The following is a 122,458-nucleotide window of genomic DNA, read 5'->3' as shown; positions in this document are numbered from 1 at the left end:
GATTTACCTGTGATTTCAGTCTTGTACAGATTACATTTAGATTTGTCATTTAGCGGACACTCTTATCCAGAGCGACTTGCAGCAGTGAGTCCATATCTTATCGTACTTAGCCACTCCTCATTAAAAGGCACATGACAGCCCACTTGAAGTTTGCCAAAAGGCACCTAAAGGACTCTCAGACCATGGTTAACAAGATTCTCTGGTGTGATGAAACCAAGATTGAAACCTTGAATACCAAGCGTCACGTCTGGAAGAAACCTGGCACCATCCCTACAGTGAAACATGGTGGTGGCAGAAACATGCTGTGGGAATTTTTTCAGCGGATAGGACTGGGAGACTAGTCAGGATCGAGGGAAAGCGTAGCAAAGTACAGAGAGATCCTTGATGAAAACCTGCTTAGGACTGAGGCAAAGGTTCACCTTCCAAGAAAACGACCCTAAGCACACAGCCAAGACAACGCAGGAGTGGCTTAGGGACAAGTCTCTGAATGTCCTTGAGTGGCCCGGACTTGAACCAGATCGAACATCTCGGGAGAGACCTGAAAATAGCTGTCCATCCAACCTGACAAAGGTTGGTCCTGGATGGGAGACCAGATGCTGCTGGAAGTGGTGTTGGAGGGCCAGTAGGAGGCACTCTTTCCTCTGGTCTAAAAAAAATATCCCAATGCCCCAGGGCAGTGATTGGGGACACTGCCCTGTGTAGGGTGCCGTCTTTCGGATGGGACGTTAAACGGGTGTCCTGACTCTCTGAGGTCATTAAAGATCCCATGGCACTTATCGTAAGAGTAGGGGTGTTAACCCCGGTGTCCTGGCTAGATTCCCAATCTGGCCCTCAAACCATCATGGTCACCTAATAATCCCCAGTTTACAATTGGCTCATTCATCTCCCTCCTCTCCCCTGTAACTATTCCCCAGGTCGTTGCTGCAAATGAGAACGTGTTCTCAGTCAACTTACCTGGTAAAATAACGGTAAAATAAATAAATAAAAAGCTTGAGAGGATCTGCAGAGAAGAAAGGGAGAAATTCTCCAAATACAGGTGTGCCAAGCTTGTAGCGTCATACCCAAGAAGACTGGAGGCTGTAATCACTGCCAAAGGTGCTTCAACAAAGTACTGTGAAAAGGGTCTGAATACTTATGTAAATATAATTGATTTTAGAATAAGGCTGTAACGTAACAAAATGTGGAGAAAGTCAAGGGGTCTGAATACTTTCCGAATGCACTGTATGTAACAGAGGCCATCAAAATAACTGTAGGGTGGTTTAATTATAGGACACATAGTGGGCTGTATTTTCATGAAATTATTTTCCCACAAGGCCTTTCTCATCGTGTGTCATGGTCTGGTGCAAGTTGAGTAACAAAAGCTGTTATTTCCTCTCATTCTCTCTCTCTTGGCAGGACTACCCTCTCTTGTTCTCTGAGTATACTTAGGCAGGGCCTACTTTGCTGCCAACCAATGTTATTGGTTACAAGGCAAACAGGGGTGTTGCTAGGTAACTGTGGGTTGAGGGGGATGTTGCATAAACAGTATAAACATTGTATCCACATGAGTTGCATGCCCATGTGACACACAAAGGGGTTTTTAGAATGGGGACTTCTCTCTGTATAATTTCATAACATCCTTTCTACTCACTTTGTGCTATGTGCATTTTACAGAATACTGTAATGCTGTATAGTGTACTGTGTTAAATGAGACAACAAAACTACAGTAATTGACATATTCTCAATTTCAGTGAGACAACACTAGATACATTCCCACTTCCCAGGGTGCAAAACTGGTTAAAAATACATAATTTCTACCAGTTTTGCAATTGAAACAAAATATTTTCAACCAGTTTTCCTCAATGGGTTGGAAGTCATTGATCATTGGTTTGAGAGTCTATATGTAAACACATTTTCGTGAAGAAAAAAAATCTGAGAATTTCGATTTCAACTATTTAGATACAATTTCCATTTTGGATAGTTCAATAAAACTAACTTATGTAGTTCCATTTACAATGCCTGTCTCAAAGTACAGTACTAATCAAAAGTTTAGACATCCCTACTCATTCAAGGGTTTTTCTTTATTTTTTATTATTTTATACATTGTAGAATAATAGTGAAGACAATACAACTATGAAATAACACATATGGAATCATATAGTAACCAAAAAAGTGTTAAACAAATCTAAATATATTTTATATTTGAGAGTCTTCAAAGTAGCCACCCTTCGCCTTGATGACATCTTCACACTCTTGGCATTTTCTCAACCAGCGTCACGAGATAGTCACCTGGAATGCATTTTAATTAACAAGGTGTGCCTTGTCAAAAGTACATTTGTGGAATTTCTTCCCTTAATGCATTTGAGCCAAGCAGTCGTGTTGTGACAAGGTAGGGGTGGCATATAGAAGACCAAGTCCATATTATGGCAAGAACAGCTCAAATAAGCAAAGAGAAATGACAGTCCATCATTACTTTAAGACATGAAGGTCAGTCAGTACAGATCATTTCAAGGACTTTGAAAGTTTCTTCAAGTGCAGTCGTAAAAACCATCAAGCGCTATGATGAAACTGGCTCTCATGAGGACCGCCACAGGAAAGGAAGACCCAGAGTTACCTCTGCTGCGGAGCTTATCGTTCATTAGAGTTACCAGCCTCAGAAATTGCAGCCCAAATAAATGCTTCACAGAGTTCAAGTAACCAACACATTTCAACATCAACTATTCAGAGAAGGCCTTGTGAATCAGGCCTTCATGGTCGAATTGCTGCAAAGAAACCACTACTAAAGGACACCAATAAGAAGAAGGGACTTGCTTGGGCCAAGAAACACGAGCAATGGACATTAGACCGGTGGAAATCTGTCCTTTGGTCTGCTGAGTCCAAATTTGAGATTTTTGGTTCCAACCGCTGTGTCTTTGTGAGACGCACAGTAGATGAACGGATTATCTCCGCATGTGTAGTTCCCACCGTGAAGCATGGAGGAGGAGGTGTGGGGGTGCTTTGCTGGTGACACTCTGTTATTTATTTAGAATTCAAAGCACACTTAACCAGCATGGCTACCACAGCATTCTGCAGTGATAGGCTATCCCATCTGGTTTGCGCTTAGTGGGACTATAATGTTTTTCAACAGGACAATGACCCAACACACCTCCAGGCTGTGTAAGGGCTATTTGACCAAGAAGGAGAGTGACCTGGCCTCCACAATCACCCGACCTCAACCCAATGGAGATGATTTGGGATGAGTTGGACCGCAGAGTGAAGGAAAAGTAGCCAACAAGTGCTCAACATATGTGGAAATTGTTAGAAAAACGTTCCAGGCGAAGCTGGTTGAGAGAATGCCAAGAGTGTGCAAAGCTGTCAAGGCAAAGGGTGGCTGCTTGGAAGAATTTTAAATATACAATATATTTGTTTAACACTTTTGGGTTACTACATTATTCCATGTGTTATTTCATAGTTTTGATGTCTTCGCTATTATTTTATAATGTAGAAAATAGACAAATAAAGATAAACCCTGGAATGAGCAGGTGTTTCCAAACTTTTGACTGGTACTGTATGTCTAATTGATTAAAAATAAGTACAAGGTTTGGCACTGACCAAAGTTCTTGTCTTCTGTATTCTGGAATAATGGTGATCAGGCCACAGTTCCATATTTGACCACTAGATGTCAGGAGAGTATGGCAATCCTACTGTTAAACTCTGAGCTATATGGAAGAAAACTAATTTAAAAAAGGGAGGGACTACAAGAATGAGTGCAACGAGAAACTCGTTTTCATATTCCATTGCAGAAGGATTTGCTGAGATGTGCCTTAATAAATATAACCCAGGTCATTTGTTACTGTCAACCCTCACATACACAAACAACCACATAACACTGCTGCTTACATTAACCTCTACTGTGTGCTCTTCCTTTTGTATTTTCTGTCCTTTAAAGACAACAGTGTTTAGATTGAGAGAAGGTGTTGGGGGGGGGGGGGGGGGGGGGCAGTAGAGGGAAAGAAAGGCAGAGAGGAGTTCCACAGGGGAGGTCAGTCAAGTCAAATTAAAAATCGAATTGTATTTGTCACGTGGTCCAAACACAACAGGTGTACCACTTTACAGTGAAATGCTTACTTACGATCCCTTTCCCAACAGTGCAGAGCTAAAAATAGAAAATAGTAACACAATAAACAATCATGAGGCTATATACAAAGACTTGGTACTGGTACTCTAAGGCCAAGGGGATATTCAGTGGTCATTTTTTGGTTGACATTTTTATTTAACCTTTATTTAGGCAAGTCAGTTAAGAACAAATTCTTATTTACAATGACGGCCTAGGAACAGTGGGTTAACTGCCTTGTTCAGGGGCAGAACGACAGATTTTTACCTTGTCAGCTCAGGGATTCGATCCACCAACCTTTCGGTTACTGGCCCAACGCTCTAACCAACGAATTCCAAGGAGGAATATGTACAATGGATACACGTACAGACAAATGCAGAAATCCAAGAAAGTACACATAATGCATCCTTGAATAAACCACTGACCATGCACACGCACACATCCATGCACACAAACACATTTATGCACACACGCACACACATGATGACCACCAAGACTGCATTGGTTGCAATAATGGTAGAGATGGGCCTGACGCTCAGATGTTCACAATTATGTTCAGTCAGGCGTCTGTCTGACTCATATGCTCATGGTCATGTCAGTGAGTCACAATTCCAACCTCAGAAATGTGGAATTAAATCGCTGTGGAGGAAGAGTGGACCCACTCACTACCATAACACTCCCAGGTTTATCCAGTGAGTCAGGAGGAACTCCGTTTGCAGAACATAACTGGAACTAGTACACACACACACACACACACACACACACACACACACACACACACACACACACACACACACACACACACACACACACACACACACACACACACACACACACACACACACACACACACACACATTCAGCTTCCTCACTGAGTCACACACACGAGGGATTTGAAGGAGAACCAGCCCCACACAGTAATCTAGATGCATATTTTTAGGAATAAAAGCATGCAGGGAGTTATGGGAGTGGTACATTAAGCATGAACTTCACTGTCTTTCTCTGTCTCCAATTCAAGCGTTACATTAAAAGAGCCAAGCCTGACAAATTACTCTGACTCAAAACAATAAACTGTTGGAATCTTTCAACCGTGTGCGGGTCAGCAGTCAGCGTTTCTATTATTCCTCTTACAAGCTTTAGAAAACCATCACAAGATGAAGTTGATTATCATTTCTCAAAGCAACAAAGAAAGAGCACGGGACAGAGACTCTGCCTAGGCCTGTTCTGTATGTGTGTGTGTGTGTGTGTGTGTGTGTGTGTGTGTGTGTGTGTGTGTGTGTGTGTGTGTGTGTGTGTGTGTGTGTGTGTGTGTGTGTGTGTGTGTGTGTGTGTGTGTGTGTGTGTGTGTGTGTGTGTGTGTGTGTGTGTGTGTGTGTGATGTAATGACATATACAGTATTTTAGTGCAAGTAAAACCAGATATTAATGTGAAGAAGAGCTACAAAACAGAAATGATATAAGATGTGTTGGTGATTAAAAGTGTTTTCTTCTCAGTAAATACAGTAGTATTATGGTACAGTAACTCAATTACATTATTTATACATATTGTAAACGATTTATCCTCCAGTGAATACAGCCCATGCATCCCAGTTGAAAGATGTTTGGTCAAGTTGTGAAGCAATTCCTATAAATGCATCTAAGAGTCTAACTGGTGACTGAAGTTAATTGTGACCAAGGAAACCGCAGGCTTTTGGGACATGTTGTAATTATATAAATGATATTGCATGATTCACTCAGACAAGCAGGGCTGTGAAGCTACGTTCATTTCCCTCTGTTAAACACATATCCAGCCATAGGCTTGCGTCCCAAACGGCACCCTATTCCCTTTATAGTGCTTTTGACCAGGGCCCATCAAAAGTACTGCACTATGTAGGGAATAGGGTGCCGTTTGGGATGCAATCCTGTAGCGACATTTGATTCTAGATCTGCTGTCTTACCACACTTAAATAAGTTTAATGTGTTCTCATATAGTCAAATTTGCAATGGGCTACTTTTACTGTTCGAATGGAACTCATATTATACTGTATCTACAGTATGACTGTGCTTATCCATAAGTACAATGTAGTGCAAGTCTGTAGGACACTACGCTGTATGCGAACTTTAAACCACCAGTGCACAGTATCAATAACGTGTTGTCAATAACGCAGTCTCAACAAGACATACTAGCTGGCAGACTCCATGTTAGCGTCACCCATTTGCATTACGAACAAGTTACAAAAGTAGGCCTGTTTGGCAGACAATAATACATCATGGGCTTTAATACTTCGCAATCCAAATCATTCTTAAGCAAATCCCCTCTTTGGTCAACCTACAATACAACTAAATGCTGCTGGTCATAAGCTCAAGGTAAACTTGATGTAAATGCATTGTTTTACCTATATTGTAAGATGGGCAGTGAATTGTTCTAATTGTATTGCATCTAAAGTCTTGGGAATGAATGGTTGGATATAATGCAAGGATTTAGACCATGCCGGGTGCACCAAGCTAAACATCCACTACTATGCAATGTGGTGTAAATATTGAGACAATTAACACTATCAGGTAACATGATAAATGAATGATAAATGAATGATAAATGAACGAAGAGAAAAGTAATAGTTCATGTCCCAGAGAAAGAGAGAGGGGGAAGAGAATTTAAGGGCCGTGATAAAGGGTGTGGGGGTGTGGTTATGTATAAAACACATCCCTCTCTCCATCAGTCTCTCACTATCTCACTCTCTCTCACTTTCTACTTTCCTCTCTCACTCTTCCCACATCTCGGTGAGTAGAAAATGTCATCTTGGTTTTCTTAACTGGGCTGTCTGGTGTTTAAACTTCACTGCCACCGCAGAGTTTTTACATGTGTTTTGGTTCTCCTTTTCTCATTCCCTTTTCCTTACTCTCCCTTCTTTCATTCATTCTCTGTCTCATCTGGCTAACGTTACCTTGGCTCTACCCTTTCCTCCCTCAGCCACACCCTAAATAGCAGGGGCACACACACACACAACATTAAAGAAGTGACTCTCTTGGGGTTAACACACCGCTTATGGAAAAGGAGTAATCCACAGATGGGATTTGCCCAGACCTTAAACTGTTTCCTCATCAGGAGCCATGTGAATTACCAGGAGAGCAGGATCGTTGCCATAACAGCGCCTGTGTTTTTCACCATGGAACCTGTGGTAGAGACCATGGTTGCCTCCCAACTGGCACCCTATTCCCCATATAGTACACTACTTTGTTTTGACCAGGGCTATGTAGGAGATATAGTTCTACCATGGGCTCTGTGGAAACCAGGGTTTATTTTTTATCCCTCTTCACAAAAACACAAGAGATAAAAGCTATGATGAAAAAGCTACAGTATGATGCAAAACAAAAACCATACGCTGTCAGTGAATTCATTGAAATGGTTTAATGCCCCACAAATGTCCAGAAACGTAACTTATTTAGTGCTTCTAACATGTTGTGTGTCCCTCTGTTTCCCCTTTAACTATAGTCACCATGTCTGGGATCCAGCAGGCCATGTCTCTCCTCATCGCCTCCTTCCACAAGTACTCTGGGAAGGAGGGGGACAAGCTGACCCTCAGCAAGGTTGAGCTGAAAGAGCTGCTCCAGGCTGAACTAGGGGAGATGCTGGGGGTGAGTGAGACTGAGCAAGTCCTAATGATCTGGGATCAGATTTCTTGTTGCACTACAGCAGGAGTGTCAAGCTGAATTCCTGGAGGGCCGTCCCACTGGGCACAGACGTCGGTTTAGTTTTGATTTACATTTGGTTGAGTTGTGAAATCAACAAAAAATATTACCATGTCATTGGATTTAAGGTTAAAAGTTGGGTGAAAAAAATATTAAATTCCCTTATATTGATTAGATTTTTTTAATCCAATCAGTTTCCCAAGTTGATCCAACATCATCACATTTCATTTGGGGGTTGAAATGACGTGGAAACAACGTTGATTCAACCAGTTTTTGCCGAGTGGGGTGTGTCTGCTGATTTGTGTTATTTCCTTTCAATTTGTGTCCAATGAAGACCTAGACAACTAGGTGAGGGCCCTCAAGCAATTGAGTTTGACACCCCTGCACTAGATACTACACTGTTGCTATATCTAGTGTTGTTGGTTAGGGTAAGTAAGCATTTCACTGTAAGGTCTACACCTGTTGTATTCGGCGCATGTGACTAATACCATTTGATTTGATTTGATTTGATGCTGGATCAGTTCTCTCTCTTCAGAGATCCATTGGGCTGGGCAGAGGATAGGAAAGCTGGAAAGATGGGGTCCATTTTGGAATACAGCTCAAATGAACAATGCTTGCAAACTCCAGCAATGGCATCCCAAAATATTGAAACGCAAAGATTTATCTCACCATTGGCCAGAAATACAGCAATGTGTCGCCATGATCAAAATAAACGGACAGATAAACCAAGACACTTTGCTGTGTTTAAGCTCCCCCTTCTTTCTTCTGCATTCTCTCTGTTTGCAGAAAGCCAGTGACAAGACAGCAGTGGACAGAATCTTCAAGGACCTGGACTCTAACAAAGACAACACTGTTGACTTCAAGGAGTATGTCACCCTCGTGTCCTGCCTCACAGTGATGTGCAATGACTTCTTCGTAAAGAAGTAGAGCACTTTCGCCACCTGGCGGCCGTCGTGCAAAACTGCAGGAGGAGACTTCCATTTTCTCTCCACTAAACAGAGATTTCACGGGGGAGGGAGATACACTTGGAGGACAATGACATGCAAACACAGTGAAGCAGTGTAGAGTAGTAATATTACAGTAATAGGTAATAGTCAGGTTGAATCTGTGAATGTGTCCTTGTAATGCAAATCCATTGATCAACAAATTAGATCAATAAACAATTTAGATGAGTATGTTCAGCCTGCCCTGGTCTGGTGTCATTTTTGTGTGCCTCTGTCACTTCTTCATATCATACGTTTCTTACTGAGGTTTTGTTTAAAGTTGTGATTATAATTCCTCATGAACTCATTAGATATTAGATCATTGATTTAATGAATTGTTCCTTCAACCAAAAGTTGAGCAATTATGTCTGGATTATTTTCCAGAAGGAACTTCAGTTGTGGCAAGTCAGATTAGATAAAGATGTATGCAATCAGTGGCCAGTTTATTAGGTACATCCATCTAGTACCGTGTCGGACTCCCCTTTGCCTGCAGAACAGCCTGAATTCTTTGGAGCATGAATTCTACAAGGTGTGTTGTTCAAACGTTGCTTAATTTGTATCAAGGGACCTAACATCTGCCAGGAAAACATTCCCCACACCATTGCACCACCGCCACCAGCCTGTACCGTTGACACCAGGCAGGATGGGGCCGTGGACTCATGCTGCTTACGTTACTCCTGACTCTGCCATCAGCATGACTTGATTTATTAGGATCCCTATTAGCCGACGCCAATGGTGACAGCTAGTCCTACTGAGGTCTGATACATAACGAAAAACACATTACAGACAAAAAAAGATTTTCCAATTTATATACATTTAAAAACATGAACATGTACTGTGTGTGCATCTATCAGTTACACATACATATGTCAGTACAGACACACAACAAGTAGGTCACATGGGGGAGGCGCGTTGAGCCGTGAGGTGTTGCTTTATTTGTTTATTGAAACCAGGTTTGCTGTTCACTTGCGCTATATAAGACGAAAGGGTGTTCCATGCACTCCTTCATGGCTCTGTATAATACTGTACATTTCCTTGAATTTGTTCTGGACATGGGGACTGTGAAAAGACCCCTGGTGGCATGTCTGGTGGGGTGAGTGTGTATGTCAGTGCTGTTTATACATTGGCTCGGTCTAAGCCTGAATGCTGATTGGTTAAAACCACATTCCAGCCGGTGTCTATTCCACCGGCTAAATCTCTGACGTTAAAATGCCTATTTACTCTGTTCCATCTGACTGCGCAATCCACTGTCTCATCAGCCCAGACAGGCAATTTACACGCTTGATCTACACTAGAAAAAGCATCTAGACATTATCTCACATTTCTTTTAGACTAACATTTAGTTTTCAACAGCGGCGAAACCTTGCTGTCTGTCTCTTCGACATTTGAAACATTGTTTCAATATTCCACTTCGAACCTCCAGCTGTCCCATAGTAATGAACGTGCCGAGAGTCGGGACGAGACAGGCAGGCAGCGTTTCTCAGCCAGTCGAAATCATGAATCATGTCATGACTGTCCTGTGAGGATCCAAATAGGTTAGATCAGCTTGACAATGGATAACTTCAACCAGACCCTCTGTCACCCACAGAGTGGGGGGGGGGGGGGGGGGGCTGGTTGGGGGTTGACAGCTCACACCCTGCTCTATCTCCCTCTCCAAATTCACACAGCAATGTGCCTGTTCCACAGACGTTTTCCCGACAAAACTGTAACATGTTCTAAAGTACTGGAACATTATTTCTAACGTAGGAAACTTTTTCACACTATGTGCAGGACAACAATCCTTTCCCCATGAGTAGGGCAGACCTATCACATATCTCAGCTGAAACGACAGAACATGAGACTGAAGTTAAAGAGAGTAATTCCTCGGCTTCCAAGGGCAAAGACGGAGTGAATGAAACATTGGAGTTGGTACCTGGTGAGCCAGAGTCTACAACAGTGACCTCTCATTCAAAGAAAAGGAAGAAGAATAAGAGGGAAAATGATAAAACTCTGAGGTTAATAAGGGGACCCCGAATGTGGTGAAACTCTCTGGGGAATACAAAAGAAGGCAGCCAAACATCAACGCTGGCCTTCATTCAAACAATCCGGAATCAATTTACACCCAAGCGGCCCAGGGTACCAAGCTCCTCATCAGAGTCTGGAGTTAGGTCACCTGCTGATATGGAGGATGTAATTCTGGGAAAAGTGGAGAAAAGTCCCCCTACTTAGCCATCCAGACCAAAATCATTGATGAAGGATTGAAATAATCTATATCTGAGTAATCTAAAGGATCTGGTTCACAGAAGGATATGCTGTGTATGTGAGCATAACTTCTGTCGCTAACATGGCTTTGCAAGAGAATGAGCAATCTGCTGATAATGTCATTTGAATGGCAACTCTTGATACGTGTCCCAAACAAAACAAAACAAAAAATGCTCTGGGATACTCGTTCCAAGCCTAGAGGAATATTGGGAGGTCATCTGCATATTCGTAGCATTATTCTAAGAGTGAACAGGTAGAACATTTATTGAATGACTCCAATCTAGATTTTTTTCTTTCTCTGAGTCATGGCTGAAGAAATCTTCTCCTATCTCTGCCTTTAATGTCCCTGGATATTCCAATCATATCATATGGAAACATGCCAATGACCTTGAATGTATGGGGCTGAATGTATTCCTCTCCCCTCATATGTCTCTCACTATTATTGGATTATATCGACCACCAACATCTGATATCGTGTTTTATGACCATGTAAATGCCATGCTTAAATAATGTGATCATAAGAAAGAGATCATCTTCAGGGGCGATTTCAATATAAACTGGGAAAACAAAACTTGCAGTAAAAAACTCAATGAGATCACAGATTATTTCAACCTGACTCAAATAATACAAGGTCCAACCAGGGTAACACAGTCATCCCAGACTCAAATTGATCTGGTCTTTACTAACAGACCTGATCGAATAACTAAGTTCAGTAACTCACTAACTGGCATGTCTGACCACAATGTTACATTGGTGGTTAGAAAGCTCACTAAAAAGAGATGTAAGAACCATATAAATTTGCAACAGAATGATAAAAAAGTTCAATAAAAGTGAGCAGAGTAACTACGATGCAAGTCAAGTTGACTGGTCTGATCTATTACGCAATGAAGACCCAGAGTCTGGATACACAACATTTCTGTCAGCTATTGACAAACTGGACACCTCTTTTACTAGGAAATTTCAACGTAAACCAAGACGGAAAACTTCTCTGCCATGGCTCAACGAGGACCTCTGGAGGCAGATGAGAGAACGGGATCTTTCCTTGAAAAAAGCACTGAAGTCTGGTAAGAATGATGACAGACGTGTATTTACAGCACTGAGAAATGAGGTGGTTAGGAATAAAAAAGCAAAAGCAGAAGCAGAGTTCTTTCTTAGAGTGATCAATGAAGCGAAAGGAAATGGCAAAGTAATTTGGGAAAATCTCAACAAACTAACAGGGAGAGGAGCTGAAAAGGACAAAAAACATCCTGAATTAAAAGTTAATGGAATTCTAATTCAAGTCTCCGATTTCAAATCCACCACCTTTAACCATTTTTTTGTTGACTCTGTCAGGGAACTGGCTAAAAGATTTTCATCCAAGACCACAGTTCTCACTCCCATATACAGTTGAAGTCGGAAGTTTGCATACACTTAGGTTGAAGTCATTAAAACTCGTTTTTCAACCACTCCACAAATTTCTTGTTAACAAACTATAGTTTTGGCAATTCGGTTAGGACATCTACTTTGTGCATGACACAAGTAATTTTTCCAACAATTGTTCACAGACAGATTATTTCACTTATAATTCACTGTATCACAATTCCAGTGGGTCATGGCATGACATCATTTTCTGGAATTTTCCAAGCTGTTTAAAGGCACAGTCAACTTAGTGTATGTAAGCTGTTTAAAGGCACAGTCAACTTAGTGTATGAAGCTTCTGATAGGCTAATTGACATCATTTGAGTCAATTGGAGGTGTACCTGTGGATGTATTTCAAGGCCTACCTTCAAACTCAGCGCCTCTTTGCTTGACATCATGGGAAAATCAAAAGAAATCAGCCAAGACCTCAGAAATAAAATTGTGGACCTCCACAAGTCTAGTTCATCCTTGGGAGCAATTTCCAAACGCCTAAAGCTACCACGTTCATCTGTACAAACAATAGTTTGCAAGTATAAACACCATGGGACCACGCAGCCATCATACCACTCATACCGCTAGAGATGAACGTACTTTGGTGCGGAAAGTGCAAATCAATCCCAGAACAACAGCAAAGGACCTTGTGAAGATGCTGGAGGAAACAGGTACAAAAGTATCTATATCCACAGTAAAACGAGTCCTGTATCGACATAACCTGAAAGGCCGCTCAGCAAGGAAGAATCCTCTGCTCTAAAACCGCCATAAAAAAGACAGACTATGGTTTGCAACTGCACATGGTGACAAAGGTCATACTTTTTGGAGAAATATCCTCTGGTCTGATGAAACAAAAATAAAACTGTTCGGCCATAATGACCATTGATATGTTTGGAGGAAAAAGGGGGATGCTTGCAAGCCGAAAGAACATCATCCCAACCGTGAAGCACAGGGGTAGCAGCATCATGTTGTGGGGGTGCTTTGCTGCAGGAGGGACTGCTGCACTTCACAAAATAGATGACATCATAAGGGAGGAAAATTATGTGGATATATTGAAGCAACATCTCAAGACATCAGTCAGGAAGTTAAAGCTTGATCGCAAATGGGTCTTCCAAATGGACAATGACCCCAAGCATACTTCCTAAGTTGTGGCAAAATGGCTTAAGGACAACAAAGTCGAGGTATTGGAGTGGCCATCGCAAAGCCCTGACCTCAAACCTATAGAAAATTTGTGGGCAGAACTGAAAAAGCGTGTGCGAGCAAGGAGGCCTACAAACCTGACTCAGTTACACCATCTCTGTCAGGAGGAATGGGCCAAAATTCACCCAACTTATTGTGTGAAGCTTGTGGAAGGCTACCTGAAACGTTTTACCCAAGTTAAACAATTTAAAGGCAATGCTATTAAATACTAATTGAGTGAATGTAAACTTCAGACCCACTGGGAATGTGATGAAATAAAAGCTGAAATAAATAATTATCTTGTCACGTTCTGACCTTAGTTCCTTTGTTTTGTCTTTGGTCTATGATTCTCAATCAGAGGCAGCTGTCAATCGTTGTCCCTGATTGGGAACCATATTTAGGTAGCCTGTTTTCTGCTGGGTTTTGTGGGTGGTTATTTTCAGTCTTTGTGTGTCTGCACCAGACAGAACTGTTTTCGGTTGTTTTTTTGTTATTTTGTTATTCAGTGTTCTGTTTTGATGATTATTAAACATCATGAACACTTACCACGCTGCACCTTGGTCCTCACCTTCTTCCACCGACGACAGCCGTTACATCTCTACTATTATTCTGACATTTCACATTCTTAAAATAAAGTGGTGATCCTAATTGACCTAAGACAGGGGATTTTTACTAGGATTAAATGTCAGGAATTGTGAAAAACTGAGTTTAAATGTATTTGGCTAAGGTGTATGTAAACTTCCAACTTCAACTGTATAATAATAAACCAATATTCAGAATTCCTGAAATCTCAGCGTCAGCAGTGGACAGTAATATTAGCTTCTTCAGGAGCTTTAGATCAAAATATTTATTTGGTCTAGACACTGTATTCCTGAAGAGACACAAAAATTCTCTGATTGCCCCTATTGTACATCTAGTCAATCTGTCCATCAAATATGGGTTCTTCACCAATGCTTGGTAGTCTGCTGCAGAGATACCTGTTTTAAAATCTGGTGACCCAACACTGGTGAAAAATTACCAACCTATAAGCATTCTTTCACGCTATAAAAAGTAGCTGAAAGACGGGTGGCTGATTATCTGACTGATCACCTCATTCAGGGCAACTCCATACATCAAATGCAATTTGGATTTAGAACTAACTATTCTACCGAAACAGCCAATTCCTATTTTCTGGAGTGTATTAAATCTAAACTGGACATAGGTGGTGAAGTTGGTGCAGTCTTTTTGAATCTTAAAAAGGCCTTTGATACGGTGAACCATGAGGTCCTCCTACCTAAACTATGTGGGATATGATCTAAAACTACAGGTAATCTAGTAAAAACCATAGAATTCACAAGAGTATAACAAAATCAAAAACAGCAAGTTAAAAACATTGACAGGTCAGGGAATCAATCTCAAAATCATTCATCAGTGATTTAAAAACACCAATCGGGGCAAGTTCTTCCAGTTTAAAAGTATTTTGTAAGGCGTTCCAAGACGATGGCGCAGAGTACATGAAAGCCCTTTTACCAAATTCAGTTTGGACATTTGGAACAGTTAGCAGGAAAAAGTCCAGCGAACGAAGAGAGTACCCACTACATTTCTGAACAATAAAAATGAAAAGGTAGTAAACCCAAAATGGCATATATGCCGGCATAGGGGTGGAGGGGCAAGACCATGCAGGATCTTAAAGACAAGGCTTGCATCTACATACTGCTTAAAGCTATCCAGACAAAATAAATTATGTTTGTAATTGATATGACAACGGTGGTAACTGTTAGTTTTTTTATTAAAAATCTTAAGTGTTTGTTTATAGATTGATTCAATTGGTTTCAGAATAGTAGCTCCTGCTTGTGACCAGCATGTGAGGCAATATCTCAAATGTGATAAGCTGTCACGTTCCTGACCTATTTCTGTTAGTTTGTTGTATGTGTTAGTTGGTCAGGACGTGAGTTTGGGTGGGCATTCTATGTTTTCTGTTTCTATGTTGGTTTATGGGTTGCCTGGTATGGCTCTTAATTAGAGGCAGGTGTTTGGCGTTCCTCTAATTAAGAGTCATATTTAGGTAGGTTGTCTCACAGTGTTCGTTGTGGGTGGTTGTCTCCTGTGTCAGTGTTTGTCGCACCATACGGGACTGTTTCGGTTTGTTTGTTCATCGTCATTTATGTGTAGGCTTTTTTCCCTGTTCGTGCGTTCTCGTGTGTTATGTGAGTCCGTCGTCCAGATCTGTCTACACCGTTTGTTAAATTGTTAGTTTATCCAAGTGTATTTCGTTTCGTGTTTTTTCCCGTCTTGTTTAATAAATTATGTCTTCAACATCCGCTGCATCTTGGTTCAATCCCTGCTCCTCCTCTTCTGATGAAGAGGAGGAGGAAAACCGTTACATAAGCTCATAGGATGAATATATAGTTTGGCGGCCTCCAGAGGAAGGAAAGGTCTTATAAACCTAAATTAAGTTTGGATAATCCAAACTTAACCGTGTTAACCACCTTCTTCACGTTGTTTCTTAAATGTCAAGTTGGAGTCCAAAATGACACCAAGATACCTGAAGTTAGACACAACTTTCAGATTCTCCCCATGAACAAAAACAGCTCGTTGGGAAGAATCAATGAATTTCTTAGAGAAGTGCATACAAACAGTCTTGTTTTTTAAATTTAAATTTATTACATTTAAATTTAAATGCAGGCAAGAATTAGTCATCGATTTAGAAACATGTACCAGAGCTTCCGTTAACATGTTCACAACCAACTGTCTATTTTTTGAGTGTACATACAGTACTGTATCGTCTGCATACATCTGCATGTTAACCTGTGGGCAAGAAAATGGGAGATCTTTTATATAAATGGTAAACAGAAGGGGGGCTAATATTGACCCTTGTGGGACCCCAATGTTATAGTAAAGAGAGTCTGACTGAGTGTCCCCCAAATGAACCCTTTGACTTCTGTTTGTCAGATAGGAATACATCCAAGTCATGACTTCAGTGGACACATTGTGGAGTGTGGTGTCAAAAATGCAGAGCATCCCTTTATTACGGAGAGACCTCTCCTCATCTTTACAACCATTGATGCAACAGGAAACGGGATTCGTCGGGCTAGGCGATGTTTATCCACTCCTCAATTGTCCAGTGTTGGTGACCTCGTGCCCACTGGAGCCACTTAATCCTGTTTTTATCTGAAGGAGTGGAACCCAGTGCGATTGTCTGCTGCAATAGCCCATGCGTGACAAGGACCGACAAGTTGTGCGTTATTTGCCTGTTTGTGACCCGCCTGTTATTTTGCACGATTCTTGCGATTCTCCTTCGACAAGCTGTTTTCGCCCCACAGCACTGCCGCTGACTGGATGTTTTTTGTTTGTCTCACCATTCTCAGTAAACCCTTGACACTGCCGTGCGTGAAAAGCCCAGGAGGCCGGCCGGCCGTTTCTGAGACGCTGGAACCGGCGCCCCTGGCACCTACTATCATACCACACTCAAAGTCGTTTTGCCAATTCTAACGTTCAACCGAGCAGTAACTGAATTGCCCGATGCCTGTCTGCCTGCTTTATAAGGCAAGCCACGGCCATGTGACTCACTCTGTAGAAGTTAACCATTTTTGTGAACAGGGTGGTGTACCTAATAAACTGTAAACATAAAGTAAACATATAAACAGCAACATTCACATGACAGATACATTTGTCTTGTATATACTCTTGTAAGCATTTGTAAGTCACACAAATCCATTTTCACTTAAAAGCTGTACTGTTAGTAGCTCTCTTGGTTTCAATAGGTAAAGACCTGAGTATTAGCCCTGATGGCAGTATTGGCTATTCAGTCGATGTGTAAGATCCAAAATTATTTATTTACCCCTCTTATGTGAGGGGGTTAACTGCCTGTTCAGGGGCAGAACGACAGATTTGTACCTTGTCAGCTCGGGGATTTGAACTTGCAACCTTTCCAGTCCAACGCTCTTTGTAAATGTTTCGGAGAGCTTTTTTCTTTCTCCCTACAAGCTTACCACTGACCTGAACAACTCTCTCCAGGGTATTCTAACTTGCCCATGTGAGGGAGACAAACCAGGCAACTACACTAAAGGTTAAGACACGTTCAATAAAACATCTGTAAAAGGACTGTAAAACAGATTAATTGACATTTAGACTTCTAAGTTTACGTACGAAGTACAGTCTGGACTGACATGTAGAGTGTAAATAAGACAGGAAAGATGACTGAGCCCTGTGGTGACCCATTTGAGATGGTTTTCCTTGTGCTGCACTCACCATTGAATCTCACCCATCGTGGTCTATTTGACAAAATAAGATCAAACCCACAGAATGAGGTTTGGACTTAGGTTCATATTCAAAAGTTTCTGACCTATTAGATGTGGTTGTATTGTTTTAAAAGCAGTGGAAAAGTCCACGAACACCATCCGGGCATAGGACTTAGTCTTCTCAAGATGGAACTGAACACAGTGTAGTAAGCACACAAGACTATCGTCCACTCCTCTCTATTGCTTGTAAGCGAATTGAAGGGGGTCTACAATGTCTCAAATCTTGTTTTGTATGTGGGAGAGAACCAGGTGCTCAAAACTTTTCATTATGACAGGTGTTAATGCAACAGGGTGGTAATCGTTGAGGACAGGTTGATTATTGTAGACACAAGCAGCTTGTTAATTCTTTAGAGTCTAAGATGTTGGGGGAGGGAGGATGCTAAGCTGACATATGGAAAGGTTTTAAGATGGTCATACTATGGATCATTTAGCTCTTTGATTTTGAATTTTAAGACCCCTTTAGGTATAACAAAAAAATATACAAAAATTATTTGATAAAATATAATATTATAATCTAGGAGACACAATTTTCCACCACCATTTTCTGATTTTAGGACAATTTAGGATGTTGCACACAGTTGGCTAAACACAGTGTGCATCATCCTAAATTGTCCAAAAATCCCCCAAAAGTGAATCCACGTCTCTAATTAAAAATCTCTTGTAACTTCAGTAGGCTACTGCTACAGTATCCTGTGCTTCGGGTGGGGGGGGGGGGGGGGGGGCAGGTCGCCTACACATAAACACACTGGCAAAGATTTTCAGCTGGCAGGCAGAGAGACACTATAATACGTTTCTGAGTGACAGATGGAGGGCTTTGCATTGGCACTTTGTTGTGTTTTGTGTGTGTGTGTGTGTGGTGTGGGCTATTCCTAATGTTTGGTATACTTAGTGTATATGGCCATTTGTTTTTTGTTTTTTTTCAATTCCATAATCATAACACACAGCAAGTCAATACACACACTGCCTCTTGAGTAAATTAATATGAGATGAATGAATTACTGCACTAAGTCTGGGTCAACTGATGCCCATGCCCAACAATGCATCCAAAGCCATTTTAGAGAATGTTAACATTGTACACTCAATGTACCATGTATTCTCATAACAATATTATCTGTTGAATATGCTGTAGGTTAGTGGCCATAGGCCTAATGGTAAAATGCACATGAGGGGGTACTTCAGGTGTACTCCGGGCAGAGCAAAATTCAGTTGGTGGCACAGTAACCGGAAAAGGTTGGGAATCACTGCTATAGGTCATCTTTCATTCAAAAATCGTTTAATTCAAATAACATGTCATTGCAAAAACATTTGCATTAAAAGGGACACATTTAATTTTCTGCAAACCAAATAATATGACCTCAGTACAAAAATGCATAATGAAAAGCTCATTGTGTGAGGCAGTCCCCAACTTGAAGCAGCTACTGGCCTACTTAAGTGTATGAAGAGCATTCAACGAGCATAACCTCATGAGGGTACACTTTAGCCTTTGATTGTGGCTTCCTGTAACTTTCTATTATCAAAATTCTCACAAAACGTACACTGGACATTTTGACTGGAGGGCTACTCCAGACTGCACCTATTATATGTACAGTAGACCTACATCAGCAGGCTATGCACCATTTACATAATAGGGTGGTGACACAGGAGGTTGGTGGCACCTTAATTGGGGAGGAAAGGGTCAATGGGCTGGAAAGGACTGTATGGAATGATATCAAACTCATCAAACACATGGTTTCCATGTGTTTGATACCATTCCATGAACTCCATTCCAGCCATTGTTAGGAGTGGTCCTCCCCTCAGCAGCCTCATGTGGGGGTGATAAACGTATGCTTGTGTAGGTTAAACCGGAATACAATAAACAGAAAGCATCTGCATACACTGACAGATCTCAGATCCCGCGTTGCGTGAGTGGGGAAAGTGAAAAGCAGGGTCTCGTGATGCGATCAAGGGGCGGGCTGACTGAGGGGATTCGATTATCTGACCCGGGATATCAAGGGGGAAGGAGTTTACTCAGAGAGAAAAGTGATTGCATTTGTTTTGTAACCTGGCTGCCTCACAGGCATGAGCCAGGTGCCCCATTGAAAGCACACGGCGGCAAAGTCTGCTCAAAACAAAAGTAGCCTAGGCTAGATTACGCATATGGTGTAATCAAATTAAATTGTATTGGTCGCATACACATATTTAAATGTGTGTGTGATGGGATATATAGACACATGGACAGTATGTGGATAGAATATTTAGTATATCTGTAGGATATAATAGTATATATACAGCAATAGTTGAATAGGATGGCATTGACAAGATTACAGTATATATATATGAAATTAATAAAACAGTATGTAAACATTATTAAAATGACCAGTGTTCCATTATTAAAGTGACCACTGATTCCATGTCTACAGTATGTACAGTTGAAGTCGGAAGTTTACATACACCTTAGCCAAATACATTTCAACTCAGTTTATGGATGGATTAGTTCAGTTAGGATCACCACTTTATTTTAAGAACGTGAAATGCCAGAATAATAAAAGAGAATGATTCATTTCAGCTTTTATTGCTTTCATCACATTGCCAGTGGGTCAGAAGTTTACATACGCTCAATTAGTATTTGGTAGCATTGCCTTTAAATTGTGTAATTTGGTTCAAACGTTTTGAGTAACCTTCCACAAAGGGGAATTTGGGGAATTTGGCCCATTCCTCCTGACAGAGCTGGTGTAACTGAGTCAGGTTTGTAGGCCTCCTTGCTCGCACACACATTTTCAGTTCTGGCCACAAATGTTCTAAAGGATTTGAGGTCAGGGCTTTGTGATGGCCACTCCAATACCTCGACTTTGTTGTCCTTAAGCCATTCTGCCACAACTTTGGAAGTATGCTTGGGGTCATTGTCCATTTGGAAGACCCATTTACGACCAAGCTTTAACTTCCTGACTGATGTCTTGAGATGTTGCTTCAATATATCCACATAATTTTCCTCCATTATGATGTTATCTATTTTGTGAAGTGCAGCAAAGCACCCCCACAACATGATGCTGCTACCCCTGTGCTTCACGGTTGGGATGGTGTTCTTTGGCTTGCAAGCAACCCCCTTTTTCCTCCAAACATAACGATGGTCATTATGGCCAAACAGTTCTATTTTTGTTTCATCAGACCAGAGGACGTTTCTCCAAAAAGTACAATCTTTGTCCCCATGTGCAGTTGCAAACCGTGGTCTGGCTTTTTTTATGGCGGTTTTGGAGCAGAGGCTTCTTCCTTGCTGAGCGGCCTTTCAGGTTATGTTGATATAGGACTCGTTTTACTGTGGATATAGATAATTTTGTACCTGTTTCCTCTAGCTACTTCAAAAGGTCCTTTGCTGTTGTTCTGGGATTGATTTGCACTTTTCGCAAACCAAAGTACGTTCATCTCTAGGAGACAGAACACGTCTCCTTCCTGAGTGGTATGACGGCTGCGTGGTCCCATGGTGTTTATACTTGCGTACTATTGTTTGTACAGATGAATGTGGTACCTTCAGGCGTTTGGAAATTGCCTCCAAGGATGAACCAGACTTGTGGAGGTCTACACCTTTTTTTCTGAGGTCTTGGCTGATTTCCCCATGATGTCAAGCAAAGAGGCGCTGAGTTTGAAGGTAGGCCTTGAAATACATCCACAGGTACACCTCCAATTGACTCAAATGATGTCAATTAGCCTATCAGAAGCTTCTAAAGCCATGACATCCTTTTCGGGGATTTTCCAAGCTGTTTAAAGGCAGTCAACTTAGTGTATGTAAACTTCTGACCCACCGGAATTGTGATACAGTGAATTATAAGTGAAATAATCTGTCTGTAAACAATTGTTGGAAAAATGACTTGTGTCATGCACAAAGTAGATCTCCTAACTGACTTGCCAAAACTATAGTTTGTTAACAAGAAATGTGTGGAAAGGTTGAAAAACGAGTTTTAATGACTCCAACCTAAGTGTATGTAAACTTCCGACTTCAACTGTGCATAGGGCAGCAGCCTCTATGGTGCAGGGTTCAGTAACCGGGTGGTAGCCGGCTAGTGGCAATGACTAAGTTCAGGGTCGTGTACTGGGTGGAGGCCGGCTAGTGATGGCTATTTAACAGTCGGGTGGTCCTTGATGATCTTTTTGGCTTTCCTGTGTCATCGGGCGCTGTAGGTGTCCTGGAAGGCAGGCAGTGTGCCCCCGGTGATAAGTTGGGCAGACCGCACCACACTCTGGAGAGCCCTGCGGTTGCGAGTGGTGCAGTTGCCGTACCAGGCGGTGATACAGCCCGACAGGATGCTCTCAATTTTGCATCTGTAAAAGTTTGTGAGGGTCTTAGGGGCCAAGCCGAATTTCTTCAGCCTCCTGAGTTTGAAGAGATGCTCTTGTACCTTCACATCACACTGTCTGTGTAGGTGAACCATTTGGGATTGTTAGTGATGTGTACGCAGAGGAACTTTAAACTTTTCACCTTCTCCACTGCAGGCTCATTGGTGTGGATGGGGGCTTGCTCCCTCTGTCTCCTGAAGTCCACGATCAGCTCCTTTGTTTTGTTGACGTTGAGGGAGAGGTTAATTTCCTGGCACCACTCTGCGAGGGCCCTCACCTCCTCCCAGTAGGCTGTTTCGTCATTGTTGGTAATGAGTAGGATTCTGTGATTTGCCAATGCAAAAGTCATTGCTTTAGATAAAAACGCTTGATCTGCCTTACCAATCAAAACTACTTGGAAAATGCTAACATATATTTGGTGGAAAATAAATGTTGTATGTTTTTGGAAGATGCACCATGATATCTTGTTGACAACATGACTGAGCAGCGCATTACAGTTGGATTTGATAAGGGCGCTCCTTCTTTACCGCTTTTGCCCGTTCACGTCACGGGCATAGACCGGTGCACCATAGTTCAGGTTAATAGAACTCCCTATGAGTCGGTCTCGAGGAGCTAGTCTGAGCGTATTTCTACTTGTTGTTTTGAAACCGCTAAACACCGACCGGAGGCATTGAGTAGAAGATGGCGGATGTTGAAGGCGATGAAATTAAGTCGGCTCTCCCTTCGGCTTCCCGTAATGGACCCGCTGCAGGTTCGGTAGTCGGTACCGGAGTCCAAAATGCTACCCAAGTGACGTCAGGTCCACGAATGGTTAGAATTGTAAAGTCGGAATCAGGATATGGATTCAACGTTCGTGGACAAGTTAGCGAAGGAGGACAACTGCGAAGCATCAATGGGGAATTGTACGCACCTCTTCAGCATGTCAGTGCTGTTTTGCCTGGAGGGGCAGCGGACCGAGCTGGCATATCAAAGGGTGACAGGATTCTGGAGGTGTAAGTCAGCTTTCTTTACCCATAATAGCGGCCGTTAGCTAGCTAGTTAGCTACCTCTGGGGAGGACTGATGCCGCGTTCAAAACAACTGTGAACTCAAATCTCCGACTGGGAAACTAGGGAAAAATGAGCTCCGACTGGGAAAAATCCATTTGAACGGTCACCCCACTCGGGAATCCGCATCATGCGCGTGTTCAAAACAACTGAGAACTCGGAAAAAACGAGTTCAAATCATGACGTCAGTGGTCTTCAGATCGGGAATTCGGAGTTCTAGAAAGAGGCCCTAGTTCCCGAGTGTAATTTCGAGTTGTATGACCTTTCAAATTGAATTTCTTCCAATTTCCCAGTTGGTTTGAACACATGGAAGTCGGAGAGTTCCAAGGTGTTTTGAACGTTGCAATAACTAGCTATTTAGCAAAGTGGCTAACGTTAGCTAGCAAGTTGCTAACTAGTTAACCTCACTGCAGTAATTGGCTGAAACGTTATCTGTAGCTAGCTAGTACACATTAGCTAGCTAGCACCCATGCTAATTAGCTAGCAAGCATTTTAATAAACAAATCCAGACCGACAATCATTGCATAAATTTGTGAGTAGTATGTATTCAAATCATCGCACCACCACAACAAACAATATGATCTTTGCTAGCTAATTTGGTAGAGTACGTTTCGGCAGTCAGTGAGTGATTTTATCACTGTGCTCATGAGTGTAGAATGTCAGAGTTGTCATTGGTTTCTTGGTCATTTAAATCATTTTTTGAAACGGGAGATTAAAAAGATTAGGGATCTCTCCCAGTCTAGCGTCCTCATGACTGACAGGATGACAGTGAGTAGGTCAGTTATTGTCACTCAACCAACTGTAGACAGACAGTTCACCAACTCTACTGTGTGTGAAATGGGGGTTTTACTCAGTCTGACAGTGTACCATAGTGGGGGGGGGGGGATTAACCTGGTTATGTAGCCAATCAATCATGCTTTGTGTTTGTTTGCCCTATTTCTGAGTGTATTTGTGTGTAAGTCAGTGTTCCTGGGTGGAGTTGATACAGGAAAAGCTGGACCCTCGTTTTGAGAACATTTTGGGGCAAGACCAGCACCTCAAATTAGGAAAATATTATTTTAATCATAACTTCAGAGGAGGGAATTAACTTTTCATACCTTCCTAAAAAAAGTTGCAAAGGAAATGGTCTTCCTACACTACATAACTCAGTTTATGTAACTGCAGAAGCAGTACAGTCTGTTCAGGGCACAGATTCTTCTTTTGAGTATTAGTTTGCCTTACGCTTGAGGAACAAGAAAATGGAAACGATACCAAGCTTTTCTCGGTCAATGACAAACGTGAGAAAGAATGAGGAACATGGTAGACAACTTGCTGAGGCATCAAAAGGGTATTTCTACTTCCAAATGGCACCCTATTCCCTATGTCGTGCACTATGGGCCCTGGTCAAAAAGAGTGCACTATATAAGGAATAGGGTGATATTGGGACGTAAAACCTTTGCCTTCCTAACGGTATGTCTTTATCGATCAACTAGCCGCTTTGCCTGTGTCGTATGATAAGTAGTGTTTGTGACACATTAATCAGCCACTACTGCTTCCCCAGCAATTGGAAATAAAGTTGATGTGTGTAGTCAAGTTATTCCCCCAGTGCCTACACCTCTAGCTCACGTCAGCGGATCAGGCTTGAAGGTTAGTTTGTTTGTTTACGCATGCCACACTTGCTGTTTTACTAGATGGCTTTAGGCTGTTGTCAATCCCTACTTATTGATTGAGGGAAACCTAAAAGTTATGCAATGTTTTATTTCGCCATATTTATTCATTTAGATCCATCCTTGTCAATGAGTGAAAAATTCTCATGAAGTAGCCAGAAGTTGGCCAACTCTCTTGGTCCTGTCCCTTTTTTATTTTGAATTTATTCCAATTCAGTTCACCTACCTTCACGTTTCTATATATGGTATTCATGAGATTCATTTGGCAGATGCTACAGAGAACTGTTTTTCTGATTGATAGAAGGATCACGGCTACATCAAAGCTGTGATGTGGAGAGGGGTTAGCCTACATCTCCCTCTATCCTTTTAATTTTTTTTGTCTCCCATTCTTTGTCCCCCTGAATAAGCTTGAGGAAAGTTCCCAATACAGACTCGTTTTCAGCCAGCTACGTTTTCCACTTCATATTAAATAGGGTACTTTTTATTTAAAAGTTTAAATTCGCTAGTCTGTCGAGCCATCTCCTACTAGAATGAGCGCTATACATCTTATAGCGATCTATTGATAGGATAGGCGCCTTTCAGTCACAAAGCGAGTAATGACAGGGAAACACAGAAATGCTTCACCTCTTCCTCTCTGCTATGTGCATATTTTGGACCTAAGCTTGTCTCCTGCCTTCCCGCCTTTGGGACAATGACTCCCATTGTTAGGGCAGAGACTTGAGCATATAATTTATATACAGATCTCTAGATGCAGTCGAATTTCTTTACACGGAGGGGAGAGAGCATGATGCTTGTGAATTTGCATGTCCCATTCAATGTAATTGGTAACGATGAGTCAAAATCTACAAATTAGCTATGCAGCATCGTGGAGCATAGTAGGCTATTTATTGTGTGTGGACTGACAACTGAACAGCAAATCAAATGTATTTATATAGCCCTTCTTACATCAGCTGATATCTCAAAGTGCTGTACAGAAACCCAGCCTAAAACCCCAAACAGCAAGCAATGCAGGTGTGGAAGCATGGTGGCTAGGAAAAACTCCCTAGAAAGGCCAAAACCTAGGAAGAAACCTAGAGAGGAACCAGGCTATGAGGGGTGGCCAGTCCTCTTCTGGCTGTGCCGGGTGGAGATTATAACAGAACATGGCCAAGATGTTCAAATGTTCATAAATGACCAGCATGGTCAAATAATAATAATCACAGTAGTAGTCGGGTGCAACATGTCAGCACCTCAGGAGTAAATGTCAGTTAGCTTTTCATAGCTGATCATTAAGAGTATCTCTACCGCTCCTGCTGTCTCTAGAGAGTTGAAAACAGAAGGTCTGGGACAGGTAGCACGTCCGGTGAACAGGTCAGGGTTCTATAGCAGCAGGCAGAACAGTTGAAACTGGAACAGCAGCAAGGCCAGGTGGACTGGGGACAGCAAGGAGTCATCATGCCAGGTAGTCCTGCAAGTGTTGACTAGTTTATAAAAGGTGAACTGACTGAATAAATTCGATCTCCTATATCCTTTTGCCATTCATGAATCATGCAACGTGGTTATGTCTATGGTATCATATTGGGACTAGTATACCGAAGGATTTCTTGAGTTTCCTTTCCTAGGATGTCTGGGCTTGCCAGACAGTGACGCTGAAGTGAGTGACTCTCGTCACTCAGTGTAAGCTCCTGAATTGCATCGGTGGGAGAGCCTTTCATTTGGCTCCCTAATTTGCACAGGCTACTGGTAGACTTAGGCTTTTTGGCGATTATCTGCAGATAAATTATGAAAAGAATTGATGACGATGGTGAATCAACATTGCAGGAATAATGGGTCGAGGTGTGCATAATTGAGAGGTACCCGCCACTATGTATTTTAGTGATTTGTGACCCACCGACACTGACCCGGTTAGAATGGGAATAAAGCAGCCCAAGAGTTCACACATACGCAAACTTTATTTAAACAAACTGATAAAGATGAACATGGGGGTGGTAGTGGTTCTGTAATGGACAGAAACAGAGGTAATGAATACACCAGGGCACAGATGCAAAGGACTGTATAGATTGCATATGCTACCTGCAGAGTATTACACAGTAAACGCAGAGGTGCAACATGCAATAGTAGTAACTATGAAGAACAATATACAAATGTCACACAACTCACTTTTGACACGCACACCATCCCACAAGTACAGATATGAATGAGTCCAGCTGTTGTTGTGCAGGACAGAGATGAGCTTGCTGCTCTCTGACTGCTTGAAGTATTGCGTGACCTGCAGAGTCAAGAGGATGGGCAGCTGTCTGGCCCCTAGTAACCTCCCTAGCAACCTATCAAGGCACAGGTCACACACATCAGAGAGTTTGAGAGGCACGTTTATGGTACTCCCTAGATTCTCAGGCTCCGGTCGTGGGGAATGGGAAGTGGAGTATGCAGCTCAGGGTTGTGAGGTGCTGATAATTCACCGGCAGGGAATCCGTAACAGCCACCCCTAAATATGAGCAGCATACAAAATAAGTAATTCTATGCTCGAATGTCAGTCTAGAGCCTATTGGTCCCAAGGTAGGTCCCCCCCCCCCCCCCCCCCCCCCCATCAGAGGTAGGCAAGGAGCAGCGGCGGTTCCCCAACTGAGGCAGGAAAGTCCCCCAGTGCAGGAACCAGAGGAGGACCTAGAGCAGGCCCCCAACGGTAAACTCGAGGCCAGATCAGGCGGCAGTGCTGGTGAGCCCAGGGCAGATGATGGATCAGCTCGGACACGCGTCTAATACTTTGTGTAGCTGTTAGCGATGATGCTAATGAAAAGACTTCTGGTAGATGGAAAGGTTTCCCAAAAAGCCTTCTCAATTAAATGTTATCTACAAAGTAGCCTATGCTGACCTGTCAGAATGATGTCATGATCATTTTCATCAATCCAGTGGATATTTGTTTTGCAAACACTATCATATGTGCACTACAAAAACACAGCTAAACAGCCTCTTGCTAGGCGTGCACTTCAATTAAAGGGTAACTACACCTAAAAGTCAACATTTCTCAGGTTTAAGCGTTGTTGTGGACGTGTAATTTTTTTAAAGAGCAAAAACCTGTAAAAAGCGGAAACCTAAAACAAAACCTTACATTTTTCGAGATAATGTGGGATATTTCAATTGTCTTAATAAAATACATAATTTGAAGAACAAACATCATTGTGACAGTTTCATATCTTGCAGTAAAAGTTTAATCTCGAGGAGATGTTAAAGGTTTAATGTTCTCTTACATAGAAAATAGTCCGGATCTTATAGGCCAGGGGTGTCAAAGGTTACTAAAATGAATAATTAATGATGGAAACAGTGTGTGGCAGGCAAGCGATCCCCTGCCCTCCCTCCCTCAACCCCCTTGGTACTCAGAGGCAGATTAGCCGAGACACCTGATGCTGCTGCCATCTGGCCTCAGCATCTTGCGTTAAGGAGGGAGGCATGTCACCACATGGTAAACTTGTAGGGCGGCAGGTAGCCTAGCGGTTAGCGCGCTAGTCCAGTAACCGAAAGGTCGCTGGTTAGAATACTCGAGCCGAAGTGGTGAAAAATCTGTTTGTGCCCTTGAGCAAGGCACTTATCCCTAATTTGCTCCAGGGGCGCTGTACTACTATTGCTGACCATGTAAAACAAAATATTTTCACTGCACCTATCCGGTGTGTGACAATAAAACATGCAGTGCATTCGGAAAGTATTCAGACCCCTTGACTTTTTCCACATTTTGTTACGTTACAGCCTTATTTCGAAATAGGATTTTTTTTTTTATCCACTCATCAATCTACACACTACCCCATAACGACAGCATAAACAGGTTTGCAGAGATTGTTGCTAATTTATTACAAATAAATTTCACATTTACATAAGTATTCACACTTTTTACTCAGTACTTTGTTGAAGCCCCTTGGGCAGTGTTTACAGCCACGAGTCTTCTGGAGTATGACGCTACAAGCTTAGCACACCTGTATTTGGAGTTTCTGCATTCTCTGCAGATCCTCTCAAACTCTGTCCGGTTGGATGTGGAGCGTCGATGCACAGCTATTTTCAGGTCTCTCCAGAGATGTTTGATCGGGTTCAAGTCCAGGCTCTGGCTGGGCCACTCAAGGACATTGAGACTTGTCCCGAAGCCACTCCTGCGTTGTCGTGGCTGTGTGCTTAGAGTCGTTGTCCTTTTGGAAGCTGAACCTTTGCCCCAGTCTGAGGTCCTGAGTGCTCTGGATTAGGTTTTCATCATGGATTTCTCTGTTCATTACTCTGTTCATCTTTCCCTCGATCTTACTAGTCTCCCAGTCCCTGCCACTGAAAAATATCCCCACAGCATAATGCTGCCACCACCATGTTTCACCGTCGGGATGGTATTGGGGACCTTCAATGCTGTAGACATATTTTTGGTACCCTTCCCCAGATCTGTGCTTTGACACAATCCTGTCTCGGAGCTCTACAGACAATTCTTTCGACCTCGTGGCTTGGTTTTTGCCCTGACATGCACTGCCAGCTGTGGGATCTTATATAGACAGGTGTGTGCCTTTCCAAATCATGTCCAATCAATTGAATTTACTACAGGTGGACTCAATTTTTAAGCATACTTATGTAAAATAAGGTATTTCTGTTTTATTTTTAATAAATGTGCAAAAAATAATTAGCATTGTGTGTAGATTGATGAGGAAAAACATGTATTTGATCAATTTTAGAATAAGGCTGTAACGTAACAAAATGTGGAAAAAGTGAAGGGGTCTGAATACTTTCCGAATGCACTGTGTCTATATACAGTACTGTTAAAAGTTTGGACACACCTACTCATTCAAGGGTTTTTATTTTATTTTCATACATTGTAGAATAATAGTGAAGACAAACTATTAAATTGTGTTAAACAAATCCAAATATGTTATATTTAAGATTCTTCAAAGTAGCCACCCTTTGCCTTGATGACAGCTTTGCACACTCTTGGCATTCTTTCAACCAGCTTAACCTGGAATGCTTCTCCAACAGTCTTGAAGGAGTTCCCACATATGCTGAGCACTTGTTGGCTGCTTTTCCTTCACTCTGCGGTCCAACTCATCCCAAACCAATTGGGTTGAGGTCGGGTGATTGTGGAGGCCAAGTAACAGACACATCTCAACATCAACTTGAGATGGTTTTGGATCAGTTGGACCGTGGAGTGAAGGTAAAGCAGCCAACAAGTGCTCATCATGTGTGAGAACTCCTACAAGACTGTTCAAAAAGCATTCCAGGTGAAGCTGGTTGAGAGAATGCAAAAGAGTGTGCAAAGCTGGCATCAAGGCAAAGGGTGGCTACTTTGAAGTTTCTCATATAAAATATATTTTGATTGAACACTTGTTTTCTTTTTGGTTACTACATGATTCCACATGTTATTTCATAGTTTTGATGTCTTCACTATTATTTTACAATGTAGAAAATATTAAAGGTTTTTTCTTTATTTTTTACTGAGTATGTGTCCAAACTTTTGACACGTACTATATATATTATATAATGTTTTTTCTTTATTTTTACTATTTTATATATATAATGTTTTTTGTAGCGATAGGGAATCGATAGCGAGAGACTCACTGCTCAGCCAACATTGGAAAGAGATGTATATCACTGGTAAAAGTTTGGCAGGTTACAGAGCTAGACAGAATAAGGCAAACGTGTATAATTTCGGAGACGGTGTTGGAGGATAGGTCTAACCAAACACTACCACCATTAACGGGCATACCATGAGCACCGACTGATCCCGTCCCACCATCTCTCACTCTGCGTCCCACAGTAATGGTGTGAGCGTGGAGGGGGCCACCCACAAGCAGGTGGTGGATCTGATCCGGGCCGGGGAGAGGGAGCTGGTGCTTTCTGTGCTGTCTGTGCCGCCCCAGGAGGCAGACGGTCTTGAGGCCGGGGATGAGAGCGCCGCCCAGCTCAGCTATGACTACAGCGACAAGCAGGCCGTGCCCATCTCCATCCCCACATTCAAGCACGTGGAGCAGCACGCCGAGAGGTTTGTGGTGAGTAAAAAATACATAGTTTATGGTGAGGTTTCTGGCTGGCCTTGTTTACTAGAGAATGACTAAACTTTTCTAAAAGCCCAATGTGTCTTTTGCAGTGCAGAGTTCGGCCATGCCAAAATGTGTAGGCCTTTGTCAGTAATCACGTATACAATGCGACCTACACTGAGTATACCAAACATTAGGAACACCTTCCTAATATTAAGTTGCACCCCCCCCTTTTGCCCCCAGAACCTCCTCAATTTGTCAGGGAATGGACTCTACAAGGTGTCAAAAGCATTCCACAGGAATGTTGACTCCAATGCTTCCCACAGTTGTCAAGTTGGCTGGATGTCCTTTGGGTAGTGGATCATTCTTGACACGCATAGGAAACTGTTAAGCGTGACACCCAGCAGCGCTGCAGTTCTTGACACAAACCAGTGCGCCGGTCACCTACCATACCCCGTTCAAAGACACTGACATTTTTGGTCTTTCCCCTTCACCGTCTGAATGGCAAACATACACAATCCATGTATCTGTTGTCTCAAGGCTTAAAAATCCATATTTGAACCTTTCCCCCCCTTTATCTACACTGATTATAAAGTGGATTTAACAAATGATCATTAGCTTTCATCTGGATTCACCTGGTCAGTCTATGTCATGGAAAGAGCAGGTGTTCTTTGTTTAGTTTACAGGGAGTACCAGCACTAGATCAATGTGCCGTGGTATAAGGTATTTGAGGTAGATGTGTACATGAAGGCAGGGTAAAGTTACTAGGCATCAGAATAGATAAGTGTAAAATAAAGAACAGATTAGCAGCAGCAAATGGTGTGTGTGTGCTGAATGTGTGTGGGAGTGTCAATTCATACCCCTTAACTTATTCCACATTTTGTTGTGTTACAGCATGAATTAAACATTTTTTAAATAGATGTATTTTCTCACCCATCTACACACAATACCCTATAATGCCAAAGCTAAAACATGTTTTTAGAAATGTTTGCTAATTTATTGAAAATTAAATATAGAAATATCTCATTCACACCCCTGAGTCAATACATGTTAGAATCACGTTTGGCAACAAATACAGAGTGAAGTCTAAGAGATTGTACAATATTTGCACAATATTCTTAAAACAATTATTCAAGCTCTGTCAAGTTGGCTGTTAATCATTGGTAGACTGCCATTTTCAAGTCTTGCCATATATTTTCAATCCAATTTAAGTCTAAACTAACTAGGCCACTCAGGAAAATGCAATGTTGTCTTGGTAAGCAACTCCAGTGTATATTTGGCCTTGTGTTTTAGGTTATTGACCTACTGAAAGATGAATTTTGTCTCCCAGTGTCTGTTGGAAGACAGACTGAATCAGGTTTTCCTCTAGTATTTTGCCTGTGCTTAGTTCTATTGTTTCTTTTTATCCCTCCCCCCAAAATCCCTAGTCATTGCCAATGACAAGCATACCCATAACATGATGCAGCCACCACCATGCTTAGAAATATAAAGAGTGGTACTCAGCGATGTTCGTTTTTGCCCCAAACATAACGCTTTGTATTCAGGACATAAAGTTCATTTCTTTGCAGTTTTACTTCAGTGCCTTATTGCAAACAGGATGCATATAATTTTTATTGTACAGGCTGTCATTTTTTAATCCGTCATTTAGGTTAGTATTGTGAAGTGACTACAATGTTGTTGATCCATCCTCCGTTTTCTCCTATCACAGCCATTGTTTTAAAGTCACCAATTCTTGAGCCGTTTCCTTTCTGGCAACTGAGTTAGGAAGGACGCCTGTATCTTTGTAGTAACTGGTGTATTGATAACTTCACCATGCTCAAAGGGATATCTTTTTTTTTTTTACCAATCTACCAATAGGTGCCCTTTGAGGCATTGGAAAACCTCCCTGGTCTTTGTTGTTGAATCTGTGTTTTGAAATTCACTCATCGACTGAGGGACCTTACAATTATCTGTATGTCTGGGGTACAGAGATGAGGTATTCATTGAAAATCATGTTAACCACTATGATTGAACATGGAATGAGTCCCCAAAAAAGAATGAAACAAATTCTTACTCCTGGACTGATTTAGGCTTGCCATAACAAAGGGGTTGAATACTTATTGACTCAAGACATTTCAGATTTCATTTTTTATTAATTTGTAAAAATGTCTAAACATAATTCCACTTTGACATTATTAAATCCATTTTAAATTCAGGCTGCATTTTAATTTCAGGCCTTCCTCTGACACCGCCTGATTATAGAGGTCCTGGATGGCAGGGAGCGCAGCCCCAGTAATGTACTGGGCTGTTCGCACCGCCCTCTGTAGCGCTTTGCAGTCGACGCCGGTGCATTTGTCATACCAAGCGGGGATGCAGCCAGTCAAAATGATGGTGCAGCTGTAGAAATTATGAGGATCCGAGGGCCCATGCCAAATATTTTTTTTGGGGGGGGGGGGGGGGGGGGGGGCGCTGCCATGCTCTCTTCATGACTGTGCAGGTTCCTGTGGACTAAGGCTGTTACGGTGACAGTATTACCGTCACACCAGCGGTCACGAGTCAAATTCCACGTGACCGTTTAGTCACGGTAACTAGGCTTCTCCAAAACTGAGCTCTGATGGTCATTAGTAGCCTACCAAACTTTCTAACTGCCAGTCGCTTATGTAGCCTAGCCCATAGTCTTATATGTTTTGATAAGGTGTGCATCACAACTAAAGTGGCCAATTAACTCAAAACGTAGCTTATAGGCCTAGGACTCCTGGAACACATTAGAGAGCCTAGTGAAACATGTTCTTTATAAGCCCAGTCATTATGCAATCGCAATGGTGGAAAGTAAAGATACCTTAGTAGAAAAGGACTCGAGTGGAAGTCACCCAGTAAAATACTAGTTGAGTAAAAGTACATGTAATTGCTCAAATATACACAAGTATCAAAAGGAACTTATTTCATATTCCTTATATTAAGCAAACCAGATGGCACGGTTGGCTTTTTATTTATTTGTAGATTTTTTTTGCAGATAGCCAGAGGCACACTCCCAACACCATTTACAAACAAAGCATGTATGTTTAGTGAGTCCACCAGATCAGAGGCAGTAAGGATGACCAGGTAGGTTCTCTTGATAAGTGTGCTAAGCTTTCAAAATGTAGCGAGCTGTCAGGGGAAAATGTATGGAGTAAAAAGTAGTAAAGTAAAAGTTGTTGAATGTGAAGTACAGATACCCCCCAAAAAACTAATTAGCACTTTAAAGTAATTTTTCTTAAGTACACCATTTGTGTAATTGCATGTGAAAACAGAGCTTTGACTGGCCACTATTTAAGAGGATCCCAGCTTTCTTATGCTGCTATATTTATTGCTCAATTCTTAAAATTAAGCACATTCATCCACTTTACAAAGGCATCACGTGAGTTTCAAGTTTGGGGAAGCTAATTTTCACCATAAAAATTTGCTGGTTGAGAGAATGCCAGGAGTGTGCAAAGCTGTTATCAAGGCAAAGGGTGGCGGCTACTTTGATGAATCCCAAAAATGAAATATATTTTGATTTTGTTTCACATATTTTCGTTACTGCATGTTATTTCATAGTTTGATGTCTTCACTATTATTCTACAATGTAGAAAATAGTCAAAATAAAGAAAAACACGGGAATGAGTAGGTGTCTCCAAACGTATTTTTTAAAATTTAACAAGGTAAGCCAGTTGAGAACAAGTTCTTGTTTACAACTGCGACCTGGCCAACATAAAGCGAAGCAGTGTGACACAAACAACAACAGAGTTAAACATAAACAAACGTACAGTCAATAAGACAATAGAAAAATATATGTACAGTATGTGCAAATGTAGAAGATTAGGGAGGTAAGGTAATAAATAGGCCATAGAGGCAAAATAATTACAATTTAGCATTAACACTGGAGTGATAGATGTGCAGCTGATGATGTGCAAGTAGAGATACTGTGGTGCAAAAAGATAAATAACAATATGGGGATGAGGCAGTTGGGTGTGCTATTTACAGATTGGCTGTGTACAGGTACAGTGATCGGTAAGCTGCTCTGACAGCTGATGCCCTTTTTACATCATTGTGTTGTGACAAAACTGCACATTTTAGAGTGGCTTTTTGTCCCCAGCACAAGGTTCACCTGTGAAAAGATCATGCTGTTTAATCAGCTTCTTTATTTGTTTATTTATTTATTTAAATTATTTTTTTATTTCACCTTTTTAACCAGGTAGGCCAGTTGAGAACAAGTTATCATTTACAACTGCGACCTGGCCAAGATAAGGCAAAGCAGTGCGACAAAAACAACAACACAGAGTTACACATGGGATTAACAAACGTACAGTCAATAACACAATAGAAACATCTGTATACTGTGTGTGCAAATGAAGTAAGGCAATAAATAGGACAATAGTGGCGAAGTAATGACAATTTAGCAATTTACACTGGAGTGATATATGTGCAGATGATGATGTGCAAGTAGATATATACTGGTGTACAAAAGAGCAGGAAAAACAAATATGGGGTTGAGGTAGGTAGTTGGTGGTGTACAACTTTTGACTGGTGTGTGTTATGGGATTGGAAATGATGCAGACATTTACATTGATGGAAGCTACAATCTGTCTGCAATATTAAAGCTGATCTACCACCTAAACATTTTTTTTAACTGTACAGCGAAGCCTTATCATTACTACAAATGTTTTTCTAGGCACACTGGTGTTCCCAAATTAAGTCCCGGTCACACAACAAAATATTTAGAAGCATATGCAACCAAAATGGTCGCACTTTAGAGCCCTGTGTACATGTCTCATCTTTTACAAGTGAATACTGTGCATCATTTCCCCTGTGTTCTGTCATATTCCACCTTACCGCTCACCTCGGTCTGTTCCCTACAGGTGTACAACGTGTACATGTCGGGCAGGCAGCTGTGCTCCAAGCGCTACCGGGAGTTTGCTATCCTGAACCAAAACCTGAAGAGGGAGTTTGCCAGTTACACCTTCCCTAAGATCCCAGGGAAGTGGCCCTTCTCCCTGTCTGAGCAGCAGCTGGACACACGCCGCAGGGGCCTGGAGGAGTACCTGGAGAGAGGTGAGAGAGAGAGAGAGAGAGAGAGAGAGAGAAGGAAGCAAAGGTAGAGAAAGAGGGAGAGTGTACCTGTAGAGAATTGAGGAGAGTTAAGGAAAAAAACTTAAGGATGGCCACTTAATTCCCTTCAATGATGTGTAATGCTGACATGCAGATAGTGCCTATAGCTCCAACACCACAGGTATCATATTACACAGAGGCATGTGTATATATTTACTATTACGTTCTATTTCATTCTGTGGTATTACACATTACCATATGTCAGTGCTGGAGATCAGTTGAGGAGAGATGAAAAACAGCACGTGCTTTATTTTTGGAATGCCTGTGTGAGTTAATTGGAGGAACAAGTAGCACAGAAATCTGAGTTTTTGGAGAAGTGAGAAACCACGTATGCTGTAATGCAGTGTGTCGAACTCCAAGATAGCTCTCTATCTCCTGCAGACAGATGGCAAATCATTGCAATATTTGTGGAATGCCCTGGAATGTGTATGTAGCGGTAATATAACTGCAGTGCACATTGAGTCCAACTTCAAGTGTGCACGTGAATGCAATGTGGTAAGATGACCTTTTGCTCTCTCTCTTTCTCTTATTTCCTCCTTCTGTAGTTTGTTCAGTACGGGTGATTGGTGAGAGTGACATCATGCAGGAATTCCTTTCTGAATCAGATGAGGTACGTTTGTGCAGACAGTTTCCGTAGCCCCAGGAGAGCATCTTAAAACACACACACACTGATACTCCCCTTTCCTTTCTCTGTCAGAATTACAATGGCGTTTCAGACGTGGAGCTGCGGATAGCCCTGCCAGACAAGACCATCATCTCTGTCAGGGTGCGCAAGAACAGCACAACTGACCAAGTCTACCAGGTATAGAACCGTTTTTATAGAGAAGTTCCTCACTTGTAGTCAAATATATGCTGACCAAACCGGGCGTGCGCATGTTGATTTTGGTACCCCGACACCAGACACGATCAGGACACCCAGGTTGAAATATCAAAACAAACTCTGAACCAATTATATTCATTTGGGGACAGGTTGAAAAGCATTAAACATTTATGGCAATTTAGCTAGCTAGCTTGCTGTTGCTAGCTAATTTGTCCTGGGATATAAACATTGGGTTGTTATTTTCCCTGAAACGTCCTCTACTCCGACACAGATAAAACGGTCAACTCGAATTCCTTTCTCGTCATCTCTCCTCCTTCCTCAGGCTTCTTTTTTACTTCTTTGGCGGTTGGCAACCAACTTTACGGGGCGTTACTACAACCGACTGGAGTGTGGATGTCGGTTCATCTTTCAATCACCCACGTGGGTATATGCTCTTAAAAACCAATGAGAAGATGGGAGAGGCCGGACTTGCAGCGCGTTGAGTGTCACAAATAGAACCTATTTCTATTTTAGCGCCTGGCCACGCAGACGCTCGCAAGCAGTGCGGGTGCAATGTCTGAATAACGTGTACATTTATTTTGCGACGCGAGCGGTGTGGTCAGCATGTGTAACCATTTTGGTTGCATATGCTCCTAAATATTGTGCTGTGCGACCTGAAATGTTATTTTGGGAGCACCTGTGCACCAACAAAAAAAAAATCGCCCAGATAATTGTTGTAATGATTAGGCTTCGCTGTACCGTTGTTACCGAGTGCCCCAGAGAAATTGGTCTCTGCCTAGAAAACTGCTCGAACTAGCCTTTTATTCAAGCTATTATTAGAGGGACAGCACAAAGCACGAACAAGGTCGAGAGGGAGAGGAGTTGGCAGCCCCCGATGGTACCACTGGACACCGGTGCTATGGCGCTGGCATTTTCCACCTCTCAAAACATACTGCTAATAAAGTTAACAGAGCACTAACTAGTTTAGATAGCTACTGTAATGAATAGCTACAGTGCCTTCAGAAAGTTTTCGCACCCCTCGACTTTTTCCACATTTTGTTGTTACAGCCTGAATTTAAAATGGATTAATTTTACATTTTGTATCACTGGCCTACACACAATACCCCATAATTGGAATTGTGTTTTTCCAATTTTTTTGTCCATAAGTATTCAACCCCTTTGTTATGGCAAGCCTAAATAAGTTCAGGAGTAAACTTTTGATTAACAAGTCACAAGTTGCATGGACTCACTCTGTGTGCAATAAGTGTTTAATATTTTTTTTTTTTATGACTACCTCGTCTCTGTACCCCACACATACAATTATCTGTTAGGTCCCTCAGTTGATCATTGAATTTCAAACACAGATTCAACCACAAAGACCAGGGATGTTTTCCAATGCCTCGCAAAGATGAGCACTTATTGGTAGATGGGTAAAAAAAGCAGACATTGAATATTCCTTTGCGCATGGTGAAGTTATTTTATCTTTGGATGGTGTATCAATACACCGTCACTACAAAGATACAGGCGTCCTTCCTAACTCAGTTGCCAGAGAGGAAGGAAACCGCTCAGGGATTTCACCATGAGGCCAATGGTGACTTTAAAACAGTTACGGAGTTTAATGGCTGTGATGGGAGAAAATTGAGGAAGGATCAAGAACATTGTAGTTACTCCGCAATACAAACCTAATTGACAGTGTGAAAAGAAGGAAGCCTGTACAGAATATTCCAAAACATGCATCCTGTTTGCAACAAGGCACTAATGTAATACTTACTGCGAACAATGTGGCAAAGCAATTCACTTTTTGTCCTGAATATATAGTGTTATGTTTGGGGCAAGTCCACTACAACACATTACTGAGTAGCACTCTATATTTTCAAGAATAGTGGTGGCTGCATCATGTTATGGGGGTGCTTGTAATTCTTAAGAACTAGGGAGAATTTCAAGATAAAGAAAAATAAGGAATGGGAGCTAATCACGGGCAAAATCCTAGAGGAAAACCTGGAACAGTATGCTTTCCACCAGACCCTGGGAGATGAATTCACCTTTCAGCAGGACAATAACCTAAAGCACAAGGCCAAATATACACTGGAGATGCTTACCAAGACGACATTGAATGTTCCTGAGTGGCTTAGTTTTGACTTACATGGAGTGTACAAAACATTGCTCTTTCCATGACAGACTGACCAGGTAAATCCAGGTGAAACTATGATCCCTTATTGATGTCCACTTCAATCTGTGTAGATGAAGGGGAAGGATTTTTAAGCCTTGATAAAATTGAGACATGGATTGTGTGTGCCATTCTGTGATTGAAGTGCCTTTTGAACAGGTTATGGTAGTAGGTACCAGGCGCACCAGTTTGAGTGTGTCAAGAACTGCAACAGTGATGGGTTTTTCACGCTCAACATTTTCTCTGTGTATATCAAGAATGGTTTACCACCCAAAGGATATCTAGCCAACTTGAAGCATTGGAGTCACCATGGGTCAGCATTCCTGTGGAACAATTGACACCTTGTAGAGTCCATGCCCTGACGAATTGAGGCTGTTCTGAGGGCAAAAGGGGGTGCAACTCAATATTAGGAAGGTGTTAATCAGTAAATTAGACATTGAAGTTGAACCCTGTAAGAATCTTGCATCTACAGTGCATTTGGGAAGTATTCAGACCCCTTTTTCCACATTGTGACGTTACAGCCTTATTCTAAAATTGATTAAATTGTTTTTCCCCCTCTCCAATCTACACACAATACCCCATAATGACAAAGCAAAACGTTTTTTATTTTATTTTTGCAAATGTTTTAAAAATGTTACTGAAACGTCACATTTACATAAGTATTCAGACCATTTACTCAGTACTTTGTTGAAGAACCTTTGGCAGCGATTACAGCCTCGAGTGTACTTGGGTATGACGCTACAAGCTTGGCACACCTGTATTTAGGGAGTTTCTCCCATTCTTTGCAGATCCTCTCAAGCTCTGTCAGGTTTGATGGAGAGTGTTGCTGCACAGCTATTTTCAGGTCTCTCCAGAGATGTTTGGTTGGGTTCAAGTCCAGGCTCTGGCAGGGCCACTCAAGGACATTCAGATACTTGTCCCGAAGCCACTCTTGCGTCGTCTTGGCTGTGTGCTTAGGGTCGTTGTACAGTCGTGGCCAAAAGTTTTGAGAATGACACAAATATTAATTTCCACAAAGTTTGCTGCTTCAGTGTCTAGATATTTTTGTCAGATGTTACTATGGAATACTGAAGTATAATTACAAGCATTTCATAAGTGTCAAAGGCTTTTATTGACAATTACATAAAGTTGATGCAAAGAGTCAATATTTGCATTGTTGAACCTTCTTTTCCAAGACCTCTGCAATCTGTCCTGGCATGCTGTGAATTAACTTCTGGACTACATCCTGACTGATGGCAGCCCATTCTTGCATAATCAATGCTTGGAGTTTGTCAGAATTTGTGGGTTTTTGTTTGTCCACCCGCCTCTTGAGTATTGACCACAAGTTCTCAGAGGATGTGTTGGTACCATTATTTATTCATGGCTGTGTTCTTAATCAAAATTGTGAGTGAGCCCACTCCCTTGGCTGAGAAGCAACCCCACACATGAATGGTCTCAGCATGCTTTACCGTTGGCATGACACAGGACTGATGGTAGCGCTCACCTTGTCTTCTCTGGACAAGCTTTTTTCCAGATGCCCCAAACAATCGGAAAGGGGATTCATCAGAGAAAATCACTTAACCCTAGTCCTCAGCAGTCCAATCCCTGTACCTTTTGCAGAATATTAGTGTGTCCCTGATGTTTTTCCTGGAGAAAAGTTGCTTCTTTGCTGCCCTTCTGGACACCAGGCCATCCTCCAAGTCTTTGACTCACTGTGCGTGCAGATGCACTCACACCTGCCTGCTGCCATTCCTGAGCAAGCTCTGTATTGGTGGTGCCCCGATCCCGCAGCTGAATCAACTTTAGCAGACGGTCCTGGTGCTTGCTGGACTTTCTTGGGAGCCCTGAAGTCTTCTTCACAACAATTGAATCGCTCTCCTTGAAGTTCTTGATGATCCAATAAATGGTTGATTTAGGTGCAATCTTACTGGCAGCAATATCCTTGCCTGTGAAGCCCTTTTTGTGCAAAGCAATGATGACGGCACGTGTTTCCTTGCAGGTAACCATGGTCGACAGAGCAAGAACAATGATTCCAAGCACCACCCTCCTGTTGAAGCTTCCAGTCTGTTATCCGAACTCAATCAGCATGACAGAGTGATCTCTAGCCTTGTCCTCGTCAACACTCACACCTGTGTTAACGAGAGAATCACTGACATGTCAGCTGGTCCTTTTGTGGCAGGGCTGAAATGCAGTGGAAATGTTTTTGGGGGATTCAGTTCATTTGCATGGCAAAGAGGGACTTTGCAATTAATTGCAATTCATCTGATCACTCTTCATAACAGTCTGGAGTATATGCAAATTGCCATCATACAAACTGAGGCTGCAGACTTTGTGAAAATGTATATTTGTGTCGTTCTCAACTTTTGGCCACGACTGTACTGTTGGAAGGTTAACATTCGCCCCAGTTTGAGGTCCTGAGTGCTCTGGAGCAGGTTTTCATCAAGGATTTCTGTGTACTCCTTTCATCTTTCCCTCTATGCTGACTAGTCTCCCTGTCCCTGCCACTGAAAAACATCCCCACAGCATGATGCTGCCACCACCATGCTTCATAGTAGGGATGGTGCCAGGTTTCTTCCAGATGTGATGCTTGGCATTCCGGCCAAAGAGTTCAATCTTAGTATCATCAGATCAGAGAATATTGTTTCTCATGGTCTGAGAGTCTTTAGGTGCCTTTTGGCAAACTCCAAGCGGGCTGTCGTGTCTTTTTACTGAGGAGTGGCTTACCATAAACACCTGATTGGTGGAGTGTTGCAGAGATGGTTGTCCTTTTGGAGGTTCTCTCATCTTCACAGAGGAACTCTGGAGCTCGATATGTGGGACGCTAACGTCCCACTTGGCCAAAAGCCAGTAAAACTGCAGAGCGCCAAATTCAAATAAATTACTATAAAAATCGAACTTTCATGAAATCACACATGAAAGACACCAAATTAAAGCTACACTTGTTGTGAATCCAGCCAACATGTCATAATTCAAATAGGCTTTATGACGAAAGCACAACAAACGATTATGTTAGGTCAGAGCCAATTCACAGTAGAACACAGCCATTTTTCCAGCCAAAGAGAGGAGTAACAAAAAGCAGAAATAGAGATAAAATTAATCACTAACCTTTGATCTTCATCAGATGACACTCATAGGACTTCATGTTACACAATACATGTATGTTTTGTTCGGTAAAGTTCATAATTATATCCAAAAATCTGAGTTTAGGCGGGATGCTACTGTCTCACTTGGCCAAAAGCCAGAGAAATTGCAGAGCGCCAAATTCAAATAAATTACTATAAAAATCTAACTTTCATTAAATCACACATGAAAGATACCAAATTAAAGCTACACTTGTTGTGAATCCAGCCAACATGTCAGAATTCAAATAGGCTTTTCGGTGAAAGCAAACGATGCTATTATCTGAGGATAGCAATAGAGTAAACAAAGAGAGAGAAGCATATTTCAACCCTGCAGGCGCGACACAAAACACAGAAATAAAAAATATAATTCATGCCTTACCCTTTGACGAGCTTCTGTTGTTGGCACTCCAATTATGTCCCATAAACATCACAAATGGTCCTTTTGTTCGATTAATTCCGTCGATATATATCCATTTATTTGGCGCGTTTGATCCAGAAAAACACAGGTTCCACTTGTGCAACGTGACTACAAAATATCTCAAAGGTTACCTGTAAACCTTGCCAAAACATTTCAAACTACTTTTGTAATACAACTTTAGGTATTTTTTTACTTAAATAATCGATCAAATTGAAGACGGGATGATCTGTGTTCAATACAGGATTAAAACAAACTGTAGCTAGCTTTCTGGTCACGCGCCTCTAACAAACAGTACACTTCAAGTGACCCTCGTTCAAGATGGCCGTACTTCTTCATTACACAAAGGGAAAAAACTCAACCAATTTCTAAAGACTGTTGATCCAGTGGAAGCGGTAGGAACTGCAAGACGGTCAATTAGAAATCTGTATTCCCAATGAAAACCCATTGAAAAGAGTGACCTCAAAAAAATAAAATCTGAATGGTTTGTCCTCGGGGTTTCGCCTGCTAAATAAGTTCTGTTATACTCACAGACATGATTCAAACCGTTTTAGAAACTTCACAGTGTTTTCTATCCAAATCTACTAATAATATGCACATTTTATCTTCTGGGGATGAGTAGCTGGCAGTTGAATTTGGGTATGCTTTTCATCCAAACGTGAAAATGCTGCCAAACGTGAAAAGTTAATATGCTCCAGTATTTTTCAAACTGTTCGTATACACCCTTTTAAAGAGACAATTTTCAATGTAATGCATCTCAGTAGGTAAATAGAGATTGTACACAATGTAGAAACGTAATTTCACCAATTACAGTTTTTTTGTATCAATTTAGCATTGTAATAAACAAATCTTTACAGGGCTACATATTAGTTTAAAAAATAAAATGTAAAACTGATCCTAGATCAGCACTCCTACTGAGACACTATGTCAATATGGGCCCTGTTCAGGAGGATGTAACATTACAGAACTTTCAGATAGCAATCATATCATTTGTACAATTTCTGTGTCAGATATGATAGGGAAATGTCAGCTCTATTAATTATATTTATATCTGCAACATTCAGTACACCACTGAATGCACCCCTGATTTAACCAATCAATAATAATAATATATTTTGTTTTAAGAGCTTTTCAAGATGCCCAAAGTCACTTTACTTACACCATGAAATCAGCAGGATAAACAAAATCACATATTAAAATAAGTATATAAAAGTACACTAAACAGGATAGATTAACCATGGAGATATTCATCAAATCATCATGACCCTGGTTAGTTGAATCATCAGGTGGGTTAATGCTGGGCTGGGACAAAGGCTTGTACTCCCAGGACCAGAGTGTATAACACTCGATCAATATCAATACATGGCTCTTATGCGACTGAATGGTGCTTAAATATCAATAATTGATAGGCCGCCACTGTACTTTCCCTCTCTCTATTCCCCAGGCTTTAGTGATGAAGGTTGGTATGGACAGCATCATGGCCAGCTACTTTGCCCTCTTTGAAGTCATCAACCACTCCTTTGGTAAGACCATTCATCTGTTTATTCATTCATTTATTTTGGAGTCCACAGCTACTCCATGTACCGACCCCTTTACCTTTCACCTTTACTCTTCTGATCAGTACAGTTGCATCTCAGTAGTCTAAAGTGGCTTCCTCTCCCGGTCTCCTTCCATTCAACTGCACCGATTTGAAATGACGGGAAGGAGACGAGGAAGCGAAACCTCTGTAGTCTATTGAGATGCACCCTCCAGTCAGTTTGTAGACTACTATATTATTTTAACGGTATGGAAATGAATAGGCTGCCCCTCTCCACCTCTCCATCTTTCCCTAGTGCGAAAACTGGCCCCCAACGAGTTTCCCCACAAGCTGTACGTGCAGAACTACACATCAGCTGTGCCGTGCACCTGTCTGGCCCTCCGCAAGTGGCTTTTCACATCTCAGGATGAGGAACTTCTCAGGGACAACCCGCTGGCCGTCCACTACTGCTTCCACCAGGTAAGGGCTCCCTCTTGGTAGTCACCTGGAATGCATTTCAATTAACAGGTGTGTATTGTTAATTAGTGGAATTTCTTTCCTCAATGCGTTTGAGCCAATCAGTTCTGTTTTGACAAGTTAGGGGTGGTATACAGAAGATGGCCCTATTTGGTAAAAGACAAAGTCCTTATTATGGCAAGAACAGCTCAAATAAGCAAAGAGAAATGACAGTCCATTACTTTAAGACATGAAGGTTAGTCAATGCGGAACATTTCAAGAACTTTGGAAGTTTCTTCAAGTGCAGCCGCAAAAACCATCAAGCGTTATGATGAAACTGGCTCTCATGAGGACCGCCACAGGAAACGAAGACCCAGAGTTACTTCTGCTGCAGAGGATAAGTTCATTAGAGTTACCAAATAAATGCTTCATAGAGTTCAAGTAACAGACATCTCAACATAAACTGATCAGGGGAGACTATGTGAATCAGGCCTTCATGTTCGAATTGCTGCAAAGAAACCACTGTTAAAGGACACCAATTAGAAGAAGAGACTTGCTTGGGTCAAGAAACATGAGCAATGGACATTAGACCGGTGGAAATCGGTCCTTTGGTCTGACATTTTTGGTTCCAACTGCCGGGTCTTTGTGAGACGCAGAGTACGTGAACGGATGATCTCCGCATGTCAAGGCACACTTAACCAGCATGTCTACCACAGCATTCTGCAGCGATACACCATCCCATCTGGTTTGGTCTTAGTGGGACTATCATTTGTTTTTCAACAGGACAATGACTCGACACACCTCCAGCCTGTGTATGGGCTATTTGACTGAGAAGGAGAGTGATGGAGTACTGCATCAGATGACCTGGCCTCCACAATTTGAGATGGTTTGGGATCAGTTGGACTGCAGAGTGAAGGAAAAGCAGCCAACGAATGCTTTTTGAACAGTCTTGTAGGAGTTCTCACACATGATGAGCACTTGTTGGCTGCTTTACCTTCACTCCACGGTCCAACTGATCCAAAGCCATCTCAAGTTGATGTTGAGATGTGTCTGTTACTTGGCCTCCACAATCACCCGACCTCAACCCAATTGGTTTGGGTAGAGTTGAACCGCAGAGTGAAGGAAAAGCAGCCAACAAGTGCTCAGCATATGTGGGAACTCCTTCAAGGCTGAAAAGCATTCCAGGTGAAGCTGGTTGAGAAAATGCCAAGAGTATGCAAAGCTGTCATCAAGGCAAAGCGTGGCTACTTTGAAGAATTTAAAATCTGAAATATATTTAGATTTGTTTAACACTTTTTTTGGTTACTACATGATTCCATATGTTATTTAATAGTTTTGATGTCTTCACTATTATTCTATAATGTAGAAAATAGTAAAAATAAAGAAACCCTTGAATGATAGGTGTGTCCAAACTTTCGACTGGTACTGTGTATTATTATTATTATTATCTGGGTTACTGTATTCAGGGCCTAAAGTGTATGTTTTCTTTTAAAAACTGTTGCATGTAGATGGATAAAAAAAATATACCAGCCAAAATACTTTTAACCAAACTTTAAGTTGAGACAAAATATTCAGCTGCCCCTTTAAGGGCGGGAGGTTCCCGTGATAACGGGGCCAATGAAGTTGTCAAGTGTGTGTCTGAGATTTGGGATCTGACTAGGCTGAAGCAGCAGACTCAAACTAACATTGAAATACAACCGAGCTTGTGAACAATGTAAATAGCCAAGAAAATCTCGCTTTGTAGACTTTCCAGCAAGTTAGATCAACTTTTATGCCTGTGTGCAGCGCCTCCCAAAATGAATCGATCAGCACTTCACTGTGTGCACAGTTACCCAGCCAGGCAGTGTTGCTGCGTGAGGTGGAATATAGGATTTGTATTTCTTTGTGCGATTAGCAGCTACAGTATGAAACAAAACAGCAGAATTACTTTTTTAAACATCTACTGCAGCATTTTCTTGCTAGAAAATTTCAACTCGCACAATGTTCTCATACTTGACTTTTGACTTTATTTGTTATGCGAATGTAATACTCGCACTGTAGAGCCCTTCAAGTTTACTATCCTCCACGTGTCTGGTGAAAGGCATTCATACCTAAATCTATCCTCATTTGGCAGGTGGCAAATGTTAATTTTATGCTCTGCTATATTACTGGTCCTGAGTCAGTGTTAGGCTACTGTATAATACTGATCTGTAGTCAGTTTCAATGATATTATCGCCCACTACTGCTTCCTAGTGCCATTGCTCTGAGGTCAGTGCTAGATTAGATGAAATGTGGTCTCTAACAAAGCCCCTTTCTCGCTCTCTCTCTCTGTCTGCTAAGGCATTGGATGACGTGAAGAAGGGATTCATCAAAACAGAAGACAATTCTTACCAGCTGACGAAACTGGCAGAGCAGCGCAAGATGGCCATGGTTAGTCCCTTTTTCTAGTCTCTCGTTTCTATTCTCTTCCCATTGCAAGTGGTCCTCTGTAGCTCAGGCGGTAGAGCATGGCGCTTGCAACACCAGGATAGTGGGTTTGATTCCTGGTACCACACGTACGTAAAATGTATGCATGATTGACTAAGTCGCTTTCGATTAAAGCATCTGCTAAAAATGGCATATATTATTACAACTCATAAACAGTATGAGAATGTGTGGGTCAATGATGTATAACAGTGTTTCACATACTTTTTATAGTTCCGTACCTCTTCAAACATTCAACTTCCAGCTGCGTACCCCCTCTAGCACCAGGGTCAGCGCACTGTCAAATGTTGTTTTTTTTGCCATCATTTTAAGCCTGCCACACACACACTATAAGATACATTTGTTTAACACAAGAACTCGTGGGAAGTGACAAAGACCTCTTATAGGACCAGGGCACAAATAATAATAATAATAATGAATAATAATAATCAATAATTTTGCTCTTTATCTAGCCATCTTACATATAAAACCGTATTTGTTCATCAAAAATTGTGAACAACTCACCACATGTTAATGAGAAGGGTGTGCTTGAGAGGATGCACATAACTCTGCAATGTTGGGTTGTATTGGAGAGAGTCTGTCTTAAATAATTTCCACACACAGTCTATGCCTGTATTTACTTTTCATGCTAGTGAGGGCTGAGAATCCACTCTTACATAGGTACGTGGTTGCAAAGGGCATCAATGTCTTAACAGCACGATTTGCTAAGGCACGATTTTCTGAGCGCAGCCCAATCCAGAAATCGGGCAGCGGCTTCTGATTTTAAATTCAATTTTCACAGAACCGCTTGTTGCAATTTCAATGAGGCGCTCCTGTTCAGATATAGGTAAGTGGACTGGAGGCAGGGCATGAAAGGGATAACGAATCCAGTTGTTTGTGTAATCCGTTTCGGGAAAGTACTTGCGTAATTGAGCACCCAACTCACTCAGGTGCTTCGCTATATCACATTTGACATTGTCCATAAGCTTGAGTTCATTTGCACACAAAAATCATACAATGATGAAAAGATCTGTGTGTTGTCCTTGTTAATGCAGACAGAGAAGAGCTCCAACTTTTTAATCATAGCCTCAATTTTGTCTCACACATTGAATATAGTTGCGGAGAGTCCCTGTAATCCTAGATTCAGATCATTCAGGCAAGAAAAAACATCACCCAGATAGGTCAGTCGTGTGAGAAACTCGTCATCATGCAAGCGGTCAGACATGTGAAAATGATGGTCAGTAGAGAACTTTAAGCTAATCTCTCAATTCAAAAAAACGTGTCAATACTTTGCCCCTTGATAACCAGCGCACTTCTGTATGTTGTAAAAGCGTTACATGGTCACTGCGCATATCATTACATAGTGCAGAAAATACACGAGAGTTCAGGGGCTTTGCTTTGTAGTGTCCAAAACATTTTTCAAGCTGTCAGGCATTCCCTTGGCAGCAAGAGCCTCTCGGTGGATGCTGCAGTGTACCCAAGTGGCATCGGGAGCAACTGCTTGCATGCGCGTTACCATATCCTCTTCTGGTTTGCAGAAAAGGATGTGTTCCTTATTTGATCCCCCATAAACGTAACAGACATATACCAGGAGCTGTGCCAGGCCCGCCACGTCTGTTGACTCATCCAGCTGTAACGCATAGAATTCACTGGCTTATATGCGAAGCAGTAATTGTTTCAAAACATCTCTTGCCATGTCACTGATGCTTTGTGAAACAGTGTTGTTTGATTAAGGCATTGTCTGTATAGTTTTTTTGGCCTTTTCCCCCAGCATTGTCCCAGCCATATCCGCGGCAGCAGGAAGAATTAAGTCCTCCTCAATGGTATGGGGCTTGCCTGTCCTAGCCACTCGGTAGCTCACCATATAAGACGCTTCTAGACCCTTCTTATTAATGGTATCTGTTGCTTTTATACATGTCTTACTACTTGAAAGTCTTAATTCTCCCTCAAACTCCCGTGGCTTATTTTTCGAATTTCAAAAATGTTGTTTCTAAATGTCTGTGCAAGAGTGGTTTCATCGAGTTGTGAGAGTGCTTTTGCATATATAACACACTTTGGCTGAGGAAAGGCACTACTCCCAATATAAGTGAACCCCAAATCAATGTAGTTCTCATCATATTTGCGCCTCTTTGATGGTGCAACGTCCCCGTCTGTTGTTCGGTGCTTTCCTGGGTAAGGGGACAGTAGCTCTTCGGCTGCAACAGATTCACTACTGTCAGTTTCCATGCTAGCTGGGCTAACAACATGTAGAATTACTGATGCTAGCATTGGATGTCCTCGTGGAAGCAGAACAACTTGCCATCGACAGGTGCAGGTGTAGTACTGCTGGCAGTAGCAGTACTACCAGTAGAGCTGTTATGTGTCTCTATGGACACGGGCCTTACTTTTTTTAACCATTTATCCATTTTCGAGCAAATGCAATGAGCAGCAGCTACGTTTGGCTACATAAGGACCGTTAGTGGAATTACCACGAGAGAGTAACGGTTAATGTGATTGGATGTTAATTATTTGACTAGGCTACCTGTATTTGACATTGTTGTTATTTTGCTGAACACTAGATGGTTTCATTTTATTTTTGGCAGTGAAACGAGGCTACTAAGTCGCGAGAGGAAAAACTTCACCCAAATTTATAGCCCCGTTGGAAAATATAAATGGACTGTTTGAAAATGTGAAGATTACAAAAAAATATAAAATGTGAATCACATTTTTATTTGACTTACCTCTGACCACATTGCGCAGTACCCAGTTTGGGAATACCTAATGTACCTAATGTATAAAAACATTTGAAAAGGGAAAACTATTTAATTTGAAACACTTTATGTTCCCTATGCGCTTTCAGGATTTGTCGCAATTTTTTTTTTAAACATGTTTTTTTAATGTAATTGTTAAATTGACCTTCTAAAAAAAAAAAGAGTAATTCTGTGCGGCCATTGAAAAAAATCTGACCACTATTTCATGTAAAGAAGTATTCAACCTTTTTAACATTAAGTTTATAAGTCACAGTATAATAAAAAAAATCCACTTATGACTGGATAACCCCTCATTTTGAATGACTGTCTACTACAACAGGGCTGCCCAACCCTTTTTCTGGAGATCTACTGTCCTGTAGGTTTTCAGTCCAATGCTAATATAGCGTATCTGGTTCAGCTAGTTAAGGTCTTGTTGAGCAGCTAATTAGTAGAATCCGATGTGTTAAATTAAGGTTGGACTGAAAACCCACAGGACGGTAGATCTCCAGGACGGTAGATCTCTACATTTTACAGAAATGCATTTTTTTCTCTTATAAACTCACCTGACTCTGCATTGTTTAAACAATAACATAATTTAATTGTTTTTTAACACTAAAAACACTGGCCGCACCGCATTACTATTTGTGATGGTGTCATTTTTTTTTTTTTGGCAGATCAAATCAAATGTGCCGACCTTACAGTGAAATTCTTACTTACAAGCCCTTAACCAACAATGTCGTTTTAAGAAAAACAAATGTTAAGTAAATAATAGATAAGTTAAAAATAACAAATAATTTAAGAGCAGCCAGTAAAATAGTATGCAAGTAGTCTGGGTAGCCATTTGATTAGATGTTCAGGAGTCTAATGGCTTGGGGTAGAAGCTGTTAAGAAGCCTTTTGGACCTAGACTTGGAGCTCCGGTACCACTTGCCGTGCGGTAGCAGAGAGAACAGTCTGACTAGAATGGCTGGAGTCTTTGACAAGGGCCTTCCTTTAGGGCCTTCCTCTGACACCGCCTGGTATAGAGGTCCTGGATGGCAGGAAGATTGGCCCCAGTAATGTACTGGGCCGTACGCACTTCCCTCTGTAGTGCCTTGCGGTTGGAGGCTGAGTAATTCTACGTTCAAACATGAAAAAATAAAAAATAAATAAATGCATTAAAACTGTATTATTCGACATATTACAATTTTAAGAAAAAGTAAGGTGTTTCTGTGCAATATCTTTTAAAGACAGTAATCTCCACATTGCGTAGACACATTTCTAATATTAAAACAGATGTGATTTAAATTTAGAATTACAAGATTAAATGTTTGAATCTCGTGAATTGTTTGAACAATTAAAGACAAAGAAATGATCACTTTGTAGCAGAAGTTGTAACACAAACTCATTGAAGTTGACAATAATCAAACTTGCATTCTTAAAACAGTGTGTTTTGATGTCGCACTAGTGTGACATGAAAGCAGCCCAGTCTGTGTCGGACAGCTGAGATGCTCTTAAGCTGAAGGGCTCAGGCTCACTGATCAGTGACTTCACCTCTCCTTCATAGTAGATGTCTGGCACAGAGGGCTATTCTCAGTCAATTTACCTGGGAAAATAAGGGATAAATAAATGAATATGTATGTTGAATGTGTACGTGCCTGTTTGGTGCCGACCTGTGTGGTTGATGGCGATCTATCTTGTCTGTCAGTACCTGAGTCTGCTGCGCTCCTGTGAGGGCTACAACGAGGTCATGTTCCCCCACTGCGCCTGTGACTCCCGGAGGAAGGGCCATGTCATCACGGCCATCAGCATGCACCACTTCAAACTGCACGCCTGCACAGAGGACGGCACGCTTGAGGTGAGTGAGATTGGAGTGTGTGTGTGTATACACGGACTTTTATTGTGTGTGCCGTGCTTCTCTCACATACAGAACAAAATGAAAAACATTTGAGTGTATGTCTGTGTATACTCTGGCTCTTACTCTGTGTATGTACATACCATTCTCTCTCCCGCCCCATCAGAACCAGGTGATAGCGTTTGAGTGGGTGGAGATGCAGCGCTGGGACACTGACGAGGAGGGCATGGCGTTCTGCTTTGAGTACGCCAGGGGGGAGAAGAAACCTCGCTGGGTCAAGATCTTCACACCATATGTGAGTTTACAATATACAATAAACAAACAAAATACACTAGGACATCTCCCATAAATCACTGCTTTAATATATTCAGCCATCAATGAGCAATTCTCCTTTGCCAAGATGATCCATCCACCTGACAGGAGTGGCATATCAAGAAGCTGATTAAACAGCATGATCATTACACGGGTGCACCTTGTGCTGGGGACAATAAAAGGCCACTAAAATGTGCAGTTTTGTCACACAACACAATGCCACATTTGTCTCAAGTTTTGAGCGAGAATGCAGTTGGCAATGCTTACTGAAGGAATATTCACCAGAGCTGTTGCGAGATAATTAAATGTTCACTTCTCTACCATAAGCTGCCTCCGATGTTTTATAGAATTTGTCAGTACGTCCAACCGACATCACAACCGCAGACCACACGTAACCACGCCAGCCCAGGATTTCCACATCTGGCTTCTTTACCTGCTGGATCGTCTGGGACCAGCCACCCAGACAGCTGATGAAACTGTGGGTTTGAACAAACAAACAAAGTATTTCTGCACAAACTGTCAGAAACCATCTCAGGGAAGCTCATCTGCGTGCACGTCGTCCTCACCAGGGTCTTGACCTGACTGCAGTTCGACGTCGTAACCGACTTTAGCGGGCAAATGCTCACCTTCGATGGCCACTGGCACGCTGGAGAAGTGTGATGTCAACGTTGTGAACAGAGTGCACGATGGTGGGGTTATGGTTTGGGCAGGCATAAGCTATGAACAACAAACACAATTGCATTTTATCGATGGCAATTTTAATGCACAGAGATACTGTGACGAGATCCTGAGGCCTATTGTCGTGCCATTCTTCCGCTGCCATCACCTCATGTTTCAGCATAAAGCACCTCCCCATGTCGCAAGGATCTGTACGAAATTCAATGTCCCAGTTCTTCCATGGCCTTACTACATGCCAGACATGTCACCCATTGAGCATGTTTGGGATGCTCTGGATCGACCTGTACGACAGCGTGTTCCAGTTCCTGCCAATATCCAGCAACTTCGCACAGCCATTGAAGAGGAGTGGGACAACATTCCAATCAACAGCCTGATCACCTCTATGCGAAGGAGATGTGTCATGCTGCATGAGGCAAATGGTGGTCACACCAGACACTGACTGACTGGTTTTCTGATCCACGCCCCAACATTGTTTTTAAGATATCTGTGACCTTATAACTTGTCCTTGTGGTAAAAATGATGTGTGTAAAACAAAGCGCGAATTAAAAGTACGTATCTCAGAGCATCGTAGCACCATTAGGTACAAAAACTTGACTTACCCAGTTGCGGCCCGCTTTTTGGAGGCAGGCCACTCGATTTCGTCTCTGCGTTATATTGGCATCGAACATGTCACCCTCCCTAGGAGAGGGGGTGACCTTGATAATTTATTGTTAAAACGAGAGGCTGCCTGGATCTTTAACTTAAAGACCCTTGCTCCCTTCGGTCTCAACGTAGACTTTGATCTGAAGCCATTCTTGTGATTATTGTGACTTTGCCATTGTAATTGTTTGTAAGCTTGTGTAGTCTAAAATGAATCTATGATCATATGCTATCCATTTGTTTGTTTTTTGTATGCTGTTCTTTGTATGCCATTTTAATATTTGAGAATTAACCAATGATATTAGGCCACTCTTGGCCATGATTACAGACACCTGTGTGTCTTTTGACACTATATAAACGAGTCATCCTGCAGTGTCTGTGATTATACCCTGATGAAGATGGCTTGGCTGTCGAAACGTTGGTAATTACATTTTTGCATCTGAGCTCCTAGAGTGTGCGGCTCTCCTTTTATTTTCAAGTTTTCTACTCCGCTAGCCAGCACCTCGCCTAAATAGGTGTGCGTTTCTTTTTCTTCAAGATATCTGTGACCAACCGATACATATCTGTATTCCCAGTAATGTGAAATCCATAGATTAAGGGCCTAATTTATTTATTTAAATTGACTGATTTCCTTCTATGAACTGTAACATGTTGACCACACTGCTTGCGTCAAGGTGTGCGAGCATTGAAAAATAAATGTACGCATACATGTTATTCAATCATTGCACTTCTTTGGACTTTATATGACGATTGGCATCTAACTTTCGTAATAAAGGTGTATTACCACGACCAACCAACCTCAGTTCATCTTTCAGTCACCTACGTGGGTATAACCAATGAGGAGATGGCACGTGGGTAATATGCTTCTATAAACCAATGAGGAGATGGGAGAGGCTGGACTGTGTTCAGCGTCACAAATAGAACTGACTTCTATTTTAGTGCTTGGCAACGCAGACGCTCATTGGTGCTCATTACTGCTCGTGCAGCGATGACTAGAAACGATTCAGTTGACCATTTTATGTGTGGATTAATTGTCGGAGAAAGAGGACCTTGTGCATTTCAGGTAAAATAACAACACAATGTATTTATCCTATGACAAATTAGTTAGCAACGGCAAGCTAGCTAAATAGGACAAATTAGCTAGCAACTGCAAGCTAGCTAGCTAGCTAAATTGCCGTAAATGTTTAATGCTTTTCTACCTGTCCCCAAATGAATATCATTGGTTCAGAGTTTGTTTTGATATTTCAACCTGCTTGTCGGGATCGCGTTTGGTGTGGGGGGGGGGAATCAATTTGCGCACGTGGACGCACGGTGTTGGCATGGTGTAACTTGCGTTTTTATATTTTTGTTAAGTGTATGTAGAACAGTTCATTCTAACAAAGTGTTTTTGTCGTCTCTCCCCAGTTCAACTACATGCATGAGTGCTTCGAGAGGGTCTTCTGTGAGCTCAAGTGGAGGAAACAGGTAAGAGTCACACCCTTCCTTCTCCTCCAATACACAACTAATTGTCTGTATCCCAAATGGCACCTTATTCTCTTTATATTGCACTACATTTGACAAGGGCCCCTATTAACCGGTCAACAAACGGTTACATTTTATCCAAACAGTAAAATTATGTGACCAACTGAAAATGTATCAGATCGGGCGGCAGGTAGCCTAGTGGTTAGAGCGTTGGGCCAGTAAACGAAAGGTTGCTGAGTTGAATCCCCGAGCTGACACGGTAGAAATCTGTCGTTCTGCCCCTGAACAAGGCAGTTAACCCACTGTTCCTAGGCTGTCATTGTAAATAAGAATTTGTTCTTCACTGACTTGCCTAGTTAAAGGTTAAAAAAAATATATAAATTAGTAAAGCATGTTTCACTACCAGCTTTTTGAGGTGCTCTCACGCTGGCTGACAGGTGATAAGCAATTTCATTTCACTAAATTATTCAAATGTACCTATAGACTGATGAGCATGACCGGTCAACCATTAACATCCCTAGTTTTAAAGCTAGTTTCCTGCAATTCTATGCATTTTGCCATGGCTAATGCAGTGTTCTTTTGATCAAACATAACAACAAAGTTAATACTGCTCAATTCATTTTTTAATAAACAAATTATAATTAGTCTAGCTTTTTTGTTGGTGATTATTAGTTCTTAAAGATTGTAGTATAAAAATAAAGATATTGGTCCATTATCTTTTCTACATACTTTTATTGTTATTTTTTACGGATTCGACTTAAGCGACCCACCCAAAGATTACAATGGCAGAACAATTCCATTGTCTTACAATGTTGTTTAAATAAAAAATACATGTTTTATCGTCACACCAGATAGGTGAATTGAAATGCGTTGTTTTACAGGGTCAGCCATAGTAGTATGGCGCCCCTGGAGCAAATTAGGGTTAAGTGCCTTTGTGTGCCTTAAGTGACATTGACAGATTTTTAACCTTGTCGGCTCAGGTATTCGAACCTGCAACCATAGTTACTGGCCCAACGCTCTAACTGCTAGGCTACCTACTGCCCTCACCATTGTAAGAGTTTTAGACAATGGATTCTACAACATTAGGTACTCTAAATGTCCATTTCCCACTTTCTCCGCCAATGGTTATTTTCTAAAACTCTTTCTCCTTTCCCTCTCCACGTGTTAGGTTGAAGAGGAAGCCTCTGACAAAGACAACCAGAACTGTAGTAACAACGGTAAGTGTGCCCCGGAAAGCCTTGTTGTCCAACATAAACCACATCAACCGTTCACAATGCTGCTGATAAGAGGCTACTTATTTCACGACTTTTAACAGTCCACTATACTCAGTGACATGAAAGCTTAAAGCAACCCCGTCCAATATTCCCAGTAGGTAAGAATGAGTGAGAACAGAGCAAAGTTGATCATCTCCTGAGGCGAGGTGTACGGGAGCACATATACAGGTGTATGCTTATGAGCATAAAAGAACAGCAGTCATGTGGTCCATATCAAAGGTCACTTCCTTCCCAGGCACAAAGATGAATAAACCCAGACTGGCAGGTATTTACCCTGTGGGAGACTGTCATACAGCAAAGGCAAATGAACAGCAAAGGCAAATGAATGGGAAATGCAAAGTGACCAGTAAAGACAAGTGAACAGCAAAGGAATGTGAATAGCAAAAGAACAGGAAAGGTAAAGGGCAGCAAGTAACCAGCAAAAGCAGAATTGTAGAGTGGACACTGGACACTATGTCTGCTGTGTTTGTTACATCTGCAGCTTTACTGTCAGGAAGGGAAAGTGGTTGAGTTTGGTGTCTTGAACCTTCTCTCTATTCTAGAATATCTCCCTGCTCTGGAGACACAGAAGGGATGGCGCCATCTAGGGGGCGAGATCGCCACATCCTAAATACTTCCAGAACCAGAATCGGTCCACTCACGCCATCACAGCCACAACCGAGATTGACATCTGCAAAAGAAACAAAAAAAACCAGAGAACTTAGGTGATCCACTCCCCAAATGACAACTGGAAACTGATTTTTTTAAATCACACAAACCCAGGAATTCTCAGATAGACGACAAGCAATGAAGGAGAAAAAAAACCATTAATGTCATTACTAGATGTTCATAGAATAGCATATACTTTTTCCTCCATGCATCACCCCTCCGACATGGGGCGGGACACTAGCTGAGTTCTGCCACCCCACTGGTTGAGGAAACAGAACAGTACAGTGCGATTGGTCAAGGTTCACACCAGTCTGCGGCACCATTGGAACTCCTTGACGCGATCAACCCGATGAAACGCCAGCGAGGGAGCCAGCCGACATCTGCGACGTGATTGTGACGGGCAGCTCTGCCACACGTTTGGTCCGGGCCAATGCTTTCAATGTGCCTCTGGTCTACTGAACTACAAGCTGACATGCTGGGAAACAAAACGGAGGGTGGGCAGGACACCATTGTCACTGGCAATGGTTTTCCCTGATGCTGGACATTATCAGATGGATTAGGTTTTCTGGATAAGGGGGGGGGGGGGGGGGGGTAAGAAACAAAAGGTTATCTCTCAAAAGCTGTAGGCTATAAAAACAATTGATGCACAATATAAGCTCCCAGTAATTAGTTGTGTGGTTAACCTAACAGATTACTGGCAGCTTATCTATATGTGCAACTCTATTTTTATAGCCTATAGTTTACTCGCCATTAGTCAGCACATCTAACTTTTTGGGTACACAGCTTATGCTTTTCAAAAGCTTAGGAAACAAAAGTAACTGACTGGAGATGTAAGGGGTTATTGTGTTTTTGTTCATAAAAACAATACAGCTATGTTTTAGAAAAACCTGCTAAAGTGATATATTAATATAAGAGCTCAACTAATTCCTTATTCTAACCGTGTGGAAAGCTTCCTTCTTGGCTTCTCATTCTTTCTCTATTTTTTTTTCACATTTTCTAACCTATCTAACACACTCTAGTCTAGAATGATGTCTGTTGGCAGTTCACCACCGAAAGAGTGAACATTTTATCACCGTAAAAATGTCTGTGGTGATTCAGCAGAAACTCCCAAGTTCGGAAGTAAACTTGTGTTTTTCATCAAAGTGGTGTTGCCATCTATTGAAGAAAGTCGGGGTTTGACCTTGTGAACTAAACGTTCAGAGAAACTAGAAACCAGCTAATATTTCCCGCACTCTGAGTATTGATCAACAAACAGACAGTGATGGAAGTAGTGTGTTGGGTGCCGTGCCTATCGCAGCCAGCAGAGAGCGGTAGAGTACTACTAAAGTACTATGTACTACTGAGTCAGTATTGAGCAGACATGACAGAGATTGCTCCGCTGGGCTCTGTAAATCAACCACTAAGTACTCCTCTACAGTTTGACCATTACCCGTGTGTGTGCACCAGTGTACGTGTGTGTCTGCGTATAAGTGGGACCATGGCCACAGTAATGATGCATGTTGTCTCTCTGCCCCTCATTGCACCTTGTCTAACCAAACGGTCACAGTATTAAGGTGGTGTGAGCATACGTCTCCAGGGGCATATTCATTACGCCGATTCTGTTACAAAACCTGTCTTAAACGGAATGAAACTGGGAGGGACCTACCTGAATTTGGTAGATAGAGATATACTTTCTCTGTTTTGGTTTGGAAACGGTCTCCGTAATGAATACACCCCAGTGTTAACCTCAGTATTGTTAAGGCGGTAGGCTTGATTAAGATGTGATATGTGGGGGTTTAGGTTTTGAGGCAGCAGATAAAGACCAGGGCGGCGTCCCAAATGGCACCATATTCCTGGTGTAGTGCACCTCTTTTGATGGCTCCGGTCAAAAGTAGTGCACTACATAGGCAATACGGTGCCACTTGGGACGCAACACAGAGAGGGTTGTGCAGGGTGACAGCTGTGCAGATAGATGGATGGGAGGCATTTCCCCTCCCCTGGTGAGCGCTGCCTTGCAGCCTTTTCAAGCTGTGTAAGGTTAGCTCACACCTCTTCCATGCCTCAGCCCCTCTCTCTCCTCCCTCTCTGTAGTGGAAACTATGTTGAAATAAAGGATATTACTGAAGTTTGACAGGTGTAACATTTTACCATTCTTAGTTGAATGGTTCTGCACTGCTTTCCTTCCGAGAGGAGAATAACCAATGACAAACGATACACTAGCATTTCCGTTATAAACACCACAGCTGCATTCTGAAAGAAATGCTAAAGATGTGCAATTGAGGTGCTGCCTATTTGTTTTGACAGCCAGGGTAATAGCCAATTTAGAGATGGATGACAAAGATAGCAGATGCTCTACCAGAACGTGTGTGTGATTTTGAGAGGGGGGAGAGGGACAACGTGTGTGTGTGTGTGCGCCAGTGTTCCGTTCTTCCACTCCAGGTTGGTCTGCCATCAGACTAGATGTGGTTGCCTTAGCAGCACTACGCTGTGTGAGCATGCCCAGTCTCGCCCCAGACCGCATAACAAAACTGACTCACTCACCCTTATAACGTATTCATGTTAATGTTCTTTACTGTTTGATGTCGTCACGATGGTATCTGTTCTTGTGAAGAAAAAAAAGCCTTTGACAGACTTCGGTCTACGTCCCTAGGCTGTAGCAGGTGCTGTCTGTTGGCTCTCATACCCTGGAAATACAGGGGCGCATGCATACCAATTCACATACACAGGTGCACGCACTTGTATGTGGAGTGGGTTGTCAGTGGTCCATCGTCATGGTTACAGGGAGTAGGAGCCAGTGAGATGCCGGGGATGCTAAGATGTTGTCTTTGTGACTCATTTGTTCCGAGCTATAATAACGCTAGTCACCTGTGCTTACTTTGTTGCATCCCTAATAATGTCAGTTGTAAGAGAGTGATCATGTCTCCCCGATCGAATGTATTTCAAAAGGTCTTTCACCCCTACCTTTTTTTTGTTTTGCGGTATTATTAAAAGGTCAGTGTCCTCTGATAGCAGCTCGACACTGTTGTTGTAGATTCAGCCACCACCACATTACCATAAGAGTGAAAAAACGGGGCCACGTTCAGTAGCCAAACTCCTTATTCTACATGTCGGAATGGGGGTTTGTTCTACATACTGTGTTTTTATATCTGAACGTTCCAAAATGTTTTGTCCTGTTGAATGCACCCCGGCATTAAAGGATGGCACCCGCTTCTTAACACTTGAGCTAGGCATTCTAAACGACTAACTAACATGGTGGTGTAAGTGCTGTTTTCCGACTGTTAGCCTTCTTTGTGTAGGTAAAACATGGATTTCTGTTCTTTACGTTTCAGATGAGCAGGGCTTTTGTTCCATGGCAAGTATAATAGGCAACATTAAAACCTAGAAATGTTTATATTTTGTCTTCAGCATAACTTGTAAATGATTCCTAAAAATGTCCTTTGGATAAAAATGCACTCTCTCTCTCTCTCTCTCTCTCAATTGAAAACTTTAATTTATTTCAGCAAATTATTAAAGCTGTGGGAAATCATAGCGTAGTGTCCTAGAACTACTGTAGGGTATTTGGGGAAGATAGAGCTAACTAAAATATACACTGAGTCAAGTTTTGGAAGTTAAGCAGTGTTGGATTTACTCATCAAAACTAAAAACATGAATAAACAACTGATACTGAAACACAAAATGGAAAGTTTTTTTATATCTTAAAATATATGAAGGTTTAATAACCAATATAAAATGGAAAAAATATTACAGGTTTGGAAATGTCATGTAGAGAAACATTGTAACATTATTTTAAATAAAATTATATATTGAAGAAAAATTGTGTTCAATGTTTTTCCTGTACTTTTTTCATGTTCATCCCTAGGGCAAAGGCTATAATTGTTTGTGGTCACACACACTTGCATGCTGAATGTGAAGTTGGTAATTAGCTCAATTACTTGTTGGGACAAGTCATTACCTCCTACTGTCATTTTGATAAGGTAATCAGGTGGTGCTTATCAATGCATGGACCGTTATTCTCCACAGGGATATCACTGATGTCTGTGTTCTGCTCCTGTGAAGTCTTCATTACCCTCCTGGGCAGGGATGGACTGGCCAAAGGGCAATTCTGGGAAATGCCAGATGGGCTGGTCCATCTTTTGCCCAGTAGGCCTTATATATTTATTTTATTTGTTTATTTTGAGCAAAATTGTAATTATTTGGCTAGTTTTAGTGGTCTGTGTGGGGGCCTCAAAGGAAAAAAATAAGCTGGTGTGTTAGAAATGCCCGGGCTGATTTCTGGTCCCAGTCTATCCCTGCTGCTGGGGTGATGAGAAACTTTTCTGACTGATCGCTCTTTCTAAAAGTCAGATTTATAAAACCTGTCAGAATAGTGACCTAAAAAACCTGTAGTAGGGAACACTGACAAGTTAAAGTTGATGGGCACTCCCTGCAAAGGTCTTTATTCTACTGTCATTGTGCTGTCAATCAGTCATACATTACCATGTTTCTGTGATGGCACTATGACTTAAGGCAGCTTGTTAGGCCAAGCACAGATGAAATGGAGTCTTACAACAAAAACAGTTATACAAATGATCCAGAATTTCTCATGTGATCCTTAATCGCTCGCTCCCCCTTAGCCTTAACAAATGGCTTATTTAGATTTCTCATTATGGTAGAGGTATTTTGGTTTGTTCAGGTGAATTTATATAGGGCTCAGGGGCCAATCGATTAGAGCTGCACTGCTGACTGCTCTAATCTTCAAGAGGCTGCAGCTGTATGTCAAACCTGGCACCCCAGTGGTAATGGGTCCCAATAAAGTCCCCGGCTGAGTCCCAAATGGCACCCTATTCCCTACAAGGGCTGTGTTTACACAGACTGGCCAATTCTGATCTTTTGACAATAATTGGGCAAAAGATCAGAATTGGGTTGCGTGTCTAAACAGCCATTTTGCACTACTTTTGACCAGAGCCTAGAGGGGCCCTCGTTAAAAGTAGTGCACTAAATAGGGAATTACATAGCTACCATTTACCTGATAGTACATTTTTAGGTTAGCAGTGATTTAATAGTGCTGAGCAATTAGTGCTTTTTGAGGTTGGTATAAACAATTATTTAAAAAATCATTGTGCATCATGTGGGTTGAATGCTGTAACACAGAATAAAACAATTAATACAAGTGCCATGATGGTAGTGTCTTCACATTACTTATGACCATTTATTCACATTACATATTTCAGTTGTGTATATTATCTAATCTCTCTAGACCTGCCTATGTCTGGCAAAATTACAACTTTAGTAGTTTTTCAAAGTAAATAAGGAATACTTTTATGACTGCTGAGTACCAACTATCACTTAGATCATGTATTTTCATCTAGCGATGCGTCATGAAGCAACTGCTCACTATCACTCTGGATCGCTCATTCTTCTGTCTCTTATGTAGTATTAGCAAAAGAAACAGACCGAACAAGTAGGCGCGCAATGGATTATGGTCATTGTAGTTAATAACCATGTTTTCTAAGCTAAACTATTTAGAATATTGGCCTGTTGCAAACTACAACTCCCTACTACATCGCACAGTTCGGGCTTGATCTGATTCATCTCTAGAGAAACTACGCAATTGAGCTCAAAGAGAAGAATAAATGGAATTCAAATAATTGAACAGACATCAATTACTTATTTAATAACGAAAATGTCAGTTAATCGCACTAGTGATAAAGGTACTTTTGTCTTCAGTCTGAGTTCAACATTGTTCATGAGCTAATGTTAATTGGTTATATTTTTTCCCCATTGATCATGGAAGTCTGAGCTACAATTTAATTCAACCCACGTGCACTTTGAACCCTGACCATCCTAGCTGTTCCAGGTGCCTCTCTCTCCATCTCCATTTCTACCTAAAGAATGATGTTCCGGACTTAATCAATAAAGAATTAGTATAAAAGTCAACTGACCCATGTTTCGGGCTGCCTGAAACTGTCCAACCTTGATTTACGGCGAAACTAGAATACCCTCATTGGCCCACTAAACGCCCACAACCAGCTGGCCACTTAATCTTGTGACCGCAGAGGTTTGGGACAGCTGAATGACAGTCAGCATGGTGAGTGAATGTGGCTTGGCAGGCTTAGTCTATGTCCTGAATGCACTCTGTTCCCTATGGTGCACTGCTTTTGACCAGAGCCATATGGGCCCAAATAAGATGTAGGGTACCATTTTGGACTCATCTTTAGTCAAGGCAGTCCCCAGGTGGGACCAGGCGGGTACGGGCATCAATCACGGTCCGGAGCAGGTCTCTTCCTCTCATTCTCTCTTCTCTCTCTTTTCTTTCTGTCTCTCTCACTCTGCTTCACATCAGCTCTATCGACCAGCGCTCCCAGCCGACCGGTAATTAAACGGTATTGATCATCCACACATCGGGAATATGGTCCGAGGGAAACAGAGAAAACGGTAGGGGTGGGGGGTTCTGAGAGGCTGTTTTTTTTTTTAAAGGGTGTTGACCTACAAGCCTTGTGTATTTATTCGGTGTGTGTGTGTGTAATGGATGTTTTTGTGCTATGTAAATGGTGTGTTTGCAGTGTGTGCAGTATTAACGTGTGTGTGTGTGTGTGTGTAACTGGTATATGTCTCCCGCAGGCATGTGTTTGTCTCAAATCGAGCCGCAGGTTTTCATTCCGCCTGTGCTCTGCAGTAATGTATATTTTAATGCAAAATTGCAGCGCCCATTCACACATACTCAAACAGTCTGAGGGGTAATGTTTCCAGCCGGGTGCTCTTCAATTGGCCGCCTGGAGAAATGTCTCTCGGTGTGGAGAGTGCATTGGCTACGCACATGCTCATTAACTGAGAGAGAGAGCGAGAAAACAACTGATTGATTCGAAGCAAGCACACACGCATTCCTCTACACACACAAACAACAGCACGGGCACACACACACACACACACACACACACTCGACTTATCTACTCTCTTCTTTTTCCATCTGAGTGAACCCAGTAAATTTGAGAGCTCAGAGTGCCAACGCTGCACATTGCCAACCCAAGAGCCTCTGAAAGAGGGAAAAGTGAGAGGATCGAAAAGAGAGAATTACCCAGTCAGACAGCCTACAGTACAAGAACAGCTGCTAAAAGTATAGCCCCTCCATCCGTCTGACACACTGACTGAGTAACACACTGAAGCTCAAACACTGACCACACACACTGAGAGAGAGGGAGATGTATACACACACACACACACACACTACCGGTCAAAAGTTTCAGGACGACATCAAAACTATGAAATAACACATATGGAATCATGTAGTAACCACAAAGTGTTAAACAAATCAAAATATGTTTTACATTTGAGATTCTTCAAATAGCCACCCATTGCTTTGCACACTCTTGGCATTCCAGCTGCTTGAGAGAATGCATTTCCAACAATCTTGAAGGAGTTCCCACATATGCTGAGCACTTGTTGGCTGCTTTTCCTTCACTCTGCAGTCCGACTCATCCCAACCCATCTCAATAAGGTTGAGGTCGGGGGATTGTGGAGGCCAGGTCATCTGATGCAGCACTCCATCATTCTCCTTGGTAAAATAGCCCTCACACAGCGGGGAGGTGTGTTGGGTCATTGTCCTGATGAAAAACAAATAATAGTCCCACTAAGCCCGAACCAGATTGGATGGCGTATCGCTGCAGAATGCTGTGGTAGCCATGCTGGTTAAGTGTGCCTTGAATTCTAAATAAATCACAGACATGTCACCAGCAAAGCACCCCCACACCATAACACCTCCTCCTCCATGCATTACGGTGGGAACCACACATGCACAGATCATCCGTTCACCCACACCGCTTCTCACAAAGACACGGCGGTAGGAACAAAAAAATCTCAAATTTGGACTCCACACCAAAGGACAGATTTCGTCTGGTCTAATGTCCATTGCTCGTGTTTCTTGGCCCAAGCAAGTCCTTTCTTATTATTGGTGTCCTTTAGTAGTGGTTTCTTTGCAGCAATCGATCATAAAGGCCTGATTCATAGTCTCCTCTGATCAGTTTGTTGAGATGTGTCTGTTACTTGAACTCTATGAAGCATTTATTTGGGCGGCAATTTCTGAGGCTGGTAACTCTAATGAACTTATCCTCCGCAGCAGAGGTAACTCTGGGTCTTCCTTTCCTGTGGCAGTCCTCATGAGAGCCAGTTTCATCATAGTGCTGATGGTTTTTGCGACTGTACTTGAAGAAACTTTCAAAGTTCTTGAAATGTTCCGTATTGCCTGAACTTCATGTCTTAAAGTAATGATGAACTGTCGTTTCTTTTTGCTTATTTGAGCTGTTCTTGCCATAATATGGACTTAGCCCTATTTGCTAAAAGACCACCTTCTGTATACCCCCCCTCCTTGTCACAACACAACTGATTGCCTCAAACGCATTAAGGTAAGAAATTCCACAAATTAACTTTCAACAAGGCACACCTGTTAATTGAAATGCATTCCAGGTGACTACCTCATGAAGCTGGTTTGGAGGATGGCCTGGTGTCAAGAAGGGCAGCAAAGAAGCCACTTCTCTGCAGGAAAAACATCAGGGTCTCTGATGAATCCCCTTTACGATTGTTTGGGGCATCTGGAAAAAAGCTTGTCCGGAGAAGACAAGGTGAGCGCTACCATCAGTCCTGTGTCAAGCCAAAGGTAAAGCATCCTGAGACCATTCATGTGTGGGGTTGCTTCTCAGACAAGGGAGTGGGCTCACTCACAATTCTGCCTAAGAACACAGCCATGAATAAAGAATGGTACCAACACATCCTCCGAGAGCAACTTCTCCCAACTATCCAGGAACAGTTTGGTGACAAACTATGCTTTTCCAGCATGATGGAGCACCTTGCAATAAGGCAAAAGTGATAACTAAGTGGCTCGGGGAACAAAACATCGATATTTTGGGTCCATGGCCAGGAAACTCCCCAGACCTTAATCCCATTGAGAACTTGTGGTCAATCCTCAAGAGGTGGGTGGACAAACAAAATACCACAAATTCAGACAAACTCCAAGCATTGATTATGCAAGAATAGGCTGCCATCAGTCAGGATGTGGCCCAGAAGTTAATGACAGCATGCCAGGGCGGATTGCAGAGGTCTTGAAAAAGAAGGGTCAACACTGCAAATATTGACTCTTTGCATCAACTTCATTGTAATTGTCAATAAAAGCCTTTGACACGTATGAAATGCTTGTAAATATACTTCAGTATTCCATAGTAACATCTGACAAAAATATCTAAAGACACTGAAGCAGCAAACTTTGTGGAAATTAATATTTGTGTCATTCTCAAAACTTTCGACCACAGCTGTATGTGTTGAACAAAAATATAAACGTAACATGTAACGTGTTGGTCCCATGTTTCATGAGCTGAAATAAAAGAACCCGGAAATGTTCCATACGCAAATGTTGTGCACAAATTTGTTTATATCCCTGTTTGTGAGCATTTCTCTTTTCCCAAGATAATCGATCAACCTGACAGGTGTGGAATATCAAGAAGCTGATTGAACAGGTGCACAAATAAAAGGCCACTCTTAAATGTGCAATTTTGTCACACACCATGCCACAGATTCTTCAAGTTTTGAGGGAGCGTGTAATTGGCATGCTGACAGCAGGATATGTCCACCAGAGCTGTTGCCAGATAATTTTATTTAAATTTCTCTACCATAAGCCACCTCCAACGTCGTTTTTGAGAATTTGGCAGTACATCCAAACGGCCTCACAACCGCAGACCACGTGTAACCATGCCCGGCCAGGACTTCCATATCCAGCTTCTTCACCTGTGGGATCATCTGAGACCAGCCACCTGGACAGCTGATGAAACTGAGGAGTATTTCTGTCTGTATTAAAGCCCTTTTGTGGGGAAAAACTCATTCTGATTGGCTGGGCCTAGCTCCCCGGTGGGTGGGCCTATGACCTCCCACCCATGGCTGTGCCTTTGCACAGTCATGTGAAATCCATAGATTAGGGCCTAATGTATTTATTTAAATTGACTGATTTCAGTATATATGAACTGTAACTCAGTAAAATCATTGACATTTTGTTGCATGTTGCGTTTATATTTTTGTTCAGTTTAATATCCTGCAACGATATGTATTTTCGACATGGATAATGCTGTTCTTTTGCTCAAACAATAACAAAATGAATACTGCTAAATTAATTGGTTTTGAAAATTTCAATTCTCCCTGACTGTCTAGCTTTTATTTAGGTGATTTATTAGTTCTCAGTTTATATAATACAAAATATATACGTCCATTATGTTTTTTACATACTTTATATCTGGTTTTAGTCGTTTTAAGTTTACACTGTTTGGCATTAGGCGACCCCAAAAAAACGCTTATCCTTTTGCATTGTAATATACCACATATTTTGCATTGTGGTGTATTGCAGTGTTTCCCAACCCTGGCCCTCGAGTATCCCCAAAAGTACACAGTTTCGTTGTTGCCCTTGACAAACACACCTCATTCACGGCTTGATGATTAGTTGACAAGTGGAATCAGGTGTACTTGCCCTGGGTTACAATAAACAATTGTACTGTTGGGGGGGGGGGGGGGGGGTACACGAGGACCAGGGTTGGGAAACACTAGTGTGTTATGTGACTGAGTTATGCTTTGTCGAGCGGCTATCCCCCTGGTCCTCTCATAAATTCAGAGAATTACCGAGCATGGCCTCTCTCCTCCGTTAACTCTCCTTCCCTCTCTTCCTGGACATGTGATCAATTAAAACCCTGTCCGGTGCGCGCTGCGTGTCAGCACTTTCTCTGCCCCTCTGTCATTTTTCTCTTATGTATATCAGCACCAGTGTCCATTGAGGAAAGGAAGGCAAGGATAGTTTAAAAAAAAATGTATTTGGGGATGAGAAATATTTCTATACTTGTGTTTGCGCCAGAGAAAGTCAGTCCGCCTATTCCCAACTTGAAGTTTTCCCTGAAGGGAGGAGATCTGTCAGTTTATAGAGAGAAAGAGATGGAGATGTGAGATCTTCCAGGAGCTCTCTGTGGTCTTTAAAATAACTATAGGAAATATATTTTAGTATCTATATGTTGAATTTGGAAATAATTAAAATATCGAAAAATTCCTACTCCTATAAATGATCAACCATATTGGGTAATATAAAAATGTGACAATTGTGTCATTTAAATCAAGTCATTTGTGTGTTCATCTTGAGGTTTGAGGCTCACTCTTTCCTTCACGTTCCTCACATACAGTATATTATAGGAAAAATACTCAAATGATGGTATTGTTTTCATTAGTCTACTGTTAATACAGCCCCGAATGTTTTTGGCTGTCAGCAGTCGACTTTTCAACATATTGGACTTTCAAGAAAATCCTATATCTTGAAAACTTGACTGCTGACATGCAAAAACATTTTGAGACTATGTCAACAGTAGACTAATTAAAGGTAATACCAAAAGACCACTTAAAAGTTTTTGAGTGGTATTTTCCTTTAAGCTTTCACTTTGGAACCAATGAGATAAGCCTTCTCTATCAGGACCTGCCAAATTCTATTAAGTGACTTTTTGATGGGTCATTATTGGATCAACCCTCCACTGTAACACAATTACTGGCAATTATACTGACGATTACGCCGTAATGCAGTTTCCCAATCACAAGCAGTGCTGCACACTGAAGGAGATTGGTAGACACTGGCAACCCACTGACAGATCAGGCCTGGGGAAGGAAATGGGACTTCATTTAGTGCTTCAACCGATCGAAAAATACCCCATGTTATTTAAGACCTTGCAATTTGATGCCCATGAAGCAAATGAGAAAGAATGAAAGATGAGATTTATTTTTATTCCTCTCATCTGATGTGTTCTTCTGTTTATCCCGGAGATCTAAGTGTTCGCTTTAACACTGCCCAGTTCAGTTTGTTGGACATTCCCTCCTTCGCTGTCACCATAGAATACCTCTGTCTGTTCACACACTCATTCCTTGTTGTCTCTGCTTGTAAAAGTCACTCTCCCCTTCCTTCCCGGTCCCCCCTTTCAGTAAATGATGCCGTCTGTCTTTGCCTTTTCTGGGACTTGAGAGTGAAGGGTAATCTTCTCTCTGCCAGTAAATCAAACAGCCCTATATATCTGTATGTTCCTCTCTCTCGCTCTCTCTCTCTCTCTAGGGACTGCAATCTTCCCAATCTCAGGTTGAATTATCCCATACTCCACTTTTCTAATTGCCCGTCCTGCTCACCTTCACTTCTTATAGGCCTTTGAGAAAGCCTTACAGTTCAATACAATTGACTTCACCCTCTACAGTCCTTGAACGATGCCTTTTTGGATTCTTCTCCCATGAACTCATCCCTCCCCATCCTGTTCCATTTCATCAGAGGTACTTGATAGACTTCAATAGACCATCTGGAGATGTACTATAGGCATCTCCAAAGAATCCCCTTCATCTTGACAGGAGGGTCTGTTGTCCCCGACAATAGCCCTCTTAGACTGAGCCCCAAATCATTCCACATCCTGCTCCTTCTCCACCCCAGTTCTCCTCTCACTCTTAATATCTCCTCCTCTGCCCCATCCTCTTCTTCCTCAGAAGAAGTCCTTGGAGGCGGCCTCCACAAAGTTGGGAGCGGACATGAGGATGGCGATGGTGCAGATGATGTTGAACACACTGAATGCCACCAGGCAGAGCCGGTCGATTACTGCTGCCGCAAACTTCCACTGGTCAGCCACGCTCTCCGTCTCATCCTGCTCACGGAAGCGGTCCGCCATGTAACGCACTTCCTCCAGAATAGCCTGGAGCTGAGGGTCGCCTATACGCCCTGCTGAGTACTGTCCTCCACTCCCCATTCCGAAGACTCCGCCGCTGGAAATGGTGCTAGGGCAGCCCACGGTGTCCGGGATGGGGGGTGGCGGAGGGCTGCAAAATGGTGGGGGCAGATGGGGAGGGGAACTGTCTGCTACTCGAGGAGGCCCGGCCGAGATGCTGTAATTCTGGATGTGATCTGGGAGCAGTGGGGGGTCGTCCAGATTCTGGAAGCCAATGTAGAGCAGGTTTCCATTGTTGTTGGCACTGGACTGGGCGTGAAGATGGGGATGACCCAAGTGCTGGGGGCCAGCCTGGAGAGGGACCAGGTTCTGGGGGTGGAGCGGGTGGAGTGTGGGGTCTGGAGGGTTAGGGATGCTACCGCTCTGGGAGCTTGAGGAGCAGCGCCGTAGGTGGGGGGCGCAGGGTGGTCGCTCTGGGTCATCACTCTCCCCTGGGCGCTTCATACGTAGGAACCATGCTACCCACTGCAGTAGGACCACATTAACCTGAAATGAAGAGAAAGGAGAATCAATCAGAGAAGGATGTTATAATATACACTGAGTGTACAAAACATTGAACACCTGCTCTTTCCATGACAGACTAACCAGGTGAAAGCTATGATCCGGTATTGATGTCACTTGTTAAATCCACTTCAACTCAATATTAGGAAGGTGTTCTTAATGTTTTGTACACTCAGTGTAGATACATAGCAAGGGAGGTAAACACATCTAGTGAGGAATACACCTACACATAAAAAGGGTAGTGCACTTAAATACACTAAGGGGTAAACCTTTCAGCTGGTAAAAGCTTGACACAGTGGGTGGTGTGTGCAGATGCTGGTATATTCAACTTGACCTTTTGTATTCAACGGTACTTTCATGAGCACAAGAATGAGAAAATCACCTAAGGCAGGAAGCCTTTTATATAAAGCTTCATTTAAATTCTAACCGTGGAATTAAAGTTAGACACAGGCATTTGTCTCCCCCTTAGGGATCTTTTATCCCTTTTATATCTAGACAAAAAGCTGTCTTTATACAGTCTTTTTTTATATCTGAAAGCGGTAGGGGGTCAAAAACGCTGTACATTAAATGCCGCCAATATAGTCATTGTTGCGGTATTTTCTTTAAAGATTCTGCCTACGGCTCTGTGAAAACCGGGACGTTCAAGTCCCAGCTTTGGGACAACCAATCACAAAACTTCAAAGTAATACTTTGGCATGTATTCTCTCCATCTACTTGCTCTTCATCGCTCGATAAATTCACTCGTAATTTCTCCTCGCATGTTAAATCAGTTGGTGTAGACGTTTTCTAGCAAGCTATCAATGTGCATATAATGTCTAACAAGTGGAGAGAGGCTAGGAAAACAAGATGAAATGCCGATCTGCGTTCTGAATGAGTTACAGCAGATCATCTGTCCACCGCAACTTTTTTGAGGACACAAACACTGCTATCTTGGTTTAACTATCTAAATGTAATAATGATTAAATAGGCTACATTTCTTTAAATGGACAATTCTGTGAACTGTCTTGTGCAAGTTTTAAATTGACACACTACCTGTTAGCAAAGGTGACAGATGGAGATGATTTGCAGGAATTAGTAGTATTGCATGATGTCTACAGTGCATTCGGAAAGTATTCAGACCCCTTGACTTTTTCCATATTTTTTTACGTTACAGGCCTTTGATTAATTTGTTTTTCTCTCATCAATTTTATAATGTCTACACACACTACCCCATAATGACAAGGTAAAAACAGGTTTTTAGACAAAATAAAAAGCGTAAATATCATAAGTATTTAGACCCTTTACTCTACTTTGTTGAAGCACCTTTGGCAGCGATAAGTCTTCTTGGGTGTGACGCTACAATCTTGGCACACCTGTATTTTGGGAATTTCTCCTATTCTTCTCTGCAGATCCTCTCAAGCTCGGTCAGGTTGGATGGGGAGCGTCGCTGCACAGCTATTTTCAGGTCTCTCCAGAGATGTTCGATCGGGTTCAAGTCTGAACTCTGGCTGGGCCACTTAAAGACATTCGGAGACTTGTCCTGAAGCCATTCCTGCATTGTCTTAGCTGTGTGCTTAGGGTAGTTGTCCTATTGGAACGTGAACCTTTACCCTAATCTGAGGTCCTGAGCGCTCTGGAGCAGGTTTTCATCAAGGATCTCTCTGTACATTGGATATGGATATTCAGCTAGCGGGATACACGCTGCACCGGCAGGATAGAACAGCACAGTAAGATGAGGGGGGGGCGGTCTGTGCATATTTGTAAACAACAGCTGGTGCACGAAATCTAAGGAAGTCTCTAGATTTTGCTTGCCTGAAGTAGAGTATATTGTGATAAATTGCAGGCCACACTACTTGCCTAGAGAGTTCTCAGCTATACTTTTCGTGGCTGTTTATTTACCACCACAGACAGATGCTGGCACTCAGTCAGCTGTATAAGGAAATAAGCAAACAGGAAACCACTCACCCAGAGGCGGCGCTCCTAGTGCCCAGAGACTTTAATGCAGGGAAACTTAAATCAGTTTTACCAAATCTCTATCAACATGTTAAATGTGCAACCAGAAGGGAAAAATTCTAGATCACCTGTACTCCACACACAGAGACGCGTACAAAGCTCTCCCTCGCCCTCCATTTGGTAAATCCGACCACAACTCTATCCTCCTGATTCCTGCTTACAAGCTAAAATTAAAGCAGGAAGCACCAGTGACTCTGTCTATAAAAAAATGGTCAGATGAAGCAGATGCTAAACTACAGGACTGCTTTGCTATCACAGATTGGAACATGTTCCGGGATTCTTCCGATGACATTGAGGAATACACCACATCAGTCACTGGCTTTATCAATAAGTGCATCGAGGACGTCGTCCCCACAGTGACTGTACGTACATACCCCAACCAGAAGCCATGGATTACAGGCAACATTCGCACTGAGCTAAAGGGTAGAACTGCCGCTTTCAAGGTGCGGGACTCTAACCCGGAAGCTTACAAGGAATCCCGCTATGCCCTGTGACGAACCATCAAACAGGCAAAGCGTCAATACAAGGCTAAGATTGAATCATACTACACTGGCTCCGACGCTCGTCGGATGTGGCAGGGCTTGCAAACTATTACAGACTTACAAAGGGAAGCACAGCCGCGAGCTGCCCAGTGACTCGAGCATGCATGAGAGCATCAGCTGCTCCGGACAACTGTGTGATCACGCTCTCCGTAGACGACGTGAGTAAGACCTTTAAACAGGTCACCATACACAAGGCTGCAGAACCAGACGGATTACCAGGACGTGTGCTCCGGGCATGTGCTGACCAACTGGCAGGTGTCTTCACTGATATTTTCAACATGTCCCTGATTGAGTCTGTAATACCAAAATATTTCAAGCAGACCACCATAGTCCCTGTGCCCAAGAACACAAAGGCAACCTGCCTAAATGACTACAGACCCGTAGCACGCACGTCCGTAGCCATGAAGTGCTTTGAACGGCTGGTAATGGCTCACATCAACACCATTATCCCAGAAAGCCTAGACCCACTCCAATTTGCATACCGCCCAAACAGATCCACAGATGATGCAATCTCTATTGCACTCCACACTGCCCTTTCCCACCTGGACAAAAGGAACACCTATGTGAGAATGCTGTTCATTGACTACAGCTCAGCGTTCAACACCATAGTATCCTCAAAGCTCATCACCAAGCTAAGGAACCTGGGACTAAACACCTCCCTCTGCAACTGGATCCTGGACTTCCTCACAGGCCGCCCCCAGGTGGTGAGGGTAGGTAGCAACACATCTGCCACGCTGATCCTCAACACTGGAGCTCCCCAGGGGTGCGTGCTCAGTCCCCTCCTGTACTCCCTGTTCACCCACAACTGCATGGCCAGGCATGACTCCAACACCATCATTAAGTTTGCTGACGACACAAGTGGTAGGCCTGATCACCGACAACGACGAGACAGCCTATAGGGAAGAGGTCAGAGATCTGGCCGGGTGGTGCCAGAATAACAACCTATCCCTCAACGTAACCAAGACTAAGGAGATGATTGTGGACTACAGGAAAAGGAGCACGGAGCACGTCCCCATTCTCATCACCGGGGCGTTAGTGGAGCAGGTTGAGAGCTTCAAATTCCTTGGTGTCCACATCAACAACAAACTAGATTGGTCCAAACACACCAAGACAGTCGTGAAGAGGGCACGACAAAGCTTATTCACCCTCAGGAAACTAAAAGGATTTGGCATGGGTCCTGAGATCCTCAAAAGGTTCTACAGCTGCAACATCGAGAGCATCCTGACCGGTTGCATCACTGCCTGGTACGGCAATTGCTCGGCCTCCGACCGCAAGGCACTTCAGAGGGTGGTGCGTACTGCCCAGTACATCACTGGGGCAAAGCTGCCTGCCATCCAGGACCTCTACACACAGGCGATGTCAGAGGAAGGCCCTAAAAATTGTCAAAGACCCCAGCCACCCTAGTCATAGGCTGTTCTCTCTACTACTGCATGGCAAGTGGTACCGGCATGCCAAGTCTAGGACAAAAAGGCTTCTCAACAGTTTTTACCCCCAAGCCATAAGACTCCTGAACAGGTAACCAAATGTTTACCCGGACTATTTGCATTGTGTACCCCCCCAACCCCTCTTTTAAGCTGCTGCTACTCTCTGTTCATCATATATGCACGATACCTACATGTACATACTACCTCATAAAGCCTGACTAACAGGTGTCTGTATATAGCCTTGCTACTCTTTTTTCAAATGTCTTTTTACTGTTGTTTTATTTCTTTATTTCTTTACACACATACCTTTTTTTCCCACACCATTGGTTCCCACACCATTGGTAAGTAAGCATTTCACTGTAAGGTCTACACCTGTTGTATTCGGCGCACGTGAAAAATAAACTTTGATTTGATTTGACATTGCGATTAATCTTTCTCTCAAACCTGACTAGTCTCCCAGTCCCTGCCGCGGAAAAACATCTCCACAGAATGAGTTTTCCACCACCATGCTTCACCATAGGGATGGTGCCAGGTTTCCTCCAGATGTGAAGATTGGCATTCAGGCAAAAGACTTGCATTTTGGTTTCATCAGACCAGGGAATCTTGTTTCTCATGGTCTGAGAGTTCGATTTTCACTTTGTCATTGTGGGGTATTGTGTGTAGGATGATGAGGAATATTTTTATTTTAATCCATTTTTAGAATAAGGCTGTAACGTAACAAAATGTGGGAAAAATCAAGGGGTCTGAATACTTTCCGAATGCACTGTACTTTGACGCTAAATAGCATTTTCAAGTCTGAGAGTAAATAGAGCCGCGAATATATTGATAAAAGTCAACTCCGAGAGAGATTTACATGATTATCAAAACGCCAGGGTAAGCCTACATGAAACACAACCCTTATTTTAAGTGTTTCTAAAATCCCCAATTGGAAAAATGAATGGTGGAAAAATGATTGGAACCATTTCCCCATTTGAACGCTAGGTTTTATGGGTATCATGACACCTCCACTGTGGGCCTCTATAGTGTCTGTTGTTGTTGTGCAATTATTAACATTGCCGTTCGATGCCCTTCTCTGAACCACCATCATTTACGTTGCTAATTGGCCAGCTGACTACCCAAAGTGGGCCATTTATCAGTGGGAAGACCTTGCAGATTGCACCAATCTATAAAGCATCTTCAACCCATCCATTCTCCTTCACCGAAACCCATTCTCTGAGTTGATGACATCAATAAATCTGTAAATGCCGTATCTGCCAAACAGGGGAAGCTGAGATATGCATTTGGAAAAGCTTCAAGGTATTGCACAAAGTGAGAGACTGAGATAAGGCTAGAAACTACATCAAACACAAGCCTACAGACCCAGTGTATTATTGGGTCCAACCGAAAGGTATGGTACTGTTGATGCGAACTTGGACAGACTGCAAGGAAGTGAGGAGATACAGTGGGGAGAACAAGTATTTGATACACTGCCGATTTTGCAGGTTTTCCTACTTACAAAGCATGTAGAGGTCTGTAATTTTTATCATAGGTACACTTCAACTGTGAGAGACGGAATCTAAAACAAAAATCCAGAAAATCACATTGTATGATTTTTAAGTAATTAATTTGCATTTTATTGCATGACATAAGTTTTTTTATTTTTTATTTTATTTTTATTTATTTTTTGGGGTGGATCAGCTTAATATTGCGGAAAGAATGTTGCTTCCAATGTAATTGTCTGCATCATTTCCAATACCCCATATTTTTGGGGGTAAATATATATATCAATACACGCATGCATACATATATACATATATACATACACATACCTATATAGACATACATCAATACGGACTTTCAGCTCCCTCCAAAGATTTTCTATTGGGTTCAGGTCTGGAGACTGGCTAGGCCACTCCAGGACCTTGAAATGCTTCTTACGGAGCCACTCCTTAGTTGCCCTGGCTGTGTGTTTCGGGTCATTGTCATGCTGGAAGACCTAGCCACGACCGATTTTCAATGCTCTTACTGAGGGAAGGAGGTTGTTGGCCAAGATCTCGCGATACATGGCCCCATCCATCCTCCCCTCAATACGGTGCAGTCGTCCTGTCCCCTTTGCAGAAAAGCATTCTTTGGGGATGATGTTTCCACCTCCTTGCTTCACGGTTGGGATGGTGTTCTTGGGGTTGTACTCATCCTTCTTCCTCCAAACACAGCGAGTGGTTTAGACCAAAAAGCTCTATTTTTGTCTCATCAGACCACATGACCTTCTCCCATTCCTCCTCTGGATCATACAGATGGTCATTGGCAAACTTCAGACGGGCCTGGACATGCGCTGGCTTGAGCAGGGGGACCTTGTGTGCGCTGCAGGATTTTAATCCATGACGGCGTAGTGTGTTACTAATGGTTTTCTTTGAGACTGTGGTCCCAGCTCTCTTCAGGTCATTGACCAGGTCCTGCCGTGTAGTTCTGGGCTGATCCCTCACCTTCCTCACGATCATTGATGCCCCACGAGGTGAGATCTTGCATGGAGCCCCAGACCGAGGGTGATTGACCGTCATCTTCAACTTCTTCCATTTTCGAATAATTGCGCCAACAGTTGTTGCCTTCTCACCAAGCTGCTTGCCTATTGTCCTGTAGCCCATCCCAGCCTTGTGCAGGTCTACAATTTTATCCCTGATGTCCTTACACAGCTCTCTGGTCTTGACCATTGTGGAGATGTTGGAGTCTGTTTGATTGAGTGTGTGGACAGGTGTCTTTTATACAGGTAACGAGTTAAAACAGGTGCAGTTAATACAGGTAATGAGTGGAGAACAGGAGGGTTCTTAAAGTAAAACTAACAGGTCTGAGAGCCAGAATTCTTACTGGTTGGTAGGTGATCAAATACTTATGTCATGCAATAAAATGCAAATTAATTACTTAAAAATCATACAATGTGATTTTCTGGATTCTTGTTTTAGATTCCGTCTCTCACAGTTGAAGTGTACCTATGATTAAAAAGTTACAGACCTCTACATGCTTTGTAAGTAGGAAAACCTGCAAAATCGGCAGTGTATCAAATACTTGTTCTCCCCACTGTATATAGTGATTTGTTAGTATACGTGTTTAGTAGGACAAATACAGAGGGATGTGGAGATTGGAGGGTGAAAAGATGGAGAAAACTATAGAAAGAGGCGTTGAAAGAATAATCTACGACAGTTGGAGTGAAGGGCAGATAAAGAGGGTAGCAATTAAGGGGTCAAAGGTAGCATGGCGGCAAGTATTGCATTAGTCATTTTTGAATTGGGGTGGCATTTGCGCCTCTCGCCTTTGCAACCATTAAAAAAAACACTTTGAAACGACAAATAGTTGCACATCACATCATTCTGTTTTTTAATGAACTGTTTATCAATGATAAACCACAATGCAAGTTCTTTATACTGCATAAAAATGTATGTTTATACATTGTTTGAAGCAAATTGTTTAAAGCAAATTGGCTTGTCCCACTAGTGATGAGTATAGTTGTAGTGACATGTTTTTGAGATCTAGAGATATCTATCGATTATTTAGAAGGCTAGAAAGTAAATAAATGTTGTAAAGTTTAAAAATGTTATGTCAATGTTACCTGCTTGTAAAACACTCATTACAAATATATAAATGGACCTTAAGCATTCCCTCCCTTTAATGTCTTACATTTGAGGACTCCATTGATCATTTTGTGTGTCTAAATACAAAGTGTCATTGGTGTTACTCAATTTAAATGAAGAAAAATTGTGAGCAAAATGATTAATCATATTACTTTGATAAAAACATTTTTAAGTGTGTCTAATTACAAAGTGTCATTGGTGTTACTCAATTTCAATGAAGAAAAATTGTGAGCAAAATTATTAATCATATTACTTTGATAAAAACATTGTAGCATTGTGAAATACCAGGAGACCAGCCACAGAGGGATTGGTGGGTGAGCGCATAGAGCGAAGCGTGGCGTGTTTTCCTATGGGAAATGCTAAATAGTTAGTCATGACTGGTGGTAGGCTAGCGGTTAAGAGCGTTGGGCCAGTAACCTAAAGGTCTCTGGTTCGAATCCCCGAGCCGACTAGGAAAAGAAAATCTGTGTGCCCTTGAGCAAGACACTTAACCCTAATTGCTCCTGTAAGTTTTTCTGGATAAGAGCGTCTGCTAAATTACTAAAAATGTAACTGCCTTTGGCTGGAGTAGACAGCATGAGCTCTGGCCTTACCCATTTGGGCATCTGTCCTCCGTTTGGGTCGTGGTGATGATACTGCAGCACCACCGTTGTAGCTATGACTGACATCCCAACAATGATCATAGTACTGGCAAAGTACTGTCCTGAAAGGTGGGCAAAAAAGCAGGAAAGAGACAAAACAATTAGAGTAGAGCGAGGAAGCCATTTGTAATAACAATGCTAACAGTGGTTCTTGCTGATCATGACTTGTCATTTTTCTTGGGCTTTAGTGAGCTGCATTTGTGTTTTAGTAGCCATCTGTCTGGCTGCAGGGAGCTCACCGTACCTAATTTCCAGCAGCAAATCTTTCAGATTTATTTAGCCAATTACATTTAAGGACAACCAGATGGTTAGATCACCAGGGCCTGACAAACATTTGGGACAATTATTTGAAGCACACATACATTCTAGACTCTAACACGCGTATAAGAACACACACACCTATAAGAGGGATGGAATCTGAAGTAGCTGGCATGATCTCTGCCACCAGCAACATGAAGACAGTGAGAGAGAGCAGCACAGTGATACCTGAAAAGAGAGAGGAAGATATTGAAAATGTATAAAACAGTGAGTGGATGCTGAGCACCGTCTCCATTCTAACTGACTAGGCTCTTGGGTTTTGAAATACTCAGGGCAACTATAACACACACTACTTCCCACACATTTATCAACATCAGTGCGTCAATTAGTTTTGATCTCGGTCCAGCCTACAGAAATCCACATTTGTAATGATAAACGAGGCATCTCGTTTGGCAAATACTTTATGGTCTCTACCAATCAAGCCAATGGTTATTGATTTCAATTGAATTGAATATGATTCGATTTGGTTCGATCTGATGCAAATTGCAAAGTGTGACAGAGTAATGTACCCAAAGTGAAATTACTTTACTACATTCCTCTTCTTCAATTGCCCTTAGTAGAGCCTTACGTCTAACCCACACATATGCTTACCCTATATTAGCAATCCATCTACCCCGGCTGTCTCTGCCCCCCCCCCCAACTCCCTCCCTTCTCCATCTTCATTCATCAGATTTAATCTTCATCTCCTCCCATTACCTCTGTCCCACTTTTTTTTAAACCCACATTTTACAAGTGCTTTCTTGGCATAACTGGTGCCGTCCAGAAGCAAGCCGATAAAACAAACATCTGTCAAGTGAGTCAGTCCTGTTCGCTCAATAGATAAAACGAATGTCCCTCCAAGGGTTGAGAGGAAATCAGAAAATCACTTTTAAGAATGTCACAGTAAGAAATGGACAGTGGCTTTCATTTAAGCAATATGCTTATCTTGGCTAGCCTGGTTGATACCAAACTCCAAGTCCTCCTTACTTCAGCGGCTGGGGAGGCTCCTTTGATGTTGTTGGCACAATCAATGCGTTTCAAATGCCACCCTATTCCCAATATAGTGCACTACTTTTGGCCAGAGCCCTGGTCAAAAGTAGTAGACTATAAAGGGAATAAGATGCCATTTGGGATGCAGATAGAGCCTCAATGATGAAGGTTGCTGTGCTTTTACACTGGTTTGTTCCACTCTCCATCTCTCTCACTGTAACACCCCCACACACAAATAGGCTGTGAGCACTGACCCCTTGCTTTACAACTGTTCGTTTTCAAATCCAGAGAGCAAGAGTTTTCAATGCCCCTCTGGTAATTTTGGGGGGGGGTAATAACCAATCAGTGCCAAAGCACAAAGCTGGAAGCATTTCTACCCTTATCATGAGACTCGATTTAGAGTTTAAAACAACAGCCTCTCCACACTATGATAGGTATTGGGTACATAGCTTGTGTTGTACAACATAACCTGGTATCAGCCAGGCTGTTCATCAAGCATGGTGTCAAGCTGATTTCCTGGAAGGCTGTGTGTATGCTCTCACCCCCTAATCAATTCCTGGGCTTAATTACATCAATATGTTAATTGGCTGTGGTGTGTAATACAATGCAGTGTAATGCATCCTCAAATTAGGTTAAAACGTTTTACATCCCCAAAGTTCTTCTAGGTCTTCTTTGTTTTCCTCCACTTTTTCGTTTTTTCTAGAATCAATCTACTCTCCCTCCCCTGTCATCTTTTCTTCCCCGTCACCATTATTCCCCCACATCCTTTTCTTATTCCTCCCTATACTCTCTAAGTCATTTCCTCTTCTCCTCTCCATGCTGCTGTCCACCATCCTCTCCTCTCTATGTTCCTAACCTAAATAAGGTTAGTCTATTCTATCACTCTTGGATCATGTTCTCCTCTCTGCTCACCCAGAGAGATCTTCTCTCCAGAGTCGGCAGGCAGTAGGAAGATAAGCAGGGTCATGGAGGACAGCAGCACACAGGGGATGAGCAAGTTTAGAGCGTAGTAGAGAGTGCGCCGGCGGATGGTCACAACGAACGTCACGTCAGGGTAGGGCTCCTTACAACAGTCATAGAACACCTCGTTACGAGTACCCGGCACTCCTTGAGAGAGAAAGAAAATCAAAAAAAGAGTAAAGGAGAGAATAAATATTTTTTTTATAAAAGTTGAGTTGACACTGAAGTTGAGAAATTGATAACAGAAATTTAGGAGGGCAATTCCAACCCCACTGACCCACTAGGTCCCACTCCCCGTTGGACATGTACCCGGAGATGTCGGCCTCGTTCATTTGTAGGTCCATCAGCCAGCCATCGTACGTCCACGAGCCAAACTTCATCTCACACTTTTGGATGTCGAAGGGGAACCAACGTACGTCCACGTTACATGTGCTCATGAAAATCCCTGACAGACGTGGGAAGAGATTGATTAAAAGGGAGGCAAAGAGTGAAGTATAAGAAGTATAGACACTTTCCTTTCGCACAAGGCGATTTGAAGAAAGAATGAGAGACATTTGACTTTTGGTCCACATATACTTTTTAAGAAAATATGTACTTTGCATATACAGTTGTGGCCAAAAGTTTTGAGTGACACAAATATAAATTTCCACAAAGTTTGCTGCTTCAGTGTCTTTAGATATTTTTGTCAGATGTTACTATGGAATACTGAAGTATAATTACAAGCATTTCATAAGTGTCAAAGGCTTTTATTGACAATTACATAAAGTTGATGCAAAGAATCAATATTTGCAGTGTTGACCCTTCTTTTTCAAGACCTCTGCAATCCGCCCTGGCATGCTGTCAATTAACTTCTGGGCCACATCCTGACTGATGGCAGCCCATTCTTGCATAATCAATGCTTGGAGTTTGTCAGAATTTGTGGGATTTTGTTTTTCTACCCGCCTCTTGAGGATTGACCACAAGTTCTCAATGGGATTAAGGTCTGGGGAGTTTCCTGGCCATGGACCCAAAATATCGATGTTTTGTTCCCCGAGCCACTTAGTTATCACTTTTGCCTTATGGCAAGGTGCTCCATCATGCTGGAAAAGGCATTGTTCGTCACCAAACTGTTCCTGGATGGTTGGGAGAAGTTGCTCTCGGAGGATGTATTGGTACCATTCTTTATTCATGGCTGTGTTCTTAGGCAAAATTGTGAGTGAGCCCACTCCCTTGACTGAGAAGCAACCCCACACATGAATTGTCTCAAGATGCTTTACCGTTGGCATGACACAGGACTGATGGTAGCGCTCACCTTGTCTTCTCCGGACAAGCTTTTTTCGGAAAGGGGATTCATCAGAGAAAATGACTTTACCCCAGTCCTCAGCAGTCCAATCCCTGTACCTTTTGCAGAATATCAGTGTGTCCCTGATGTTTTTCCTGGAGAGAAGTGGCTTCTTTGCTTCAATGCTTGACACCAGGCCATCCTCCAAAAGTCTTCGACTCACTGTGCGTGCAGATGCACTCACACCTGCCTGCTGCCATTCCTGAGCAAGCTCTGTACTGGTGGTGCCCCGATCCCGCAGCTGAATCATCTTTAGGAGACGGTCCTGGCGCTTGCTGGACTTTCTTGGGCGCCCTGAAGCCTTCTTCACAACAATTGAACCGCTCTCCTTGAAGTTCTTGATGATCCGATAAATGGTTGATTTAGGTGCAATCTTACTGGCAGCAATATCCTTGCCTGTGAAGCCCTTTTTGTGCAAAGCAATGATGACGGCACGTGTTTCCTTGCAGGTAACCATATTTGACAGAGGAAGAACAATGATTCCAAGCACCACCCTCCTTTTGAAGCTTCCAGTCTGTTATTCAAACTCAATCAGCATGACAGAGTGATCTCCAGCCTCGTCAACCCTCACACCTGTGTTAACGAGAGAATAACATGTCAGCTGGTCCTTTTGTCGCAGGGGTAAAATGCTGTGGAAATGTTTTTTGGGATTCAGTTAATTTGCATGGCAAAGAGGGCCTTTGCAATTAATTGCAATTCATCTGATCACTCTTCATAACATTCTTGAGTATATGGAAATTGCCATCATACAAACTGAGGCAGCAGACTTTGTGAAAATTAATATTTGGGTCATTCTCAAAACTTTTGGCCACGACTGTACAGTGCATTCGATAAGTATTCAGACCCCTTCACTTTATCCACATTTTGTTACGTTACAGCCGTATTCTAAAATGTATAAAATGTTTTTTTCCTCATCAATCTACATAAAACACCCCATAATGACAAAGCGAAAACAGGTTTTTAGAAACAGATACCTTATTTACATAACTTTTCAGACTCTTTACTTTGAGATTTGAAATTGAGCTCAGGTGCATCCTGTTTCCATTGGTCATCCTTGAGATGTTTCTACAACTTGTTTGGATTGATTTGACATGATTTGGAAAGGCACACACCTGTCTACATAAGGTCCCACAGTTGTCAGAGCAAAAACAAGCCATGAGGTTGAAGGAGCTGTCCATAGAGCTCCGAGACAGGATTGTGTCGAGGCACAGATCTGGGGAAGGGTACAAAAAAATTCTGCAGCATTGAAGGTCCCCAAGAACACAGTGGCCTCCATCATTCTTCAACGAAGTAAGTTTGGAACCACCAAGACTTTTCCTAGAGCTGGCCGCCCGGCCAAACTGAGTAATTGGGGGAGAAGGGCCTTGGTCAGGGAGGTGACCAAGAACCCGATGGTCACTCTGACTGAGATCCAGAGTTCCTCTGTGGAGATGGGAGAACCTTCCAGAAGGACAACCATCTCTGCAGCACTCCACCAATCAGGCCTTTATGGTAGAGTGGCCAGATGGAAGCCACTCCTCAGTAAAAGGCACATGACAGCCTGCTTGGAGTTTGCCAAAAGGCACCTAAAGGACTCTCAGACCATGAGAAACAACATTTTTGCCTGAATGCCAAGTCTGGAGAAAACCTGGCACCGTCCCTACGGTGAAGCATGGTGGTGGCAGCATCATGCTGTGGGGGTGTTTTTCAGCGACAAGGACTGGCCAAATGTCCTTGAGTGGCCCTGCCAGAGCCCGGACTTGAACCAGATCGAACATCTCTGGAGAGACCTGAAACTAGCTGTGCAGCAACGCTCCCCATCCAACCTGACAGAGCTTGAGAGGATCCGCAGAGAAGAATGGGAGAAACTTAAGGCTGTAATTGATGGCAAAGGTGCTTCAACAAAGTACTGAGTAAAGGGTCTGAATACTCAGTTTTTTTTATGAATTTGCAAACATTTGTAAAAAGCTGTTTTTGCTTTGTCATTATGGAGTGTTGTGTGTAAATTGATGAGGGGGAAAAAAACATTTATTACATTTTTTATTACATTTTAGAATAAGGCTGTAATTTAACAAAATGTGGGAAAATTCAAGGGGTCTGAATACTTTCTGAATGCACTGTATCTTCTTGTTCTGGCACCTATCTTTAAGCATTCTGGAGGAGGGATCAGTACACAGAAAAACAGTGCAAGAGTGAATGGCTACGTCTCAATTATCTCTCCTTCCTCCCAAAGTGTGCACTTCACTGATTTGGAAGGAAATGAATGGTGTAAATTTCTTCTAAACTTGCCGCTGCCTCCACCAATCTAATATTTTAAGATTTTTGGGAAGTGGTGAGGGGGAGAATCTCAATTGCACACTCCTCGGGTCCTCTCTCCTCGCCTCCTTCTCAAAACCCATTGGAGGAGAAGGTCAGATGGGTGGGACCTCTGGCTTTCTCATCCAATGAGTTTTGAAAATTAGGTGAGGAGAGAGGACGCGATATTCTCCCAATGAGTACACTTCAGGAGAAAGGAGATATAGTACCATATAGAGAGTGACACTGATCTCTACTCTGCAGACAACTGATCAACCTTTTCATTATACAGAAACACACACACACACACAAAGTACCACATTATTAAGGCACAAAGGGGGAAACACACACACACAGAGACACACCAAGTACTACACAGTTTAGATTGCTGGCAAACTTAAGCAAAGCAATTACTGACATGACAAATCAACGCTATTGAGTTTTCCAGTAGAGCACAAAACTACAATGTCATAGTAGCCAAACAGCACTCAAAAACATGAATTATGAGACACAAGACATGCAAATAAGGGACAACCAGATGGTTAGAAAAGCAATTTTGAATAGGTTAGCTGATTTCCCGAAAATGCCACCAGAAGTTGACGATCAAACCAATACTAAATTAAATCCAGTATTGATTATAAAACTTAGTCATCACATAAACATAAAATGTCTCATACAATATTTATTTTGGGGGGGAATCACACATAATGGCATCTCCAGAGTAGAGATCAGTATTTTCTCTCTATGTTTTTAAAATGTAACCTTTTATTTAACTAGGCAAGTCAGTTAAGAACAAATTCTTAATGACAATGACGGCCTACCGGGGAATAGTGGGTTAACTGTCTTGCTCAGGGGCAGAATGACAGATTTTTACCTTGTCAGCTTGGCGATTATATCCAGCAACCTTTGGGTTACTGGCCCAATGCTCTAACCACTAGGCTACCTGCCGCCCCAGGTAACCTAGTGGTTAGATGGCACTCTCTGGGTGAGTCCCAATACATCCCCTTTCTCCTGAAGTGTACAGTACTCATTGGGAGAATCTCAATTGCATACTCTGCTTGGTATGGCAACTGTTCAGCATCCGACCGCATCACCGCTTGGTGTGGCAACTGCTCGGCATCCGACCGCAAGGCGCTACAGAGGGTAGTGCGTACGGCCAAGCTTCCTGCCATTCAGGACCTCTATACAAATGGTGTCAGAGGAAGGCCCTAAAAATTGTCAAAGACTCTAGCCACCCAAGTCATGGACTGTTCTCTATGCTTCTGCACGGAAAGTGGTACTGGAGCACCACGTCTAGGTCCAAAAGGCTCCTTAATAGCTTCTACCCCCAAGCCATAAGACAGCTAAACAGTTAATTGGCTATCCGGACTATTTGCATTGACCCGCTTTTTTTTATTCTGCTACTACTCGCTGTTTATTATCTATGCATAGTCACTTTACCCCTACCTACATGTACATATTACCTCGACTAATCTGCACCCCCGCACATTGACTCGATCCTGTACCCCCTGTATATAACCCTGTTGTTGTTAATTATGATTTTTTTTTAAATTGTAACTGTTTATTTCACTTTTTATTTTTTTAGCAAATATTTTCTTACTTAAAAATAAACTCTGCATTGTTGGTTCAGGGCTTGTAAGTAAGCATTTCACGGTAAGGTCTACACTTGTTGTATTCAGCGCATGTGACAAATACAATTTGATTTATAGTTTCCCGCTGAGCCGTAAAGGCATGACAAGGCCGTAAAGGCATGACAAGGAAATTGTCAACATAAACAGTCCAAAACACAACTTACACCTCTCCAAAACTAATGCAATTTCCTTACAACTGCACCTCTTTGCTCTGTGGCAAGGCCATTGTAATAACTCATTATTTTCTCTAGAGTCATTAAAACTAAAATGATTAGCGAAAAGCTACTTTTACCTCCATTTTCAATTCACTGCTCTCCTGCAGCTCTGTAACAGATCCTCTAAGCTAACAATTAGGTTACTCTAAAAGCTGATCCGACAAGCAACCTTCCTTGACACAAAGTATCCTCAAACTGCAACATGTCGAAAAATATATCTTAAAACTCTGGAGAATCCCTTGAAAAACAACCTCTACAAAGGAAACAAGATGGATCACCCCAGCCTTCAAAAACCTATTTCCTTCCTTTCCCTTAGTGTTTGTCCCAAACGGCAGCCTATTTCCTTTATAGTGCACTACTTTTGGGTTCTGGTCAAAAGTGGTGCACTATGTAGGGCAGGGGTAGGCAACCCTGTTACTAGAGTGCTGCAGGTACTGCAGGTTTTTGTTCCAACTAAATCAAATCAAATTGTATTTGTCACATGCCGAATACAACAGGTGTAGTAGACCTTACAGTGAAATTCTTACTTACAAGTCCTAACCAACAATGCAGTTAAAAAAATAAGGATACGAAATAAAAATAACAAATCATTTAAAGAGTAGCAGTAAAATAACAACAGTGAGTCTATATACAGGGGGTACCGGTACATAGTCAATGTGTGGGGAAACCGGTTAGTCGAGGTAATGGAGGTAATATTTACATGTAGGTAGAGTCGGTGCCTTCTCCGCAAGATGGCGCCGACAGAGATGGTCGCCTCTCTTCGAGTCCTTAGGAAACTATGCAGTATTTAGTTTTTTTTATGTATTATTTCTTACATTGTTACTCCAGGAAATTTTAAGTCTTATTACATACAGCTGGGAAGTACTATTGGATATAGGAGCGACGTCAACATACCAACATTACAACCAGGAATACGACTTTTCCGAAGCGTATCCTCTGTTTGGACCACCACCCAGGACAATGGATCTAATCCCAGAAACCGACCCAAAACAACAGCGCCGCAAAAGGGACAGACGGAGTGGCCTCCTGGTCAGACTCCGTAGACGTGCACTTCGCCCACCGCCCCCGAGTATACTACTCGCCAATGTCCAGTCTCTTAACAAGGTAGATCAAATTTGAGCACGGGTTGCCTTCCAGAGAGACATCAGAGATTGTAACATTATCTGTTTCACGGAAACATGGCTCTCTCGGGATATGTTGTCGGAATCGTTTCAGCCACCGGGCTTCTCCATGCATCGCACCAAAAGAAATGAACACCTTTCTGTATGCGTCATGATTAACGTCTCATGGTGTAATCGTAACAACATACAGGAACTCAAGTCCTTCTTCTCACCCGAACTAGAATTCCTTACAATCAAATGTCGGCCATATTACCTCCCAAGAGAATTCTCGTCAGTTATCGTCACAGCTTTGTACATTCCCCCTCAAGCAGACACCAAGACGGCCCTCAAGGAACTTCACTGGACTCTATGTAAACTGGAAACCATATATCCTGAGACTGCATTTATTGTAGCTGGAGATTTTAACAAAGCAAATTTGAGAACCAGGCTACCTAAATTCTATCAGCATATTGATTGCTCTACTCGCGGGGGTAATACACTCGATCACTGCTACTCTAACTTCCGTGATGCATACAAAGCCCTCCCCCGCCCTCCCTTGGACAAATCCCACCACTACGCCATCTTGCTCCTACTGTCTTATAGGCAGAAACTCAAACAGGATGTACCAGTGACTAGAACCATTCAGTGCTGGTCTGACCAATCGGAATCCACGCTTCAAGATTGTTTTGATCACACAAACTGGAATATATTCCAGTCAGCCTCACAGAACAACGTCAATCTATATGCTGACTCAGTAAGTGAGTTTATAAAGAAGAGTGTTGGAGATGTGGACCCACTGTGACTATTACAACCTACCCTAACCAGAAACCGTGGATGGATGGCGCAACAGCGTCTCTTCAACCACAGGAGGCTGAAGAAATGTGCTTTTCACCCAAAACCCTGACAAACTTTTACAGATGCTCAATCGAGAGCATCCTGTCGGGCTGTATCACAGCCTGGTATGGCAACTGCACCGCCCTCAACCGAAGAGCTCTCCAGAGGGTGGTGCGGTCTGCACAACGCATCACTGGGGGCAAACTACCTGCCCTCCACACCTACAGCACCCGATGTCACAGGAAGGCCAAAAATATCATCAAGGACAACAACCACCCGAGCCACTGCCTGTTCACCCCGCTACCATCCAGAAGGCGAGGTCAGTACAGGTGCATCAATGCTGGAACCGAAAGACTGAAAAACAGCTTCTAGCTCAAGGCCATCAGACTACTAAACAGCAATCACTAACTCAGAGAGGCTGCTGCCCAATCACTGGCCACTTTAATAAATGGATCACTAGTCACTTTAAACAATGCCACTTTAATAATGTTTACATGTCTTACATTACTCATATTATATGAATACTGTATTTTATACCATCTATTGCACATCCCGCTCGGCCTATGCCGCCAGGCCATCGCTCATCCATCCATATATATATATATATATATATATATATATATATATATATATATATATATATATATACAGTTGAAGTTGGAAGTTCACATACACCTTAGCCAAATACATTTAAACTCAGTTTTTCACAATTCCTGACATTTAATCCCAGTAAAAATTCCCTGTCTTAGGTCAGTTAGGATCACCACTTTATTTGAAAAATGTGAAATGTCAGAATAATAGGTGAGAGAATAATTTTTGTTAAGCTTTTATTTCTTTCATCACATTCCCAGTGGGTCAGAAGGTTACATACACTTAATTAGTATTTGGTAGCATTGCCTTTAAATTGTTTAACGTGGGTCAAATGTTTTGGGTAGCCTTCCACAAGCTTCCCACAATAAGTTGGGTGAATTTTGGCTCATTCCTCCTGACAGAGCTGGTGTAACTGAGTCAGGTTTGTAGGCCTCCTTGCTCGCACATGCTTTTTCAGTTCTGCCCACAAATGTTCTATGGGATTGAGGTCAGGGCTTTGTGATGGCCTACCATGACTTTGTTCTCATTAAGCCATTTTGACACAACTTTTGAAGTATGCTTGGGGTCATTGTCCATTTGGAAGACCCATTTGCGACCAAGCTTAACTTCTTATGGCTGCAGGGGCAGTATTGAGTAGCTTGGATGAAAGGTGCACAGAGGTGCCCAGAGTAAACGGCCTGCTTCTCAGTCATAGTTGCTAATATGTGCATATTATCATTAGTATTGGATAGAAAACACTCTGAAGTTTCTAAAACTGTTTGAATTATGTCTGTGAGTATAACAGAACTCATATGGCAGGCAAAAACCTGAGAAAAAATCCAAACAGGAAGTGGAAATTCTGAGGCTGGTGGATTTTCAACCAAGCTCCCATTGAAATCCCAGCGAGATATGGATGAGTTTTCACTTCCTACGGCTTCCACTAGATGTCAACAGTCTGTAGAAATTTGTCTGATGCCTCTACTGTGAAGGGGAGGGCAAATGAGAGAGGAATTAGTCAAATCTGCCATGACCTGACCATGCTTTCACCATGTGCGTTCACATGAGGAGGACCTCTGTTCCATCGCTCATCTGAAGTCAATGTAACTCTCCGGTTGGAACGTTATTCAAGATTTATGACAACATTCTAAAGATTGATTCAATACATCGTTTGACATGTTTCTACTGACTGTTACGGAACTTTTGGACTTTTCGTCACGTTTTAGTGAACGCGATTTGTGTCTTTGGAATTGTTTACCAAACGCGCTAACCAAAGTAGCTAATTGGACATAAATAACGGACATTATCGAACAAATCAAGCATTTATTGTGGACCTGGAATTCCTGGGAGTGCATTCTGATGAAGATCATCAAAGGTAAGGGAATATTTATCATGTAATTTCTGGTTTCTGTTGACTCCAATATGGCGGCTAATTTGACTATAGTTCTGAGCGCCATCTCAGATTATTGCATGGTTTGCTTCTTCCGTAAAGTTTTTTTTAAATCTGACACAGCGGTTGCATTAAGGAGAGGTATATCTATAATTCCATGTGTATTATGTGTATTATCATCTACATTTATGATGAGTATTTCTGTTGAATAGATGTGGCTATGCACTATCACTGGATGTTTTTGGAACTAGTGAACGTAACACGCCAATGTAACTCAGATTTTTTTATATAAAAATGAACTTTATCAAACAAAACATACATGTATTGTGTAACATGAAGTCCTATGAGTGTCATCTGATGAAGATCATTAAAGGTTAGTGATTCATTTTATCTCTATTTGTGCTTTTTGTGACTGCTATCTTTGGCTGGAAAAATGGCTGTGCTTATTCTGTGGCTTGGTGGTGACCTAACATAATCGTTTGTGGTGCTTTCGCTGAAAAGCATATTTGAAATCGTACACTTTGGTGGGATTAACAACAAGATTACCTTTAAAATGGTATTAGACACATGTATGTCTGAGGAAATTTAATTATGAGATTTCTGTTGTTTTGAATTTGGCGCCCTGCACTTTCACTGGCTGTTGTCATATCATCCCGTTACCGGGATTGCAGCCATAAGAAGTTCTAACTTCCTGACTGATGTCTTCAGATGTTGCTTCAATATATCCACATAATTTTCCTCCCTCATGATGCCATCTATTTTGTGAAGTCCACCAGTCCCTCTTGCAGCAAAGCACCCCTACAACATGATGCTGCCACCCCCGTGCTTCACGGTTGGGATGGTGTTCTTCGGCTTACAAGCCTCCCCCTTTTTTCTCCAAACATAACGATGGTCATTATGGCCAAACAGTTCTATTTTTGTTTCATCAGACCAGAGGACATTTCTCAGAAAAGTACGATCTTTGTCCCCATGTGCAGTGGCAAACCGTAGTCTGGCTTTTTTTATGGCGGTTTTGGAGCAGTGACTTCTTCCTTGCTGAGCGGCCTTTCAGGTTATGTCGATATAGGACTCATTTTACTGTGGATAGAGATACTTTTGTACCTGTTTCCTCCAGGATCTTCACAAGATCCTTTGCTGTTGTTCTGGGATTGATTTTCACTTTTCGCACCAAAGTACGTTCATCTCTAGGAGACAGAATGCGTGTCCTTCCTGAGCGGTATGAAGGCTGCATGGTCCCATGGTGTTTATACTTGCGTACTATTGTTTGTACAGATGAACGTGGTACCTTCAGGCATTTGGAACTTGCTCCCAAGGATGAACCAGACTTGTGGAGGTCTACAATTTTTATTTTCCATGATGTCAAGCAAAGAGGCACTGAGTTTGAAGGTAGGCCTTGAAATACATTCACAGGTACCAATTGACTCAAATGATGTCAATTAGCCAATCAGAAGCTTCTAAAGCCATGACATAATTTTCTGGAATTTTCCAAGCTATTTAAAGGCACAGTCAACTTAGTGTATGTAAACTTCTGACCCACTGGAATTGTGATACAGTGAATTATAAGTGAAATAATCTGTTTGTAAACAATTGTTGGAAAAATTACTTGTGTCATGCACAAAGTAGATGTCCTAACCGATTTACCAAAACTATAGTTTGTTAACAAGAAATTTGTGGAGTGGTTGAAAAACGAGTTTTAATGACTCCAACCTAAGTGTATGTAAACTTCCGACTTCAACTGTGTATATATATATATATATATGTATATGTATATATATTCACAGGTACTGTCACAGGTACTGTGAATATATATATATATATATATATATATATATATATATATATATATATATATACACAGAGTGGGAAAGAGAAAAAAAAAAAAAGGGACTCACCTGGAGGGAGATACTCTGCGAAGCCACTGGAGTTAACCAGCACATTGGTCTTGAAGGTAGAGTCAAAGTCATCGTCTGCACTGAGAAAGGAGAAAGGAAAGGGTGGATCGAACTCTAAACTGTAGTGTTTTAAAGCAGAAAACGCATGCATGTAAATGTGATGCATGACGACGTGACATGACTATAGGTGTATTACCTGTTATAGAGGAGGATGTCTGGCGTCCACACCTGGTCAGTTGTGAACCGAAGGTTTTTCACTCCAGGGTATTCAGATTGGTTCCACTGAAGATAATGATCAAACCAGCTCTGGAAGACAGACTCAAACTGGATATATTGGACAAGGCAATTGAATTCAACATGAACGGAATATACACTGAGTGTACAAAACATTAAGGACACCTTCCTAATATTGAGTTGCACCCCCCACTTTTGCCCTCAGAACAGCCTCAATTCATTGGGGCATGGACTCTACAAGGTGTCGAAAGCATTCCACAGGGCTGCTGACCCATGTCAACTCCAATGCTTCCCACAATTGTGTCAAGTTGGCTGGACGTCCTTTGGGTGGTGGACCACTTGATATTCATGGGAAACTGTTGAGCATGAAAAACCCAGCAGCGTTGCAGTTCTTGATACAAACTGGTATGCCTGGCACTTACTACCATACCACGTTCAAAGGCACTTAAATCTTGTGTCTTGCCCAATCACCGTCTGAATGGCACACATACACAATCCATGTCTCAATTGTCTCAAATCTTTAAAATCCTCTCCTCACCTTCATCTACACGGATTGAAGTTGATTTAACAAGTGACATCAATAAGGGATCACCTTATTTCACCTGGATTCACGTGGTCAGTCTGTCATGGAAAGAGCAGGTGTTCTTAATGTTTTGTTCACTCAGTGTATAACAGAAGGTCCCCTGAGATACATTCACTCTCACTTCGACAGCTGTATACTCTTACGTGAAGCTGTGCTGTGCTTACCATCCGAAGCCAGATGTTAGTGGTGACGACCTGATTCTTCTCATCCTGTAAGATGTGAATGTTTTTAAGTAAATTCGTATTCTGAGGACCTAGTGTATATTGAGAGACTTGACTCAAAGAATTTAAAAATGTAAAAATAGGTGCAGTGGATGATTTACTTTCACAGACAGGCAGGTGGCACAGGTATAGACAAAGGCTCAGACAGATAAAATAACGTAAATGTAATCTGAACATTGATCCCTACCACATCCATGATCTGCATCAGACTGATAGAGAAGAAGACGGTGAGGGAGTGTGAATCGTTGCCCACCGGCCTCTCCATACGATTGTAGTCCTTCAGTAGGTTCTTCAACAGGGTCCTCTGGTGAGGGCCCTGCACCGACACTGAGAGAAGAACGGAGGAGAGGGAGATGGAAGGAAAAGGAGAGCAGGAGATTTCAGAAGAGAGGTGACAGACACAGAAGGTATCAAAAAGCTGTATACAAGTGAATGGCATTTGTAGCTTAAACGTTTTTTTCAAGCAACAGTACCAGGACCAGTCTGCATGCTATAAAGTTGTTTTGGTGTTGGTAGCTTTAACGGTTGCGTATCCAAATACTTCCCATTCAAGCTTATTGAGCTCTTATGCACATTTGAAACAGTCATAGCTCAAAAAGTGTAAATGGTATCGAAAAGCTGTTGACAAGCACACCATTCCAGACTGGTCAGCACATTTTAAAGTTCGAACGATGCAAACTTTTACCACGTTAACCTATGGCCATTGAAATGCATTGGGATTCATGCAAATGTTGTTATGGTGTGAAACGTATCGGTAGTATCAACAAGTTTCTTTCAAGCACACTGCGAGACTGTCAGCCTGCACGTTGTAAAGCTGTTTTGGTATTGGCAGCTTTTATGGGACCGGAAGGAGAATAATAATAAGTATGAACCGTTTCTAAAGTTGTGCTTTGCTTTCAGCAAGCACACCTAATTAATGAATAATAAAGCAGTTTTGTGCAAAACCCCTAAAGCACTAAAAATGTATGTAGTGTGAATCATTAAATAAGGCATGCTAAGGATTTGTTTCAAGAAAGTGTTATGTGACTCATCTAGAAATGTAGATTCTTACTGACGATTGTATCTTCGATGCGTTTCTGTTTTATTACTCAAATTAGAGGAGGGCGAGCTGAAAGTAATGGTGGGAATGGAATTAATGGATTTGTATCGAACACATCAAACATGGTTTCCATCAGTTTGATTCCATTCCAGCCATTATTATGAGCCGTCCTCCCCTCAGCAGCCTCCTGTGCTTTCAACTACTGTAGGACCACCATCTTGCACTGCATTAGAACTTGCGTTATGATGTATTACTGCTGTGTATGCTTCTAACTCAAGTCTGTGGGTTTTAAATATTTTTGAGGTCGACTTAGCATCTTTTGTCAGCGTCTAGCTATTGTGTATGGTTTTGGCAGCTGTATTTGCTTTTATCTTTTAACCTCATAGGCCCATAAGTGTAGCTGTTATGTTGCCCGATATGTGTGTTGCTGTTGTGTGTCATTTCAGATCCATTTGGTGTACAAACAGACGTTAAGAGCGCTTTCAGTGGTCTGTGTACTTCAAGCTGTTGCTATTATCCTTTACCACTGTGTCAATAGCCAAAGGAGAATAAGGTATCACCGGGAAAGTATCAAGAATCTCTACAAAAGGTTACGGTCTGGAAATTATTTACGGTTTTGCATTGAGAGGAAAGTTCACTGTCTCTTTACCTAATTCCAGGGCAAGTAGCCTCTGATATACTGTAGTGACACCTTTTTAATTTTCCTCAGTAACCTACCACTTCCTCTGCTTACAGCGCATCTACTCTCTCTGCTACAGAAACGTGTCCATAATAGGATAACAAGGAAGCAAGATCGAACCAGATCTATAATGGTGTTCAATTGAAATGACGTGAACGCCATTGACAATTGTCTGTCCCCTGCTGGTTCAATCCCATAAATACTGCACTTTCTGTCAACAGAGATTTTGAGAAAATAGAGGGGACAGAGTGAGGGATCAAGGTTTTTACATTTACAATTGCAGCATAAAATCCTTCCCTAGTAAAGCATTTATCCCCATCTCTCTCAATTTATAAACCGACTCTCTTTTTATGTCTGTCCCCGCGATTAACAACATGTATTTTACATTGAGCACCACGTCACATCAAGCTCTAAATAACAGATGTAGACTACTGTATTAACTATGCACACAGGTAGGCATGTACACACAGACAAACATAAAACAAGAGCACAAACACTGACAGAACACAAAAAAACTCACACACAAATACACAGACACTTCTCATTCGTCCTCTCCTCCTTTACAGGGATATTTTCCTAGCCTTTCCCTCTGGCTTTGTAACTCTAATCTTTCAATGTAGTCAGAGAGAGTAAATAGAGAGGCAGACCTACCCTGGACCAAAGCAGAGAATCCACAGAGAACCAGAACCACAGAGCACCACATTTCTAATGGATAGGGATCGGAGAAGAGTGCAGCTGAGACAGGGATAAGAGGAGGAGAGGAACGGACAGGAAGGTTGGATTCAGAGGCTGGAATATCCCTGATTTGCATCCACAAAGCATTAGTAGAAATGAATAATTGAATCAGAGAGAGAAAGACAGAGATATGGGTGGCAGGCAGTGAGGTACGGAGCCTAAGTTTGCACACGCCGTCTGGAAAAATGCAGTGAATGAGTGGAGGAAAAAAACAACTGATTCTACACAAGCCAGCCCCCACCTCTCTCTGTTGCTCTCTCTCTCCTTATCCCCCCTCCCTTACCGTGTCCCTCTGCTTCCCTGGGAGGTGGAGTCTAGAAGGAAACCGTGAGAGGATATAAGGGATGTGGAAGAGTGGAAAAAGAGAGGAGGGGGAGCCTCAACTGACCTTTTTGCGAAAAATAGTCCGACCTGATTGATTTGTGTCAACATCTTAATTGACAACATTACCGAATATTTGTATTTATTCCATTAGTTCCGTGTGTGTACAAACATTCCTCTTGGGTCCAATCTCCAGATTTATCTGTGCTGCACAGTGATATACACAGTCTACTGGAGCAGAGAACTGATGAAGAGGAGAACTAGTCTGTGTGAGTGAGCGAGCGAGCGAGGTGATAGATAGGTGAGTGATTTGGCTGGGTTGTGTGTGGTGTGGTGGGGAAGTAGCTCTGTCAATGGGGGGGGCAGGGGGGGCAGGGGGGGCAGGGGGGGGGGGTTGAATCAGCAGGAGGGGTGGACTTGTCTAATTGAGAAAGTGCTGGGCTCTGCATGGGGGCCAAGGAATGTGCATAGTTAGACTCCACTCCTCATTCGTCCTAATGTAGTGCTGATGCAGGGAAGAGGAGAGAAACAGAGAGGGAAAGAAAGAGGGACTGTAGAATAGAATATCCTATTACTTCTGCTGCCTTTCGCTATCCATGGCTTATGGGGAGTTGTCAGGCCTCTCCTGTGCCCTAGAGGCACATATTCACGCATGGGTGCACACAATGATGAATGGCCCGTAGAATGGGGGGAGGAAAGCATCGGTATCGGTTAAGTAAAGAAAACTGGACCAAGCATGAAACAACAAGGATATACAGGTAACTGCCAAAATAAAGGAAACACCAACATAAACTGTCTTAATAGGGCGTTGGGCCACGACGGGCCACCAGAACAGCTTCAATGCACCTTGGCATAGATTCTACAAGTGTCTTAAACCATACGACACCATTCTTCCACAAAACAAATCCATGTTTTTGGTGGTGGAAAGTGCTGTCTCAGGTGCCCCTCCAGAATCTCCCGTAACTGTTTCAATTGGGTTGAGATCTGATGACTGAGACACACACACACACACCCTTTAAACCCCCTATGTTCTTTTGAGACCCCTCTTTCAAAGTTACTGAGATCTCTTCTAGCCATGGTATCCAAAATAATGGGAAACAGGGCATTTTTATACATGACCCTAAGCATGATGGGATGTTTTCATTTAAATTGCTTAATTAACTTAGGAACCACACCTGTGTGGAAGCACCTGCTTTCAATATACCTTGTATCCCTGATGTTGTCAAGTATTTCCTTTATTTTAGCAGTTCCCTGTATGGTGCACAACTGTAATAGGCCATGTAAGAAGATTCCTGTTGAATCTACAAACCTACATCATTAGAATGTGTACAGAATTAACTAAAGTCTGATTTAAAATATGGTGTCAAATATGGTGCCTGTCCTATTACGCACTATTGTATTGTGCCAAAATCAAAACATGACGCCTCATAAAAATATGCGTGTCAGCCACTAGGGTGTGGGTGACATCTGGTGGTTTGTACAAAAACTACATTCACGGTAAAGATAACTATTTCTGACCAACCTGTAATGAGGGGAGGGGAGAGGAGAGGAGGGTGATAATGAGGAAGAGGAGAAGATCAAGAGAATGATAAAGAATATGAAAACAATCAGTAGCGGCGTTTTGTAAAACAATTGCTCATGAAAAATAACAATTGATATGGAAGCTGAATAAATAAAATCATTTTCATTATGAAGATTACGATGGCTATCATGATGAAAAACACGTGGATGCTGCTGGCGATGATTTCACTAGGGAAGAATAGTTAATCCCATTGATTACTGAGTGCTACCCGGCCTCTCACAATGGAACCATGGCTACGTCTCAAATTGCACCCCAATTCCTATGTAGTGCACTACGTTTGACCAGGGCCCATAGGGCTCTGGTCAAAGGTAGTGCACAATATAGGGAATAGGGTGCCGTTTGGGACACACACACAATTAGTCATTGTGCTGTGTGTTTTTAATTACTCTCTTGATTGGATTAGGGCATTATACTACGCTGACGACTCCCACTTAATAGGGTATTATTAACAAGTATGTTATCATACAGTTGAAGTCGGAAGTCTACATACACTTAGGTTGGAGTCATTAAAACTCGTTTTTCAACCACTCCACAAATTTCTTGTTAACAAACTATAGTTTTGACACGTCGGTTAGGACATCTACTTTGTGCATGACACAAGTAATTTTTCCAACAATTGTTTACAGACAGATTATTTCACTTATAATTCACTGTATCACAATTCCAATGGGTCAGAAGTTTACATACACTAAATTGACTGTGCCTTTAAAGAGCTTGGAAAATTCCAGAAAATGATGTCATGGCTTTAGAAGCTTCTGATAGGCTAAATGGCATAATTTGAGTCAATTGGAGGTGTACCTGTGGATGTATTTCAAGGCCTACCTTCAAACTCAGTGCCTCTTTGCTTGACATCATGGAAAATAAAAATGAATAAAATAAAAAAATAAAAGTCTGGTTCATCCTTGGGAGCAATTTCCAAACGCCTGAAGGTACCACGTTCATCTGTACAAACAATAGTACGCAAGTATAAACACCATGGGACCACGCAGCCGTCATATGTCTAAGGAAGGAAATGTGTTCTGTCTCCTAGAGATGAACGAACTTTGAAAAGTGCAAATCAGTCCTAAAACGACAGCAAAGGACCTTGTGAAGATCCTGGAGGAAACGGGTACAAAAGTATCTATATCCACAGTAAAACAAGTCCTATATCAACATAACCTGAAAGGCCGCTCAGCAAGGAAGAAGCCACTGCTCCAAAACCGCCATAAAAAAGCCAGACTCAGGTTTGCAACTGCACATGGGGACAAAGATCGTACTTTTTGGAGAAATGTCCTCTGGTCTGATGAAACAAAAATATAATTTTTGGCCCTAATGACCATCGTTATGTTTGGAGAAAAAAGGGGAGGCTTGCAAGCCGAAGAACACCATCCCAACCGTAAAGCACAGGGGTGGCAGCATCATGTTGTGGGGGTGCTTTGTTGCTGCAGGAGGGACTGGTGCACTTCACAAAATAGATGGCATCATGAGGGAGGAAAATTATGTGGATATATTGAAGCAACATCTCAAGACAACAGTCAGGAGCAAATGGGTCTTCCAAATAGACAATGACCCCAAGCATACTTCCAAAGTTGTGGCAAAATGGCTCAAGGACAACAAAGTCAAGGTATTGGAGTGGCCATCACAAAGCCCTGACCTCAATCCTATAGAAAATGTGTGGGTATAACTGAAAAAGCGCAGGAAGGCCTAAAAACCTGACTCAGCTACACCAGCTCTGTCAGGAGGAATGGGCTAAAATTCACCCAACTTATTGTGGGAAGCTTGTGGAAGGCTACCCAAAATGTTGGACCCAAGTTAAACAATTTAAAGGCAATGCTACCAAATACTAATTGAATGTATGTAAAATTCTGACCCACTGGGAATGTGATGAAAGGAATAGAAGCTGAAATAAATCCTTCTCTCTACTATTATTCTGACATTTCACATTCTTCAAATAAAGTGGTGATCCTAACTGACCTAAGACAGGGAATTTTTACTAGGATTAAATGTCAGGAATTGTGAAAAACTGAGTTTAAATGTATATGGCTAAGGTGTATGTAAACTTCCGACTTCAACTGAATGTGCGGCATTTTCAAAGTAGCCTTTTCCTGATGAATTATCTTTTGACGAATGCCTTTCACCTGTCTCATTGCATACTTCTAGTAGGCTACTATCTAGATTTGAGTATGTGTTGTATTTTGACTTTACAATACCTGTCTTTATCCTCCTCTCTCCAACCCTCCTTGACTTCCTGTTTACTGGAGCGCCATCTGTCACGTATTAATAGATGGAATTAAATGATGGTGAATGTCATTGCTATGACTTTAATTCCAAAACCATTTCCCTCTCCACATTGTCAGGCTAAAGGGTGACATATTTCATAAGCCCGTAAGTATCAGATCTCTGACTCTCAAACCAATTTGATTAATCTGTCATATTTCTATAATCTCCTCCCCGGCATTCATACACAGGACCATCACGATTAAGTGGGAAATTATCCAAATTGCCACCTTGGCAAGCTCCCATAAAACCCAATAAAATAGTAATTTTATCACTCAATAAAACTAAATGTCAACTATTCTTCCCTTATTCGGCACACACACACACACACACACACACACACACACACACACACACACACACACACACACACACACACACACACACACACACACACACACACACACACACACACACACACACACACACACACACACACACAAAAGGAGAAAGAACTGTCAAACTTGATGAATAAATCTGTCAGATGACAAATACTTTGCCATGCAACTGCGGGACAACTGAAACTGTGGATCTTACAGTCAGTCATAAGCCTGGTTTAAATTAATATGTCAGGATGGACATAACTTAATACTGGAAAATAATTAAATAAAGGAGTCATAATACAATTGATATCCATGGACATATGGTTCATATGCTGCTATATGGATTATAGTTCATAACCTTTACTTGTGTCTGTGGGAGGTGAGCTGGATTGATAGAGTTATTTCTGAGAGACTAGAGAAACTGAATATATTTTTGTCACCTAATTATCCTTAGGTAATATCCAGGATATATTTAACTGATGCTTCAATTCCTTTGTGTGCTTTGAGGATATTGACTAAAGGACAATTTAAGGAATTTAAAAGGAACAGGGGCATTCTTATCCAGCAACGGTGGAATTGAAAACTTATTTGGAAGTAACTGAAATACGTGGAGAGGTAAGACTGAGCGGAATCAACTAGGTTTTAATAGTAATTTGGCAAGAATATTGAAGATTGACATGGTAAGATTACCAGGTGCTGCAATCACTTCAATAATTCTAGTGTTTCTAGATAAGTTTTTCCAACAGGTTTCCATTTTCTTATCATATTATCTTCAATGGAAACCCCATAGGGAAATGTCAATATAATGTCAACCATTAATAGTATGAATGTCTTCTGTGAATCTCTTAGCATTCCGCAGGCATATCAACTCCGCCTCAGATTTCTTTTACAATAGACTGTGTTTTTATATGCTTCCGCCTCATACATTTTTACTGTTTTCACTCCAACTGGCTGCCTTATCTCACTTTTGTCTCTTTCCAAACCCCATAAAATATTTCAATCTGTATCAATCCCTAGATGGAGCCCTCTCCCTCTATGAACTTGACAATGCAGAATGAGGAGGATCAACGTCCCCTCCTTCAATCAAAAGTGGTCCCTCTCCCTCCTGTTTTTGGCAACCAGTGCAGAAGGAACCACTCATGTCAAAGAGGGGAAGATCACTCAGTGTGGCTCGATGGAAGCCAGTCATCGCCCACACTCCCATATTACAATGGCTGCCAATATGTCTCACCCTCACCCCACTCCTCACCCCGAAGGGGACACAACAAGGAAAAGGTTAGGGGGAAGGAGGTGCACAAGGAAAAGAGAGGCAAGAAGCCAGGAGGAACTGAACAGAATGCTGGGCACAAGGAACGGATTTGGGGTAGTCAGGCCAAAAAGGCAAGCCCACAGAGGCGCCAGCAGGACATGAAATCCACTCAGTCACCCTACAACAGAGTCCGCATGTCTCGTATGGACTTAAGGGAGACAGAAAGTGGGCCACCCAGTGAAGGAGGTCAAAGGCTAGAGGCCACATCAATGGAGATGCAGGTCCGCCAGAGTCTACCCGAGATTATCATTACAACCAAAGACGACTACCAGCCAAAGGACTCCAATCAAACATCCAGCTCTGACAAGAATCACACCAAATCTGAGGCCAAGGGCACCTATGGTGTAGGTGAGGAGATCAGTGGTGCAGAGCCCAAGGATGGGCCCCATGACTGCCCTCACAAGAAGACCCAGAGCATCGGTCATAGGCTGGTCCGGCGAAGGGCGCTGTTTGAGAGGAGGCAGAGGCTGAATGACTGTGCACTCGCTGTGGGGATGTTTGGAGTGGTGGTCATGGTCACCGAGACAGAGCTCTCCTGGAGCGTCTACAGTAAGGTCAGCCTTGGGGTACAGATCTGGTTTCCAATGCGTCATTTTTTTCTGTATACTTTGCCTGGAGTGCCAGATGGGAGGGGTTTGCAGTTTTGGGTATTTTCTGTAGGTTAACTAAGCCAGGCAAGTTCAACCAGGCACAGGTCACGTTTTTGAAATGCGGGGGACACCTGTGTAATTAATGAGAAATAATGAGTTCTAAATCCAAGAAATGTATTTGAAGGTCTTCAGTGTTTGTTGCTGAAGATGGCATATTTGAATGAAGGTTACTGTGGCCAAGATGCAGTCTGAGGCGCGTTGTACTGTAGAGCTCTGTGGACAACGTGCCTTTTAAATTAAAGGAAATGTTCCCGTGTTCGCGAAGATTGTATCAATCTGAAATTACCTTTAAATGCGCTACAATGCACCTATGATTGAATCCCAGCTGTATGTTAAAAGAAGGCATATTTGCCAAATTGAAGGGTACTGTATGTTAAGATGAGTGAGTCCACTACATGTTTTCCCCTACAGAGCTCCATATACTCCGTGGCTATGAAGTCTATTATCAGCCTGTCCTCTCTTATCCTGCTGGGCCTGATCATTGCCTACCACATCTGTGAGGTGCAGGTAATTCACTTGTCTGACTACTTAATATACTGCCAATATCTCCCTATTTTAAACAAGCTATGATCCCTTGGCTTAGATTATTTTAAGTCATTCTACTCTACAATTGTTGTTGTTATATGCGAGACAATAGTATAGTAGAGGTTCTATTGCTAACTGGGAAAGAAGATGGTGACAGAGGGCAACCTTGTCTGGTACCTCTCGTTATATAATTTATTACACTTTGACTACACTCTCAGTGACACTGTACTACGTCTATGCTCTAACTCAGATATGGTTTTGTACCCATACTCCCATCACTGTTAGCTCTACATCCACGATAACGGAGCAGAGGACTGGCGAATCGCCATGACAATGGAGCGGGTGACCCTGATCGCCCTGGAGCTGTTTGTAGCGATGGTGCACCCGTTCCCAGTGGGTCTCCCATTGTCATGGCAAGCCATGTCCCCCACGCTGTCAGAGACAGAGCTCGAGATTGTGCTGGCTCTGCCCATGTTCCTGCGACTCTACCTCCTGGGTCGTGCCTTGATGCTGCACAGCCGACTCTACACAGACACGGCCTCGCGCAGCATTGGCGCCCTCAACAAGGTCAGAGGTCAACATTGGTCACCATGCAAGTGGTGCAACCTCTCCCTCAAATCTTAGTTACTTGCTTTAATGGACTTGTACACACTCAGTTTGAACATTAGCCAAAATGGATTTGACTTGAAGTTCAGTAGTAAGATCCTCGATACAATGCTAAAGCTGCCCATTGGATTCCACAACACTTCCAGCAGCTACTCACCCCATTGCTAGGTGTTGCATTTTCATGGAATCCAATGATCTGCTTTAGCATTGGCTAGCTGAGCATGCTAACAAAAAAGGCAATTTAATAACAGCCAGAAGTATTTAAATCTTCTTGATATGTGATAATTAGAAGTAAAGCTACACATTCCATCCTTGGATTGAGATACTGTACGTTTTCAAGCCATATGTCGAGATTTTGTCTGCACAAAAATGTTTACACAACCATTGTGCAGTATCTCCACAAAGCTTTTGTAATATATATATATATATATATATTTTTTCAACTTGAGTTTGTTGGGGACACTACAATGACAGTGACACTACATTCTGCTTTGTCCCCGCAACCCGCCTCCCTCTCCCACTCTCCTGAGTCTCTACCAAATCCTCCCTCGGTAATTCCTTCCCTTGTTATTGCTTTTTTAACACTGATCAAACTGATGACCTTGAACTTCCCGCTTGGCTTTGCAAATCTCTCCATTCTTACTGTGGATATGAATATTTTTATTACTTGTATCCAGATCCACTTCAACAGCCGTTTTGTGGTCAAAGCGCTGATGACCATCTACCCTGGCACTGTGTTGATGATCTTCAGCGTCTCTCTGTGGCTCATCGCTGCATGGGGCCTACATGTCTGTGAGAGGTGAGTGGCTAACACGGAACCTAAACCGGCTGCGCGCATGTGCCATCGTGCATAAATCTATTTTGTCCCCCCATACCAAACGCGATCACGACACGCAGGTTAAAATATCAAAACAAACTCTGAACCGATTATATTAATTTGGAGACAGGTCGAAAAGCATTAAACATGTATGGCAATTTAGCTAGCTAGTGTAACGGACGTGAAATGGCTAGCTAGTTAGCGGGTACGCGCTAGTAGCATTTCAATCAGTTACGTCACTTGCTCTGAGACTTAAGTAGTGTTGCCCCTTGCTTTGCAAGGGCCGCGGCTTTTGTGGAGCGATGGGTAACGACGCTTCGTGGGCGACCGTTGTCGATGTGTGCAGAGGGTCCCTGGTTCGCGCCCGTGTCGGGGCGAGGGGACGGTTTAAAGTTATACTGTTACATTGGTGCCGTGACCCGGATCATTGGTTGCTGCGGAAAAAGGAGGAGGTTGAAAGGGGGGTGAGTGTAACGGACGTGAAATGGCTAGCTAGTTAGCGGGTACGCGCTAGTAGCATTTCAATCAGTTACGTCACTTGCTCTGAGACTTAAGTAGTGTTGCCCCTTGCTTTGCAAGGGCCGCGGCTTTTGTGGAGCGATGGGTAACGACGCTTCGTGGGCGACCGTTGTCGATGTGTGCAGAGGGTCCCTGGTTCGCGCCCGTGTCGGGGCGAGGGGACGGTTTAAAGTTATACTGTTACACTAGCTTGCACTTGCTAGCAAATTTGTCCTATTTAGCTAGCTTGCTGTTGCTGGCTAATTTGTCCTGGGACATAAACATTGAGTTGTTATTTTACCTGAAATGCACAAGGTCCTCTACTCCGACAATTAATCCACACATAAAACGGTCAACCGAATCGTTTCTAGTTATCTCTCCTCCTTCCAGGCTTTTTCGCCACCGACCTCGTCGTCTTTCAGTCACCCACGTGGGTATAACCAATGAGGAGATGGCACGTGGGTACCTGCTTCTATAAACCAATGAGGAGATGGGAGAGGCAGGACTTGCAGCGCGATCTGCGTCAAAAATATAACTGACTTATATTTTAGCCCTTGGCAATGCAGACACTCACGCGAGCAGTGTGGATGCAATAATTGAAGAACATAAATTTCTACATTTATTTTGCAACGTTCGCGCATCGGACGCTAGCGTTGTAGTCAGCCTGTAAGAAGGGAAAGGAGGAGATTGAGGAGGAGGGAAATAGGCAATAGACTTTTCCCGGGATTCATTCAGTGGTGTTAATTTCGCCAACAAAAACAGTGACAAAAATATTATTCAAAAAACAATTTTTCAGTGGCTATAACTGACTAAATAGACCCAGAAAAAAATATAACTAAACAAAAAAATACATTTTCAGTTGACAAAATTATCTCTGTGACTAAAATCTGACTACTAAATGGACTAGACAATATTTTTGGGCGAGATTGACAGCTTTTCAGTGATAAGCACAATTAATATTAGCAGCACAGCGCAGTTCTGTTCAGCAGTGGGAAGGACGCGACCTGCAAACACAGCCTAAATCAATTGGTGAGCTGCGGTGACGCAAGCGATAAGTGTGGGCAAACAGGCTCCGCTCCGGCTCCGATTTATAGCGTGTTTGCTGTTTGCTTCACTAACCAACCTGGTCTCAGAGCATTTCATATTATTCTGTACGTAAGTCCGAGACACTCCATTTAGTATGCTATGTATTAATTTGTGGATGTACATCATCCATTTCGTATGATATGTTATGAATTACAATACGTATTATATGTAACCAATTTGAAAAACGTACAATATGTAATGACATTTCATAATGCACAATATGTGACACATTTCCAAAACTATGATATGTTACAAATTCTAGCTAGGTGGCTAACATTAGTTGGCTAATGTTAGCTGGGTTTTAGGGGTTAGGGTTACCGTTAGGGTTAAATTTAGGAGTTAGGTTAAAGGTTTAGGGGAAGGGCTAAATAAAAGGGTTAGGGGAAGGATTAGCTAACATGTTAAGTAGTTGAAAGTATCTGAAAAGTAGCTAATTAGCTAAAATGCTAAAGTTGTTCGTGATGAGATTCAAACTTGCAACCATTCGCGTTATCCTTTCGTTTTTACCTTAAGTTACCGTCTGTTTTATGTAACCATACCAAATGTAACATATCATACTTGCTTGAGTGTTCTAGAATTACATTTACGAGCCAAGCTGTGTTACAGGGAGAATCATACTTGTGCATGCATGTATATATAATAGGTAATTGTATTAGTTGATTTAGTAGTTGTAGCAGTAGTTTTTATTAGTTTTATGCCTATTAGTGGCTTTTAAATGTATTATTATTATTTCATTGTTATTATTATTAGACAGTAGATGCGATATTATTATTGTACGGGAGTGAACATTATTTCTAATAAGGATTACGTGGAGGAAATCGGACTTCTCTGAAATGAAAATGGATAGCCCCCCCTTCAGTAAAATACTGGATAATTAACTAAACCCTCCCTGAACGCTTGAAAAAAGTAGTTACCGTCCCCTATTCCCAAAATAATAATTAAAACAAAGTGGATAGCAGAGAACATTTATACCTGTTACCCTTACTTCTTGGATAGACCAGTGGCAAAGCAGAAATATTGAATAGCGTACAGGGCTGTGGGCCAGAAGGTTTCAGGTACACAGACCACGGTGGACAAAAGTAGGAGTGGAAAGATCTCCTTTATAGTAAAACCATTGCATGAATCTATCATCATATTTGCAGGTCCGATCTTTTTTTTTTTTTTGCCCTTTTTAAACAGTTCATGCAATTCTACATAATTTTACATATTAGCTGAATCTTTTTTAATACCACACAAATTACCGAAATAATGGCTAAGAATGGACAGAGATAGGCCTTTGTGTTAATCTTATCATATTTCCCGATGCCAAATCAGTGTGTCTTGTTTGCAAATAAATTGTCCCTGTTTGCAAATAATAAATAAATAAATCTGAGACATCATTAGGAATCTGAGCATGGTACTTTCAAAAGTTAGGTCTACCTTTCCACCCCAGACAGAGTAGGCCTACCGACACAGAAATGTGTAAACTTGAACTGCTGGCTACTCTTCTTCCGTGGCTTAACCCAACGAGAAGAAATTCACAACTGTTTCCCTAAAATTTGTCTGGGTTTAAACATCTTCTATTGTACAGAAAATGAATAGTTTAATCAATTGATTGTGCCAGAATTAGATTATTTCCCAAGCAAAGTCATTGTTTGTCTCCTTGGCTGTAGAAAGTTGTAGCTCAGCCTCTGAATGTCAAAGAAACAAAACTGATATATGTATTCCCATATGCATCGGAGTCACGTCTTTCCCGTGTATTTTACAGCTTGTTTCTAAGCATAAAGCATCCCGGACCAAAGCGCTCTTAAAGATGACTTTATATAATCGGATTCGTTTTATTTTCTTAAAAATCTTAAACTAACAAGTGGTTGGCCTGTGCTTTCTGCCATTTTCTTTCATAAAATGTAGGCTTATGGCATACCTTCTCATTGCCCCCCCCAATTCGAGTCTTGGTTTTAACTTCACAGCCCTTCACTGACACGAAGATAGGCTATTTAAAGAGTGCATGGTGGGTGAAGGAATTGAAGAACAACCTCTTATTACTACCTCTTATTTCTAAAATACGAAGAAATAGGCTCCAACACAAAGCCCTATTGTTAGTCTAATTAAAATGAAGATGGTTGAAATTAATTATGCGTACATCTTCGCACTCTCTTTCTGATACTGAACAGAACACAAGCTATATGCTAGTCCACGTGCGATAAATTATTTTCTGAAGAAGCCTTTGACTCCTCCTGACCTGCCACCTTATACCTACACAGCACAGCCATTGGTTACGCAGAACCAATGTTGATCAGCAAGAGCAGGGTTCGAATATCCATTGCAGTGTGTAATGCAGCCTAGTTGTATTTACACCATCCCAGCAGCTATCTAAGAAATATAACTGCTCTGTGCTTCTCCGAGCATGCACTTCGATGATCATTTGATTGAGACCACACAAATAACCTGTAGGTGTACTTGATAGTGCGTGCCCAGCGTAGAATCAGAGATGAGGGGTGGCACCGGGCACACATCGCTATACAGTGCATTCGGAACCCTTGATTTTTCCCCAAATTTGGTTACGTTAAAGCTTTATTCTAAAATGGATTAAATAAAAAATGGTCCTTATCAATCTACAAATATTACCCCATAATGACCAAGTGAAGACAGGTTTTTAGAAATGTTTGCAAATGTATCACAAAAAACACCAAAAAAAAATTATTTACATAAGTATTCGAACCCTTTGCTATGAGACTCGAAATTGAGCTCAGGTGCATCCTGTTTCCATTGATCATCCTTGAGATGTTTCTACAACTTGATTGGAGTCCACCTGTGGTAAATTCAATTGATTGGAAATCATTTGGAAAGGCACACACCTGTCTATTTAAGGTTCCACAGTTGACAGTGCATGTCAGAGCAACAACCAAGCAATGAGGTCGAAGGAATTGTCCGTAGAGCTTTGACACAGAAGCACAGATCTGGGGAATGGTATCAAAACATTTCTGTAGCATTGAAGGTCCCCAAGAACACAGTGGCCTCCATCATTCTTAAATGTAAGAAGTTTGGAACCACTAACGCTCTTCCTAGAGCTGGCCGCCCGGGCCAAACTGAGCAATCGGGGGAGAAGGGCCTTGGTCAGGGAGGTGACCAAGAACCCAATGGTCACTCTGACAGAGATCCAGTGTTCCTCTGTGAAGATGCAAGAACCTTCCAGAAGGACAACCATCTTTGCAGCACTCCACCAATCAAGCCTTTATAGTAGAGTGGCCAGACGGAAGCCACTCCTCAGTAAAAGGCACATGACAGCCCTCTTGGAGTTTGCCAAAAAAGCATCTAAAGGACTCTCAGACCATGAGAAACAAGATTCTCTGGTCTGATGAAACCAAGATTAAAGTCTGGCCTGAATGCCAAGCGTCACGTCTGGAGGAAACCTGGCACCATCCCTACGGTGAAGCATGGTGGTGGCAGCATCATGGTGTGGGGATGTTTTTCAGAGTCAGAGACTGGGAGACTAGTCAGGGTCGAGAGAATGATGAACGAAGCAGAGAGCTTCTTAATGAAGACCTGCTCCAGAGCTCTCAGGAACTCAGATATGGGTGAAGGTTCACATTCCAACAGGACAATGACCCTAAGCACACAGCCAAGACAATGCAGTTGTGGCTTTGGGAGAAGTCTCTGAATGTCCCTGAGTGGCCCAGCCAGAGCCCAGACTTGAACCAGATCGAACATCTCTGGAGAGACCTGAAAATAGCTGTGCTGCGATAGTCCCCATCCAACCTGAGAAAGCCTGAGAAGATCTGCGTAGAAGAATGGGAAAAACTCACCAAATACAGGTGTGCCAAGCTTGTAGCATCATACCCAAGAAGACTCGAGGCTAAATTGCTGCCAAATGTGCTTCAACAAAGTACTGAATCAAGGGTCTGAATACTAATGTAAATGTGATATTTCTGTTTTGTATATATACATTTGCAAACATTTGTCAAAACCTGTTTTTGCTTTGTTATTATGGGATATTGTGTGTAGATTGATGTGGGGGGAAAAAACTATTTTATTAATTTTAGAATAAGGCTGTGACGTAACAAAATGTGGAAAAAGTCCAGGAGTCTGAATACTCTCCGAATGCACTGTATAGCCTAATAAGCAACTAATTCTAAAACACTGAGAAATGTCTAATTTTCATGAATTAGAAATGACATGATCCTCCCCTGGACTAGATGAAATACTAAACCTTCCCCTTGACCGAAATTGAAAAAGCATGACCCTCCAGCTACCATTCCGTAAATTTTGATCCATCCTTACTAAGTATTGTTTGTTTGTTTTTTTGATTTCGGACATTCTTGAAAACGAGATGCTGCATCTCAAGAGATTTCATCCTCCTAAATTTCTAATAAATAAATACATTTGGTGGCACAGAAAGAAAGGAAAAGGGATAGCAAACTATTTATTGACTAAATTCCCCTTGCCACTACACTATATCTGACTGGGTAAATAACTTTATTTTGAGGTAAAGCTGCAATTTGTAACTTTTTGGGCGACCCGACCAAATTCACATAGAAATGTGAGTTATAGATCTGTCATGCTCCTTCTAAGCAAGTCTAAGAAGCGGTAGATCTGTTCTATGTGCACTATTTCTTTTGGTTTTATACACCAGCTTCAAACGGCTGAAAATACAATATTTGTGGTTATGGAAAATATATTTCACAAAGGCCATCAAATCAAAGGTTATAAAAGTATATCTAAAGTTGCTTTTGACAAAAATGAAAACATGTCAGTTTGTCACTTTCACGAGGTTGGAGTAATAACATGTTCAACTACTTAAGACATTGGCTCGAATCTAGGTTGTGCCTTTAGATGTCGAGAAAATGAACATCCAAGGGATAAGCGTCACGTCTGGAGGCAACCAGTCACCGCTCATCACCTGCCCAATACCATCCCTACGGTGAAGCATGGTGGTGGCAGCATCATGCAGTGGGGATGTTTTTCAGGAGCAGGGATTGGGACTACTAGTCAGGATCGAAGGGAAAGATGAACGGAGCAAAGTACAGAGATCCTTCATCATGAAATCCTGCTCCAGAGTGCTCAGGACCTCAGACTTGGGCGAAAGTTCACCTTCCAACAGGACAACGACACTAAGCACACAGCCAAGACAATGTCCTTGAGTGGCCCAGCCAGAGCCCAGACTTGAATCCGATCTAACATCTCTGGAGAGACCTGAAAATAGCTGTGCAGCTGTGCACCTTCCAACCGGACAGAGCTTGAGAGGATCTGCAGAGAACAATAGAATACATACAGTTGAAGTCGGAAGTTTACATACACTTAGGTTGGAGTCATTAAAACTTGTTTTTCAACCACGCCACAAATTTCTTGTTAGGAAACTATAGTTTTGGCAAGTCGGTTAGGACATCTACTTGGTGCATGACACAAGTAATTTTTCCAACAATTGTTTACAGACCGATTATTTCACTTATAATTCACTGTATCACAATTCCAGTGGGTCAGAAGTTTACATATACTAAGTTGACTGTGCCTTTAAACAGCTTGGAAAATTCCAGAAAATGATGTCATGGCTTTAGAAGCTTCTGTTAGGCTAATTGCCACCATTTGAGTCAATTGGAGGTGTACCTGTGGATGTATTTCAAGGCCTACCTTCAAACTCAGTGCCTCTTTGGTTGACATCATGGGGAAATCAAAGGAAATCAGCCTCAGAAAAAAATAGTAAACCTCCAGAAGTCTGGTTCAGAGATGAATGTACTTTTGTGCAAAAAGTGAAAATCAATTCCAGAACGACAGCAAAGGACCTTGTGAAGGTGCTGGAGGAAACAGGTACAAAAGTATCTATATAAACAGTATAACGAGTCCTATATCAACATAACCTGAAAGGCCGCTCAGCAAGGAAGAAGCCACTGCTTCAAAACGTCCATAAAAAAAGCCAGACTACGTTTGCAACTGCACATGGGGACAAAGATCGTACTTTTTGGAGAAATTTCCTTTGGTCTGATGAAACAAAAAATAGAACTGTTTGGCCATAATGACCATCGTTATGTTCGGAGGAAAAGGGGGGATGCTTGCAAGCCGAAGAACACCATCCCAATTGTGAAGCACGGGGGTGGCAGCATCACGTTGTAGGGGTGCTTTGCTGCAGGAGGGACTGGTGCACTTTCACAAATTAGATGGCTATATGAGGAAGGAAAATGATGTGGAAATATTGAAGCAACATCTCAAGACATCAGTCAGGAAGTTAAAGCTTGGTCGCAAATGGGTCTTCCAGATGAACAATGACCCCAAGCATACTTCCAAAGTTGTGGCAAAATGGCTTAAGGACAACAAAGTCAAGGTATTGGAGTGGCCATCACAAAGCCCTGACCTCAATCCTATAGAAAATTAGTGGGCAGAACTGAAAAAGCGTATGCGAGCAAGGAGGCCTACAAACCTGACTCAGTTACACCAGCTCTGTCAGGAGCATTGGGCCAAAATTCACACAACTTATTGTGGGAAGCTTGTGGAAGGCTACCCAAAACGTTTGACTCAAGTTAAACAATTCAAAGGCAATGCTACCAAATACTAATTGAGTGTATGTAAACTTCTGACCCACTGGGAATGTGATGAAAGAAATAAAAGTTGAAATAAATCGTTCTCTCTACTACTATTCTGATATTTCACATTCTTAAAATGTGGGAAAAGTAAAGGGGTCTGAATACTTTCTGAATACACTATTAAAATGTGACAAAAATTAAAGGGCATTTAATTGACTCAAATGGCCCACTGTTTTTGTCATTTTGACAATAACTAGAATTAATCATTATTTAAATGACAAAAATGTGACTAAGTCATTTTGACAAATATATCCTTGTCTAAAACTAGACTAAATTTCTAAAAAGGGCCAAAATTAAGACGGATTCAAAGGCGTGTTGCGCACTACACTACAGATAATGCGCCTTTTAAAGGTAATTAATACTTCAGCCGACGTCTGCAGCACTTACCATTGCAACGTCGGGGAAATGGCATTTAAAAGACTCATTGTCTGTAGTGCCGTGCTGGGACGTGCCTTCGATTTAATCCCGGCCTGAGTGACTATATGACTTGGACCAACCTGTACTGTGACTAATATCAGATGGGCCCATCATAAGTTCAGTCAGTTAAATCAAAAATACAGTCAAAAATCACACTCCTAGACAGAAACTAGTTTTTTGTTAAATGTTAATATGGTAAGAGTGGACAAGACAGAGGAAAAGCTGAACCATCATCCCTCCCTTGTCCTCTAGACACCACAACTATAAGGACCTGAGCAGTAACTACATGGAGGCCCTGTGGATGGTCTCGGTCACCTTCTTGTCCATTGGTTATGGGGATGTTGTTCCCCACACCTACTGTGGCCGCAGCATCTGTCTACTCACTGGGATCATGGTAAGCAGTTCGGCAAAATAGGAAGGGCAATCGCACAGCTGAGTTGGCTCGTTGCAGGTGCCTGGGAATAATTTGATGAAATCTTTAAAAGAAAAGAGAAGGGGGTGGGAATCATTGTAATTGTGGTCATTAGCATACTGTCTTCTTTTCCTTAAAGGCCCAATGCAGCCATTTTTATCTCAATATCAAATAATTTGTGGTTAACAATTAAGTACCCTACTGTGATTGTTCTCAATTAAAATAGTGAAAAATAAACAAAAATTACTTCTTAGCAAGACCAATATCCCAAGCAAGAATTTAGCTAGGACTGTCTGTCAGTGGTCTGAGTGGGGAGGGGAAAACTGAAAACTAGCTGTTATTGGTTTGGAAATCTCTATCTTATTGATCTATTAACAAATTTACCGCCTGGTGGTGTCATCGGGTAGGCCAAAACTCCATCCCGCCAAAACAGGCTGAAATTTCAGGTGTTCTTTTCAAATAGCTCATACACTAAAAGGGCATTATCATAATTTTCACAATTTCATAGTATTATTCCAACTCCCAGTGTGGAAATAAAACAGGAACATCTAGTTTTTGATTGCGCTGGGCCTTTAACCTTTTTTGTTTTGTTTATTTCTCTCTCTGTCATACACACACACACAAGGGGGCTGGTTGCACAGTGCTGGTGGTTGCCGTGGTTGCCAGGAAACTGGAGCTGACCAGGGCAGAGAAACACGTCCACAACTTCATGATGGATTCCCACTTTACAAAAGGGGTAAAACTCACCTGACTTAACATGTGAATGTATTCAATAGTGGTCTTTGGAACCTTGACTTAACATATGTGAGACATTCAACGTTGACCTGTAGAGTTGTATGAATCATGGACTGTGTCTCAAATGCCAACCTATTCCCTATATAGTGCACCGGTAATAGGGTGCCATTTGGGATGCACACATTGAAAACTGAGTGTTGGACAAGGAAACAATTGTTCTCTTCCAGATAAAAATTGCTGCAGCAAATGTACTTAGAGAGACTTGGATGATCTACAAACACACCAAGCTGGCCAGGGAGAGAGACCACTGCAGAGTACGCATGCACCAGAGGAAGCTGCTGCTCGCAATCCACCGGTAAAGCACCATTCAAAAGACACTTCCCCAAGTAACCCACCAATCAGCTTAGATATTCCCCTCTGAAAAGCCAATGAGGTTACACTTTACACCACATGCACAGGGGTGTTAGAACTCTAGAACTTGTGAAAACCTCAACTGTAATACAGAAATGGTCATTCTCTGTTCATCATGAATTATATTTTCAATTTGTTTTACCTGTCCTGTGATTATGTCTGAATGTTAGAAATCTTCCTGTGTGTTCACCCCAGGCTGCGTGATGTGAAGATGGAAAGGAGGAAATTGGCTGACCAGGCCAACACGCTGGTGGATCTCTGCAAGGTGAGAGACAGGCACGGTTACCCATTAGGTTCACCCACTACTGTTGCAACAACCAAATATGACCAATATTCTAGGCCACTACTAGCCTGGACCCAGATCTGTTTGTGCTATCATGTCAACTCCTTGTCATGCCAAATGAGTGACGAGGAGTTGACATGGTAGCACAAACAGATATGAGTCCAGGCTAGGCCACTACTGTTGCAACAACCAAATATGACCAATATTCTAGAGAAGGGAGCAATCGACGATCTTCTAAACGTTATCGCATTGGCCCCTCTCATTCTCAGACCACTCTGCACCTTTTTCCCCATGTAGATGCAGAATCTGATGTATGACGTGCTGTCAGAGGTGAGTGGATGTCGAGGGGACCTGGAAACACACACAAACAGTCTGCAGCAGAATGTGGAGGAGCTGAGAGAAGGCTTCAGGACCCTAATGCCCCTCCTCTCAAGTACCCTCGCCACACAAAACGCTTCCATCCGCCACCTGCTCAGGGAGAGGGAGGAGCAGGCAGTGACATGGAGCATGGCAGGGCAGGATAGGTAAATGGCAAGAGAGATGCAAAGTGTATTGTTACAGGGAGAGGTAGAAAGAAAATGAAGGGCAAAAGTTGGGATCAGGATAGGATTTAGATGAGGATCTTCAAAAGATAATTTATAGGAATAACTATTCAAAGTGTACGTAAAGAATGTGTCAAAGCAATAAGGGATAGATTTTTTTCTTTTTCGAATTACGATGAGCCAACATCCAGACTATATGCAGTACTGATAAGTGACCCATACTGGCCAAAAAAACCTTAGTGATACTAGTCTTGATTTTAACATTCTCAGAATTAAACAAAAAAAGTATTGTTAGCCAGCATGTGCACTGAATGTTCTGTGCGTCGTAACTAATGTATTTGTCATTTCACAGTGATAGGTAGATTGGCATGATAGTATGTGGTGTACAGTATAAAAGACCATGTCCAGTAATAACCAAATCTGTTTACTGTAAATTATACAATTCAGTAAAACATTAATAAATTAAGTTCCATCTTTCTTGTCACGAGTCAGTTAATTACATATGACATTGTTCCTTATGTATTTCCTTGAAAAAAATGAGCACTCACTTTACTGTAACAGGCTATGAACACAGATGCCAGTGGCCGAGTTTCTGCCCAACTACATGCGCAGGTGTTGCGTGCCACGTCATCCAATGTACCGCTGGGAATCAGATTGCTTAATCATGTGTTCAACAGAGATCTTAAATACGGATCCCGGCGTTGTAATTTCTGGCATACGTCTGCAATGAAGTCAGAACAGCATTTCCATGACATCATAGGCACGGAAAAGGGAACAAAAGTTGAAACCACCCAAATTCTTTAGCCCAAACCATATTTTATTAAGAGACTGGGTTGGAGGGTTGAGTTACAGCAACAGAGTGGACTATCAGAGTACTCCCATCTGGTGTCCAGACGTCTTGAGCACTTCTAGATCAATCCGCTGTTTCTTGGATGAAGTGACTGCTGTGTCGAGGCTGGAGTCGCTGAAATCAACCTGTCCAACCCCTCCTCTCCCTTACATCTCTACCAGGGCATCGGGAGTACAACTAATGCTGCTTCCTCCTGAATGAGCACCCTGATGGAGAGAGAAAATGACAGTCAGGCCACAGACAATGGGGACATTACAGCTATACACGACCACTGATCGCACTACAATCTGAACGATTAAAGTAGCGGGACAGTGTTCATTGATTTGGTTGCATATTTACAGCATCTAGTGCTAAACAGTCTACATGGCAGGAAATCATTCAAAATATGCTAAGGCCATAGTAAGGTTACGCAATGTTGGAATCCAGTGTACTGCAGCACCATAGCATCACTTGCATCTTGTTCTCAGCCTTCGAAAGGGGAGAGCCAGTGGTCTAGCCCTACCCTTCTGCAAACTGAGATTTATCATCTGGCACTGGAATGAGACAGTACAACCATTGGGGTGGCAGTCCAGTCACTTGACAGTGCAGTCAGGTCATTTGATAAAGATATGAGCCATTAACATCTACAGTGAATGTGACAAGTCTGTCTGAATTAATCTGTGCTAATATCAGCCAGTCAAATTACTATTCATTAACATAGTAACTGGCAATAGGACCAACTACATCAATAAATATTGACATGCTGTACTTAACTGCTACTACCTGTGAGTTGTTTTTCCATAGACATTAAATTATTAGAGACTATCCACTCTCCAACATGAGTTGGGAGACAGAATGCTGAGACTACTGACCCTCTGTGAGACGTGCTTTGCCGCCAGTGGGCTGACACAGAACTGTGGAGCAACCCACACACAGCACGACCGTCTGGGCGTGGCTGAACACAGTTGTGATCTTGTAGCATCCTGAGGGAAACAGAAAAATACAAAACATTAAACACACAATCTTAAGACCAACGTCATTCGTGCCTGGGGGTGTACTCAGTGTACACAGTAGCAAAGAAACTAAAACAAGTGTTTCTTATTGGACAAATACTAATAGGTCCCGCCCCATTTGCTTCCTAATGAATACAATGTTGTAAGCACTGACTCATTAAGCTAGTGCATTCGGATAGACAAGGTGGCCCTTCAAACATGAGTCCAATGAAGGAAAGAGCTGGATCTACCTGGGCACTTAACATCCATGAAATAGGAGTTAGGGCTCTGGACGAGACGCTTCTTCTTGTGGCTCCTCTTCTCCTCCTCAGGGGATGGGTGCAACAAGTCTTTTGCGAGCTGCAGAAGAGTAGACAAAAGACTGCTTAAAACATTACATTTAGTTTGAGTAGTTAGGACTACTGTTTACAAGTGACAGACCGTGCATTTAACATTTGTCAATAGCAGACCCCCTTATCTAGAGAAAACTAGTGGACGATACCGCGATGTCAGATACACAACTCACAATGGGTGTTGGCTCACAGCCAGTTGAATTACATTGAAATCGAATCACATATCAACCACTCAAGCTTTGTTGAAATTGACATCAAAATAAAAAAATTGCTGCGAGTGATACTGCCAAGGAGCTGTAATGAATTTGCGATCCAAAACCTCATAGCTACCACCCTGAACTCTTGCTCACTGGATTAGGTAACGTCAACGCTGACCCTTGTTCGCGGCAAAATAATAACACATGTTCACTTGGGATTTGAGCAGTAACTGGCCCTACATAATCTACTAGTACACAAGACAATAGTATGTTTAACAGTGGCCGCTATTGCACGTGTATATTTAGACAATGTTCCATTTTCAGGTGACTCTCCATGTTTGCGATATGCAGGCCGCCATCTTGTATCACAATGCGCGCGTATGTGAACGATTGTGATAGCAACACCTCGGCACTGAATAGGCCGACAGAGCTAAAACACACTACAGTCAGTACTCGCATTATTATGCATTACTGACTCCAGTGTTGGCATCTAAAGCCCCATATGAACGGTTAAAATTGTGATTATGTCAGGCTCCGATACTCACTGGCATGTTGGCGAGGAAATAGCCGCTGCCGGAAAGGAGGCATTGCCGGAAACAGTAGGTTCATATTGACACTCATTTTGTGCACCGGCAGGAAGTGAGTGAATTAGAAGAGATTGGTGGACATATTTGTAAGGTCAAAACACATAAGCCGTGTTCGAATAGTCATACTAACCGTACTATTTATGACGTGAATTGAGTATATAGTATAGTTATCGATCATAGTATGGATATAGTTAGTATGCCAAATGTTCCCGGATGTCATACTAAATTCGCAAAAATACGAAGTATACACGCAGTAGACACTATTTCCGTACTTTTAAGGCCCATAATACAATTCTTCAGAAATGGGCGTGGCTTCACAATGTTTTTAGAGTTGAAAAAAATGGAAGAAAATATGCAGCCGAAGTCCAACGAGAGCGGATACAAATGAATTTCTTAAACTAGTTATGACAAATGTTAAGAAAATGTTGAGCAATGTAATAAAATAATAACTGTTCAAATAGGTTCTCTGATCCACCTCTAAGCAGACGACACAATTCTGTATACTTCTGGCCCTTCTTTGGACACCGTGTTAACAACCTTCCAGACGAGCTTCAATGCCATACAACTCTCCTTCCGTGGCCTCCAACTTCTCTTAAATACAAGTAAAACTAAATGCATGCTCTTCAATCGATCGCTGCCTGCACCTGCCCGTCCGTCCAGCATCAACACTCTGGACGGTTCTGACTTAGAATATGTGGACAACTACAAATACCTAGGTGTCTGGTTAGACTGTAAACTCTCCTTCCAGACTCACATCAAACATCTCCAATCCAAAGTTAAATCTAGAATTGGCTTCCTATTTCGCAACAAAGCATCCTTCACTCATGCTGCCAAACATACCCTCGTAAAACTGACCATCCTACCGATCCTTGACTTCGGTGATGTCATTTACAAAATAGCCTCCAATACCCTACTCAATAAATTGGATGCAGTCTATCACAGTGCCATCTGTTTTGTCACCAAAGCCCCATATACTACCCACCACTGCGACCTGTACACTCGTTGGCTGGCCCTCGCTTCATGCTCGTCGCCAAACCCACTGGCTCCAGGTCATCTACAAGACCCTGCTAGGTAAAGTCCCCCTTATCTCAGCTCGCTGGTCACCATAGCAGCACCCACCTGCTCCAGCAGGTATATCTCTCTGGTCACCCTCAAAACCAATTCCTCCTTTGGCCGTCTCCTTCCAGTTCTCTGCTGCCAATGACTGGAACGAACTACAAAAATCTCTGAAACTGGAAACACTTATCTCCCTCACCAGCTTTAAACACCAGCTGTCAGAGCAGCTCACAGATTACTGCACCTGTACATAGCCCATCTATTATTTAGCCCAAACAACTACCTCTTCCCCTACTGTATTTATTTATTTATTTTGCTCCTTTGCACCCCATTATTTCTATTTCTACTTTGCACGATTTTATTTGAATCTCGCTCAATACAGAAGTGGTCAGATGACGCGGATGCTACGCTACAGGACTGTTTTGCTAGCACATACTGGAATATGCTCCGGGATTCATCCAATGGCATTGAGGAGTATACCACCTCAGTCACCGGCTTCATCAAAAAGTTCATAGAAGACGTCGTCCCCACAGTGACCGTACGTACATATCCCAAACAGAAGCCTTAGAGGCAATATTCGCTCTGACCTAAAGGCTAGAGCTGCCACTTTCAAGGGCCTGGACACTAATCCGGACACTTATAAGAAATCTCACTCTGCCCACCGACAAACCATCAAACAGGCAAAGCGTCATTACAGGACTAAGCTGGAATCTTACTACACCGGCTCTGACGCTCGTTGGATGTGGCAGGGCTTGCAAACTATTACGGACTACAAAGGGAAACCCACGAGCCTACTAAACGAGCTAAATGCCTTTTATGCTTGTTTCGAGGCAAGCAACACTGAAGCATGCAAGAGAGCACCAACTATTCCGTAAGACTGTGTGATTACGCTCTCCATAGACAATGTGAGCAAGACCTTAAAACAGGTCAACATTTTTATATAATTCTGTAATCAATGTTCATAAATTTCAATTATCTTAATCGGTCTGCAACCCAGAGGTTGTAAAGTTCTGGTTTTAAATGAAACAGACAGAATTCCCAGCTCACAATTGATCAAATCCAAGTTTATTTGCGAGAGCTCTCCTCTGCATATCCAAAGATGTTCCTTTTTAACATTCTCTTAACCTACGCACATACATACACACTAACAGGAGGAGAGCTATCCTATCTACTTTTCTACCATTCTCACCACAGTTTATTACCACTCAGCTGACAGTTCCAGTGCCCCCCAGATACGGGAAACCTGGAGGGGCTCTCCCTGTCCTATCTTATCTCCCCAGAGTTATAGCTGGGTCGGTTCAAACATAGGTTAAGGAGTCTCTTTGCTTTCTTTCGGGCACACACATACATTCCTCTCTTCCCCAATGGTTATCAGCTTTAATTACTCCTTGTCCATGCTACATAACCTCTAATCCTAATGGTTAAGTTTCCGGGTAGAATTATTTAATCATTTATCTTAAACCTTGATAAAATATTTTAATAACATTCACAAGGCCGCGGGGCCAGATAGATTACCAGGACGTGTACTCAGAGCATGCGCGGACCAACTGGCAAGTGTCTTCACTGACATTTTCAACCTCTCCCTGACCACCGAGTCTGTAATACCTTCAAGCAGACCCAGAAAGTGAAGGTAACCTGCCTAAATGACTACAGATCCATAGCACTCATGTTGGTAGCGATGAAGTGCTTTGATAGACTGGTCATGGCTTACATAAACATCATCATCCTGGAAACCCTAGACCCACTCCAATTCGCATACCGCCCCAAGAGATACACAGATGATGCAATATCAATCACACTCTACACTGCCCTTTCCCACCTGTACAAAAGGAACACCTACATGAGAATGCTGTTCATTGACTACAGCTCAGCGTTCATCACCATAGTGCCCACGAAGCTCATCACTAAGCTAAGGACCCTGGGTCTAAACACCTCCCTCTGCAACTGGATCCTGGACTTCCTGACAGACCGCCCCCAGGAGGTAAGGGTAGGCAACCTGCCCAGGGACTGCGGTTGAAAATTAGCCAGCTGGCTAAAACCGGCACTTTTACTGAAAGGTTGATTAATGTGCACTGTCCCTGTAAAAATAAAATCAACTCAACAACACATCTGCCACGCTGATCCTCAACACTGGGGCCTCTCAGAGGTGTGTGCTTAGTCCCCTCCTGTACTCCCTGTTCACCCACAGCTGTGTGGCCAAGCACGACTCCAACACCCTCATTAAGTTTGCTGACATCACAACAGTGGTAGGCCTAATCACTGACAACGATGAGCCTATAGGGAGAAGGTCAGAGACATGGCAGTGTGGTGCAAGGACAACAACCTCTCAATCAATGTGAGCAAGACAAAGGAGTTTATCGTGGACTACAGGAAAAGGAGGGCCGAACAGGCTCCCATTTACATCGACGGGGCTGTAGTGGAGCTGGTCGAGAGTTTCAAGTTCCTTGGTGTCCACATCATCAACAAACTATGATGGTCCAAACACACCAAGACAGTCATGAAGAGTGCACGACAACACCTTTCCCCCTCAGGAGACTGAAAAGTTCTACAGCTGTACCATCGAGAGCATCCTGACCGGTTGCATTACCGCCTGGTATGGCAACTGCTCGGCATCCGAACATAAGGCGCTACAGAGGTTAGTGCGTACGACCCTGTACATCCTTGGGGCAAAGCTTCCTGCCATCCAGGACCTACAGTACCAGTCAAAAGTTTGGACACCCCCATACCATCACAACTCTTCCATGTTTCACCGTGGGAAACACACATGCCGAGATCATCCGTTCACCTGCTCTGCGTCTTACAAAGACACGGCGGTTGGAACCAAAAATATCACATTTGGACTCATCAGACCAAATGACACATTTCCACAGGTCTAATGTTATTGAAATTTTCCAGATTGACTGACCTTCGTATACCACCCCTACCTTGTCACAAAGCAACTGATTGGCTCAAACACATTACGAAGGAAAGAAATTCCACAAATGTACTTTTAACAAGGCACACCTGTTAATTGAAATGCATTCCATGTGACTACCCAAGAGTGTACAAAGCTGTCATCAAGGCAAAGGGTGGCTACTTTGAAGTATCCTAAATATGAAATATATTTTGATTTGTTTAACACTTTTGGTTACTACATTATTCCATATGTGTTATTTCATAGTTTTGATGTTTTCATTATTATTCTGCAATATAGAAAATAGTAAAAATAAAGAAAAACCCTTGAACGAGCAGGTGTGTCCAAACTTTTGACTGGTACTGTACATACTAGGCAGTGTCAGAGGAAAGCCCCAAAAAATTGCCAAAGACTCCGGTCACCTAAGTCATAGACTGTTCTCTCTGCTACCACGCGGCAAGCGGTACCGGAGCTTCAAGTCTAGGTCCAAAAGGCTCCTTAACAGCTTCTACCCCCAAGCCATAAGACTGCTGAATAGTTAATCAAATGGCCACCCGGACTATTTACATTGATACTGCCCTATGGGACTCCCAATCACAGCCGGTTGTGATACAGCCTGGAATCAAACCAGAGTATGTAGTGATGCCTCTAGCACTGAGATGCAGTGCCTTAGACCACTGCACCACTTGGAAGTCCAGTAAAGGACTTTTATTTATTTAATCCATTTTAAAATAAGGCAGTAACACAACAAAATGTTGAAAAAGTCAATTAGCAATTATATTCACAGGGGGTTCTAAATGTGTGTTTGTGTGGTTTTCTGAAAGTACAGAATGAAGAGGAATTATAATTAGTAAATGTCAGATTATAGCAATAAACAATATTACACTGACGTAACATAATAAACTGCTATTAGAATAGTAAGCCACATTGACAACATGACAGTTATACTGTAAATTAACCATTGATTTACACAGGAAACAGTAACTGAAAAAAGCCCCACAAGGGAGCAGGGCAGAGCTATACAATGCACAGCCCAATGACTACACAGGCCAAAGGGCCATGATGGCAACTTCAAAAAGAGTCAGTCTTAGCAGTACAAGTTAGTAATTCCGACAACCCGTACAGTGGTGCTGTGACCCGGATCTACAGTTGCGCTAAGATCAATACTGGGGTCGCTGTTGATTACATTTGAGGGGTGAATGTAGCACATGGGGATGTATGAAACTTACTCCTCAGCTTGAAGTGTCTCCACTTCCTCTAGCTTTTTGAGTGGCGCTTACTGGTAAAATGTTTCAGGAGGGAGATCACGTGTGCTAGGAAGGCAAAGGTCCTGTATGGAGGGTGATAAGCGCCAGAATTAAGCCTTGTGAAGCTACTGATACATCTCACGAAGTCACCTAACATCTTCCTAGCGCCATAAAATACTGCCGTGAATTAACATCGGGAAAAAACTTGGCTCCATTGACAGTCTAAGGCGTCAAACTG

General features: G+C 42.2%; 4 protein-coding genes, 1 long non-coding RNA gene, 1 other non-coding gene and 1 pseudogene across 6 annotated transcripts; 3 read left to right on the top strand and 4 right to left on the bottom strand.

The window, feature by feature from the left end:
• The first annotated feature begins 6,762 nt into the window (after positions 1-6,762).
• On the top strand, positions 6,763-8,924 carry LOC129830568 (ictacalcin-like). The gene is made up of 3 exons (XM_055893140.1): positions 6,763-6,831; positions 7,544-7,686; positions 8,527-8,924. The coding sequence occupies exons 2-3, from the start codon at positions 7,549-7,551 to the stop codon at positions 8,665-8,667; spliced, it is 279 nt and encodes a 92-aa protein (XP_055749115.1). The 5' UTR covers positions 6,763-6,831; positions 7,544-7,548; the 3' UTR covers positions 8,668-8,924.
• A 13,725-nt stretch (positions 8,925-22,649) lies between these two features.
• On the top strand, positions 22,650-60,149 carry snx27a (sorting nexin 27a). The gene is made up of 13 exons (XM_055894791.1): positions 22,650-23,112; positions 30,561-30,792; positions 35,637-35,829; positions 36,432-36,496; positions 36,584-36,688; positions 43,813-43,891; positions 44,201-44,364; positions 46,660-46,749; positions 51,198-51,347; positions 51,511-51,639; positions 54,378-54,437; positions 55,603-55,651; positions 56,251-60,149. Exons 1-13 carry the CDS (start codon positions 22,802-22,804, stop codon positions 56,316-56,318), a joined length of 1,695 nt encoding a protein of 564 aa, XP_055750766.1. The 5' UTR covers positions 22,650-22,801; the 3' UTR covers positions 56,319-60,149.
• A 7,931-nt stretch (positions 60,150-68,080) lies between these two features.
• On the bottom strand, positions 68,081-94,990 carry LOC129831410 (neuronal acetylcholine receptor subunit alpha-7-like). The gene is made up of 10 exons (XM_055894789.1): positions 94,656-94,990; positions 92,474-92,613; positions 92,230-92,274; positions 91,445-91,554; positions 91,249-91,328; positions 80,302-80,469; positions 79,977-80,171; positions 78,177-78,263; positions 77,730-77,839; positions 68,081-69,561 (listed from the first exon to the last, which is right to left on the bottom strand). Exons 1-10 carry the CDS (start codon positions 94,813-94,815, stop codon positions 68,836-68,838), a joined length of 1,821 nt encoding a protein of 606 aa, XP_055750764.1. The 5' UTR covers positions 94,816-94,990; the 3' UTR covers positions 68,081-68,835.
• Positions 94,991-99,893: 4,903 nt separating this feature from the next.
• On the top strand, positions 99,894-114,540 carry LOC129831409 (small conductance calcium-activated potassium channel protein 1-like; annotated as a pseudogene).
• On the bottom strand, positions 108,687-113,643 carry LOC129831413 (uncharacterized). The gene is made up of 3 exons (XR_008755713.1): positions 113,384-113,643; positions 112,068-112,159; positions 108,687-109,938 (listed from the first exon to the last, which is right to left on the bottom strand). It is a non-coding gene; the product is annotated as an uncharacterized LOC129831413 (long non-coding RNA).
• A 322-nt stretch (positions 114,541-114,862) lies between the features above and the next one.
• On the bottom strand, positions 114,863-117,092 carry rps27.1 (ribosomal protein S27, isoform 1). Its single transcript, XM_055894790.1, has 4 exons — positions 116,983-117,092; positions 116,139-116,247; positions 115,768-115,878; positions 114,863-115,122 (listed from the first exon to the last, which is right to left on the bottom strand). Exons 1-4 carry the CDS (start codon positions 116,986-116,988, stop codon positions 115,094-115,096), a joined length of 255 nt encoding a protein of 84 aa, XP_055750765.1. The 5' UTR covers positions 116,989-117,092; the 3' UTR covers positions 114,863-115,093.
• Positions 115,372-115,504, bottom strand: LOC129831498 (small nucleolar RNA SNORA35). Its single transcript, XR_008755746.1, has one exon. It is a non-coding gene; the product is annotated as a small nucleolar RNA SNORA35 (small nucleolar RNA).
• Positions 117,093-122,458: the final 5,366 nt, after the last annotated feature.

The sequence above is a fragment of the Salvelinus fontinalis genome, chromosome 32, assembly GCF_029448725.1.
Source record: "Salvelinus fontinalis isolate EN_2023a chromosome 32, ASM2944872v1, whole genome shotgun sequence".
Lineage (NCBI taxonomy): Eukaryota > Metazoa > Chordata > Actinopteri > Salmoniformes > Salmonidae > Salvelinus > Salvelinus fontinalis.
Note: the sequence above shows the minus strand (reverse complement) of the source record. Positions and strands in the feature narration are given on the sequence as shown.

Coding starts and splice junctions, on each gene's coding strand:
- LOC129831410 (XM_055894789.1), bottom strand. CDS start 94,815: ATGCAAATCAGGGATATTCCAGCCTCTGAATCCAACCTTCCTGTCCGT. Junction 92,614..94,655: donor ATTCTCTGCTTTGGTCCAGG/GTAGGTCTGCCT, acceptor TTCTTCTCTCAG/TGTCGGTGCAGGGCCCTCAC. Junction 91,329..91,444: donor GACATCCTCCTCTATAACAG/GTAATACACCTA, acceptor CTCCTTTCTCAG/TGCAGACGATGACTTTGACT.
- rps27.1 (XM_055894790.1), bottom strand. Junction 115,879..116,138: donor CATGGATGTTAAGTGCCCAG/GTAGATCCAGCT, acceptor TGTTTCCCTCAG/GATGCTACAAGATCACAACT. Junction 115,123..115,767: donor CAAAGCACGTCTCACAGAGG/GTCAGTAGTCTC, acceptor TCTCTCCATCAG/GGTGCTCATTCAGGAGGAAG.
- snx27a (XM_055894791.1), top strand. CDS start 22,802: ATGGCGGATGTTGAAGGCGATGAAATTAAGTCGGCTCTCCCTTCGGCT. Junction 30,793..35,636: donor AGCACGCCGAGAGGTTTGTG/GTGAGTAAAAAA, acceptor TGTTCCCTACAG/GTGTACAACGTGTACATGTC. Junction 36,689..43,812: donor CAACTGACCAAGTCTACCAG/GTATAGAACCGT, acceptor TCTATTCCCCAG/GCTTTAGTGATGAAGGTTGG.
- LOC129830568 (XM_055893140.1), top strand. CDS start 7,549: ATGTCTGGGATCCAGCAGGCCATGTCTCTCCTCATCGCCTCCTTCCAC. Junction 7,687..8,526: donor AACTAGGGGAGATGCTGGGG/GTGAGTGAGACT, acceptor CTCTGTTTGCAG/AAAGCCAGTGACAAGACAGC.